The sequence below is a fragment of the Lissotriton vulgaris genome, chromosome 4_2 (genome assembly GCF_964263255.1).
Source record: "Lissotriton vulgaris chromosome 4_2, aLisVul1.2, whole genome shotgun sequence".
In the NCBI taxonomy this organism is placed as follows: domain Eukaryota; kingdom Metazoa; phylum Chordata; class Amphibia; order Caudata; family Salamandridae; genus Lissotriton; species Lissotriton vulgaris.
The window spans coordinates 13,179,487-13,323,665 of NC_141692.1; the positions used below are offsets into that span (position 1 = coordinate 13,179,487).

Genomic DNA, 144,179 nt, shown 5'->3' on the forward strand with positions numbered 1-144,179 from the left:
CTTTCAGCGCTGTGCCAGACTCGCGCTCTCCCTAGTGGGACTTCATGTCCCAGGGAGCCCCGCGCTAATTGCCATCCGACCACAGCTGCAGGGGGAGGAACCACCAGATGCAGAAAAGCGGCGCAGCCTTCCCGCGGTGCGGGACCTGTGCGGGTAGTGCCCGGGCAAAGCCCGGGACAAGGGCGGGACCGTCTTTGGCCGTTAGAGGCCGGAGGAGGCTGGACTGGGTCACCCCCTGTCCAGTACCAAGCGGGACCTGGTATTTATCTCTGACATACTATATGGGACGTCTGTAACTTGGTTATTTATTGTTTAGATCCCTAGTTTGTACCTGTCTAAATTGGTGCTTATAGATGGCTCAGAGGAAAACTAATAAAAGGGAGAACGAAAAATCATGCACCACTATAGATACCTACCAGGTGAGAGCGGTAAACGTATGATAGTAAACTTTTTTGGGATACAGTGAATAGTCCCTTCTTGCAGGACGACCACATCCCAGAACTGAACTCCTTAGTTAATTGTGATGCTTGGGTGGAACACTTTCCTAGCATTTTTAATAATTCGGATAGGAGTGCGTCCAATTTTAATCCATCAATTCCAAATGACACCAACTGTCCTGTATTACCCCTGCTGACTGATATTGGGGAAGTCCATGAAGGTATAATAAATAGCAGGGGGGGAAAGGCCCTGGGCCCCGATGGGGTGCCAATTGACCTATATAAGAATGAAATGGAGTTGTGGTCCCCAATTTTAACCAGAGTTTTCAATGCAGCTGTTGAGGATTCTATTCCGATGTCTTGGGGTCACTTGATAATTATACCTATACACAAGAAAGGGTCCAAGTCTGAACCGAGTAACTATCACCCTGTATCCCTTTTGGACTCTTCCTTTAAGATAAGGAGTAGGATTTTGCTTAAACGACTTGAAATTTGGGTGAATCAAAACATGATCCTCTCAGGAGTCCAATATGGCTTTAGGAAAGGCCTAGGCACTCTGGACAATGTGTAAACCTAGACCTATTGATTAGTAAATATACCCCAGTAAAAGAAGGTAACTTATACCTTTGTTTCACGGACCTGAGCAGCGCTTCTGACTTGGTCGACCATTCCCTCTTGTGGCCACTTTTAATTGAAATGGGTGCCCCTAAGGAGATTGTTTTCTTTTTAGCAAGATTATATGAGAAACTCTCCAGTAAAGTGCGGTACGGACTATCAGGAGAATGCACCACACTTTCTAATGTCAAACGCAGCATCTGTCAAGGATGTGTGCTGGCCCCATTATTATTTTCACTATTTATTAATAGCGTAGACTCAGCACTGAGGTTAATCCCAGCAGATTCCCCTATGATTTTTGAGAAAACATTACCAATTCTATTATTCGCTGATGATGCGGTTTTACTCTCCCGTACTCCTATTGATTTACAGCGCCTTATTAACAATTTTAAATTATTTATTGATAAAAGGAAGCTCCTTATAAATAAAAAAAAACCATTTATCATGGCATGTGGTAAGCACCCCAAACTGTCCAGGCCTTTTTACATTGATGATTCTAGGGTACAGGTGATCAACTCATTCTGTTATTTGGGAGTGACTTTTTCAGGGCTCGGAACTTGGGTTCATGAACATGCCAATGTCAGGTCAAAAATGTCAAGGAATGCCAATGGAATATTTAGATTTGCAGCTAAATTAGGAACTCTTAGACCAAAGGATATGGTGGATATTTACAAGGCCAGGTGTGTGACAGCAGCATTCCCTATTAATTGAAGAGAACCTGTACCTTAAACGTTTATTATGTGCCCCGTCCTTTGCCTCTACAGAATGAATACACAACGAGGTGGGTCTAGAATATATCTCAGATTTAGTGGCTATGCGCCCCCTCCTCTTCTGGAAATCCATATGGAGTAAGAAAGAGACTGCGTTCACACACACCTTAATTCGAGACTGCTTAAGGTTAGATAGTTGCTACAAAATACCATGGATTAAGTATGTTAGTTACTGGTTTACCTGCTTATTTAATTTTGATATACGTTTGGACCCGTGCCTCACAGATACTTTATCAAAATCAGAGATCAAAACTGCTTTTCTGGAGGCGAAAAAGGTATCTTGTTCCTGTGTAACTGAGAAACCACCGATAGTGATATTTTATCGGCAACTGGAACTTATAAAGTGTTTCCAACCGTATTTAACTTTCGTAACTTTTGCTTCCCATAGATATGTATTGACACGCCTAAGACTAGGAATAGCCCATCATTTGGCAGCTTTTCCTGATATGAAACAGAGAACCACCACTCCTTGCCCATGTGATGGAGCTTCCCAGCAAAGTTGCTTCCATATCTTACTCTTTTGTAAATTCTATTTGAATTTTAGGATTTTTTATTTAAAACCCATCTTTTTAAAGTACAATATTAGATCCGTGCAGGATGCCATGAACCTGCTCATTGGAATGGAGGATCCGGGACTGTGTTTCCACCTAGCATCTTTTTTTATTAAAGGCTATCAATACTAGGAAATCAATTGTCATTAACTAGTGACTGTACTTTAAAGGGTATAAGGGATTGCGTACTATTTTTGTATTTTGCACATTGCACTTTATGTCTATTCATGTTGGCTTTGCCACTGGAATTTCAGTTAAACTTATGAAGGGCTATCTTTTGCTACAACTGTATAATGAATTTGTACCTGTTGCATTTTTATCTCCTGTATTTTGCACTTTATGATGTTTATAGCTGGACTTTGCTGCTGGAACATTTGTTAAACCCTTGAAAGGTTACCTTTTTTTCCTTATTGTATAATTAATTTGTGTACGTCGTTTTTATGGATGTTTTCTACGGAGGTAGTTACTGAAATTGTTGATATTTTCCTACTTGTACCTTTTTAACTACTGTTATGCTGCATGGCTGATATTCTCAACCGAATAAAGCTTTTAAATGTGTGTGATAACTCAACCATTAGCTATCCATAAAAACACAGACCCATAGTGGGTGCAGCAGTTTCAACTAAAGTTTAAATATTTTTTCAATGTAATTATTTTTTTGCTACTGCATAAAGCACACCAATTGCTGGATTAAAGAGCACATTACAATTGAGGATATACACTTAAAGCACTGCATTCTTCCATTTTGACAATGTGGTAGATATTTCCATGATCCTATTTTCAAAGAGGTGTTCACCTCTAGGGCTAAGAAAGAGGAACAAAGCAGAAATGGCTGGGAGCACATGCTAAGGTCTCACTGACAGAAGCTGGTTAGATAGTTGGGAGTCTCCCGAGAGTGGTCAGTGAGGGTCTTCAATGTGGAAAGGAAGGAGGACGAACTCAAGAACAGGCCCCAATGGCTGAATATCAATTTATTGATCCAAAACTTCCAGCTGCGTCTCAGACAGGAGTATAAACATTTCTATCTGGTTCTTGTACATATTTGTTTATAATTGAACTGTGTTTAGTGGTAAAACGGAAGTTATATAATTTAAGGAGTCTGAAATTCAAAGTCAGCTAGTGTTTAAGCATGCAGCGGGGTGGTACACTCTCTGTGTATGATATGTCAACACCGAAACTTGATATGTAATTTGTATTTATATCTCTGGCAGGATGTACATAGACTAAACCATCATTATTTAGGTGATATTATTTCAAATAGAGGGATAACACTTGAATTCAGTTTCCTCCATGTTTACACATTAAGTCAGCATTAGTATTAAGTCAGCATTAGTATCCTATCAGAAGGAGCATCTTATCTTATCCCTAGCCAGTATCTTCGGGTGGTTGCAGTGCCAGGGGTTCAGTCAGTCAATGCACCATGGAGCTTATTCCCTCTGAGGCACGCAGGAGCTATATATGGCTGAATTTAAAGGCTGGTGGTATATAAACAGCATGGCGGCATGAACAGTACTACACACATTGCTTCTTTGTATTCTGTGTCCCAGGGAGGCTGACATGAGTTCATCTGCTTCATTCTCACATTGTTCCTCTTCACAAGATATGACTCTGCATTTCAGGGACTTTTAAATCTTTAGGAATGTTTCTACAAACTATTACTAAGCTAGGGTGTGAATGTTATTCCGTCAGAGGTCTCAAAGCTTCTCGGCAGGTGAGCACCGTAAATCGTAACTGTAGACTTGGGTCGCCGGTAGGTAAAATAATTCACAGTAATCTTGAGAAACACATCCTTTCAGCCTATACTGTTTCACAGCTTCACCTGTGGGAAAAACACACAGACAATAATCAGTCATTAACAATGCTGCTACATAAAGTAGATACTTTGAGCCCTACCTGGACTTTATTAAAGTGCCGAGAGATAGAATACTCTATATGCACTTCAGGTACGGCTCCCTCCCAGTAGGGGAAGTGACGGGGAAATGGTTCACCAATAACAGAAAAGATGGCCCAAGTTGTTAGGCCCCTGTGGAAAGCATTGCACACATCCCGTTTGCCTGTCCAGCATACAAACTGCTGCGGGAAAAAAGGTTGAGCCTGCTTTGCCGGCAGTTTGGAGCCCTGGATCACCATGCTGCACTTCATATTCTTAAAACTGGCACCGGACTTCTTATAGCTTGTTGTATGGCAAAGTATTTGGGCCAAACGTGGCTGATACAAAGAAAAGCACTTGTAAATAAGATGTAGTAGTTTTAACCCCTCATCCAGCAGCCAAATCAATGAACTTTTAACATCACTGCTGGAAACACTATCAAGCACAAGCACTTTATATCTTCTTTTTAAACATTGGCAACCTCCCAAGCATCTTGAAACTTTTTCTATGCATTTTAAAGCTATGAATTATTATTAGTTTTAGTTTTTATCAGGACCAATTGTATTTATGTCATTGAAATTTCTTGTGTTATTCTTATTTTTATGTTGTTTTTATGACTCTTGTGTCGAAATAAAGCTTGTGATGTGATGTGATGCTACATAAATATTTTCTCCATTTAGGAAAGAAATATGCCCTTCCGGGTCCAAAGTTCCTAAGATCTCAAATTGGCCATTAATACACACACTGGTAGTTGTTGAAAGCAACCTGGACCTGATTCCAGGGCCTGAGTTCTAGGTTGAATTGTGAGTGTCACCAAAGCTAAGGTGGGAGTAAAGAGGTCTGCTTTGAACAAGTACACTGGGCCTGACTGGTAAGTAATAATTGCAGCTTTTCCTTGTCAAAAATAAATGTCAATCATCCACATTATTTTATGTAGGTTATCCAAGAAATCATTTAATTTTTTTGCAACACTTTACTTGTTAATTTAACTGATTAGCACAACCCAAGAATGCTCAGTTGTTTTTCTGCAAATGTTGTAATGATCTGTACCACGTTCATGACAGAAAATACGTTTTTATTTGTATCTCTGATCTCTTCATTCTAACACCTCTGGTGCTCTTGGATATTCTTGCATAGTACTTAAAATACCACTTCACCTTGGTGATGAGCCCATCAGTATCACTTTACAAAAAACAATCCATCCTTGTGGTTCATCACACTACAATCCTCTGGCAGCCCATGTTGTAAAGTGAGAATACATAGGATCCATCTCTATTTCTGCTTGGGGTACAGCAGCAACAACACAATCCTGTGGTTTCCATGGTTCCAGTTTAGGGAAAAATGGGGCCCCTACCTAAAAGGATAAACCCTGGCAAGGAAACTATTTGTTAGAAACAAAAGATCAGCACCGGGTTTTGTGCATGGTTCAAATCATCAATTAGACAATAAATAATTATATAATTCATACCACATGATGACCTGATATATATTTTCACTTTCTTTTTTATTGCATTATTATTTTTGGGGGGATTTTTCATGAATTAATTGCCTTTTTTATCTTTAAATATCAAATAAATAAACTTTCATACAGATATATTGTTGCATATACATAAAATACAAAAAAGTAAGTGTGATACAAATTTCTTTAAATTACAATACAGTAGTTCATGATTGTATACAGAACCAAAATTCCATTCAACGCGATTCAGCCAAGCCTTCCTCAGGAATTCTGTATATTTCTCATGAGCGTTAACTGTATATGATTCTCAGTATAACGAATCCAGTATAACGATTCTGCTTAGGGCATATGTTTCCTTTATAGTTCACTGCTAAATATTGTTGCCGTAGCCTTGTCTCTTTCATCATCAATTATATACATTTTCGTATATTCCCAACATTTTCATAGATTTCGTTATTTTCTGAAGCTTGCAATTTGAAACGAACCAGTCTTCCTGGCATGTGCTTCTGTTATAAGGCTTCTTCAATTAATTTTTAGGCCATGTATACATTCTGTTTAAGTTCACTTACACTTCACTTAGTGAACGGTGCAACCGAACCGACGCTGCTCAGCTGAACGGTTTTTCAATCATGAACCGAATGGCCATGATCATTCATGAGTGACTCAGTGGTGAGAGGTGAGGCCAGTAGTGCGGCCTGGTAACATGGGGGTAACATGGTTCCAACAAGAAGTTTGGAGGAGACTGACCGGACTTTGCCACCCTAGATGAGTTGCAAAGTCTGCCTTACATTTATTAACTCACCTGGCAGAACCTGTATTCACGAATAGCTCACACACACACACACATGTTCACTATGTAGGTACAGGTATTGTTGCTGGCTGTCTGCTCTGTCTGTTTCAAGTTGTGAATTAAAGAGTCTGCTATGGTGAATATGTAACTTGCTGTGCAGAGCACAGGACACACATAAGAGTTGACCGCGACTGTTAGAAAAGCTGGATTATCACCCTCCTGATCACCTGCTTCTTACCGCATTCAATAGTGTCTCATTATTTCAGAGGGTATTGCTCTTGTGCAGTGCAATCCCTTGGGATGTGCTGTATGAGAGATGTATTTATTTATTTATTTAAAGGGTTTTATATAGCGCTGGCTGGACCCAAGATTATCAGAGCGCTTTACAACATATTGGACACAACATAGTTACAAAACAGAATAATAATACAGTTAGGTAATGAGGCAGGGCACTTTGGAAAGTTTGGGAAAGAGTACTAATATAGGTAGACCAGAGAGGAAAATAGCAGATTGAGAAAGGGGAACTGGATGGGAGAAGCGACTGCAGAGTAAGAGCGGAAAGGGGGAGCGGGAGAGAGATGTAATAAAGAAGTAACTAATAAAAATAAGGGGAAAGGGGGGAAGGCGGTTGCTGGGAAGGGAGAAACAAAGGAAGAGCAAGGGAGAAGATGATAACCGTTCGGGAGAAAAAAAATGTAATAAACAATGAAACAATAAATTAGAACCCCAGTATTTGTTGAGAAGGAGCATCTTGAGGTCTTTCTTGAAGCAGTCGTAGGAGGGATTGCAACGTCATTTCATTTCATGAAGCTTTATTCGGTTCATAACAATTGATGACCATAAAAGCACATAGCAAAATGCAACAAGGTAAAATGCAATAAGTAGCAGTAATGTTTAAAAAATCATACTTTTCCTAAAAGCCATAGATTTACAGATAAAACTTGCAGCATAAAAACATATAAAAGGGCAGTCCCTATTGTATAATATACACATTGCATCCTCCACAGTACGAATACCATACCTAATAAATATTGGTTTCAAGTATGCATTCCTTACATGTTGAAACAACGAACAGATCAGCATAAAGTGCATGGTGCTTTGTTTAGAATGCCCATCGCAGGGACAAGGGCCAACCGGGTGCTTTTTTTGATGTGGAAAAGCCACCAAAGCATGAGCAATACCAGCTCTCAATCTAGTTAGCACAAATCGATGCGCCGTCCTAGTTACCACAACGTAAATCTTTGGGAAGGGCATTCCAGATGGTGGGCGCATTACCAGAGAAAGAACGAGATTTTGGTGATTTCTTTTTGCGTAAGGGAGGGACTAGTATAAGTGCGTCGGTGCTCCTCAAAGTTCTAGAGCAACCTCCTTTGTGGAGTTTGTCCGAGAGGCAGGAAGGGGTATTTTGGGGGAGGGCTTTGTGAGGGATGCAAGCAGTCTTGTAGGTAGATCTGCCTTCGATCTGAAGCCATTTCAGGTTTTTGAGAAAGGGAGAGATGTGATCAAAGCGTTTGCAGTCAGAGATTAGCCTGGCGGCATGGTTAAGGATCGATTTGAGAGGGGCTAGGTGGATTTTAGGAGTTCTATCTAGCATGGCGTTACCGTAATTAATTTTTTACAGGACCAAAGCTTGTACAACTGTCTTAAAGTCATCAGCAGGAATAAAGGGTTTGATTTTTTTAAGATGATGAAGTGTGATGAGAGCACCTTTGGCTAAGTGACAGGAAGAAGTTTGAGAAAGATGCTTTTCCATTTTGAAGGGCGTTTGGTGAAGAAGATGTAGTTCGTTTTAATAATATGGTAGTTGTCATCGAATAATGTTTTGTGGTGGGAGATAAGAAGTTTGTGCTTGAAGTTTTTCTTACCATTTTTGGAGAGGGTTGAGGGGTAAAGGATGGACCAGGAGGTAGGGCCGTGGCTGGAAATACGTGTGTCCGGTGTCAGGGAGTATTGTTGAGGGGAGGCATGATGAGGCTGCACTATGAATCAGAGGGATGGGGGAGATGAGCAGGAGGTTGGATAGGGATGAGGCGGATGTGTGTGGTGGGAAAAGGAGGGAGAGGAAAGAGGGGCAGGGGAATATCAGGGAGATGTGGACTACACAACGTGAAGAGGTGGGTCATGCAATAAGTTGGTAAGATTGAGAGGCTGTAAGAGAGGAGGGATGGTGGGAGAGGGGGGAGGAATCAGAAGGAAAAGGCGGTACACACAGACTAAAATTAGGGGGGATGGGGAGAGTAAGAAACGGGATAAAAAGTTGAGAAAAAGTGAAGGGAAGAGGAAGGGGGAGAGTAGAATTGAAGGGGATAAGAAGGATAAAAGTCAGTGGAAAGCAGGAGTGGAAGGAATACATGAAGAAAAGGCAGGAGAGAGTACAAGTGGCGTTGAATGTCCAAAAATAGAGAATACAAATTTCAGAAAATATCACATTTCAATAAGAATATACCGTGTAGTAAGAAAATATAACTGCAAGTAAATTAAAGATTAATAATAAGAATTAGACCGCAAAAAGGCTAAATAAGGTAGATTCATACGAAAGCATACAGAGCATTAATGAATAATGATTAGAGCCATTCAAACCACCGTTAAGACCACATTAAGGCTAACTAAGGTAGATTTCTAAGAATAAAGCGATACAAAAGGGGCTGATGGAAGGAGCGTTTGAGCCAATCAAACAATCCCCCCCAGTCAACTGATCTGGGTTTAATCCATCACCATTCTATAGCTCACTCAGACACCCCAGTTCAGACATGGCCATATGCAAATCAGTCTGACCCCGTGCCTCATGGGAACAGTCCAGCCCGAACTGCCAAGCCATGTCTTCCCTGGACCGGAAACAAGCATCCTGGGACCGGTTTCGGATTCATAATCCTCATCAGCCAGGCTATCTTGAATCCAGTGGCCAAGTGAGCAAGGGACTCACGTCTGAGCATACCCTGCCACCTTAGGGCGAACAAAGCGATACAAAAATGTGGCAGGATGAGTAGAATCAAAGAGGTAGATTAAAATGACAGAGAGTAAGCTTAGGAGTAGTTTGCATAATGGAGTTATGGGGGGCAATAGAGGAGGAGGGCTGACTTGTAGAGCTACCACAAGTATGTTTTAGGGGTAAGAATCAGAGAGTAAAAAGGTAGAATACCATTTTAAATTTCACATATAAAAAAGAGGGTAAAGTGAAGTAGTTCAATATGAGAGCACTCAAGAGTGACAAATTAACACAAATTACAGTTTGTTACTGACAAGATAACAGTGGCCTGGATTAGGGCCAGATCTTAAATGTAAGTTCAGTGAATGAGTTGCACAACATATTAAAAAGTGGGAAGATGGGTCAATCCCATTTGAGTCTAGATTTCGTTCCAAGATGGCCACCGATGTAGAGAGAGGGAGCGAGTCCTTTTACCCTTTCCACGATCGATTAGAGCATCAGGAGGGAGGAGAAGAGGGATAAAATTGATGGTGATTGTTGACAAATTCGGTGGTATTATAATAATTGTGCAAAAGAAAGTCCATCAACACAATTCACCCATATGCCTCCGTCGTAGCTTAAAGACAGAGATAGCGACAGGCCGGACAGGAGTTCTTTGCGACCATAGCAGCAGCAGACTCGGGAGGCATGATCTCTCCGGGAGGTCAATGAATGTTCTCAACACTCCGTAGAGGTCCAGGATTAGGCCTGCGGGACATGCACGGAGACAGTCTAAGACAAGGGGGGGGGCTTGAGAACTCACTGTAAGACCGATGTGTGATCTTCAGCACAATCAGCAATGTGAGGTCGGACCGCTATCTGGGAGCTCGTCCATGTCCGGGAGGAAGAAGCAGAGTCCGAGCCACTAGACAGGGAAGGTGTATTACCACCATACCCGAAGGATTAGACGTTGCCGCTACCAAGTCGCAACATAGCTCTAACACAGGATTACCGTGTCATCGACGAACCGCGATGGCAGAGCGGCCTCCCAATACAGCCAGGACTCTGCGTGGGGGGAGAGATCCTCCAGACGATCACCAGCACAGGCGGGGATATACCACAGCGCCCGGTGCACTCAACCCCTTGGGGCAGGCAGGCACAGTTAAAGCGGAGGTCAGACAGCATCACGGCATAAAGGAATGCCTCATGGGTCCAGCATCGTGATGCTCCAGTGTCTGGAAAATGGTCCGAGTTGGCGCAATTATTCATAGATATTCTGTATTTCTTCGTAAAGACGTTCACCACAGACATGTATCATTATTCATTGACAAACAACATGAACAATAAAGCTTGCAATATTCAAAATCTGATAGCATTTATTATTACAATCATGTAGGATATAATTAATACATCACAGAAGTAACTTTTACTCATGGGAACAGTCCAGCCCGAACTGCCAAGCCATGTCTTCCCTGGACCGGAAACAAGCTTCCGAGGACCGGTTTCTGGCATTCCAGCCGTCTTCAGCCCGGCTTGCTTGAATCCAGTGGCAAAGTGAGCAAGGGACTCCCGTCTGAGCATACCCTGCCAAACTTATGGTAGCCAAAAGCGGTGCAAAAGAGGGTGGTGATGGACGGAGCATCTGAATCAATCAAACACTCACACCCAGTCAAAAGATCTGGGTTTAATCCATCACCGTTCTTTAGCCCACTCTGCCACCCCAGTTCAGACATGGCCATATGCAAATCAGTCTGACCCTGTGCCTCATGGGAACAGTCCAGCCCGAACTGCCAAGCCATGTCTTCCCTGGACCGGAAACAAGCTTTCGAGGACCAGTTTCTGGCATTCCAGCCATCTTCAGCCCGGCTTGCTTGAATCCAGTGGCAAAATGAGCAAGGGACTCACGTCTGAGCATACCCTGCTACACTTATGGTGGCCAAAAGTGGTACAAAAGGGGGTGGTGATGAACGGAGCATCTGAATCAATCAAACACTCACACCCAGTCAAAAGATCTGGGTTTAATCCATCACCGTTCTTTAGCCCACTCTGCAATCCCAGTTCAGACATGGCCATATGCAAATCAGTCTGACCCTGTGCCTCATGGGAACAATCCAGCCCGAACTGCAAAGCCATGTCTTCCCTGGACCGTCCAGCCATCTTCAGCCCAGCTTGCTTGAATCCAGTGGCAAAGTGAGCAAGGGACTCACGTCTGAGCATACCATTCCACACTTATGGTGGCCAAAAGCGGTACAAAAAGGGGTGGTGATGGACGGAGCATCTGAATCAATCAAACACTCACACCCAGTCAAAAGATCTGGGTTTAATCCATCACAGTTCTTTAGCCCACTCTGCCACCCCATTTCAGACATGGCCATATGCAAATCAGTCAGACCCTGTGACTCATGGGAACAGTCCAGCCCGAACTGCCAAGCCATGTCTTCCCTGGACCGGAAACAAGCTTCTGAGGACCGGTTTCTGGCATTCCAGCCGTCTTCAGCCCGGCTTGCTTGAATCCAGTGGCAAAGTGAGCAAGGGACTCATGTCTGAGCATACCCTGCCACACTTATGGTGGCCAAAAGCGGTACAAAAGGGGGTGGTGATGGACGGAGCATCTGAATCAATCAAACACTCACACCCAGTCAAAAGATCTGGGTTTAATCCATCTCCGTTCTTTAGCCCACTCTGCGACCCCAGTTCAGACATGGCCATATGCAAATCAGTCTGACCCTGTGCCTCATGGGAACAGTCCAGCCCAAACTGCCAAGCCATGGCTTCCCTGGACCGGAAACAAGCTTCCGAGGACCGGTTTCTGGCATTCCAGCCGTCTTCAGCCCGGCTTGCTTGAATCCAGTGGCAAAGTGATCAAGGGACTCACGTCTGAGCATACCCTGCCACACTTATGGTGGCCAAAAGCGGTACAAAAGGGGGTGGTGATGGACGGAGCATCTGAAGCAATCAAACACTCACACCCAGTCAAAAGATCTGGGTTTAATCCATCACCGTTCTTTAGCCCACTCTGCCACCCCAGTTCAGACAGGGCAATATGCAAATCAGTCTGACCCTGTGCCTCATGGGAACAGTCCAGCCCGAACTGCCAATCCATGTCTTCTCTGGACCGGAAACAAGCTTGCGAGGACCGGTTTCTGGCATTATAGCCGTCTTCAGCCCAGCTTGCTTGAATCCAGTGGCAAAGTGAGCAAGGGACTCAAGTCTGAGAATACCCTGCCACACTTATGGTGGCCAAAAGCGGTACAAAAGGGGGTGGTGATGGACGGAGTATCTGAATCAATCAAACACTCACACCCAGTCAAAAGATCTGGGTTTAATCCATCACCGTTCTTTAGCCCACTCTGCCACCCCAGTTCAGACACGGCCATATGCAAATCAGTCTGACCCTGTGCCTCATGGAAACAGTCCAGCCCAAACTGCCAAGCCATGTCTTCCCTGGACCGGAAACAAGCTTCCGAGGACTGGTTTCTGGCATTCCAGCCCTCTTCAGCCCGGCTTGCTTGAATCCAGTGGCAATCCAGTTTGCAGACATTTGGGCATGCTCTGAGCCATATCACAGGCTCCAACAACCTCCTCAGCCACTGTGGACCTAAAGATTTAAAGCACTGGAGTCCAGTACTGCCCCTACTCCCCACCCAGATCCGCTTTCTGATGACTGCTGCCGATGCCGCCCAATGACTTCACATAATGCTGATCGGAGCTGGCAGGACTAATGTCTCCACGGTCCATCTCAGATGCCCTGTGCTGTCCTGAGAGGTCCAGAATGCTGGGTTAGGCCCTTTAGCTCTAGCAGTGTCTACCGGAAGAGAGTCATATAAGTGATTGTTAGGGCCTCATTTGGGGACACGATTCTTGTCCCCTCACTGGAGCTGCTCCAATATCAGAACCTTTGTGTAGCCTGGATTTCCTGGGGCCTTGTTTAGTTAGGCCCATCCCCCCACCCTTTGCTTGGGCATCACTTCAAAGACCTTCCATATCCCCTCGGTCCTGGTCTACAGGTTTGCCCCTCTTGCTCTTAGAGACTGTTAGACCTTGAACACTATCACCAATGACTGGATACCTTGCTCATGGATGGGATTCGGCCCAGCCCATTGTTGGTCTCCTCCCTACCCCTTCCTTATGAGCCAACCCACTGGAGTATCAGGACCTGAGATGATGCACCTTTATTTGTTGATGCTACTGTACTACATTTTTTGCCCTGGTTGATTCACACTTTCCTGCAGTGGCAGGCTGACAGTCAGCTACACTGTCTAACCCCACATGGACTGGACAGTGATTGCTGTCTCTCACCTCTCTCACATTACAGTGCACCCAGGCCTTGTCTTCTTTACATTTATTACTGAACCTAGCTCCTGACCCAATGTCCTCATGTAAATCCTCTCACCAGCTACTCTTCAAGGGTGTAGTGGGGGAGGGAGGCAAGAAGTAAGCCTCCGTATCGCCATCACCGCAAAGACCCCTAACACCATCTCAAGAAAGTTACATCCTTAGCAACGCAGCTGTCTTCCATGGGCCTGAAGATAGCCCATCTTATGAAGACAACAAAATCACATAGGACAACTTAAGCTCCTTTCGGACCCGAATGGACACAGTTGACTAGTGGCTAGACAATACAGAAGACTGATTGGGGCACCTGGAAATCATGAGACCGTGCAAATTTCTTGAGCTGGACACCATGTGGATACATTTGGATTGACGTGCCAGAGATTTCCTTGACTTCACTGAAATGGCTCATTTGCAGGATTGCCTGCCCTGTATGCCATGGACAACCCAGCCCCATATCTCAATGAGAGGATGGGGCTTCACCTAGCGGGGAGCATCTAACCTGCTGGAGAGAACTACCTGACCAATCATAAATGACTTATTCTGAATGAAACATGGTACGTAGGTGCTGATTAGGATGGCGGGGAGACCACCAACAACAGGCTCTAGGTGGTGGTCTCTCCACCATCCTAAGCAGCTTTTCCGCCTGCCAAGTTTTGTGGGCAGAAAGCCCGACCGCCACACATCCGACGGGCTCCTTGAGCCTGCTAGTGCTGGGGAGGGCCTCCCTATCCCTACCATAGGGCTGGTGACTACCAGGTGCCACCATAGGGATTAGGATGGTCCATCCCCACTGGCCTTTCCATGGCCTAATGATGGATTAAACCCAGATCTGTGACTGGGGGTGAATGTTTTGCCATTGTGCAACATTACGTCCATCATCTTGTGTGTTTTGCTGTTCAACCTAAGTGGGAAGGGTATGCCCAGAAGTGGGTCCTGTGCTCACTAGGCCACTAGAGTCAAGGTATCCTGGCTGATGATGGCTGATAGCCAGAAACTGGTCCTAGGATGCTTGATTCTGGTCCAGGGAAGACAAGGCTTGACAGTTCAGGCTGGACTGTTCCCATGAGGCACAGGGTCAAGACTGATTTGCATATGGCCATGTCTGAACTGGGGTGGCTTGGTGAGCAAAATAACGATGGATTAAACCCAGATCAGTGACTGGGGGGAATGTTTTGTCATTGTGCAACATTCCGTCCACCATCTTGTGTGTTTTGCTGTTCACCCTAAGTGGGAAGGGTATGCCCAGACGTGGGTCCCGTGCTCACTAGGCCACTAGAGTCAAGCTATTCTGGCTGATGACGGCTGATAGCCAGAAACCAGTCTTAGGATGCTTGATTCTGGTCCAGGGAAGACATGGCTTGGCAGTTCGGGCTGAACTGTTCCCATGAGGCACAGGGTCAAGACTGATTTGCATATGGCCATGTCTGAACTGGGGTGGCTTGGTGAGCAAAATAACGATGGATTAAACCCAGACCTGTGACTGGGGGTGAATGTGTTGCCATTGTGCAATATTCCGTCCATCATCTTGTGTGTTTTGCTATTCACCATGGATAGGCTGGCGGGATGGACATTGGAGGTCCATAGGAGACCCCCATTCACCCTGGGCCCTTTTCTATGGGTGTAGGGGGGGCACCTGTGTTACCTCCCAAAAGGTCCCTGTACCATGTGTATATAGTACAGGGAAGTGTTAAACCCACTGCAATGGAAAATCTGTACAATGCGACAGCCACAGGCACTGTTGCATTGTAATTTAGTCTCTGGGACCCATCTCCATTAGGGTTGTCCCGCCCACCATCATAATCTGGCCCATAGTTCAGTGACAGACCTAATTCAGATAGATTTGAGGGACAACTTGTGTTTATCCATGAAGCCTTCAGCCAAAACAAACACTGTTTCTAATGCTCCCCAGGGTATATGACCGTGGCAGACCATGAAATGCCCTTCTCGCTGACTTCCTCAGGACCATCTCTACCCCTTCCTTATTTTCTCTCCTGTCTCCCCCCAGGGATAGGAAACTAGCCATAATTATCTCTTGAACCTATGACCATCATGAGTATCCCACACCATCCTATGTCTCCCGGAGTGGTATCGACACTAATCAAACAGATACTGTAGCACTGCCTGAACAAACATTTACTACTTATACACTTACCACCTGTTTTCTTTGTCTGTTCGACATCCTCATTGGATTAACCTCCCTGTACCAAATCCCCCCCCTACCTCAGGCACATGCCCTTAGATACTGTTGTGGTTCAGGCTGCCCCTCGCCTGCCCCTCTCCTGTGCAAAAACAGCGCTTCATAAATATAGTGCTCTCCCTCCCTTCTCCAAATGTCCTGCTCCTGCAAACTACCTTACCCACCTTCTACTCATTGGTACTGTGACACCACTGCAGCAGCCCCCTACCAAAATACATGTGCCTTCTTTCTTCCTGCTGTATACTTCATTGGCTCATTCGTTAATTGCCACTACTATAACCCACCACGACTTACTTTAATTACAAGCAAAGGTAATGTGCTTAACTCTCGTGTTGAATAGAAAGAGAACCTATCTTACCTGTCCTCTAAGCACACTGACATTAGCCCTTTTTTAAAGAGACACACCTTTCAGCAAGGGAGCCAAAGACACTCAAGCAGGACTGAGTGGGACAAGTCCTCTAAAACTGCTGAACCTCAACCAGTCATGATCCTACCGCGCTCAGTTACACCATGCCTACCTCCAAACTATGTGGCGTGGCCATTCACATTCGCAAATGCCTTCCCTGTAATGTTCTACGTAACTGGTGAGATGATGAGGGACTATTCGTGTTTGCCAAGCTCCAGACAGGCACTATGGTGTTCATCGTGGGTTTTGCCTGTTCTCCTAACAGTGACCTTTCTTTCCCACCTCAATTGCCCATCACTGAACTCCGTAATTCCCATATCATATTGGGAGATGATTGGAAACTAGTGCTGTTCTAGAAGGCAAGGGCCATATCTATGTAAACAGTCTTGAACAGATCCTACTGACAACACCTCTTTAGACTTGAGAAGGACTGGTACCTGTCCACTTCCTGTCCTTAAGAACACAGATGTTGCTGTTCTCATGGCACATACAGTGAGTGGTTTGCAAATGCTCCTTGATTCTTTTATGGTCTGTATGGAAAGCTTCAATTTAAAGGTGATCCTTAATAAAAGATTCACAATGACGTATGGTGAAGGAGTATCCAAACAAAACAGTTTTCCATTAAAGGCTACAGACATCCACAATTAATACCTTTTGTAACTGAGGTTTGTATTTTAAGTCTCTGGAAATTGTACACCCCAAATAATGATCAAGAACCAGCAGCCTAAAAATTGTCTGTTCTATTTTCAGATTTGTCTCTAAATTTGGGCCAGGTCATATGGTTTTAAGATTGTTTGCTGTACCTCTGGGTTTATTTGCCGCAAAGAACTGGGACTACCTTCTACTGAGGATACCATCAGATGACAACCAATGAAGATATATATTACATCTGGGATAAATCTGAAACCACTCTGAACAGATCTCTGATTTCTTATTTGTATTCCTCTCGATAATCCTTTTAAAATACCCTGACTGGATTATATTAGAACTTTGCATTTTCTCCTAGGCTGAAGTTTTTTCTCTGAAGAAGGCACCATTAACATCATTCTTTCAAAAGTAGAGCTGAAATTAAAATTAGGAGGGATCACGCTGGCTGCAGGGAAAAGTATGAAATGTCTAAGTAAACAGTCTCCGCCCATGTTATAACTTTACCTGGAGAAGGTTGTATTTGTTCATCACTTTATGTTCAACATTTTTCCTTGGAATACTATATATTGTATGATGACACCCACTAGAATGGGACAGTGGTTTAAGGAGTCTATCCTTGAGATGGAACCTCATTACAAAGCACTTTTGGGCTTATTCACAAGCCTCTTGCGCCACCCTTATGCACTTTTCCCATGTTAAAAATGATGCAAAAGTGACGCAAGGGTCTTGAAAATAAGCCCCTTTAAATTTTGTCCTCCTCCATATGTTCTACAGATACAGAAGACATAGTTTTAAAAACAAACAACATCTCAATTTGACCCAAAGCAGACCTGCCCTTGGTTATCTTCACTGTGCCTATCTGTACATCTGAATTGAGTTTTGAAAATAATGTTGTGAGAGTTAGGAAATGTCCTCTCCTATCAGTTTCTTCATCTCATGAATTGGTTGTATGTTTTCTTATTCTATTAAGATTTATGCATTTACATTTTTGGTTGCTATAACTGTATGTGTTATATTTTTATGGTTTTATGAATAAAGATTGATTGATCGATTTGAAATGAGCGAACAAGGCTGCTCTGCTCAATCCTACCAGAGACATTTTCGCATACATAAATGCGCATAGTGCTTTTGTGCTTTGTCACTTTATTTCATTATGTGTTATTTGGATTTTACGCATTAAGACTGTTCTAATAAGCACCCTCCTGCAGTAGGAAATGAACATTTGCCATACAGTAGGTGGCTTACTTCACTTGAGATCTGCCGAACACACACATAGGAGGAGCAAAGCTGACTGCTGTGGGGTGTGGGTGTAATTATAAGAAAGGGGTAGCCATATCCCATAAACACTTTAGCAGCTGAGTGCATCGTTTTTAACAGGCTGAGAAGGAGCCTGGCGACCTGGTTGTGATACAGGGCAGCAGCAGCTATCTGGATACTGAGATACTCACATTCCAATGGGTCAGATTTATCAAACTTTGCTGCTGCGCAACTCTGAAAGACAACTTTAAAAAGTTATGGTGCATACCTGCTCTCTGTCAGTGCAGCCTAGCGCCAGAGTATTTACCATTGCTTCATGGTGCAAGGGTGCCTGCATTGGAGGCAGGATTGTTATTGTGAATGAGGGGATACCTTTAGAGGTGTTATCCTCTTTGTAAGAGTGCTTCAGAATGCAGCACATGTGGAAAGAGGAAATAATGGAGATATTTATTCTTGTTTTGCCACCAACATTGTCTAGGTTTACGCTACACAAATACCACATCATTAGGTTCAAAGGGACATGATTTCTACTTTGTATTTTGTGGAAACGAGCACTTTCCGAAGACATTCAGTTGCATTAGTGTGATCAGCATTTAGTTCAAAAGAAAGGACTAGGAACCAAGAAGATTGTTGCAGTGGGAGATATAAATTACAAAAATTGGTTCATCTCACCAGGTACGGAAGCTGATCCATGGAAGCTGGCACAGGTGGTGTGCTCCCCGGTGCACTGAACTTCTGCACCCACTGTGCAGGCGTCCAAGGCCTGATCAGTGAGGCAATCTTTACATTTATATCCATTGGGGGTCTCGTCTACAGCAGGCACTGAAATAACACAAGAAAGGAATTGAGAAGCCTAATTATGTTCCGAAAAGGGGTGCAAAATGAAGGCCAAATACTCCCAACCTAACAACAACAGCATTAAATCCCACACTTTGTCTGAAAATAAAACAAATGTTATGTTCAACTAATGAGGCACAGCTTTTTCGACTTCATTTTTGCCCAGAATGAAAATTTGGTTTCATTGACTGCTGTAGAATAGTGTGTGTTTGGGTAACGCACTAGACCTGAGATTCCAGCACCATCGCAGTGCAGTGTTTCATGACGCTCTGGTGGCGCAGGACTATCAATAATTTTTATGAGGCGTGGCATTGCATGGCCTCATAGATTAGAGAAAAGCACTGCCTTGCCTGTCTTTACATCAAGGAGGCCTTCCATGGGTGTTGCTGTGGGTGTTCCCAATCATCATCCTTGGAATTTGACACTGTCCCTGATATACCAAATGACGTTACCTGCGGCAGAACCAACAATGCCTCCCAAGAGCAGTGTAATGAGGAGAAATGCTCACATTTCTTCTTGCTTTTTTCCTTTACATGTGTTCTATCTTCTGCAGCACGCATAGAATGAATAAAACACCACTTGTGATTCGTGTTGTGCAGAAAGGCGTCTCTTCCTGCATAAAAACAATTTTACCAAAAACACAGACACGCTTTTACCATGGTGCAAGGGTGCCTGGGTTGGCGCTCCATTGCTAATTGCGTCCTGACGCTAGCTGAAAGGAGAGGCATGTGCCATATTGTTTAAATACGGTGGATTCCTTCCCTTTCAAGTTGGTGTAGGGCAGAGCAGTAGAAAGACTTGAGCCACTGTCCTATGCCAATTCTTTGTAAATGAGGCCCGGTATTTTCCATGTCTGGCAGAACTGAGGCAACAAAACACCCGCTTATCAGCAATGCTCCAGAGTGCAATGTACCATTGGGTTTTGAGTAAAATGTATCTCTGCCAATGTGTTGAGTGTTTTTTTAACTCACCCAATTGCACATCCAAAGTGCCACAACAGACAGACACATTTTAGGGCATGGACAAAGCAGGCTCATGAGCTCAGCCAGCAGACAATTTTCAGCCACCAGTATGGAGTACTGATTTCACAAATGTAAGTATTACAATTTAGGAAAGTTGAAAATAGTCGTGGACCTAAATATTACATATCATAAACATATACATGCAACCTCTGTTCATTGGTATCAAAAATATTTTTTATTACTACAAATAATTTGTACTTTATGTACACATTAAAGAAGAAAACATCTTGTCCTCTATAGTCAATTTTACACTGTGATGTGGCAATAAAAGTTCATAAAACAATTCTTATATTGACACACTATCAAAGACATTTTACACAGTGTCAATAATAAATGTCTTTGAGATTGAAAATGTTTACAATAATTCAATATTTATCAAGACATATGCATAGTCAGCGAACAATCACTTCATTACATAAAGAAGACATTCATTGCTTGGATGGCTCTTGAAAATCTGTGTCCTACGTGCATTTCGGCTGTACGCCTTCATCAGGAAGTCATGTACATAATCAATAAAACCTAAACAGGGTGCATGTAAACACAAGACATATATCAATTTTGAACAAAGGTCCTACTATATTGTTAAATGTCCATGTAAAATGGGTCTGAACACACATTGAGCCAGTTAAGGATTAAAAACACTAATTACAAATCAATCATAAATACATTAAGCAAGTAAAGCAAGAATGGGCTAACTACAATCTCAATCGTGCTTAGATCCCATCACCAACTGTCAAAACAAGCTTAAACATTCAAACAGCTTGGAATAGAAGAGAGATATCCAAAAAATTGAAAAGAAGAACTCAGGTGAAATCATAGAGTCCTACAACTACAAGTGAGTAAATAAAAGACTGAAATATTTAAAAGCTGGGTCTCCCAAAAGTAAGATGCTAATGAGTGGTTCTATGAACTGAAGTTATTACCTCGTAAAATCTGACAGAAGATATGACTTCTGGGGTGCTAATAAGGTAGAACTCAAACCTGATGTAGAATAGTATGTTCTATTGGGGAACAAGAAAAAATTGGAAAGTTGAAGCATAGCAGTGCTATGCCGACAATGCGTACATGGCGGTATCTGAAATGCAGCTATGCAGGGTAAATTACCTCTCTTCTAGTGTAGCCTAAGCTGTAGTAGTAATACAGTTCAAAATAGATAGCCAGGTAATGGACATTAAAGATGCCGGGCAGTATGTAATTGTGGTCCACTGCATTTGAAAACAGCAATGAAAACGTTGTGAGGCTTGTAAGGTTACATATACATTAAACAGATAAATATATGAACCTGGTGTCTGTCTTACTATACCGCTCAGTAACTTGAGATGAATAGATCTAGATAGGTTAGAGATTAGTAAATAACTGAATGATTAAAGTCAAGGATACTGATGAAATAGTCACAGGCAATAACGGAATGCTTACGATAGTGTTACGACTTTAGAATGAATGGGTCTAGTCTTATACACATCTGACATAAATTTCTGTCATCTAAATACCGATGAAAACATGGGTTTTTAAAGGTCTAAGCATAGATCACGAAATATATGAACTGTGTTGTCATATCCTCTACTTGTTTTTGCCTGTGCTCAGTTATTCTTTACTTGTAGTTGTTCAAGTCTTCCTCCCTCATTCTGTTCTAGAATGTAATACTTGTATTCTGAAATGTTAAGTAATGCTTGAGAATGTTATATGCAGAAGTTACTTCTTTAATGCTGTGTGGATAGGACGTTTCTTTATCCTGTTTTACTTGAAGAATAAATTGCTTCTTCCTTCAATCAATTTCTGGTGTGTCTCACCTCATTACATTGGCGACCAGGATGGGATACACCGGAAATTGATTGAAGGAAGTAAAACAGGAGCAGAGAATGGGTCTCCCCTCCCTAATGCCCTCCAAATAAGGACAGACTCTTGCCCATGGGATAGAATGGGGAGGCTGTGTAATATGTTTCCAGCCTATCTTCCCAAAGGTATAAGATGTAGAGGTGAAGTTTAGTATATCTGAACTCACAATTCAATAACACATCTTTGGTGGTTTTTGCATTGGGTTTTTGTGCTCTAACATTTCTGTGTGTGTCTTCCTGGTTGGGGATTGACTATCTGGATCTGAAAGTGATAGCATCTGGGGAATGTCCACTCTTGACCCAGGGAAGGAGGTGGGATAGAAACAGGCTAAATTGCATCTGGAGAGTAGGAGGGAGGAATAGCCCCTAGAGGTGAAGAGGCCTGTGCTGCAGCCATAACACAATGTTTGCATCCCCTGCTGAGTGATTAAGGATCCCTACTATCAAAGGAAGAAGGTGTCCCTGGCCGGGAGACACCCAGAATTGGTTTGGACAGGAGGGGTCAGTGCCCCCCTGAACACAAAGACTTCAAAGACATTTAGGGGTATAACTATGAGAGCTGAAACCCCCAAACGTTGGAATGGGAATTGGAATTAGATTGTTCGAGACTGAAAAGGATTGAAACTACTTCGTGGTCAAGAGGAACCTCTGCCAAGGAAGAAACAGCTGAAGAGACTGAAGGAAAGGAATGACCCTTGCTGTGTGTTCTGAGGCTGGCCTGCAGTTTGCTGTTTTAACCAAGGAAGAGGATAAAGGGACTTTGCTGTGTGCTGTGTCCCACTGGTTGAAAGTACTTTGCTGTGCTGTGCCCTGAAGTAACTTAACCCCAAAGGCCCGAGGTGAGCTGGCTCCCTGTTATGGGAACTCACGGACACAAAAGTTTCCAAAAGTATATCAGCAACATTTTGTGCATGTGATTTTTGCAGCCTGAGACCTTCATAAGCCGTGCCCTGTGATCTTTGGCACCTGGAGTCCAAGCGAGTCTCAGCGATGCTGTGTGCTTGTGCTTTTTGCAGCCTGAGCCCTTTGTGAGGATTGTCCTGTGATTGTGTGCACCTGGAGTCAAAGTGAGTCTCAGCGACACTGTGTGCGTGTGCTTCACACATCCTGAGACCTTCGTGAGGATTGCCCTGTGACAGTGCTCACCAGAAGTTCAAGTGTGTCTCAGTGACGCTGTGTGCATGTGCTTTTTGCAGCCTAAGAACCTCAGAAGAATTGCCCTGTGATCGGGGGTGCCAGGAGTCCAAGTGAGTCTGTGTGCATGTGCTTCGTGGAGCCTGAGACCTTTGTGAGCATTGCCCTGTGACCGTGCGCACCCGAGGCTCAAGGGAGTCTCAGTGACAATGTGTGCATGTGCTTTGTGCAGCCTGAGACCTTCTTCAGGATTGCCCTGTGACCCTGCACCCCCAAGGCTCAAGGGAGTCTCAGCGACACTGTGTGCGTGTGCCCTATTGCAGTCTGAGATCTTCGTTATCGTCACCGACCCGGAATCAACCAAGTCACATCGGAGGCCTGTGTTGCGAGAGGTGGAGAAGACAGCAATGTCTTAACTCCCAGGTAAGGTGTGTTGACGCTTGGGGCGGGGTCCGGTCTCAGAGAGAGACACTCTTGGCCTCTTCCCTTCTGGCAGCGCAAGCCTCTGTTCCAGCTTGTATTGCGGCCTGTACATGCCAAGGAGTGGCAGTACTGGGGCCGGAGCGTGGAGCTGCACTGTGTGTTACACCAGATCCGTGTTGCGGCATATGGTGACGGAAATTGACTGTGAGTCTGTACGAGGGCTGGAGAGACCGTCTGAAGCACAGTGATTGGTGCTGGAGTGTATTACGCATTGCATTAATGCTGAATTACGAACTAACTGATTGTTGTATTACACATTGCATTAGTTTGCAGAATGAACTACCTGATTGTTGCATTCCACATTGCATTATTTCTGCATAACGAACTGCCTGATTGTTGTATTACGCAATTCATTCGTTTGCATCATGAACAGCATTATTTTTACATTGCAAAGTGCCTACTTCTTACATTACGAACTGCAAAGCCTTGCATTAGGACTGCATAGGATCACCTAGAATTGCTCATTACTACCTCCAGAATTTACAAGAGCTGGCTGACCTAATACCTGGCCAGGAGGTATATTACAAATACGCATATGTTGGATATTTATTGTGTGGTCTCATCGTATATCTTTTTTAAATAAACGTATACTTGTTTTTATATGACACTCATATGGAGTCCTTTTGTTGTGTCACCATTGAGTCACTGGGAGTGTGGTTGCAAATACTTTAAACATTTGCCTTGAAGATAAGCCTGGCTGCTCGTGCCAAGCTACCAAAGGAGTGAGCAGGGGTTATCTGAGAAGGTGTCCTTCCTTTCCCTGACGTGGAAGCGAGGGTCCCTACTAGGCCTAACATACCGACCTCTGCCAACTAGTAAATCCCAGTTCTAACAAGCGCCAAATATCACTCCAAACATTTGCTTAAAAACTTGAAAAGACGGTGCATTTTCTCACATACAGATCCATGTGAACGGTGTTAAGGAAGGTTTAAAACTCTCCCACATAGCAATTTCAAACCATGGCATCTATGTTGCTGCATTTCTTTTCTTAATAGAGTTGGGCTGCGGGTTGATTGTTTGCATTTGTTCATCATATTTGCAGCTCATAACGGGCGCTGCAATTAACATGAAAACTTTAGCAAATGCGCTCTTTGAGCAGGAAAATTACAATTATAATAACTTAGTTATTATAATTTTTTTTTGCAGTTTCATGGTTGGGTTAGGGTACGGCCACATCAGGCATTGGACTAAATCATTTTAACACTGGTGTCTGCATCATAGCATTAAAATGCATTTGTCACTCGTTCTAGCGCCTCTCTGACAATACTGCATTTGAGTCTCACTGCCAATGAGGCAGCACCAGCACGCTAAAGCTGTCTAACATATACGAGCGGGCAACTTAACCTTCAAATTTAAAATGCTATGTTTCAGAGATAGAATATTCATGAACAGCGCTGAGCAGGCATGCCAGGGTTTAATAGATCAAAAAGCTGTGTCACAACCAGCCTACCTGTGAGTCTACTCTGGGGGTACCAGCCAACACTTGTGTGATCCATGGGGCGGGTCTTGCCTGCTGTTTTCCCACAATCACACCACCCTTCTGGTGACCAGAAGCACACACAGGCATTGAAGATTGGACACACTGGTGGGCGGTATCTTTGATTTTCCTTGCCTCAGCCGCCAGCAGAGAAGTCACATTACCTGGGCCTCTTACACAGGATGTTATATAATTACAGCCTGCTAGACCCATTCACTCCAAAGCCCCTGCGTCAGCCCGGACAGAGATTGTTGACAAAACAGTCAACTTCTCATCCCCTGCCGTGCCCTCTCGACATTTGTACTTTTGGGAACCGGGGGCACATTATTGGTCTTGTAACTTAAACTCGGGACTTGATTGATGTCAGAGCAGCACACAAGTATTTAAGAGGGACCGTCAGAGGTAAGAGGCATTTTTAAAAACAAGCCTATAATCCATATTTTGGTATGATCTGTGTTTAGAGCTATATTCTCTTATATACTTCACAACACTTTGAGGCACATTAGGATGGCAGACTGACTTTTTCTGCCCGCCATCCCGTCGTACAAAGGGACCGCCTGCCATAAGGATGGGGGTCCTGTGGCTGCCATTAGGATGTGTCTACTACAGTGGCGGGCGCATCCTGCATTCCTAACATTGTGGCAAGCGGTGCACTTAGCACCGCCCGCCACAATGCCAGGAAGGCATATTGTGCTGTTCCATGGACAACATGCAGGCACCGTGCGGTGCCTGCCATGTTTTGCATGTAACTGCAGGGGGGTACCATAGGTACCCCCCATGTTCACCCCTAACCCCCGGAGTCCCTGGGGGCCCGCAATTGGCCCCCCCAAGCAGACTCTGCATTCCTTTCCATGGCGACAATACCGCCACGGAAAGGCATTTCAAACCTCACATCCTAATATGACTGGCAGTGTCCCAACATGTTGACCGTGTGGAAAAGTGGCGGACGGTCTTTCTGTGTGCCGCGGACCCACCAGCCATTGTAATATGGCAGGGGGTCATGTCTGCACGGATGGTGGGCGGATCGCCCGAGCCGGGCCGGCGCTGACTACCGCCGCCCATCCAAATGGGGCCCTTTGTTTGGGAAATAATCTGCTTTGCCACACTTTTGAATCATTGTCGTTTAACTAGTGTCACAGTCACAGTCAATGAACCTTGCTTTACCTCCCATCAAGACAATTTCTTTCTTGGAAAATGGACTGCGTGAATTTCAGGACGTTACCCAACACTTACCTCAGCTACCACTTTCTACCCAAAGATAGGGTGCAGCAGTCTTCCTGCCTTGTCACACGGTAGCTGCTACTGAGGGCACATCATTTCAGGGATCAAGAATTAGGTTTTCAGGGAAAGGGATTGGTACGTGATTCAGGATCCCAGAAGTAAAAAGTGGAGCTTTCATTAGAATAATCTGCAAGCTGCACAGAGAAGGGAATTAAACATCTTTCAGCAATAGAATGAACATGCAGATCTGCCGGAGCTTTCTCCCCTCACTGCTAAACAAGGTATGTCCATAGGATTCCCTTTCTTTTCCATCTCCAAGCACCTACATTTTTTTGTAGTGACTCTGTCCAATCATGTTGAATCACGTCATGCACAGTAGCTCAGCCATTCTAGTAGCAAGACAATCATTAAACCTTGAAGTAGTCTTTCTGCTTCTTAGGAGCACCACACATACAGTGGTCGAAGTGGGTGGGATTGGCAGGGAACGGTTTGCCTATACTTTAATTTAATGGATTCCATTCCCCTTCTGTTTTATTTTAAACACATGTCCTGGGTAGGCAAAAATAGCCAAAGCCCACAGATAAGCCTCAGCATTAGTGGCAGTTCGGGGTGGGGTGGGTAGAGAAGGAAAATGACTCTGTCCTTCTTGCCCAGAGAAGATAAGGACAGTGTGCACTTCTGCTCTTCCTGTTGTAAAAGCACTCACTGATTTCTGATTAATGAGTGTAAGAGCGTTAAGGTAACCATGTTGTTCCTGCTTACATTTCTTATGCTTTACTTAAACGTGCATTACCTATGAGTGTTTGCTCTTTCCTGGATGTTGTTACTTTATTTTTTAGGCAACATATTACTCTTGTCTAATGCATAATTTGAATTGAGTTGCATCCAGATGTTTAAATCGGGGCACAATTGGGTTGTAGCTGAAGGCAGTGCAGGTTTCTCTAAGTGGGGCAGTATGGTGTTCAGTGAAGGAGAGGATGTGGTACTATGGTAAGAGCTGCCAAAATTTAAACAGGGGAGCCAGGTTTAGCCTTTATGACCAGTCCACAAAACAACATCACCTGAGGGAGCACATGTCCTTGCTTGATCTTAGAAGACCCCTCTAGACCTTAGAAGCTCTGGTGTCTTAGTACCAGCAGGTGGACCCTAGCGGTGGCAAGTGGGGTTAACCTTAAAGGCTTGTCAATCACAATCCATACTGAAGTTCACCTCCAGTCTTGTGGGCGGGACTATGAAGCAGCACACACTAGCATGACAGTGACTGTGTCACTGAGGTTACAGGACCCGTGAGCAGGGTAGCTCTAGGGCGGGACGATCATGCCTGGTCTGACCTCGGGTGGGGTATCAAGCTTGCAAGTATGTTATGTTTCTAAAAGCACTTGCTTACTCCTTCCTGGCCTCCAGCAATTCTAGGAAACAATAAAAATGTCATGATAACTCTGGTAATTAATGTTCTTCCTAGAGAGTAACAGAGTTTTGTCAAGTGGAAGTTTTGGCTCATGGAAAGGTAGCGCAGAGGGCTTATTGCCTGCTACAAAAAACATGTACCATCTAGATCAAAAAGTGCCCATAATGTAAATAGGTCAGAGGATTACTGCTTTTGTCAGTGAGATTATTTTGTTACTTGCAGCTTATAAGTCAATATCCTAACATAGAACAGTGAGATATAAACTATGATCCTAATGTTGCAAAAGGGGGTTATTTGAATAGAAATCAATTCTAATTATTAAAGAGAACCCCCAATCATGGTATTATGTTCCAAATTCAGAGTTTGGGTTTCTCCAGACCAATCAGTATTAATTCACACTGCCTACTAGTATGGATGTCAAGTGACTCCTGCACCTTGTAGTCCTTTGTCTTATGTAACATTTCCTATAGAGAGAGAGATTTACACACATATGATTAATTGTCTCTGTAATGAGTGTGATGTAAAGTGCTCTGACACCCTGCACTGGTATCAATGGTGCTGTAAATCAAGTTAAATTAATCTGAGCGAGAGTATGGTTATGGAGACTTTAGGGGCACTGTTTAACGGTGGTAGTGAGGGAATCAATGATGGAGTGGGTCATTGGGGGCATCAAGAAAGACTGTCGCACAGGGTTCCACCATCGATAAAGCCGGCCCTGCCCTTGAGGCTAGGCCGCCTCACCCATTGGTTCCTCCGTTGGCCTTGTTTCAGCAATAGTAGTTGTAACTCGGCAATGCAGGATTTGCACACACCAAACTAAGTTCACAAAATTTACGGTCTCTTTGCTTCATGCACAAGCATTTTTAGCATGTGCTGCCTGCTTTGTAGCCACTGGAATTATGCTGACTAAGAGTCTAGTTAAATAATGCAGCAAAAAAAAGGCTGCAGCATAATGCAGTATCTGCAAACATTTTGCATGTGTAAAATACAAACGCTGCAGTGAGAAAAGTGATCAGTCAACTTTTGATCCGTTTGAGCTACAAACAACTTATTAGTTCAAATTGTCAGATTATGCAGCAGATGATGTATTATGTGGCAAATATGTCAGAGCTATAATTATGTAGAAAACATTAACATACTAGAATATTTTTGCCATTCATGCTTGAACTGCTCTTGTGGAAAAAGGGAGGAGAAGTGCTGATAATAGAAACTCAATGGGTCAGAGACAAATGGTTTCTATTTCCACTTTTAAGCGTATTTGGGACATTCTGGTATTGGAAACAAATCTTACTTTGTGAATGTATTTTAATGTCAATAACTCATATTAGACCTCTAATAATCATGTTTATTCATTGGTTGAATTGAATAAGTTAGGCTGTAACTGGGTAGTGAACTGTGAAACAAATACTGAAAAATAGAATGATTTGCTCTTTCTGACCAGTATTGCATTATATATAATCTGAAACCTTGGCAGCAATAAATCACCCTGCAGCCCAGCTTTATTAAGAAAATGCAGCACGTCTACAAACAGGGCGTGTGCAGCTGTGTGGTGATTGTGTGCCTCTGTTAAAGTTTTTATTTTAATCGCAGCACCCATCATGAGCTGTAATGACCATAAAAACTTCTCACAATCACGTCCCAGCTCAGCTCTATTAAGAAAATAAATGTAGCAAGTCTACAAACACAGCTTGTGCTTTCACGTGATTCTGAAAGCACACACTGTGTTTCGTGCTGCATTTGTGATGGGCACTGCAATTACCATTAACACTGAAACAAAAGCACACCATGTGCCCCATAGCTGCACTCTAGAAAACAAAAGAAATGAAATAGGTGCTCCCTCCTTGTTTCCACAGACTGCCACCGCTGCAACCTGGAAATGGCAGTTTTTTTGTGCTGCTCAGCTTTTAAAAGAGGTGGGGCGAGCGCTCTTTGGGACTGTGTGTGAGCGCCACACACACACAGCATTGTGGGCTCGGGCGTGCACCTTAAAGGAAAAAATGACCGTAATGCAGACTATTAACCCCCTGCATGCTGCCGCGATTCTGCGCCCCTGTGCGGCACATTCCTATCATGGCCCCCAGCCGTCATCAGCACACAAGCACTGTAGTGCATGACGGCTGGGGGCTGTCATCAGCTTGCAAGGGGTTAAAAGTTCAATATGACATAAACAAAGTACTTACAATGAAAGTAGAAATTAGGCTCTACAAACTCATGCAACGCCACTGTGAGAGCTTTGAAGACACTTTCCGCCCTTTTAAGCGCCAGCTTTCGAGCGCTCTCTGGGCTCATATCTCCTGAGGCGGAAAGCCGGGAGACGCTCTTTTAGAACTGTGTATTTCTGTGTGTTTTAAAACCTTACCTGCTGCTACTTGCTTGTTTGCACTTCGAGGGCTCCGTGCAGCGGGTCAATCGCTCACGCGACGCCCTCCTGCCGGCTGGCCACGCCCACCTTCAGGCCTCGCCCCCTTTCCGCCCTTTTAAGCGCCAGCTTTCGAGCGCTCTCTGGGCTCATATCTCCTGAGGCGGAAAGCCGGGAGACGCTCTTTTAGAACTGTGTATTTCTGTGTGTTTTAAAACCTTACCTGCTGCTACTTGCTTGTTTGCACTTCGAGGGCTCCGTGCAGCGGATCAATCGCTCACGCGACGCCCTCCTGCCGGCTGGCCACGCCCACCTTCAGGCCACGCCCCCTTTCCGCCCTTGCGGCCACCTATATCAATGTGCCACTTTAGAACGCGCAGCGGACGAGCGCAGCGGGAGCGCCGACTTCGCGCCGAAGTCGCGCATAAGTCAAGCCCGTCTGCGCCCGTCCGCAGCCGGACGGGGCCAGGGGCACAACACCATGCCAAAAACTTGTCCTATTCCTCCAAGGACCTCTTCGCCCTCCAAGGCCTCTGGCCACTCCCGGATCCCGTCCGTAGACTCGTCTCCTCACTAGGCCTTGCCCCTACCCTCCCCACACCTCCGCTTTCCCCGCCACTTGTTCCCCCGTCTCCCTGCCCCCCCTCCCCGATCCCCAACCCACGACCCCAGCACTGTCTGCTATCCTACTCAACACCAGGTCAGCGGTCAAGCATCACCACGAGCTGTCCGTCCTACTCGACTCAGAGAAACCGGACCTACTGCTCCTGACCGAAACCTGGTACTGTGACTCCTCCCTCCCCGTTCTCTTGGCTACCCTCCCCCCTTCCTACGTGGCCCTGCGCGCCGACCGTCCGGCGGGCAGGGCTGGTGGTGGGGTTGCCTTAATCGCCAGGTCAGATTTACATTTTCAATCACTTCCCTTTCCCTCTATGCTCCCTGTTGACTTTCTGGTAGTCCGCTCCCTCCTATCCTCTTCCCCCATCACTTGCCTTCTCATGTACCGCCCTCCCCAGCCCTCACCCTCTTTTTTATCTGCTTTTCAAGACCTACTGGCCAATCTAGTGGTCAATTATGCCTCGGTTCTGGTGCTGGGGGATTTCAATTACTGGCCCTCAGACCCACACGAGTGCCCCGCGTCAAAAGAATTCACAGAATCCTTATTATCCTTCAACTTCGTGTCACATATTACTGTCCCCACTCACTCTCATGGACACACACTCGACCAGGTCTGGTCTCTCAACCTCCCATTGGCCTCGGTGGCTGTCTCTCCATGCCCTTGGTCCGATCACGCCCTCATCTCCTTCTCCATTCTCCACAATCCATTATCCAAAACCTCGCATGCCAAAAATACCTGGGCGCGGAACTGGAACAGGCTGGATCTCCCCTCCTTGACCTCCCTGCTCCGCAACTCCACCCCCACCTTTGCTGGCCTATCATCCGCCTCTCAAGCCAAGGCCATTAACACCTGGCTGGCTGGAGGTTGCGACTCAGTGGCTCCCCTACGTCGCATTTCCATCCGCCGACTCAAGGACTCCAATAGATGGTTTAACGACCACCTAAAAGAACTTAAACTGAGCACCCGAAGGGCGGAGAGGCTGTGGAGGAAAGATTACAGCCCCTTGTCAAAAACCCACTTCCTTGCATCACTGGCTAAATATAAATCAGCAATCTTGGCTGCAAAAACCGACTACTTTTCCACAAAAATAACATCTGCCGACAACAAACCCAGGGTAATCTTTGGCATTGTGAATGACCTGGCATTCTCGGACCGAACCTCGCCCCAAATCCCTCCCTCTCAGCTTCTCTGCGACCAACTCAATAACTATTTCCTGGACAAAATCACAACTATCAAGAGTAACATCCCATTACCCTCGTCTGCTTTTGTCGATCCCTCCCCCCCCATCGTCCAAAATCCTCTCACCCTTATCCCTCCCCTCACTCAGGAATCCTTTCTGGCAATACTTCCCAGAGTGAAGTCGGGGTCTCCGGCGGACGTCTGCCCCGCACGCATCTTACAGCAAATCTACTCTAGCTGCCCCGATCCCCCTATTGCCTTCCTTAACAGCTCCTTGGCTCAGGGTGTTGTGACCCCTGCACTAAAGGCAGCCACTATAGTGCCCCTGCTGAAGAAACCCGGCGCGGACCCTTCCATCTCGGCCAACTTTCGCCCCATCTCCCTGCTGCCCTTCTTGGGCAAGGTGATGGAACGCCATGTCACTGCGGTACTGAGCGCTCACATCGAGGCGAATGGGGGGCTGGCTTCCCGCCAGGCAGGATTTCGCCCTAGGCATTCGACCGAATCGGTCATAGTCTCAGTCTTAGATAACCTCAGAAAGGGTATGGATGACAACAACCACCAGGCACTGGTCCTCCTTGATCTTTCCGCCGCCTTTGACACGGTGGACCATACTATCCTACTTGCCCGTGTCAAGGCGGCTGGCATCGGGGGATCAGCTCTGGTCTGGCTCTCCTCCTTTCTGAGGGACCGCACCCAGGCGGTCCGACTAGGCGATTTCACCTCCACCCCTCTTCCTGTCACCTGCGGTGTTCCCCAGGGCTCTTCTCTTTCTCCCTTACTCTTTAATCTCTACATCTTTCCTCTTATCTATGCACTCCAGCAGCTGGAGGTCACCGTCTACAACTATGCGGATGACCTCCAGCTCATCTTTGATCTGTCTCCCTCTTCTCTCTCGGTTTCTAACTTCCAGTCAACCATGACATTCATCAGGGACTGGATGAACCACAACCATCTTAAACTGAACCCGGATAAAACCGAGCTGGTTCTCACTGGTGGTTCATCCAGCCCCTGGAACTCTCTCTTCTGGCCCCCCTCTCTCGGCCCGGCACCATCCCCCTCCACCTCGGTCAAAACACTGGGTGTTAAAATGAATAATCAGCTCACTCTTCACTCACAAATCAGCTCCGTGGTCTCTTCCTGTTTCCTCACTCTCCGTACTATCCGCTCTGTCTCCCGCTTCTTCTCCCCCCAGGCACTAAAGATGATCATAGCCGCCCTGGTAATTTCGCGTTTGGACTATGCCAACGCCCTCTATCATGGTATTCCAGCGTACAGCCTGCGTAGACTCCAAACTATCCAGAACCAGGCGGCCCGGCTGGTATACGGCCTTCCACGCTATCACCACTCCACCCCCCTACTAAAAGAGCTCCACTGGCTCCCCGTGAAACAACGCTCCCTTTTCAAGATCGGATGCATGGTTTTTCAGGCCCGTCAGGGCACTGCCCCTGCTTTCATCACTTCACTTATCAAACCCTATGTCCCTGTAAGAGATCTCCGGTCTTCCTCCAAGTCCCTTCTCCAGATCCCCCGCTTCTCACGCAAAAAGTGGGGCGGGTCCAACTTCTCAACTCTGGCCCCTACTTTCTGGAACTCACTTCCAGACAATCTTCGTTCTGCAACTCAGTACCTCTCCTTCCGTAGAGACCTGAAAACTTTCCTCTTCTGCCAGGCTTTCCCCGTCTAAACTTACCTCACCCTTTCCCTGGTCTTTCTCCCTCAGTTGATGAACCCCCAGCGCCAAGAAACCGCAAGGTGTACGCCGCGCTTTACAAGTGTTTTAAATTAGAAATTAGAAATTACTGGGATGTTTGCTTACCATACAGTTACATACCCAAGAAAAATAATGTTAGACATGGGGGTTTGAAGTTGGCAGTTTGTTACACTGTCCAATTAGGAACCCTTCTTCCTAGTCAGGATAAGGGTGATGCACCACTGAAATAACCCCTGCTCGCCCCCTTGGTAGCATGGCATGAGCAGTCAGGCTGATCTCAGAGGCAGTGTGTAAAACATGTGCACAGAGCATACAGTAATACAGTGAAAACACATTATACAAGTTTAGAAAAATATCCAATATGTATCTGTGTAAAACAAGATAAATAATACAATATAAAAAATATGTATTTTGCAAGAATAACCTAAAACAGCAGTTCCTTGATGCCAGTAGTTCCATTCTGGGCTATTGCGATGCTGAAAACAACCATATCCAACAGTTTCGGTTGACTGCACTGGTGCAGACTGGTGTCAGTGTCAGAATACTTCTAAACAGTACCTTTTGTTCTGACTGACCATGGCGGTGCAGGTCAGTGGTCAGCAAGGCGGTGGTGTTTAGTGGAGTGGTGCGGCCTGCGGTGCCCTCAGGTTGCAGGCAGTTGTTCAGTGGCAGTCATCCAGTGGTGTTGGTGAGACCAGAGCTGTGGTGCGAAGCAGGCAGTGCTTGTCACAGTTCACAGTACAAAATGCAGCAGTGTCAAAGACAACCGTCAATGGGGCTGGCCTCCATGGGCCGTCCCTGTGGCATGGGATGTGGCAGTGCTTAATGTAGCTTACAAGCGGTGCCCCCAGACCACCGTGCATACCACAGCAGCAATGTCAGACGGCAACAGCATCATTGGTGAGATCAGAGTTGTGAAGTGAAGTGAGGCAGTGCAATTGCAGTGCCCACAGGCCGCAGTAGAAGTGGCTGCTGTAGCCGTCGTTGTTGGTGAGACCAGGGTTATAGTGCACAGTGCAGCAATGCTCTCTGCGGCCCCTTCAGGTAATGGAACCAATATCAGTATTGGTGGTGGTGGCAGATTGTGGTTTCTCTGGCAACAGAGACATGCGGTCCCAGAGGCGGTACCCAGAGGAAGGAGTAGTCTTGTTGAACAGGAGGCAAGCTCCAACTCAATCCTTGGAGAAACTCAAACGAAGAAGTTTCAGAAAGTTCAGCCCAGTCCTTCCTCTGCCAAACACAGAAGCAGCCTCTGGAGGTCAACACAGTAAAGCACACAGCAAAGTGGTAGCTCCTCCTCACAGCTTCTCCAGCTCTTCTTCTTGGCAGGTTTCTGAGTCCAAAAGAGTTCTAAAGTCCTCGGGTCAGGGCCCCAATATTTATGTGACATTTTCACTTGTTCTCGTGTGGAAGAGCCTCTGTGCTCAGTCTAAACCAGTTCTGTGCTCTCTGGTCCAACTTCTTGGCTCTTGGCACGGGACGGAGACAGTATTGTTCAATTAGCAGACCAATATCTCAAGATATCTCAAGTAGTGGTGCCCCCCTTAGAGCCTCCTAGATATAGTGAACCAGTTTTCGGGTGTATCTTGTGGGTAACATTACAGAGAAGGAAGTGGCGGAGGCCATATCATCCCTATCTACATGTAAATACCCAGGTGAGGATTGCTTCCCTCAAGCATGTCTCATTACAGGAAAGCCAGCACTGCCCCCTCTGTACACATGTATTTACGGCGGCCACAGGCCATGATTCTCACAATAAGGCAGCAATCACTCTCATTCCAAAAGCGAATAAAGGCACCCTGAAATGTATTAAGTACCGCCCGATTTAATTGATTCATGTAGAATGTTATATTTTAGCCAAAATCCTGGCAGCCAGGCCAGGGAAGGTTATTCCCCAATTGATCAATATTTCTCAGGTCAGTATTGTATTGTACCAGACAGTATCTCCTGCAATCATTTGTTGACCCTCGCCCACCTTTTGTGGCATGTCTAGGAAGATGATGAAGATAAATTTTATTGCAGATAAGGCAATCAGGTGCAGTGGTGCTTCCCCTTTCAGGTTGTGCAGATGACTTAATATCAAAGGTCCAGATTCTTTATAACTCCCCTACAGCGGAGGACAACTGTGTAGTTTATCTGTCTGAAATGTTTCATACACACAGGGTTACCCGCCAAGGTGATGCTAACCCAGCAACCAACAGAGCTCTGATTGGATGGGAAGCCAATTTCACAGAACCACCACAGCAATTTCTGCACTTAGAAAAAGAGGCTCAACATGAATGATATCCAGTGCTATGCACCTATATAGGAGAGCAAACAAGAGAAAAAAGAAACATTTTACAACAGACTCCAGTCTGTCATCGAGAATTGACTGGAGAAAAACATAGCCATACTGAGGCGGGACCATAATAGCAAGATTGGAAGCCACAACACTGGGCTACCCCGGTCTAGGTGACATAAACAAGAATGGTGATAGTCTGTGAGATCTCAGTGGCCTGAACAGTCTAGTGCTAGGTGGTAGTGTATTCTGATACCACAGAATACACAAGGCAACAGGGATGTCACCAGAACATTTAATAGAGAATCAGATCGAAAATATCTGCATGCCAAAAGGTTCCAAAGGTCCCTTTTAGGTTGTGAGAGTAGTGAGAGGAGTGGGCGCAGCAGTGGACCATTACCTTGTCATAGTCAGGATAAAAGTAAAGCTGAGGAAAGCATGGAAGGCACAAAAAAAAATGCCAGAGATATAACACCACCCTCCTCAATGATGCATGGAAACTAAAGGAATACTCAGTAAAAGGTTTCAAGTCCTGCAAGACAAGAGGATCAGAGAGAGCCAGGAGAAAGTCTTTAAGGGAAGATCGAATAAAGAGTGACATTAAACTTCCAGGAGGTACTGGGTCCAATTAAACACCGCAACCACAACGAGTTGATGGAAAGAGTGCAGAAAGATTTCAACTACTCACCTCCAGTCAAGAGATCCGGGTTGAATCAATTGCTCTTTTGCTCACCAAGCCACCCTAGTTTGGATCCAACCAACATGATCCTCATTATAACAGTCCTGCCAGAACTGTCAAGCCAGGTCCTCCCCCTACTGGAAACAAGTATTGTGGAACCAGTTTTGGGGCATCACTCCTCATGAGCCAGGCTAGCTTGCATCTAGTGTCACAGTGAACCCAGGTCTCATTTCTGGTCATACCCAGTGCACTTCGAGTCAGAAAGCAAAAGACACATAGACGTTGGACAGAGAGCTAAGGCAGGTCTTACCAAGACCAGAAACAAGCATCCTGGGGCCAGTTTTAGAGCATCACCCCTTATCATCCAGGCTGAATTGAATCCAGTGTCATAGTGAACTTGGGACCAATGTCTGGGCATACCTACCGGGCACTTAGAGCGAGAAAGCAAAAGACACACAGATGAATGCACAGCATTCTAGGACTGGTTTTGGGGCATCAGCCCTCATAATACAGGCCAGCTTGAAACTGGTGGTGTAGCAAGCACAGGACCCACGTCTGGGTATACCCTATTCTCTTAGGGTGACAAATGAAAAAAGAGCAGATGAAGGACGGAATCCTGAGCAAATCAATAATTTTCCTCCTGTCACAGATCTGGGTTAAATGTATTGTTTTTTTATGCCACAACATTCCAGTTTAGACCAGCAATATGGTACCTGTCTTGACCCCTCTCTTCATGGGAACAGTCCAGCCCAGACTGCCAAGCCAGGACCACCCTGGACCAGAAACAAGCATCCTGGAATTGGTTTTGGAGTATCACCCGTCATCAGCCAGGTTAGCTTGAATCTGGTACTTCAGCGAGCACGAGTCATACTCTTCCTACTTAGGGTGACAAATCGAAAAAAGAACAGATAATGGACAGAATGCTGAATTAATCAAACATTCACCCCCAGTCAAAGAACTAGATTTAATTCATTGTTTTTTGCACGCAACTCCATTCCAATTTAGACCAGCCATATGCTACCAGTCTTGATCCCTCTCTTCATGGGAACAGTCTCGCCCGAACTGCCAAGCCAGGACCACCCTGGACCGGAAACAAGCATCCTGGGATTGGTTTTGGAGTATCATCCATCATCCGTCAGGCTAGCTTGAATCCAGTGGCCTACCGGTCAGGAATCCTCAGGGCCTCTTACGAGGTAATGAACTGCAAGATAGTCCATGGAGGACAACTCACAGAAGACTTAGAAATGAGGACCAGAGTCCACCTTGATTGTTTCCTCTCACCTTTTCTCTCCCTGCTGGTCATAGACTGGATCATGAAGACATCAACAGCAAGGAGAAGAAATGGGATCCAGTGGACGCCTTTATGATCTGGGCTTTGCCCAAGACCTGGCCCTACTCTCCCATACCCATCTGAAGATTCAAATGAAGTATGACAATGTTACAGTAACTCTAGAACAAAATGGAGAGTAAGGATTTTCGTCCAAGGGAGCTGGACGGGGAATACTCCTGATCCCCTGATCAATAGTTTGTAACAAACAACTGGAGGAGTACCACCCGATGAGGGAAGTGAAGGCTCTCTTCCTGACAAAGAAACACTGTTTCTTTGTTAGTAAACCCCTCACTCACCACCTAGTGGTGACTTGCTTCATCATCGGGGCACACCCAAGTGGCCTAGCGTCACTTGGGTGTGCTTCAACACCTGGGTTACAGTGGAGCAGGTAGTGAAGTGTGGGGTGCACAAAAAACAGTGTGAGTGTTAAAATTGTCCTGGTTAGTACTTCTATATTAGCTTTAATAAAAAGGTAACTGGACAAAATTTAAAACGTATGGTGAGATATTGACAGGGGAGTTACGACCTGTATATCTCTGCTATGTGTTGGTCGACATGTTTCTACCATAAGGGGTAATCCCCGGTATTCCTCAGGACCAAAAGCAAGGAAGTGGGAGGTGTGGGTCCCCTAAAAGACGCACCCTGTCCTAAATCCTTGGTCTGCCAGATGATAAAATTGTATCTCTGGGAAGTCACTCCTATGCTGTAGGAGGTAACAAAAAAACCTAGGGAAGGAAAAGAAGTAAAGGAAGTGATTACTATCCTGTTACGTAGTGCAGTTTTTAAGTGAAAAAACGTCGTGCAGTTGTCTTTTCGTTCCACGGTGGTGAATGGAAAAGGTGCCTTCTGAAGTAGAGGGGGTGTCTACTTATGTGGTGAGAGCGTGCTCATATAGTGAGAGTGAGCGCTGCAGCATGACATACCTAGGGGGTAGTCTATACATGAAAAAACAGTATTCTAGGTGTGTGCCTAGATCAACATGCTTTGGCATTGGAGAATATAGAGCAGCGCTCTTATCTTATATCAGCGTGAAATACACTGCGCCTGAAAGTTGCCAAACATTGAGCTCAAAACTATCCAACTGAGGATTCGTGGTAATTTACGGACATACAAGACTCTTACAAACATATAACAAAAGGAGACACACGGAGCTGGACTCGACAGAGTCCGGGCTTACTATTGTGATGTTCGTGATGGGCTTCATCAAGCGTGGGGTAGGCGCTTCCCTTCTGTCAACATACTCTGTATAGGGACGGATGGTTTTGATTAATGTTGACAGAGGAAACTCCTTTGGGCGTGAGCTGTAGCGAACCGGAATTGAGTTCAGCCCCTGGGGAGGGAAAATGTACTTACAGTTAGAAGTGGAGAGATCAGGCTAGTAGCCTACGTCTGCCTGCCGCCGCCCGGTTAGAATGAGTGGGCGAACGCGGGGTAGATATCTCTGGGAAACCCGCTTCCGGGGTAGGTCACGTGGACACTACGAGGGCCGGTGGGCGGGTGTGTTGGCTTGGTGATCGTAGGACGCTGCGCATGCGCAATGACTAGAGCGCTGCGCATGCGTTTGGTAGTGTTACGGGAACCTACACAATGGGGGGGGGGTTGGGGTTGTTGCGCAAAAGTGCGAACACTCATGTGGAGAGGGCTGGACATGGACACCCTGTATGTAGGTGTGGATGAGTCGCCGCCAGATATGCGGAGATGAAAAAAGGCGGACCCAGTGATGTGATGGCTAAGCCCACAAACTGGTGGGCGTGTTGGTTGTCTGGGAGATCACTGGACGCTGCGCATGCGTGGTGGCTTACGGGCTGCGCATGCGTCTGGTTGAAAACGGTGGAAATCCTTTGAAACCTAAAGGGGAGTGTTGCACAATCACAGATGGATGTGAACATTCGTGTAGGGAGGGCTCAGACACCTGGGCTGTAGGTGTGGGAAAATAGTGCGATGTTGAAAGGAGGACCCAGTGATCTTGGTCAGCTTCGATATAGAGAGCCTCTATACCAATATCCCCCAGGATGCCACCATCAATGTTCTAAAAGAAACCCTGGAACAAACCAATTGGGAACATAGAACACCCAGGGAATTCTTGATCAAATGTGCAACCTTGGCACTTAAAAGAAATTTCTTTGAGTTTGAAGGGTCCCTATACTTACAGATAGGCGGCACGTCTATGGGCAGTGTTTTTGCGCCCAGCGTAGCGGGTTTGTATGTATATGATTTTGAGAAAAAATACATCATCTCACCCACCAACCCATACCTGGAAAATATCAAGTTCTGGCGCAGATATATAGATGATGTGCTAACAATTTGGAAGGGCCCACAAGAAATCCTAACACAATTCATCACCTGGCTCAACACCTGCGACCAACACCTTCACTTTACCCATAATGTGAGCAAAAATGTAATGACTTTTCTTGACATTGAGATCAAAAGAGAACAAGAAGGTCTGTCTACCAAAACCCATTTCAAACCTATGGCAAAAAACAACTTGTTGAGATTTGAGAGCTTTCACCCCCGTGCACTAAGGGAAAACCTCCCCTATGGTCAATATTTAAGACTACGCAGGAACTGCAGCAAACTCATTGACTATAAAGAACAGGCAGAAGACCTAACGGTGAAACTCACACAACGCGGTTACCCAACTAAGATCACCACGAAATGCCAGAAACGAGCGAGAAACCAACCGCGCCAAGCTCTGTTGGAGGAAGTCACAAAAAACAACGATGACACACCCCTCACATGTGTCACCACATACAATGCAATCTCCAACATGGTCAGCAAAAGCATCAAGAAGCATTGGACAATAGTCAACTCTGGATCCTTCAATTGGGAGAAACCTCTCTTCTCATACAAAAAAGCGCAGAGCCTGAAGAACACTCTGGTTAACACAAGACCCAGACAAAGTATAAACAACAGTGACCCAACCTTAACACAGATATCGGGTCTCCCACCAGTCACAGGTCATTCACGATGTGGAGACTGTAGTGTCTGTCACCTGACAGCGAACACCAAGACCATAACGTTGGAACCTGGGAGAGTTTGGGAACAAAGGGCACAGACTAACTGCAACAGCAGTAATGTCATCTATCTTATCACCTGCGCCTGTGGCAAACCATACGTGGGCATGACGACACGAAAAATCAAACAACGCATCTGTGAACACAGAAGCACTATTAGATGCAAAAAAAACATGACAAGATTAACAGACCACTTTCTAACCGCCCACCACACCACTAATGATATGAGGTGGACAGTAATAGAACAGTTGTCACCTGGGCCCAACATCCAAGCCCGTCTATTCGAAAAAGAACAGAGGTGGATATGCAGACTTTCCACTCACAAACGGGGTCTTAATGACAATATACCGTGGAACTCAGTATTCAAATGACAGTCCCCCCACATTGATTAGTGTTCATTTGCCCCATGGAGTTCTAGACTGTTTCCACTACCACTCCATTGATTGTGACACCCTCTGTTTTTGGAGCAATGTATACAACACTAGCACGTGGGCACGACCATCCCCTCACTGGGTCCTCCTTTCAACATTGCACTATTTTCCCACACCTACAGCCCAGGTGTCTGAGCCCTCCCTACACGAATGTTCACATCCATCTGTGATTGTGCAACACTCCCCTTTAGGTTTCAAAGGATTTCCACCGTTTTCAACCAGACGCATGTGCAGCCCGTAAGCCACCACGCATGTGCAGCGTCCAGTGATCTCCCAGACAACCAACACGCCCACCAGTTCGTGGGCTTAGCCATCACATCACTGGGTCCGCCTTTTTTCATCTCCGCATATCTGGCGGCGACTCATCCACACCTACATACAGGGTGTCCATGTCCAGCCCTCTCCACATGAGTGTTCGCACTTTTGCGCAACAACCCCAACCCCCCCCCGTTGTGTAGGTTCCCGTAACACTACCAAACGCATGCGCAGCGCTCTAGTCATTGCGCATGCGCAGCGTCCTACGATCACCAAGCCAACACACCCGCCCACCGGCCCTCGTAGTGTCCACGTGACCTACCCCGGAAGCGGGTTTCCCAGAGATATCTACCCCGCGTTCGCCCACTCATTCTAACCGGGCGGCGGCAGGCAGACGTAGGCTACTAGCCTGATCTCTCCACTTCTAACTGTAAGTACATTTTCCCTCCCCAGGGGCTGAACTCAATTCCGGTTCGCTACAGCTCACGCCCAAAGGAGTTTCCTCTGTCAACATTAATCAAAACCATCCGTCCCTATACAGAGTATGTTGACAGAAGGGAAGCGCCTACCCCACGCTTGATGAAGCCCATCACGAACATCACAATAGTAAGCCCGGACTCTGTCGAGTCCAGCTCCGTGTGTCTCCTTTTGTTATATGTTTGTAAGAGTCTTGTATGTCCGTAAATTACCACGAATCCTCAGTTGGATAGTTTTGAGCTCAATGTTTGGCAACTTTCAGGCGCAGTGTATTTCACGCTGATATAAGATAAGAGCGCTGCTCTATATTCTCCAATGCCAAAGCATGTTGATCTAGGCACACACCTAGAATACTGTTTTTTCATGTATAGACTACCCCCTAGGTATGTCATGCTGCAGCGCTCACTCTCACTATATGAGCACGCTCTCACCACATAAGTAGACACCCCCTCTACTTCAGAAGGCACCTTTTCCATTCACCACCGTGGAACGAAAAGACAACTGCACGACGTTTTTTCACTTAAAAACTGCACTACGTAACAGGATAGTAATCACTTCCTTTACTTCTTTTCCTTCCCTAGGTTTTTTTGTTACCTCCTACAGCATAGGAGTGACTTCCCAGAGATACAATTTTATCATCTGGCAGAACAAGGATTTAGGACAGGGTGCGTCTTTTAGGGGACCCACACCTCCCACTTCCTTGCTTTTGGTCCTGAGGAATACCGGGGATTACCCCTTATGGTAGAAACATGTCGACCAACACATAGCAGAGATATACAGGTCGTAACTCCCCTGTCAATATCTCACCATACGTTTTAAATTTTGTCCAGTTACCTTTTTATTAAAGCTAATATAGAAGTACTAACCAGGACAATTTTAACACTCACACTGTTTTTTGTGCACCCCACACTTCACTACCTGCTCCACTGTAACCCAGGTGTTGAAGCACACCCAAGTGACGCTAGGCCACTTGGGTGGGCCCCGATGATGAAGCAAGTCACCACTAGGTGGTGAGTGAGGGGTTTACTAACAAAGAAACAGTGTTTCTTTGTCAGGAAGAGAGCCTTCACTTCCCTCATCGGGTGGTACTCCTCCAGTTGTTTGTTACAATGTTACAGTAACATCAGCACAATTTGGCTTCAACATTCTTAGTGGAAAAAACAAAAACCTGAAGGCTAACATAGCTAGCAAAACTGCAGGCTCTCTTTGTAGTTGATGCACTGGCAAGCAGGGCAGCAGAGACACTGACATCAAGCCAAGCATCAGCAAAGCAAGGGCCACCTTCATTCAGCTAAAGAATGAAGGCAGATGCAGAAGAAGGCAAGACTTGGAAACATTATTGGGTGACTCTGAACAACTCTGGTTACCACCCTGGTAGTAAAAACAACTAATTTTAATATTGTAAGTCATCTGAACCTTTATCTTGAATCAAATCTAGACACCAATATCGACAGTTTCTTGAGGAACATGGTAGAATGTCAATTGACTTGATCGGTTTCAGGGGCCACACATCTGGCAGTACGACTTCAGGACCCTGTCTTTTCAAATATTCCCTTTCTTAAGGTTCAGACCCCTCTCCAAATGACTTGGACTGACCATTTTCTTATTTCTTTATCTAGAAGTTTTGAAGGCACTAATTTACCATAGCATCATACGCCTTCAATTGAACACCCTTGGCAGAATCTTGATTCTTGGCACTCAGAATCCCAAATGTTCTTCAGACATTGAGGCAGCTAATAGCTACTTCCAGAGTTGGATTACTCAAGACAGGTAAACACACAAAATGATGGACGGAATGTTGCACATTGGCAAAACATTCACCCCAAGTCACAGATCTGAGTGTAATCCATCGTTATTTTGCTCACCAGGCCACCCAAGTTCAGACATGGCCATATGCAAATCAGTCTTGACCCTGTGCCTCATGGGAACTGCCCAGCCTGAACTGCCATGCCATGTCTTCCCTGGACCAGAATCAAGCATCCTAGGACCAGTTTCTGGCTATCGGCCATCATCAGCCAGGATAGCTTGACTCCAGAGGCATAGTGAGCACGGGGCCAACATCTGGGCATACCCTTCCCACATAGGTCGTACAGCAAAACACACAAGATGATGGACGGAATGTTGCACATAGGCAAAACATTCACCCCCAGTCACATATGTGGGTGTAATCCATTGTTATTTTTCTCACCACGCCACCCCAGTTCAGGCATGGCCATATGTAAATCAGTCTTGACCCTGTGCATCATGGGAACAGTACCACCGGAACTGCCAAGCCATGTCTTCCCTGGACCGGAATCAAGCATCCTAGGACCGGTTTCTGGCTATCAGCCGTCATCCGCCAGGATAGCTTGCCTCCAGTGACGTAGTGAGCACGGGACCCACGTCTGGGCATACCCTTCCCACATAGGGCGAACAGCAAAACACACAAGATGATGGACGGAATGTTGCACATTGGCAAAACATTCACCCCCAGTCACAGATCTGGGTTTAATCTAACGTTATTTTGATCACCAAACGACCCCAGTTCAGACATGGCCATATGCAAATCAGTCTTGACCCTGTGCCTTAAGGGAACAGTCCAGCCCGAACTACCATGCCATGTCTTCCCTGGACTGGATTCAAGCATCCTAGGAACAGTTTCTGGCTATCAGCTGTCATCTTCCAGGATAGCTTGACTCGAGTGGCGTACTGAGCACGGGACCCACGTATGGGCATAACCTTCCCATATATGGCGAACAGCAAAACACACAAGATGATGGACGGAATGTTGCACATTGGCAAAACATTCACAACAGTCACAGATCTGGGGTTAATCCTTTGTTATTTTGCTCACCAAGCCACCCCAGTTCAGACATGGCCATATGCAAATCAGTTTTGATCCTGGTCCTCATGGGAATAGTCCAGCCCGAACTGCCATGCCATGTCTACGCCGGACCGGAATCGAGCACCCTAGGACCGGTTTCTGGCTATCAGCCATCATTAGCCAAGATAGTTCGACTCCAGTGGCGAAGTGAGCACAGGACTCAAGTCTGGGCATACCCTTCCCACATAGGGCGAACAGCAAAACACATAAGATGATAGACGGAATGTTGTAAATCGGCAAAACATGTATCCCTAGTCACAGATCTGGGTTTAATCTATCGTTATTTTGCTCATCACACCACCCCAGTTCAGACATGGCCGTATGCAAATCAGTCTTGACCCTGTGGCTGGACTGTTTCCATGGTGCACAGGGTCAAGACTGACTTGCATATGGTTGGGTTCAAACTGGAATGGCATGGTGAGCAGAAAAACGATGGATTTAGCCCCAGATCTCTGTACTGGGGTGAATATATGACATTGATTTGCATTATGTCCCTCAACTGTTGTTTTGGCATTTGTCACCCCGAGTGGGACGGGTATGCTCAGACGTGAGTCCTGTGCTCTCCATGCCACTGGAATCAAGCTATCCTAGCTGATGAGGGCTGAAAGCCCGAAACCTGTCCTAGGATGCTTGTTTCCAGTCCAGGGAGGACCTGGCTTGGCAGATCGGGCTTAACTGTTCCCATGAGGCACAGGGTCAAGACTGATTTGCATATGGCTGGGTTCAAACTGGAATTGCACGGTGAGTAAAAAAACAATGGATTTAGGCCCAGATCTCTGTACTGGGGTGAATGTTTGACATTGTTCTGCATTCTGTCCATCAACTGTTGTTTTCACTCAAGACAGGTGCCATCCTGCTAAACCGACTCACTCTAAAAGACCTAAGGCCAATTTTTAGTTTGATGAGTACTTGACCCTAGCTAGAAAAAACTGTAAGGTGCTAGAATGAGCTTGGAGATGCTCATATGAACTCACCGCCAAAACACGCTACATTGACGACATATGGCTTATCATAAACTGATGCATTGGGCAAGGGTGGCTCATTTTACAAACAAAATATAAATTAGCAGCAACCATATGAAAAGAAATGTCACTTCTAAAGAGCACAATGAAACACTCATTAGCTGAAAAACACAATATATCCACTAACACTCATTGTGAGGAAATGGCCAAGTATTTTGTTGGGAAAATACAGAGCATTTACCACAATTTTGGTCCTGATAGCAAGAATTTACACTCACATTCGGTGCTGTCCTTAAGAATAAGCATGGACTGAAAACCCGTTCCGCTCGCGGAATTTGCAAATTTTTGGCCATTTTGCGGTTCGCGAATCGCGTGAAATTGTCAAAGAATTTGCAATTCGCGAGTTGGCAGATTTTTTTTGCTTGGTCGCGCTTCAAAAATACAAGCTCGCGTGCGCAGTGTTGACTTACCATGATTTAGAGTTTGCCGAGTTGTTTTTCTCCTGGATTGCATGCGATGCGCCATTTTTGATCTTGCTGCGTGATCGCGCTAGACTTTTTGACCACGAGTACGTCATGGCGTGATCGCGCAAGACTTTTCGACCGCGAGTACATCATAGCGTCCTGCCATCTTGCTCTGGGAGACTTTCAGAACGCGAATACGTCATAACGGCCTGCGATCACGCATTGCGAGCATGTAACTAGCACCCGGAAACGGAAATAGGCAACGCGAACAAGATGGCCGCGCCCATGTACGACCGCATAGGTAACTTCGCGGTAGCCACGCTGAAAAAAAAAACCGCGAACACGCTAAAATAAAAAAAATCAGCAAATTTGCACAAATTCACGGATTTTTGCAGAACGCGAATTCGCTTTCGCTCGAAGTCGCGTACCGCGAATACGCACATTTCACCCATACTTACATAAGAAGACCATTCCCCATTTCCCCATAGGACCCTCTCAGTCCCAACCTCTTCTAAAATTTCAGGATTGTCTGCTTCCTGATTGTCTGGAATTGATAAATGTGTTTTTGTCATCAGCCTCGGATCTGGAATTGTGGAGACATGCATTAGTTGTTCCATTGCTTAAAGCTCTAGACGGTTTTAAGCCTGAAAACGTTTGCCCTATTACTCTGCTTCCTTTTTTGCTTAAATTATCAAATATCATACCAATGCCAATCTAACCCAGTTTATGGAATACAACTCTATTTTGAATATCTCCCAAAACTGTTTTAGACCCCTGCACAGCACGGAATCTACTTTGTTGGTAGTCACAGAGCTTTTACATGTCTCACTGAATGAAGGCAAATCCTCTGCTCGATCTGTTGCTGCCTTGCCCTGCCCTACCGAGACGCGAGCCCGCCCAGAGCCAGACCGGAGCTGCAATCGACCGAGAGAGCCGACGGGTGAAGACGACGCACACAGCGACGTGCACAGCCCAGATGGCTGAACGCGGAGGAGCGTGAGTGCCGCGAGTGTGTGCCGCGAGTCAGGAACGGCACCAAGAAGCGAGGGGAATAGTCCCCATCCATATCGCCGAGTCGCATCTGAGCCCTGCATCAGCAGGTACCAGCCAATTTAGCGGGTCCCCGTGCCGCGAGACCCAACTGGGTGTGGTGCGGCGGCCCGAGTGGTACAGAAGGGCAGAAGGGCAGGAATCGAGAGTGACTGGAACTGGAGCTGTACTCCAGGAAGGAAGACGCAGTCCCTCAAAGTGGCGGGGCCCCCGTTAAAGTAAAGTGAACGAAGGGCACACATGGCACAAATCAGCTGAAAATAGCCATTCTAGCCCAAGTTTCAACGAGGAGACAGCCCAACTAGGGGAAGGAGCCGGAGAAGGGAGCAGTCCCGGAGTGGTAACACTCTATAGGAAAAGAATAGTGACCAAGGAGAACATCCCATAAGATCGGCAAGGCGGCCAGTGAGCAGTGAGTGTGTGAGTAAAAGCTGTATTCCAATAGTAGTAACCCTCCACCATGTAAAATACATATAAATCAGAAGGCAAGAATATACAGGGGAGATCTTCAGGAGACAAGCCCTGAATTACATCCCACAGCATTACACAAGTACAAAGGACGATGGGACCAAAACGCAAGCAAAAACTACGTAAGGAAGCCCCAGAAGATAGCCCTGAGAAGAGTGAGCTACTGGTGGGATCAAGGTCATGGGAAGAGAGCCAGGAAAGCCAGGTCTCCCCGGAGGACAATGGTAAGGGGCGATGAAAGAAGAGAAAAGACAAAAGAGTAACCAAACAAGCCCCACAAGCCAAAAAGGGGTGTACTTCGATATCTATCCTGAAAAAGAACACTATAGTTTCTAATCCCATAAAGGACTTCTTAGGCAAACATTATAAATTACCAGAACTACCAGTATTAAATCTGGAAACGGAAGAGGAGCCCCGGTCCGAGAATGTAAAAAATGTAGATACGGAGGAGGTGCATCAGGCGGAGAAAAACAAAAGGGTAGTCCCAGAGGAAGAAGAAAATGAAGAAGATTTAGAGGATCCCTTGTTAATAAATCTCTCCCTTCAGAGTCATAATCTAATAATGGCAGCACCTCGGCTCTCATCTTCCCCAAAACTTTTTTCCCTACAAACTTCATTGAATGAAGGGCAATTGGGAAGTGAAAGTCGTGAGACTAGCTTTGTCTGGGGGACCTCATCCAATCAAGTATTGCATCTCCGAAAAGGGAAAAACAACTCAAACCAGCAGGACTCCGTAAGGACAGGGAGCCAAGCAAACCCTGAGATAAAAAGCCCCCAGGGATTCGGACCTGTCAGCATCGCCCACTTCCTCTATAATGGACCTTCTACTGATGTTACAGAAAACCCTTCAAGGAATCTTAGAAGTATCAATGTTGAAGAATGGTGTATTAAATTCCCAAAAGGTATTTCTAAAAAAGATTGAAGAGGAGTTGGCAGGAATTAAAGCTCAAATGCCACACATGTTAAGACCAGTATTGACACCACGAACAATAGACCAAAGTATAGGGGGTGAAATAGCAGAGACACCAGATAATGTGTATATATCTAAACGCCCAATGCTGATATGTAAGGGTCAGTAATAAAGGCAGGGCAAGCAAAAAGCAGGTCCCGCAAACAGTGACTAAGGAAAATAGGAAGAAAAAGGAAGTGGAGGGAAAGCTAAATGTCTCTGCCCGGTCCTTTGTACCCACAGGACCCCCGGCGACAGAGGACAAAATAATTGCGCCGAGTACACAAAAGAAGACCCAGAGTAGTAAGGACCCAAAAGAGGAGGTACCAAAAACTAAATTTGTAAACCAGAGAATAAACCCATCTTTAAAGGGCCTATCGCAGAACGGCCAGAGATATAGTAACCAACCCACACCACAGCCACACGAGCTAGTAGCAGGGCCTCAAGGGAGGGGAAAGGCCAGACAGCTAAATCTAGGATCCCCTAAGAAAGGAGCAGTGATGAGGAACAATAAATTGGTATATCTGGAACCGACGCAAGCAGGCCTAAGGGGTAAGAAATTGAGGAAAATGAACCCTTTAAATAGGGCACAAATCCTGTCTACCTTTTCTAACTGTATACGTCTGAGTGGGATTGGTTAAAAAAATCTGAGGCAGGTGGGCTTTATAGAAAGCACAAATGGCAGGGAAATAACAAAAGTATAACTTTACTCGGACCTGGTAAAAATGGCAATTATGAAAGCAGAAAGTGAGATATACCAAGGGGGAGTAAGGTTGATCCCAGAAAGTTAAGGGGAGAATTACTATCAGGAAGTAATTTCCTAAAGTGCCATGCAGGTCTTGGGAGGAGACAGGTGAGGCTACTAAAGGATAAGGAAGAAGAGTGTAGCCGCCTGAATATAGTGATAAACAATACACCAAAGGAGGACTCGTGGGGAATCTGGAGTCAAGGAAGCTATGTAGGAGACCGCTCTGAGATATGATTGGATGGATTACGTGAAGTTGGTGGTTTAAGTCAGATAGAATAGGAGGTGGGGGTGTTGCATAGCCTAAGTCTCTTATCACGGAATATAATTGGGTTAGGCAATGAGATAAAACAAGAACATATAAAGAAACAAGTAAACAAAGTAGCAATTGCCTGCCTTCAATAGACTTGGGCATGAAGCGAAACCCCAAGCTTCGAGGGCTACCACCAATTACATTGATTGGCCAAGAGGAAAAGATTTGGCTGCCCTTCAGGGGGAACTATGACGCTTATGTCAACAAAAGTATTAAGAAATTCAGTATTGCTAGAAGTTAAATGTCAATGGTTATTGGCATGCAGGTTAAATCTCCTGACCCTGGATAAGAAATATGATATGATAACGGTCATAAATGTATACATGCAGTGGGATAATGTGGGAGAATATGTAACCGAGATGAGGAATTTTAAAGAGGATATAGACTCTTTATTAGAAAAGTATGCCTCCGATGTATTGATAATTATGGGGGATTTTAACCATAAGCTCCACCCAATGAAGGCTGACCGCTGGAATACAGATCTGTTAGATGCTTATGGAATTAACAATGCCAGCCTCCCAGTATGTGATCCCTCGAAATAGGATTTGGAATTGGCTAGTTATTTAGGGGAAAAGGGTCGGCAAAGAAGACCTTAAAAAAAGGTTTACAAAATTGCCCAATTGACTATGTGTTCATGTTCGCCTGGAACTTCCCCTTAGTGTGGGAATTTATGTTACACCAAAGCGAAGGTAGCGACCATAATCCGCTACATTTGACGGTTCATGGGGGAAGGATGGAACCCAGAGAAAAGGTGATCCCACAAGAAGTTGATTACCCAAAATGGGCGACAACAAAACTAACAGAGGAGTACCAGGAAAAGTTAAAGTCCTTTCAACTAAAGGTTGAATTAGTAAATCTCAGGAGTAAAGATTTGGAATGGTACGAGGAGAAGATAGCCCAAGTAGTCCAGTGCCTTAGGATAGAGTTAAAAAAGGATAAAAGAAAAGGTACAATAACCCGAGCTAGCCTACTGAAATGATTTTCCTCGGACTGTCAAACTGAAAAAATGGAAATAAGGATAGAAGCTAGAAGGCAAAGGAAAAAGTTCAATCAAGAGAGGTAAAATGATCTCATTAAATTGAAATTTAAGTTCAAAAAGATGGTCACCGACGCAAAAAGGGCATATAAAGAGAGATGCTGGGTAAATCTGCTAGAGTCAATTGAGACTAAGAATCTGAGACAATTCTGGAAATTGATAAAAGCAGCATCTGCCCCCTCAGCTGTAGAAATGAAATGTGTAGTAAGTGAGTCAGCCTGGGATAAATACTTAAGGGAACTGTATGGTGCCCGAGTACCCCCAGGAGACATAGTGCCCCAAGGTTGGCAGGAAATCTCAGAAGAATTTAAGTTAGATTTACGGAACAGCAAGTAGAAGATATGATAAAGAAGCTGAATCTAACCCGAGCCGAAGGGCCTGACAATCTCCCAGCGATAATACTAACGTCGCAAACAAAGTGGTGGGCAAGATTACTATCCCAGCTGTTTCAAGTAATACTAACAGAAGGTAAAATGCCATTGAATTGGAAGGGTGCTGTAATAAGACCAATCCACAAAAAAGGCAGTATGGTTGAACCTCAAAATTACAGATTGATAAACCTACTGGATATAGGGGAAAAGGTATTTTCAAAACTTGTGCTAAATAGATTAAATGCATGGGTTGACGAGTTCTCAATCGTACCCATTGAACAGGGAGGATTTAGAGAGGGGCACTCCACAATTGACCAATGTTTTTCATTATGGGCAATGGCAAGGAAGTCAACGGAACAGAATGGAAAGTTCTGCTGCTGCTTCGTTGACTTTCGTGCTGCCTTCGATTCAGTGGATCGGGATTGCCTCATGGAAACACTTATTAATAAAAATATTCCAAAAGACCTGTTGACTATAATAAAAGAATTACACCGAGGCAATTGGGCTCAAGTAAATGGCCTGGGGCAGGGCTGTGTATTGGCCCCCCAGCTATTTTCTATATTTCTGTCAGATTTACCAGCTTGTCTAGAAGTGGAGGGTAGTGCCAGGCCAAGAATGAATGGTAATAAGGTGCCGTGTCTTTTATACGCGGACAACCTCGTAATAGTAGACCAGACTGAAATAGGCCATCAAAGGAAGCTGAAATCGTTTAACGAATACTGTGTAAAGAAATTTTTTATGGTAAATTTAGACAAGACAAAAATTCTATGCTTTGGAAAGAAAGCGGTTAAGTTTAATTGGTTTTTAGGTGATCTTAAATTGGAATCCGTTAATGAATACCGCTACCTAGGGGTGTGGTTCGACAAAACATTAAACTGGCATACACACTTAGAAGCCCAAAAAGCGAAGGCACACACATCAATCGCTGGTTTAAAAATGTTTAATCGTGATTATGGGGATATGTCTCACCGAACATTACTAAAGGCTTTCAGCGCAACGATATCCCCGCAAGTACTCTATGGAGCAGAGATCCTTTATTTGAGCGGTAAAGGAGTCTGGGACTTGGAGGAAGGGAAATGCCTGAAAAACCTTTTATCCCTGCCCCCATCATCAATGGTCCAAACAATAAGAACAGAATTAGGAACAACGGCTTGGGGGGGTACAATCACAAATAGCAGTGATTAGATTTTGGAAACGCTTGGAAAATGAAAAAGGACAAAAAGTTGCACAATGGTGTCGAAAAGAGATACAATTAAGTAACTTAAACTGGGCAAAAATATGTAGGAAGAAAGTGGTACAGGCCTGTGAGAACATAAATGTGGTCATATGTCGAGACTCGCTAAGGATAGAGTGTACAAAAAAAGACTTAAAATTTAATGGACAAGAAGTCTCTAGAAGATCTGATATAGAATACCTTGGCAAGAAAAAATCAGCAGAGTTCATGATGAACTCTTGGGCAAAGGAAAACTGGTTCCCTTATTTGGACACTCTACCAAACCCGTGGTATAGACAGGAGATCCTAAGGATGCGAATTGGGATTAACCCGTGGCTAATAAATAAAGAAATTAAAGCTAAAATGTTGGATCCCAAAGGGTGTTGTAAGTGTGGGCTGGGTACAAAAGGGGATTCTGTGCACATCCTGCTGGATTGTATAACCATTTTAGAACTGCGTAAACTGTGGCTGCGACCAATATTTTTAAAATATGGTATAAGAACACGGGCGCAAGCGACCGATCTCCTTACAGAAATGCCCTGTATTGTAATAGCAATAGCCCTAGGGAAGTTCATAAAGGTAGTTTAGAGATTCCTAACAAGTCAGAAATAATATTTTAGAATTTTATATTGAATGAATTTATATCTTGTCTATGTGAAATTGTTTTTTTATTAACCCATTTCACTAAGGAAGTGTTATTCTATGAGTATCCCCTTTTAAATGATATGTATCCAGGGTGAGAACATTTTTATAAATTGTTGTAGAATATTTTAACTTGTAACTATTCTGTGTTTTACTGTGGAATATTTAAAATAGTATTTACTGCAATGCATTTGTTTAAAGATTACGATCTAAATAAACATACTTTTTGACTTGACTTGACTCTGCTCGATCTAAGCACAGAATGCGATACTGTCTCTCACAAGATCATGTTGCACCGGTTGCAGGAGATTGGTATCAGTGGTAAAGCTCTTTCCTGATTTAGTTACTTCTTTTCTGACATCTCTCTCCAAGACATCTTCCTGCCATACCACTCCCAGAGTAAATTACTATTCAATGGTGTCCCTCAGGGCTCTTCATAAAGCCTCACTCTGTTCAATATCTACATCCTTCCTTTAGCGTTGGTTGCAAAATCACACAACATCACCCTGGTATCCTACGCTGACAACATGCAGCTGGTGTTCTCCTTCTACAACCACCCTATACAAAATTCTGCAAATTTCAAGAAGAGTTGAATGTCATCTCCGAGTGGATGGTGGCTTATTGCCTTCATTTAAACTTGAATACATCTGAAATTCTTCTCCTGGGGAGAGATACTTACCCATGGGTCAACCACTAGTGGCCTCCCTCTCTAGAACTACCCCACAGCCTAAAACTGTGGTCAAGACCTTGGGAGTTTGCATAGACAGTGCCCTGTCCTTTGAATCTCAGGTAAAATCAGTAGCAGGAATCTGTTTTGAACTCTTATGAGGCCTAAAAGCCATTCTGGGACTCTTTGACTCGGAACCCAATATTTTGTCTAGGCTGGACTACTGCAATGCTTTGCTTCTTGGGTCTAATAAGACAGTGAATAAAAGGCACCGGCTAGCCCAAAATGCAGCAGCACGGCTTCTTTTTTATCGTCCGAAGCATTGCTCCCATCTCTGGTTTTATTCACTGACAGCACTGACTCCCAGTGGAGCATAACATTCACTTTAAGGCCCTATTTATTTCTCATAAAATCTGTCCAAGCTCTGGCACCACCATCTTAGCTAACTTGTTGCACCCCTATGCACCTTCTCGTACCTTGCACTCGGTGGACCTCCACTTAGCCAATGTGCTCCGGGTGAGAAGAGGGAGAGCCGATGGGCGCTCCTTCTATTCAAAAGCCCCCAGCCTATGAAACTCTCTGCCTTTATCTAACAGTTATATCCATGACCACTGGGCCTTCAGCAGGGCCATTAAGACCTGTCCATTCTCTGTCTAAGTTAGCCTTCCCCAGCTGGTCTTGCCTTTTCCAAATCTAGTGCTGGGGCACCCTGTTACTAGGTCAGCCATGTGCTCTACACATACTCAAACATATCATAACATATCAGATGTCTGGCAAGCACTGATAGAGCCTGTAAATCTAACAGGGCTTTTGACAAGTCAAGAAGTCCTCTTACATGACTTTAGAGACCCAGCAGTCTTACATCCCAGACATAGAGGGTTTGCAATGGCTGTGGCTATAGCAAACGTGTGTACAGTTCTGGAGGATATACAATATCCCTGACATTGAGTTGAGACATGGTTACAAGAAATGCATAACTTAGAAGAGATTGAGCCCCAGACTGACTGTATCAATTAGAGAAATGCCAGGATGTATGCAGCAGACACATGTGTGAACAAACTTCCATAAATGGGGACCCTACTTTCTTGCATGATCTGAAGTTTATATGATGGTTTGTGGGGGTAGCTATGTATCATTTAGGAAGGCCTGGAGTGTTTAAAGAAAGTCACATTAATGAGCCGACCAGGAGATCAGGTAGAACTTCATTACCGAGAATAATTTGAGAGATGTACATTTTTTAATAAAGGGTATATCCACTTGTAGGAATAAGTCTGAGTGCTATTCAAGAGTAGATTTTAGTATTTTCTTAAAAATGTTCAGGTTCATCAAACTGCGTATTGAAGTCTCTAAGCATGTAGAGTTTAAAGTACATTAAATTACATTACTCTGGACTAATTCGCGTAATTTTGGGATGGTTGTGTTGCGCCTATTATGGGAAATCTTGTGTTACACAAAATTTGTGAAATGATACCATTATCGCTGAATGAAAACTGTTTTATGAATAATTTCTGGGAACTTACATTGTACTTACATCACGGCCCTTCGCTCGCTGACTTCCCGGTTCACCACAGCTGCTCTAGTGCTGGTTGAGTGGAGGGAGATCCTGGTTGGGCTATTGCGGGCGGCCATCTTGGCAGGGTGACGCTCCTTCTCTCCAAGCGACCTAAGCTATTTCCTGGAGAATTATGCTAACGTGCAGTGGACGCGTGCAGTGGGCACATAGAAGGCAAGCCCGTCTGCGCCCGTCCACGCCCGGCCGGGTCCAGGGGCCACAAACACTGGCCCTCTAACTAGAAATCTACTAACTTACAGTTCATCCCGCCCGCATGAGCCAAGACCAGAAGGTAAATTGGAATGCCTTTACACTCTAAGGCCTGCAAAATACTCTTTATATTGTTCTCACTGTCACTATCACTACAACCCATTAGCTCATATAGACTCGGAACCCTAGGCCACTAGAACTCGATACATGTCTCTCTAAAACTGCAGGTCATTGCCAAAACACTGCACTGAATTAGCATTATTGATAGAAGAAAAATAAATTAGACGTACTGTTCTTAACGGAGACATCGTTGCAGATTGGGAATGACCAAGATATTATTCAGGCCCTTCCCTCGGGCTATGAGATATGTAGAACTGATCATACTTCTGGTAGAGGAGGAGGCCTAGCAATTATCCATAAGGATATATTATATAAGGATATATATAGGAGAGGTGTGGCGCCGCAGCCAGGGCGACTACTGCTGGAATCTGGGGATCACGGTTCGATCCCCGGCTACGGCGGCAGGTTAGCCCAGTACCATGTGACTCTGGGCAATAGCTTGCTTAATCTTCCCGACGGCCCCCAGCGCCTAGAGACCCTTACGGGTGATTGTGCGCTTTACAAATGTGGATTATTATTATATAAATGCTGACCTCTACCATCTACGCTCGATGACTGTGAAAGCATGGCTTTCTCTGTAGAATTTATGCCCACCAGTACTTTTACCGGCTTTCTGATCTACCGCCCTCCAGAAGCCTTAAAACAATGTTTTCCCAATCTCACTGATCTAGTCACAAATGCAGCTTTGGTGAACTTTACAGTGTTGGGGGATTTTAATATACATTTAGATGATCCGTCCAATCCTATAGCTAGCTGACTTCTATCAAGCCTTCAGGCAATTGATCGTAATCTAAAAGGCTCCCTCCTGACACATGACAAAGGTCACCTCCTGGATCCAGTTTTTATCAACCTAGACAACTTGAGTACAGAGATCCCCATCCCACTCCCCTGGACGGACCACCATCTAATCCCTCTAACCTGCGCAACGACTACTACCTTGGCGGATGTATGTTGTTACAATGCACACTTTTACAACGCATACCTTTACAACGCATTTTTTACACCGCAACATCCATTACAACGCACTCCATTACAACGCATGCCATTACAATGAATTCTTTGAAACTACCTTTACAACGCATTCCACTACAACGCATACTACATTTACAACGCATACCATTACAACGCATACCATTACATTGCATGTATGGTAAGTGTTGGATAGTGTAGGGGTAAAAATTACTATTCTAACTCCAGGGGGTGCAACAGTAGGGTAAGTATTGGATAGTGTAGGGGTAAAAATTACTATTCTAACTCCAGGGGGTGCAACAGTAGGGTAAGTGTTGGATAGTGTAGGTATGCGTTGTAATGGTATGCGTTGTAATGACTGCGTTGTAATGACATGCGTTGTAGTGGTATGTGTTGTAGTGACATGCGTTGTAATGGTTGCGTCGTAATGGCATGCGTTGTAATGGATGTTGCATTGTAAAAGTTTTGTTGTAAAGGTAGTGCGTTGTAAAAGTTGCGTTGTAAGTGTTGTTTCCCATCTTGGCAGTCCAGAAACAAACCGCATCTTGGGGTAGGAAGTGGTCTAGACTTCCCTTGGCGGAATGGAAGACAGCTCTTGAGGCCTCAAAACCTTTAAAGGGAATCTACATTAATGAGGCGAACAATAACTTTAATAGTTGGATCCAGGATCCCCTTGATGTAATTCTCCCTAAAACAGTTATTTTAACTAAAAACTAGAAAAACACTGCCCCATGGTTTTCTCCTAAACTAAGGGCTTTAAAGCAATCCTGCCGTAGATTAGAAAGGAGCTGGAGAGAGGATCACTCACAATACAGGAAGGATGATTACAGGAAAGCTATTAAGCTGTACAAAGCCGAGATTAAAACAGCACAAGCCCACTTTTATGAGACTAAGATTAGTATCGCTGCCAATTCACTAAAAGAGATGTTTCGGATAGCAAAATCACTCATTTCCCCTTCTCAAAAATCTATATTGAGGGAAGGAGAATTGATACGCTGCAATAACTCCAAACTATTTATACAGCTTTCCCCCTCCCTCCACCAGACTCAGCAGAAACTGAAACAGGGGGCTTTGTTGCTGTGTTGGAACAATTTAGTCTTTTAGATGCCGACACATTGTATCTAGTAATTTCCAAGGTGACCTCAGGCTCCCCACTGGACCCTGCCCCACCACAACACCTTACTGCGATCATCGAATCCATCCGCCCAACGGTCCTTGATGTTTTGAATTGCTCAATCATCTCCAGTACGGTTCCTACGTCCTGGAAATGCGCGATGGTTAGGGCCCTTTTGGAGAAGCCAAGTCTGGATCAATCTAATCTATCCAACTTCAACTCCAATTTCTCTTCTCCCCTGGTTGAGCAAATTATTGGAAAAACATATTAACAACATTTTGGTTACTCATCTAGAAACCAACAATTTGTTGGATGTTTCACAAACAGGCTTCCGCCCTCAACATGGGATGGAAAAAGCATTGCTGATGTTGACAGAAGAGGCAAGAAAGCTGGTCGATGAGGGAGGAGTGGCTGCCATCATCCTTTTAGACCTCAGTGCTGCGTTCGACACAGTTAATCATACCATCTTGACCCACCGACTCAAGAGTATTGGAGTGTCGGGCGCCCCACCCGCTGCTTTCAGGTTTTTGAGGGGGATGTGGTGTCCTCTAGACTAACTCTGAGCTGTGGTGTTCGCAGGGCTCTGCTCTGAGCCTGACGCTCTTTAATATCTACATGAGGCCTCTGGCAGAGGTCGTCCATCCATTTGGTATTAAGATCGTCAGCTATGCAGATGACACCCAGCTAGTGGTGTCTTTACACTACGATGAGGGGTTATGTAGCTTCCTGAGGCCTTGCCTAGAGGCAGTGGCTGGGTGGATGGATCTCTCTTACCTTTGACTCAACGGAGACAAAACAGAGATCATGCTGTTGGGTAACTCATCACCCACTGTCTCTGTCCCCCTGTGGCCGCCATGCCTGGGCCCTGCACCTCCCCCGAAGCCACAGATAAAAAGCCTTGGTATGTGGCTTGGTAGCTCCCTTAATGTCTCGTACCAGGCAACCACACTTTCAGCAATCTGCTATCGATTGATGAGAATGCTTCGCAAAATTATTCTTCTCCTTCCCTTCCAGGCGAGAAGGATAATGGTTCAAGCACTTAAACTATCTAGCCTGGACTACGGGAATGTTTTGTACCTTGGAGCTCCCCAAGCCACAAAAAACAAACTGCAAGTGACCCAGAATTGTGCTGCATGGATGTTTTTTCAGATCCCACAATGGCAATCGGCAAGACCAGCACTGAGTCAGCTACACTGGCTTCCGATTTCAGCCAGGATCCAGTTCATAGCTATGTGTCTGACACACAAAGCCATATGGAAAACTGGTCCACCAATCATGCACTCACTAATAACCCCTTATCTCCCGCACAGAACTTTACGTTCTAGCTCTCTACATCTGGCTACCACTAAGAAAATAAGGAAGGTGAGATGGGGCGGATGCTCCTTCTCATTCACTGCTGCAAAGATGTGGAATTCCCTTCCTCCGGCCATGTGGGGGGAACAATAATCTTTTGGTCTTCCGTAAACTTCTAAAAACTCATTTGTTTGGAATGCTTGTACAGCTTTGCGGACTGGCTCTACCCTGTTCTTCTTTTCTTCAGCGCTACGAGGCCTCTGGGTAGTTAGGCGCTATAGAAATACATTTTCATTCATTCATTCATTCATTATGCCACATTGCTTAATGATGTGCCATTTTGAAAATAAATTGCTAAGGATGGTTCCATTTGTGGTGTAAAATTGATAGGGATGTCATAGGAATAACAAAACATGAACTGTAGTTTTTTACATCTTTGTGCCAATATTGTATGCCAGGTTGCGTATCATGCTAAAGTGTCGCGCAAAATGGCAGATTTGCACTTCATACAAATACATGTAATTTTTCCTCATTCTATTGAAATGTCACCTCATTAATCAAAAGAAAATTAAGTAAATGTTGAACTGTCCCCTAATCTCATGAAAAAAGATTGGTTCAGCAAACTTTTGCCTATAGGGAGCAGACTGTAGACCAATAAAAAACAGCACACGAAGACTAGCTATACAAAGCATTGCTCAAAGTAACGATTCACCTAAGGGGCTAGCATTCCCCGATCTGATTTGTTGAGTCCTTTGCTAGTGTGGATCATTCCACAATAGCTCCTTCTAATCCTGCCAGATGGCCAGCAGGGAAGGGTGTTTTGTTTTTGGCTCCTACATGCTTGATTCATGTCTTCTTGCAGCTCCTTGGATTGTGCATCTGATTCCTTGAGGTTGTCATTATGGTTTGCAGTAGCAGCCAGTGACCTTTGAAGGTGTAACACTTGCTCCAGATTCCAGTGAGTGAGGGAAGCAAGGGTAGAGAGGGGCTCTTCTTCAATAAACTTTTAAAAGAATCATCATTTTCACATACAATTGCTAAAAGCCATAGACCCTGTAATGGCATTGTGGGATTTTATTATAGGCGCATATCTTGAATGAGGGCGCCTGGGCGTGGCATTGGTAGAATGTCCACCCCGGGGCAGCTTCAGGTTATGGCAGATTCCTAGGACAGGCAGGTATTTTCTGATTGGTGCATGCGTCGCGAGGCAATTAGAATGCAAACATTAGGTTCGCCAGTTCAGTCAGAAGCAAGAGGGTGAGGTAGGCCCTTTGTGATGTTGTAACAAGGCTATGGCTGAGGCAGCTGGGTCAGTGAGGGAAGCGCTGCGCATGCTGCGTGAGGCAGGAAGGGAGGATTGGATTCAGCCCAGTGTATTATCCCAAGTGTGGCAGGCTTGGGGAGGCCGAAGAGAGGAGCTGCTGAGGGAGTTTCTGCAGCTGCTTTAGCTTGGAGTTCCAGTGAGGGCTCCCCCATAGTGTGCTCAGAGGAATTAACAGCATTTTACAGGGGTAAATAAATGTTGAGCAGGCAGGCTCTGCTTACCTCCTCTCTGCCTGGCAGCTTCTCCTCAATGAGGAGAGGGAGGGACAGGGCTCGCACACATGCAGTGCAAAGCATGGCTTTAAACACATATAGGCTCATTAAAAGAGCAAAGAGAATTAAAGGGGAAGCTTCAAAAACTGAAAATAGCTCAGCTTTGCCACCTAGTGGTTTGTCACCAAATGAAAGCCAACTTGGGAATGAAGTGGTAATTTAAAATATAAATAAAACTATCCCCTTTTTTGTTAAAAAAATACTTATCAATGGGAAATACAAATTTAGCCAAGTCTTTTGAAAGGAGCTGTCACCTATGGTTTGTAGTGAGTCAGGTGACAAAATATTACAGACATTAGCTACTCAAACTGAAGTTTTTCAATTCAGTTATGGACAACAAGGTCAATATTTATATGCCTGTTGTTGGCAAAAAAGAAGAGTCAGAGGCTCTGGGAGCAGAAAGGGATGTTACCAGTGATAAAAATAACTCTAAATGCGCGCCACTTGCAATGTTTCGGACCTAGCTGGGAAATGGGTAAGGATCCCAAAAGAAATAGATAATAAACTAGGTTAGTAGGTTTGAAAGCAAAAGAAGTTCCAGAGTCAGCAGGTTTTAGGGACTTGCAGACCCACAATGGAAAGATGCTGTGAAAAGAAATAAAGGGCAGCAAAAAATGGTCGAACAAGTATCAAGGGTCCCGCAACAGCATGGAAGATGAGAGGGAAAATATATTTACGGATTTTCCGGCACCGTTGGACTCTAAGCGTTCTGCATACTATTCATGGGCTAAAAAATGGAGAGTACACAATGGGGGTGTTGGAGATGGTGAATGTCCAGGTGGTAGAACAAAAGCAAAAGATTTTCAGTTCAGAGGGGTGGTAGATGAAGACGTTGAGGACAATGAAATTGAATCTTTGGAGGAAGGGAAAATCGAGGAAGAAGTTGGTGACAATCATTCATCGAAGAATATTAGACGGGGCTGGGAGGGAATTCCAAATTTCTGGCAAAAGATTATGGGGCATATTATCAAGGGGGTTTATCTCCGCTTTTTTGGCTTTAAAAGCCAAGAAAGCGGAGATAAAATTATCTCCCTATTACCAAGCTGTCGCTAACACCAGTTAGTGACAGCTAAAAGGAGATAGCGACCATCTTGGACCCCGCTTTGCATGTCAGTGATATTTATCACTAATGACATGAAAAAGTGGGCGTGCCAAGATGTTAGCGACTGGAAACAGTCCCTAACATCGCTATCTCCTATTACCAACTTCTGGAGATATTCGCGCTAAGCGCGAATATCTCCAAAAGCTAACACCTGCCCTGAGCAGTTCTTAGCCATGTTATCCAATGGGAGGTGGATAACATGGCTAAGAGCATTTGCTCGATAATGCATGAATATCGCTGACTTTTCAGCGATATTCATGCATTGCGGCCGTTTTTTATCGCATTTGCGATAAACCTTGCTAATAGCAAGGTTTATCTGCGATAAAAATCGCCGATGTGCGGCGATAATTTTGGTCTCTAAACAAGTTAGAGACAAAAATTATCGCTATTTGTTGGTAATAAGCCCCTATATTTTTCAGGAAAACAAAAGTGAAGGTTCTTGGGGTAGACAAAATGCAAGAAATAAGAACCAAGGGGCTTATTACCAACAAATAGCGATAATTTTTGTCTTCAACTTGTTTAGAGACCAAAATTATCGCCGCACATCGGCGATTTTTATCGCAGATAAACCTTGCTATTAGCAAGGTTTATCGCAAATGCGATAAAAAACGGCCGCAATGCATGAATATCGCTGAAAAGTCAGCGATATTCATGCATTATCGAGCAAATGCTCTTAGCCATGTTATCCACCTCCCATTGGATAACATGGCTAAGAACTGCTCAGGGCAGGTGTTAGCTTTTGGAGATATTCGCGCTTAGCGCGAATATCTCCAGAAGTTGGTAATAGGAGATAGCGATGTTAGGGACTGTTTCCAGTCGCTAACATCTTGGCACGCCCACTTTGCATGTCATTAGTGATAAATATCACTGACATGCAAAGCGGGGTCCAAGATGGTCGCTATCTCCTTTTAGCTGTCACTAACTGGTGTTAGCAACAGCTTGGTAATAGGGAGATAATTTTATCTCCGCTTTCTTGGCTTTTAAAGCCAAAAAAGCGGAGATAAACCCCCTTGATAATATGCCCCCACGTTTGGGAAAAGAAGAAACAAGCAGTGACTGAGGCAGACAAGTCAATAAAAACAGGTGAGGTTTAAAAAGGGGATTTAAACAAAACAGTTTGCGTGAATAAAAAGTTGATACCAGAGATTAGTGTAGCAGACAAGAATGTTGGGACTAACACTTTGTCAAAAGATGACGAAAAAAGTAAAGGCTGTTAAAAAGACAAAACAGCACAAAATGATAAAGAGAATGGGTCAATTTCTGATATTTCTAAGCTAAAAGAGAGCCCAGAGAAAAGCAATAAAAATAAAAAGAAAAATTAGGCATAGAAGTTTTGAAACGTTTACCATATGTGGGATTATCAATGCCTTTAGGTTCTCATTTAAATAAAAATATGAAAGAAAAAATATAGACAGGTACATTTGTTAATGTTTTAAAATTACTCCACAGAGAGATCTAGTCTAAAGAAGGGTCAAGATATGGGAATTAGCAAAAAGACCAAGGGTTACCACAAACTTTGATTCTTGGACTTCAGCTTTCCTAATTTTGCTAGTGTATATTGTGAAAAGCTTCCAGACAGAGCAGAGGCAAAATGTAAGTACTTAGACACGATTAGAAAAGCTTACACTGAATTTGAGGGTTCTGATTGGCTCCACTACGATGAAGAAGAATTCAGACCTAGATTAGTTAATATACATGAGAAACCATCGGGAGAAGTCGACAACAAACATTCGGTTAAATGGATGTATCCTCAGAGGCCTCCTCCTTCTATGCATAGAGCGAGTGGTTTAGTGGTGTCTCAACTGCCCTTTCTTGGTAGACACAAGGGTTTTTGCACCAATTAATGTAAGGTCTTTATGTTCTTGGTTAAAATGTTATTCTTACATGGAAGAAGCAACCAGACTGGAATGGTGTTTCAAGGAAGGTTTCAGGTTACGTTACCAGGGGCCTAGATGTCTTAGATTTGCAAGAAACTTGAAATCATTAAGTGAATTCCCACAAGTGGTGAGACAGAAGTTGTTAAAAGAAGTGAAAGAGGGGAGAATGGCAGGTCCTTTTGCGTCATGGCTGTTACAGGATCTTATGATTTCTCCGTTAGGTGTAATTCCCAAGAAAACAACTGGTTAGTTTAGAATGATACAGCTTTTGTCGTCGATACAAGGCTCTTCTGTTAATGATTTTTATAGCAAAAAGAGTATACTATGGTCTCATATGCATCAATGCTGAACTGGCAAAATGCAACATTAAGTCGGCTTTCAGGCTTCTACCAGTGCAACCATTAGACTTCCCTTTGCTGGGCATTCACTTTGAGGGACAGTTCTTTGTAGATAAGGTGTTACCTATGGGTTGTGCAATCTCATGCAATTTATCCGAAGTGTTTAGCACCTTTTTGCAATGGTGTTTTTCATTTAGGACTGGTCACATGAAAGTCACACATTATTTAGACGACTTCGTGTTCATTGGTACAGCAGGCTCCCATCAATGTGCGAAAGCTTTACATAATTTTGAACCCTGGCTGATGAGTTGAGTGTACCTTTGGCTGCTGAGAAAAAGGAAGGCCCTGCATGCTGCTTAAACTTTCTAGAAATTGAAATAGATACTATTAAAATGGAAGCTAGACTGCCACAAAAGAAAGTAAACAAATGGTATCTATGTTAGAACATGCTAGATTGTCTCTCAAACTCACGCTGAATAAAGTTCAATGCCTTTCGGGGCATTTGAATGTTGCTTGCTGTGTGGTAAAAGCAGGTAGAAGTTTTTGCAGAAGGCTAGACTTTGATATGTCAGGCGTTTTACTGACACATCACAGGATCAGGATATCATACAGGATGGCTGTTTATGAAGTTTGGTTAATGTTCCTAAGAGTGTTTAATGGTGAAGTGTGGCTCAGGGGTTAGAGGCGGCAGACCCGGAAGCTGAGATCGGCCCTGGACCAGGGTTCAATTCCCAGCCTCGGCGGGTCTTGGGCTCAAAAATTCCACGGACTCGATAATTCTCGCTCCGGTGCCTTCTCGACTCACGGGTTCACACTCTGCGACTCTGGGCAATAGCTTGCTTAATCTCCACAACGGCCCCTTGCGGCGGGATGCCTGGCTTTCACCTTGTGGATACCCTGCCGGGGTTATCTCACAGGGGAATACCAGGACGGGTTCCCTAAGCAAGCGCCGGGAAACCCTTTGTGGGTAGCTGTGCGCTATATAAGCTCATTTACATTTACATTAACAATATGGTCACTAGGTGAAGATTTTGTGTGACAAATTAAAATATTTCCGGATTCCTCTGTTGCGAATGGCTTTGGACTTTTTTGGCACGGAAAATAGTGCGTGGAAAAGTGGCCATCGAATAGGATGTCAGAAAAAAGAAGCATTGCCTTTTTCGAATTTTTTCCATTATTAGTGGCATTGGCAGTTTGGGGCCAGTGTCTGGTTAACAAAACTGTTTTGTTTCATGTGGATAACAGAACAGTGGTCGACTTAGTAAATGTTCAGAAAGCCAAAGATAGACATCTATTAAACTGTTACAAAGATTCAAGCTGGGTTGCTAAATACATAACATAGTTTTTAAAGTCAAGCATGGACCTGGAATTGATAATAACATTGCAGACGCATTATCTCGTTTCCGTGGTTTGGCGCCCAGAGCAGATCTGTGGAAGACTCAGGTTCCTCATGAGGTATGAAAATTAGCGGAGTAAAAGCTCAGCTCTTAGTTGAAAATTCACTTGCAAAAGCACTAAATTAGCGAACAGAAGGGCTTGGTTAGAATTCCTTGAATCAGGGGCTTCATTCAGAGCTCACAATCCCAAATGCCTTAAGAAGCGTAGGGAGGACATATTTACATTCATGATGGCCAACATAGATTGTAACATTTTAGCCAGAACAATTTCAGGAAAGTTAGCAGGTGTGAGATTTTATGGGAAATTCTTTTGGGGCTATGATCAGCAGGTTAAATGGGGAGAGGAATACTACAAGGCTGGGCAAAAATTAAAAAGAGGGGACAGTTCACAAGAGATCCTATTTCGCTGAAACTACTATTTGAAATGACAAAAATGTTTCCAGTTGTTTGTTTCTCTAATTTGAACTTCATTTATTTAGGTTTTGTATGATTTGGTTATTCTTTGGAGCCTTTAGAATCTCCAAACTTTTGGGTAAAACAAGGATCGATGATCTGAAAATAAAGAATGTTACTATTCATAATTTCCATCCGTGTGAGAACCAATACCAATTATACGTTCAGGTCCACTTGGATACCTACATGGCTCCCTGATGAAGGCCCTCAGCCGAAACGCGCGTAGATGACATACTTAGCCATGTTTTAATGTACATATGTGCTAAAACAAGCCTCCGCACAGACCTCAAGTTAAAATCAATTATCATGAAATATGTATAGGATCTAACAATATATGTCGATAAAAAGTCACATGTATAATGGAGGCATGCACGCAACAATCATGTATATTTAAATAACAATGTTTTTTACTATAATGGATATTTAATAAAATAATTTTGTACCATGCATTTTGTTTAATCATAGTTTGTGCTGTCATTAGTCCGTCTCTGTCCCTTGTCTAAATATTAGTTCCTAATTATTTCTTTTCAAATGTTACTATTCATAACACATCAATAAGAATTTTAATGGAAAAATCCAAAACAGACTAAGTTGCGAAGGGAGCAAAGGTATTGCTACAGAAATTAGATGGCCCGCTGTGCCTGTTGAAAGCATGGTGCGAATTTAAGGCAGCAGGAGGTGCTTCATCTGAATTTGTTTTCAGGCACCAGGACGGATCTCCACTTAATGCTGCCCAGATGTTGGCAATAATGAGAAAAGCTTCACAAAAATTGAGAAAACATCCTTTCCCTTTTTTTACCCACTCTTTTAGAATAGGTGAGGCCTCATAGGCTGCCAGGTTGGGTTTTTCCATCACAGAAGTGAAAAATGTGGGGCGTTGGCCTTCAGACTGCTGTCTGAGATACATTAGAGAGTTAGAAGGATTATGATATACTGAATACCATATTAATTTCTTGTTTCTTTCTAGGTTACGTTGTGGGCCTTTCATTACCTTCAAGGGCCATTTGGATAGTTGGACACTCCTTTGTAAAATGGGCGACAAAGCAAGCAGAAAAGTGACACTTTTGGAAGAATTTGGGTTTTCGTTTAGATGAAATCTTTATTGAATGACGGGGAAAAAGTGACATGAAATGGGGTCAGTTAATGCCTTTTTTAAGTGAGTCATTGTCATTAAAGAAACAGCCAGATGTCCTACTTATACACTGTGGCGAGAATGATTTAGTTCAACTATCAGGCCTGGGTTACTTATTGAAATGAAAGCTGATCTGGAGCCAATAGTTATATCTTGGGTTCAAACTAAAGTGACTTTGACGGCGCTCATGCCCAGAAGGGTGTGAAGAGAGGCAGAAAGATTCACAGCTGTAGGGAAGGCTAGAAGAAAGGTTAACATAGAATTACATCATTTTTGTAGCGTCAACGGAATTTGCTGGTTGACCCATAACAATATTTCCAAAGAGGATTTTAATTTTTTTTGTCATGATGGGGTTCACCTTTCTTTTATTGGTAACAAATTATATATTCTAAACATAAAAGAAATGCTCTCAAAAAGTTTAGACATAAAGGCATGGTTTTAATCAAAAGGCTGTTGGGCGACAGCGTCACCTATGTGTCCCCCTCTCCCTTCCACCCTCCCTCACTTTTTACACTTTTTTATTACATATCAAGTTTACATTTCTAAAATAGTACAAAATGGTGTTTCTTACTGATTGACAACAGTGTTATCTAAGTTGAAAGAATGTCTTCTGATTTAATCTCTTTACTTTGACATAGAGAAGTTATGCATATTTGAAAAAAAGAGTTTAAGGGGGACAGGAAAAACACCTATGCAGGGTTTTTCCTGGTTGCAGAATTTGAGGAGATCGAGACAGGCAGGAAGAGTTGAGGGCATTCAGACTAGCTTCGGACAGAGGGGAACAGGGCAGCGAGGAATGAGGCAGGAGGAAGGCAGGGGTCGAAAGATAGTGGTTGGGGAGGAGGTTTAGCTAGAACAATGTTGGGGAAGTTGGGTGTGGGGAATTTTTTAAGGGCGGGGGTGATACAATATGTCTATGTATTAGTGAGGCCTTTATTTGCATTATTGTAACACATGAAAATGCTTACCTGTCCAATAAAGCGGCCTTTTACCCCATTTGGCCTGATATTAGTACTCATTGCCCAATGAGGGCTCCTTGGAGTGGCATCAGTAGAATGTACACCTCCGGGCAGCTTTGGGCTATGGTATATTTCTAGGACAAAGCGGTACAAAAGGGGGGGGGGGATGGACGGAGCATCTGAACTAATCAAACACTCACACCCAGTCAAAATATCTGGTTTTAATCCATCACCGTTCTTTAGCCCACTCTGCCACCCCAGTTCAGACATGGCCAAATGCAAATCAGTCTGACCCTGTTCCTCGTGGGAACAGTCCATCCTGAACTGCCAAGCCATGCCTCCCCTGGATCGGAAACAAGCTTCCTAGGACCGGTTTCTGGCATTTCAGCCATCTTCAGCCAGGCTTGCTTGAATCCAGTGGCAAAGTGAGCAAGGGACTCACGTCTGAGTATACCCTGCCAACTTATGGTGAACAAAGCGGTAAAAAAGGGGGTGGTGATGGACAGAGCATCTGAACAAATCACACACTCACACCCAGTCAAAAGATCTGAGTTTAATCCATCACGTTCTTTAGCCCACTATGTCACCCCAGTTCAGACATGGCCATATGCAAATCAGTCTGACCTTCTGCCTCATGGGAACAGTCCAGCCCGAACTGCCAAGCCATGCCTTCCCTGGACCGGAAACAAGCTTCTTAGGACCGGTTTCTGGCATTTCAGCCATCTTCAGCCAGGCTTGCTTGAATCCAGTGGCAAAGTGAGCAAGGGACTCACGTCTGAGCATACCCTGCCAACTTATGGCGAACAAAGTGGTACATAAGGGGGTGGTGATGGACGGAGCATCTGAACCAATCAAACACTCACACCCATTCAAAAGATCTGGGTTTAATCCATCACTGTTCTTTTGCCCACTCTGTGCTCACTACGCCACTGGAGTCAAGCTATCCTGGCTGAAGACGGCTGATAGCCAGAAACCGGTCCTAGGATGCTTGATTCCGGTCCAGGGAAGAAATGCCTTGGCAGTCCGGCTGGACTGTTCCCATGAGGCACAGGGTCAAGACTGATTTACATATGGCGATGTATGAACTGGGGTGGCTTGGTGAGCAAAATAACAATGGATTAAACCCAGATTTGTGACTGGGGGTGAATGTTTTGCCATTGTGAAACATTCCGTCCGACTGTTCCCATGAGGCACAGGGTCAAGACTGATTTGCATATGGCCATGTCTGAACTGGGGTGGCTTGGTGAGCAAAATAACAATAGATTAAACCCAGATTTGTGACTGGGGGTGTATGTTTTGCCATTGTGCAACATTCCGTCCGTCATCTTGTGTGTTTTGCTGTTCACCCTATGTGGGAAGGGTATGGCCAGACGTGGGTCCCGTGCTCACTACGCCACAGGAGTCAAGCTATCCTGGCTGAAGGCGTTTGATAGCCAGACACCGGTCCTAGGATGCTTGATTCCAGTCCAGGGAAGACAGGGCTTGGCAGTTCGGGCTGGACTTTTCCCATGAGGCACAGGGTCAGACTGATTTGCATCTGGCCATGTCGGAACTGGGGTGACTTGCTGAGCAAAATAACGATGGATTAAACCCAGATCTGTGACTGGGGGTGAATGTTTTGCCATTGTGCAACATTCCATCCATCATCTTGTGTGTTATGATATTTGTAGGACAGGCAGGCAGTTTCTGATTGGTGTGCGTGTTGTGAGGCAATTCGAACGCAAACGTTACATTCGCCAGTTCAGTTAGAAGCAAGAGTTTGAGATAGGCGCGCTAGACTGGCTTTTGTCCCTCCCACCCACCCTAAAAATCTCGTAACATAGATGTTCATTATTTGCTGGGGGAAGGTTTCAATATAGAATATTTATTGTCGCTTGGATAGGTGGCAGAATTTGAGGATATTGACACAGGCAAAAAGGGTTGAGGGCATTTAGACTTTCTTCAAACAGAGGAAAACAGGGCAATGAGGAATGAGGCAGGAGGAAGGCAGGGGTCGAAAGATAGGGGTTGGGGAGGAAGCTTAGTCAGAACAATGTTGGGGAAGTTTGCTGTGGGGAATTGTTCAAGGTTGGGGGGGATAGAATTTGTTTATGTATTAGTGAGGCCTTTGTTTGCATTATTGTAACACATGAAAATGCTTACCTCTTCAATAAAGTGGCCTTTTACCCCATTTGTCCTGATAGTAATGCTCATTGCCCGATTGGTGGAGTGCCATTGCTTCAGCATGAGAAGTCGTTGACTATTGACTGACCATTGGAGTGCATTGATTATACTGAGTGAGCTGCTGGTAGGTGAGCCTGTTTCTGGGTGCAGTTACAGCTTGTTGATGCACCAATCCCATCGTCTTGGCAACAAAATAAGGCATGTGGATATTAATGCACACCATGTTTGATGGCAGCCATCTTAAGTTGGCATGATTTGTATACTGGCATCAGCTGTCAGTGTATTGCATCAGTGATATGCACATTACAAACATTCTCCGTAACCGTAAGAGTTTCTTAACTCACCGAAATGGCTTGAGATTTGCATCCACTTCTGGAGATCTCGTCACGTGTGCTGGTTCTGAAGTGCTGTAATACAGCATGTGCGAAACCCGGCCCGTTGGATGAGAGTCCGACCAGCGCCGCCATGACGTTCTTACTTTTGTCACGTAAACAGGGGAACAGGCTGTGGCCTTTTAGAGCACACAGTGGAGGCAGTCTACATTTTTTAAATGAGTTGTTTGGAGATAAGCACACCAGTTAAGAACATCTATGATGATATGCTCAGCATTTAATTTTGGCAAAAGCTTAACATTCATTTATCTTGATATTTACACATGTCAACAGCAATTTGCACACTTTTCTGAAAAGGAGTAACACAAAATCAATATACTACCTGTGCCAATCCGTTTTCTTTTTTGCTTTTCCTTGTGTGTAATTTGATGTGCTTTATTTCTGTGCAAGGGTGCTCTAATATTCCGTGGTATATTATTATATGGGTTAAAATGCAAACTGTAGTTCTACCTAGCCCTTTCTTACAGGAACCAGGTGAGCCACCAGTAAGATGGCAGCTATGGCATCCATCTTTAAATGCATACTCAGGTGAAACAGATGGTATGAAATTTAAAGTGGATAGGAAATGAAGTTTACTTTATTACTATCCTGGAACTGAAGGTCAAAATATCTTAGGCCATTGACCAGTATACATTGATGTGGACAGTAAGGAAATGGATGATTTTCAACTTGCAGTTAAACAACTGAGTGTATATTTTGAAAGAAAAATGTATCTTGTAGTTCACAGACACATTTTTTTTGCATTTTATTTGCAAAGGTCCGGAACAATGATCTAATTGACTCATAAGTGACGGCTTTAAAAATGTTGGCAAGTTACTTTGAGTTTGAGGGGTTCACATCACAAATTGATTCAGTATCAAATAGTATGTAGATTAAATGCAAAGTACTGCAATGCATCGCACAGCATTAGGAGTGAGTTGATTTAGATGTTGAAGTGCATTCAGGAGAAAGGTATTGAAAGAGTGGATTAAACACCACTGTTTGTCACCTATATTCTAGTAAAGTAGAAAATAGGCAATTTGTGCTTGTGTGGATCTAATATCTCTCAACAATACAATCAGGGTTGAGAGCTACCCTCTACCACAAATTGAGGATCTGATTACAGCAGGAGGTCACTCCAAATGGTTCTCAAAATTGGATCTTTGAGCATCGTACCATCAGGTAGCACTGGACGGACATTCTGTTCACTCAACAGCTTTTGTCACACCTGATGGTGCATCCCAGTTTTACCATCATTTGGCCTGGTCTCAGAGGCATCAATGTTCCAAAAGGTAATGACTAGGATGCAGGAGGATATTCCCAATATAGCTGCCTTCAAAGACGGCATTCTTGTGCCTTCTGACATAGAGGAGACACACAATAAAGTGTTGGAAGAAGCTTTAGTGACCTTGCAGAAGAATCAGATAAGTGTTATTTGGCGTGAATAAAATTACATATTTAGGGTACCTCCTTTTTAAAAGGATGGGGTCAAACCCAAACCCAGCATTATGGAAGGGGTTATTAATGCAACCCGCCCAAAGGATAAAGAACAACTAAGTTAATGTATTGTTTTTTTTTAGTTTTATGCAAAGTTTATTTGAAATGTTGCAGGCAATAGAGAATGTTTCAGGCGTCTCTTGAGGAAAGGTGAAGATTTTATTTGAATCTTAACCTGACCAGAAAATGTTCAGCTGCACAATAACAGTTCCTGCACTCTAAGCATATGTTGAGGGCTGTGATACATATGCTACAGTTGATGGCAGTTGAAATGGTACTATGGTAACTCTATCACAAACGGTTGGAGAGAATGAAGTTACAGTTGGATTTGTAGCAAGGACAATGATGGAAGTGGAAATGAGGTATTCGGGGATAGAGAAAGAAATGCTAGCTTGTGCGAGTGTAGAAAAATGCAGTCACTACTTGTGGGGATGGAAGCTTTGGTTAAGAACAAACCATAAATCCTTGCTTGATATATTTTCTGGGACCATATTAAAAAGAGCAACGACCAAGTTAGTGAGATTATCAGCAACGTTGTTAGAGCTCAATTGTTGTTACATCGCAGATGGAACAAATGTGAAGGCAGATTTTCTGTCTACATTACCCAATAAGAATAGTGAGTGAGAAATAAAATGAACAAGAGAAAATTGAAAAATACTTTATTGCAAATGTGTATGGTTGAGTGATTTGTTCAAACATGGGGGAGTGGCAAAGCGGTGTAGAGACAGGTGTGGTAAAAACAGGTCATGATGTTTGTTATTTCTGAGAGGGTGCGGCTTGTGGCCGTTGATGGATGCCGCCTGAATTGCGAGCTCCGTCACTGAGCCCGCATTTATCCTGATTTAACAGCACTCCGAGGCCCCTGCCTCACCGAGGGGAAAGGTGAAGGGGTCGAGCCCACTCGGCGATGACCTGAGACGTGAGCCTGGCCTGAAGCGCAAGATATGACCGCTAGAAGCCTGGCCGGCGAGGATGAAGACACGCAGCCTAAAATGGCGGCCCGATGAAGAAAGTGAAACCCAGCGCGGCGCGGAGGATCCCAGTGGCGGCGCCTTTCTGGAGCAGTCGACCGGTAACGGGCCGAGAGGTGGTGGGTTCTGCAAAACCGTCGAACTGTTAGCGGAGGTGGGTGAGTGGAGCGGACCCCCCCCCCAAGAAGAGGACACCTCAAGGCTGCTCCGGGAGACAACGACGGAGCTGCAGGGAATTGTGGAGCGCTGAGGCGGAACCATTGTGGAAGTACCGCTGCTGTGGACTGTGGCGGAGATCCTGGGCCCAGCACTGGCACGGGCAGCGCCAAGGAGCTGGTTCTGTAATCGGAGGGCCCAACCGGGGTTGAGGAGAATTGCGGCCTACTGGGAGGAGAGGAATCGAGCACGGGCCGGGGAGCGTTGCCCTGAGCGGAATGGCTGCACCTGGGTGCTGGGGGCTATTGTAGGCGGCCTGGGGATTGCGGCCTGGGCCTCGGGGACCAGCCGGTGACTGTGGCAGAGGGCCCCGGCCCCGCCGGGCTGAATCGGGGAGCCAGGAGCTGGATGGAGGGGACCGTTCTCTCCCCTGGATAGGAAAGGCGACAAGGAGGCATGATGGTGCCAGCAGGTACCCACCGGGTGGCCGGTCAATGTACTTTGAGATGCCCCATGCGTTGCGCTCAGTGAGGTTGATATCCTGGCGATTGGAGGTGAAGGAGGCCCTGGCTGGGAACAAAATTGATGGTCCACAGAGGACATTGGACAGGAGGCATAGAGGAACGGCTGGGGGAACTTGCCGCCATTGACAAAGAGGCTATGGTAGCACCTAGGAGGCAGAGAGAACTCTACCAGTGCAATGTCCACTCAACTGCCCTACCTTGTCTGGACTTGATCTCGGCCTGCTGGGAGACGAGTTGAGAGGCTGAACCAGATACTGGGGTGAGATTCGATGTGACCCTACCAACGCGGGACTCTAGAAGACCTTCTTGTTGGAGACGCGGGGGGCCCTACTCCTTGCGGCGTCTCACCATGGGAAAATTGAAGGGCAAGAAAGAAGGGGCGCAGCAGCAATCGGACACTGAACTAACTGGCCGAGGGGAGCAAGAAGAGCCTGAACAACCGCGTGATCCCCACCTGCAGCTCCCACTGGATAAAATCCTGTCGGCGATATCAGACTCCAGAGCGGCGCTGCAGCAAGATATAGCGCAGGTAGCCATGGGCTTGGGCCTATTGCGAGCGGACCATGGTAAACTGGTGGACAGAGATAAAACGGTGGAGGGAGCGCTACAGGCCATCGAACCGCTGCAAAGCAACCTCAAGGCCACAATGACTGATGTCCTGGATCGTATTTGAGCGCTGGAGAAGAGGGCAGAGGAGGCAGAAGTGCGCAAACGCCGGAACAATATCCGCATAGTGGGATTGACGGAAAAAATGGAGGGAACTGATATGGTGCGGTATCTTGAGTCATGGCTCAAGACGGTGGTGGCTCCTGAGGGCCTCTCGACCTTCTATACTTTGGAAAGAGCACACAGCGTGCCCGCCAGGCCGCCTCAACAGGGACGGCCCCCGCGGCCGGTGGTAGTGAGGCTGTTGCACTATCGCGACAGAGATCTTCTGCTCCAGAGAGCACGTGTGGACGGCCCATACCAAGTGGGGAACAGTAAAGTGAACCTATTCCCGAACTACACTTATGAAACCCAGCGACGCCGGACCTCCTTCTTGGCCATCAAGAGAGAACTGAGGGAGGAGGGACTCCAGTACTCGCTGTTATTCCCGGCCAAGCTGCGAGTCATTGTAGATGGTACATCAAACTTTTATGACACCCCGGAGGACGCCTGTGCTTGGTTAGAGTTGTACAGAGCTGGGAAAGATGGCACGGTGCAAAGGGCGCAAGTTCCCGCAGACCATCTTCTTCAGAGGAAGTCAAGGAGGCTTCGGCGTAGGCAGAGAGACCTGAGGAGGCCCTTCTTGCATTAGACGGAAGCAGAACAGTAGGATGTACTGGACGCGGTAGCAGCACTGTTGGGAGCGCAGGGATGACTGTCTTCAGGAGGAACAGACTCAGAAAAGGACAAAGATGGGTCTGATACCCAACACTCAGAAGCGGACAGTGCGCACCTGCCGAAGGTCACGCCGGCAACGGCGGAAGGGATGCTAGACAGGGCTGAGGCAGCTGTCGAGTTGGTCATGGCGAGACTTCGCGGCCTCGGTGGACTCACTGTTTCAGGTTTTGGAATGGGAGTGGGAGGGGGGAGGAGGGTTTGTTTAAATTGTTTTTGATATTTATCCAGGGCTCAGTCTGACATGCGAGGCAAGCAGAAGTTGGGAGGAGGCAAGTTGGCACCCAGTCCCCCCTCGTCGCCCTTAAGGCGTGCCCTCAGCAACTGCTGTTGGGCTTGGTAGGGTGTGAGAGTGTGTATCAGTTTGGATGGGAACTAGCAGTGAGTCACTAGGTCCTGTTCTTGGGGCCTGGGCAGTGGTGTTAGTTGGGGAGTTTGTTGGGGGGGAAGTCTCACCGGTGTGGTAGCGGGAGCCAGTTCGGGAATGCAGATTCTACTTGTGGGGAATGGGAGATGCCGCTGATTTACGTTGTATTACCTGGAATGTGAGGGGCCTACACACCATGACGTGACGGCACAAGGTACACGCATACTTAGTTTGCAGGGGAGTACACATAGCGTTGCTCCAGGAGACTCATTTGACTAAGACGGAGGGCTTAGCTCTTCAGAGACATTGGAGAGGGCAAGAGTTCAATACTACTTATTCGGCGTTTGCACGGAGGGCTTTAATCTGGATCAGAGCAGGGGTCCCCTTCCAGGTCACGAGGCAGACGATAGACCCAGCAGGCAGGTACGTTTCCATAGAAGGTAGGCTAAGAGGCAGAGACATAGCCTTCTGCAGTGTGTATGCGCCTAACGTGGATCAGGTGGGTTTTCTGACGCAGCTCTCTGGTTCGCTGGCATATTATCTTGCGAGCTCACTAGTGATTGGGGGAGATTTTAACTCTATAACGGACATATCGCTCGATAGATCCCACCCCTGCTGGCCTATTCCCCGGTACACAGGTTGACTAAAGGCAGGCTTGCATGTCAGAATAGCTGGGGGTTGGTCGACGCATGGCGAATCCAGCACCCACGCGACCGGGATTACTCCTACTTCTCCGAAATGCACGACCTACATGTCCGGCTGGACACAGTGGTGTGCTCGCCAATAGTGCTGCCCGCTATAGTACAGACTGAGTATCTCATTAGGATGATCTCCAATCATAATCTGTTGCTTTTCACCTTGCACTGGATGCCTGGGGTATCGAGTGTACCCACTTGGAGGCTACGCTCTGTCACACTAGAGGACCCGATTTTTCAAGGAGAAGTGGGCGAAGGGATCGCTCATTATTTCGCAGAGAATGCTGGCTCGGCATCAACGAGGGCAATAGAATGGGATGCTTTTAAAGTGGTAATCACAGGACTATGCATAGGAAAATACGTGGGAGTACGAAAGGTACTCCTACAAGATTTGAACCGAGCCGAGGAAGGGTTACGTAAGGCGGAATTAGCTAGGCCTAATCACCCTGAGCTTCAGACCGAACTCATGGCAGCAAAGGAAGAGGTAGCAGCATAGGTGGAACGATTGCGCTGTTTCGATTATAAGTCTTACACAGCGAGGGCTCATGCAGAGGGAGACAGTGCAGGGACCCTTCTAGCTTGGTTGGCCAACCCGGAGAAGAGAGGCTCTTCTATCTTGGCCCTAGAGACGGAAGATGGGGAGACGGTGTATACCCAAAATGAGATCTTGCACCGTTTTTTGAGATATTATGAGGGGCTCTATGAGAGCACGCTAGTTGTAGGGGGCCCAGAAATAGGTTCCTTTTTGGAGGGAATCCCACTTCCAGAGTTGGAGCGCGAGCAAGCAACATGCTTGGGCCGGGCGATAGAGTTAGGTGAAATTAGGAGCACTATTAAACGCATGGCCAGGAATAAGACACCAGGAGTAGACGGTTTGCCGATAGAATTCTACGGAAAGTTTATAGACTTGTTAGCACCAAGACTACTGGAAGTCTACACGGAAGTAAAAGATCTGGATCAATTGCCCACCTCTATGCAGGAGGCATTGGTGATCCCACTTTTGAAGCTGGGTCGGGAGGGGGCGATCCCAGCCTCCTACTGCCCGTTATCGATGCTGATTACAGACTACAAGATACTGAGCAGCATCTTGGCGGCCCATCTTTTAGGCCACATCCACAAACGTTAGAAGGTTAGTGAGGCTGCTTGAGGAAGATCAGCGGGAGGCCCGGCAACCAATGATCTTATCAGTGGATATAGAGAAGGGTTTCGACAGCTTGGAATGGCGGTACCTCTATAGGACAATGGGTCGCTTTGGCCTGGGACCAGACTTTGTGCAGTGGACGACAGTGTTATATGCGTCAGCTGTGACTAGGGTGCGAGTGGGAGCACTGATATCCTCACAATACCCAGTGGCCCATGGTACCAGGCAGGGTTGTTCACTTTCCCCTTTATTGTTCGCACTGGCAGTGGAACCGCTGGCGGCAAGGATCCAACTTGGGGGTCACTATGATGGGCTGCAGTGTAGAGGAGACCGACAGTTTATATTGTTATACGCTGATGACTTGCTGTTATTTCTTGAAGACGCAGGTACAGCGTTGACGAGAGCTGGGTCCATGTTGTTGGACTTCGGAGACGTATCGGGATTGAGAGTAATCTGGCTGAAAACATGCTTGTTCCCGGTGGGACAAGGCGAGCCCCGGCCAATTACGGACAGAGATGTAAGATGGGAACCCACATGCTTGAAGTATTTGGGAGTACATGTATACCACACTGTCGCCGACATGTTAAAAGGAAACCTGGGCCGTGCTGTGAGAGCCTTGAAGGGTAGTATGGCCTTTTGGTCCACTCTCCCATTGTCGGTGACGGGACGGATAGCTCTACTGAAAATGGTAGCGCTTCCTCAACTATTATAATTTTTTAGAACTCTCCCGATATGAAGCCCAGGCTCCATGTTCAAATTGTTGAAATCGCTCGTAGTGAGTTTCCTATGGGAAATAGGGAGAAGCCGGGTAGCGCAGTCAACACTCGTCAGGCCCAAAGCTGAGGGAGGATTGGCAGTCCCAGATTTTGAGCTGTATTACCTGGCGGCCCAGCTCCAGATATTAACACAGGCAGTAGCGCTGGAATTTAGAGGCCCTGAACAGCATTGAGGTAGGGGAATACCACGTTTTGTCCAGTCCTTCATAGTGATGCAGCAGAAATTAGATATTAGGGACCTCCAAACGGAAAAAAAGACACTAAGGCTCTGCTGGAACCGCTCTCGGCGCAGGGCAGGAGTGTTACACCCGTATGCGCCTGAGATCCCATTAGGAATGGCGACGGCACTTCCGAATAGCGGTGATTGGACGCCATGCCATTGCAAGACTAGGAGGTTGCAGGAATCCAGGTACTAGGAGACCTATACGAGGATCGGGCATTGTTGTCATTTCAGGCACTGCAGGAGAGAGGGGGTTTCCCATTACATGCAGCATTGACTAGGGCACTTCAAGCACACTGGTGGGTGGGGCTTGCGGAGCCTAAGACGACCATGGCATGCCAATATACCATGATGGCCGCCGGGGCTTTGAAGGCGGTAACATGCCTCTAAACCAGAATGATTAATGAAGGACTAGCACCCCTAGAGAAACTGAGGGACATTGACCGCATATTGCATCACAGGGAATGTATAGCAGAGCATGTTAGGGATTGGAGATTGCCAACATTTGATAGGAATGGTTTTTCGAGATGATTGATAAGGTTGTGATTATGTAATGCGGATTATATAAAACCCAATAAAATTTGTTTAAAAAAAAATGATGTTTGTTATTTCTGGCTGGGCTCAATGGAAGTGGATTTACAGCCATTTGGCAAGGTGTCTAATGAATGTTCAATTTGTTAAATTAAATCATTGATTAGTGATTGGTGGTACATTGATTCTTTCCCAGTGGTTTAGACAGAGAATCCTTGAGACGGCCCATTCTCGTCATTTAGGTTTGTCTTTGACCAAATGCAGAGTCAGGAATGACTTTTGGTGGCCAGTGTAGACAGAGAAGTGGAAATATTAGTAAGGGAGTGTGTACAGTGTTGTTATAGTGACAAACACTTATCCGGAGTGAAACCTCCTATGAGATCTGTAATGAGTCCCAGCAGAGTGTGGCAAGTAGCAGCCGTGTATTTCTTAGGCCCTTTTTACAGGCGTTTCCAAACAGCATGAAATATTTAGTTGTGTTAATGAATCATCTTTCAAGGAGGCTTGAAGTGAGAAGTATTTCGGAGCCCAGCACTAAATCTGTCATATGTTTTTTACAGAATACGTTTAGTAGAGAAGGCGTTCCAGAGGAACTCCTAACCAATAATATGGTGCAACGTACGTCAGCTGCTATGTTAGAGTTCTTAACCAAAATAGGATTGAAGCTTGTGCGCACACCATTGCCTCATCCACAGGCCAATGGCAAAGTTGAGAGGTTTAATAGAGTACTTGTGGAGGTTCAATAGAGTACTTGTTGATTGTGAAACAGCTACTAGGGATTTAGTGTGGGCTTTCAGGACAACTCCACATTAAGGGAACGATTACCATGGCGGGGAAACCACCACCTGCAGTCTGCCATGGTGGTTTATCTGCCAATCCCGAAGCACTTCTTCACCCACCACATAACGATAGCAGGCGGTGTGCTGGCGGATGCAAAGTCCGTCCGCCACGGGGCTGCCACAGGCAATCGTTCAGCCTGTAGCACCCAGCCTGCATCTCTAAAATGGTGAAGGGTCTAGCATGCACCGGCAGCAAAATTACAATGCGCGCTCGCACCAGCCTTTCCATGGCTGTGAAACTGCCATGGATAAGCTAGAAACAAGCATCCTTGAAGCTAAGTTGGCAGGGTATGCCCAGATGTGGGTCCCTTGCTCACTTTGCCACTGGATTCAAGCTAGCCTGGCTGATGACGGCTGATTAGCCCGAAATCAGTCACAGGATGCTTGTTTCCATTCCAGGGAAGACATGGCTTGGCAGTTCGGGCTGGACTGTTCCCATGAGGTACAGGGTCAGACTGATTTGCATATGGCCATGTCTGAACTAGGGTGGTGGAGTGAGCTAAACAATGATGATGGATTAAACCCAGATGGATTAACTGTGTTGAGTACTTGCAATGTTCAACACTCTGTCCATCATCCCCTTTGGTTTTGCTATACTCTTCTCAGTGCCTGAAAGCCCCATTTTAGCAGATATTCTGGTTTACCTGAGTTATGCATAGCATGTCTGCTAAATAAAATGGATTGTGCCTGTGTGAGTGGACTGTGGTTTGGTTACATCCCTCACACATACTCACTCCAGACTTTTGTCTACAAAGTGAAGCCTCATTCAATAGATGACTTGTGGTTCAGCCCCTTCAAGCCGACTGGACTACGGAAACACCCTCTACGTCGGAACCACAGCCAAATTACAGAAAAAACTCCAACGCATTCAGAACGCCTCCGCCCGACTCATCCTAGACATACCCTGCCACAATCACATCTCCGTTCACCTGAGAGACCTTCACTGGCTCCCCGACAACAAAAGAATAACGTTCCGCCTCCTCACCCACGCACACAAAGCCCTCTACGACCTAGGACCCAAATACCTCAACACGTGCTTGACCTTTTACACCCCCACCCGCCAACTACGATCGTTTAATCAAGCCCTCGCCGCGATTCCACGCATCCGAAGAGCCACCATGGGAGGAAGATCATTCTCCTACTTAGCGGCCAAAACCTGGAATTCTCTCCCCACCCACCTCCGCCTCACAGAGAACCACCTCTCCTTCAGAAAACAACTCAAAACTTGGCTATTTGATAAGTATCGATCCCCCCCCCAAGCGCCTTGAGACCCTCTGGGTGAGTAGTGCGCTATACAAATTTTGTCTTGACTTGACTTGAACTTATTAACAAGTTTTAAAAACCGTTTTGTGTAAAACTAAGGCGCACCACATAAATATGCAGGTTAGTGAAGCTTCCTTATGTGTTTGCTAACAGTAATAACACAAACGAAGGACTAAGCTTTTAACAGGGTAATCTTTTCTGCGCATGGGTCAACTGCATCTACATGGTAAGACGTATTAATGCTTGGAGGGAAATTCTTGAGCATGAGCAAAAGTCTATAAAAATGGAGTCTTGAAGACTTGCATGCATAGCATCTGCTTGCTTGAAATGAAAGCATGCTATTTTACTATTGCTAATGCGGGGAAAGTCTTAATAAAGTAAAGGGGAATAGAGTAGAGATGGGTGGTAGAGAGTGAACCCATTTATTTTTTAAAATAATGTTTGTCCTTCTGAATTTATCACTAGTGCGTATTTGGGAGTCTCATGTGTAGCTGTAGTGGGCTGAACCAAATGATATTTGCGCATGGACATTGAAAGCTAATCCGGAATGATGACACTAAGGTCGGGAGACGGGCAAGGTCGCAGGATGCTTGAGCCTTAGAACAAGCAGTGAAAAGTTCTTGTGAAAGGATTCACATGTTGAATTTTTTAACAATTGTTGCAGATGCAATGTGAATGCGGGTGGGAATAAAAGTTGTAAATACAAATTAAGGGGATGGGTTTGCAAGCAATAGTCTAATGGAATAAAGTGGTATGTAAGCATGGTGTAATGATCTACCCCCCTTGTCTGACCAATCAGATGTAGTATTTTTACGATATTGAAACATTAATGGGTGGAACATGTAGAACAAAAGGTATAATGGAGGTACCCTTAGTTAGTTAGTTAGAACTGCTGGAACGAGAGAAGAGAGAAATGAATGCTGAGGGAGAGATGCTTTGAGATGCTGATGAAGCACCGAATGCAGAACCTTTTATCATAACTAATTGAATTAGAAAGAAGATCGTGGACGAATCTCGAGGTGGAAGAGAGTGTCAGAGAGGGTTGCGAAGCTGAGGTAACCATCCTGTCCTGAATACTGTCCTAAAGCCTTCGTCACCTTATCTATCCAAGAGGACGCTTACCATCCATTTGGCCAGGGGGTTGGCCTTCACACCATTCTTGGTAATTATATTTTTCATGATTTAGATGTTCTTTTCTCTCTGCCCTTTCCTTTTCCTTAGACACCGTTCATTGAGTAAGTTCATAACATTTTTGTTTGATGATTTAAATGATTTTATCTCCTATAAATAAGGGGGACTGTATTGTGTTTTTGAAGTGGTTCACTTCCATTGAACTTAGATAAATGTATTTATTTTATTTATTTATTTCGGATTTATTATGCGCGTAGCTGCCTCAGCGACAAGGCGTCCCAGCTCAACCAGAAATCCCAAGACCCAGGACCGACAGAGGAGCAACAACAGTTAGGCTACTTGCGAAGGAAAGAGACAAGTCTTTAAGACTTTTCGAAAAGCCAGGTGGTTCAGCATAACTCTTATGGAGAGAGAAAGCGAGTTCTAGAGTTTCGCTGCCAGGTAACCGAAGGAGCTACCTCCGGCCCTTGCTCTCCAGACGCGCGGTACACGAACCAGTGCAAGGTCAGCAGATCGAAGCAGGCGCCCCGGCACGTAGTACTCCAGCAGGTGGAGTAACTCAGGTGGGGCCTGTAGAGTCAAGATCTTATGCGAGTAACAAAGTGCCTAAACTCAATGCGCCAGTCAACTGGCAACCAATGGAGCTTTGGAAGCACATGTGCCACCGAGTGAGATCTGGGCAGTGCATCCAATAGCTGAGCCGCCACGTTCTGGACCCTCTGGAGGAGCTTAATGCTCGCCTTGTTTGCGCCCAAATAAAGAGAGTTGGCTTAGTCGAATCTGGACAAGATGGACACCTGGATAATAGTCTGGCGCACTCTAGGGGGAAAGAAACCGAGCAATGGTCTAAGGCCACGCAATAACCCAAAGAAAGTCCCAGCGACGACCTTCGTTTGTTTATCGAAAGTCAAGTCGCTGTTAAGATTCTAACTTACACCGAGTCTGTGGTTATTTGATTGAAGGTATAGAAAAGTTATTATTATGCTCATTATCACCATCAATTAGTTAAACTAATGGTCCATCGACCAGAGGAAAGAACTTTTTGATCAGTGAAAAGTTAGTTAGGAATAAGGAATAACTAATCCTTAATTGTGAAAACATAAACTTTAACTCCAGCGGTTTATTATTATTTCTGAATTTGTAAAGCGCATGGTTACACTGTCAGTGTGTCCCCGCGCTGTCAGAAGAGCCAGCTACTCCGTCAGTCAAAACAAGACGGGCTAATCTTTAGGAAAGAGGAATGTTTTAAGCTTTCTGCGGAAGATGAGCTCCGATGTTTCCACTCTTAAGCTCAGGGGGAGAGAGTTCCATTTGTGTGCCGCCAAAGTACGAAAGGATCTTCCTCCCATTCTGGCTTTCTTGTGTCTGGGGACAGCGCGAAGGCCTGCTCCTAACGAGCGGAGTTGTCGAGTGGGCGTATAGGGGCAGAGAAGGTTCCGAAGGAAGGCCGGGCCCTTGCCATGTACGATCCTGTGACCAATACAAAGGACTTTGAAATCGATTCTTTCATTGATCGGAAGCCAATGTAGTGTTTGTAAGGATTTTTTTGAGGCGGCTCTTCTGGGCAGCCGGAGGACCAGGCGGGCGGCAGCATTCTGAATTGTCTGCAGTCGCCGCCGGCTAGTGGCATTGGCACCCAGATACAGGGCATTGCCGTAGTCCAGTCTTGACGTGACAAGGGCGTGGACCAGGGTCTTCCTAGATGATTCTGGGAGCAGGTCGATGGTTTGCGGAGTTTCCGTAGAATCGAGAAGCACGTAACGGCTACCCGTCTGGTGTGGTAGTCGTAGTCCAACTTTGAGTCCACCCATACTCCCAGATTCTTGACCTGATCACTAGGGGTAGGGATGGGCCCCAGGGTCTGTGGCCACCAGGCAGATGACCAGACTGAGGGGGGTTTTCCAACAATCAGCACCTCAGTCTTGTCACCGTTAAGACGGAGGCAGTTCTTTGCCATCCATCCAGCCATCTCCTGGAGGCATGCTGAGAAGTTCGCGGCGGCTTGTTCAGCAGGTTGGGTCAGAGCGACCACCAACTGTGTCTCGTCGCAGTCGTCACGAAGGACGCTGTTTGGTTTGAGTTAAGGGAATGTGAAGCAACAGGCTTCTAGGTGTGTTTCACACAGATAAAATCAAATTATACAAGTTTTAAAACAGCGAGTTTCCCGGCGTCTGCCAGCGGAGCTCTGACACTTTTGGCGGCGGCTCACAGCGCGCGCGCTCTTAAATGTGGTCACCAAAGTGGGCGTGGCCTCGAAAGTGGGCGTGGCCTGTGCGTCGCCGGGGAGGCGAGCTGGGGGTCGTTGCAGTCGTCACGAAGGACGCTGTTTGGTTTGAGTTAAGGGAATGTGAAGCAACAGGCTTCTAGGTGAGTTTCACACAGATAAAATCAAATTATACAAGTTTTAAAACAGCGAGTCTCCCGGCGTCTGCCAGCGGAGCTCTGACACTTCTGGCGGCGGCTCACAGCGCGCGCACTCTTAAATGTGGTCACCAAAGTGGGCGTGGCCTCGAAAGTGGGCGTGGCCTGTGCGTCGCCGGGGAGGCGAGCTGGGGGTCGTTGCAGTCGTCACGAAGGACGCTGTTTGGTTTGAGTTAAGGGAATGTGAAGCAACAGGCTTCTAGGTGAGTTTCACACAGATAAAATCAAATTATACAAGTTTTAAAACAGCGAGTCTCCCGGCGTCTGCCAGCGGAGCTCTGACACTTCTGGTTTCCTCAATTTAAAAGTGTGTTTATGGGCCCAGGTGAGTATATGGTAGTGGAGTATCTGTTGTTGGTACGCCGCTGGATCTCTCCTGTAATCAGGAGACTGGACAGGCCAAGGGGGCAGACCTGTGCTTTGTCAGTGTTCATGGAAGTTGTGTTCTCATGAGCACTGCTAACATTAACTAAATAGGAGTCCGTCCAGAAGCGAGGGTAGTATTGGTGGCTCGCAGGTGGCGTTTTAGGTACCTGAAAACCCCATTGATGAGCTGGCAATGTTTTGGTTCTGTAAGGGGCCTTTTAGGGATCGTAGCTACTGGTCCTATGATCATGCAGGGGGAAGCTTTTATCTTGTTTCCCCTTTTGCCAAAATATGGTCTAGATTTCCTTTTTTTATGGGGTGCATGTTTCTCAATAAGAGACCTTCCTAGGTACACCTAATGGGGAGATGAGTACTCACTGATGAATGTTTACTTTATTGTGGGAGACAAATAGCAGGGGAGGGCAGGTAACCTCTTACTCACGGTTAAGAAAAATCTACATTTGAAAAAACCTTATCTCTGGCCCATACCTTTGAGAACATGTTTGATGGCAATAAGGATGCTGTTAGGAAGGGTACTCTCTCACAATCTTTACACCCCTGTATATGATTACCCTGACAGGACTTTTTATGTATGTAGTCAATCTATGTGAAAGTTGATATTATGGCCTCAACGTTGTTCTTTACTTTACATCCATCAGAGGTGTGAATGCTCTTGATTTTGGGGTTAAGATTTGGGGCAAGGAAGAGTAATGAAGATTATTGGTGAGAAGTGTTGCCACTTGCTGAGTACATATGCTGCCCACCCCCTGAGGTACAGATGTGGGAGTCACAGACTGCATGTGCCCTACACATACTCTCTGTTATGGATATGAGAGTCACAGACTGCACATACCCTGCATACCCCCTGAGCTACAGATGTGGAAGCCACAGACTGCACTTGCCCTGCACATCCCCTCTATCACAGATGTCATAGTCAGAGACTGAACATACTCTTAACATCCCTTCTGTCCCCTTTTGTCCCCTCTATTACAGATCTGCACTGCCTTGCATACCACCTGAGTTACAGATGTGAGATTCACAGACTGCATGTAGCCTGCATCAACCCTCAATTACAATTGAAGGTTGATGCATGCTACATGCATCAACTGCATCAACCATCAACTGCATCAACCCTCAATTACAATTACCGTCCTGCTCCCAGCAGAAGCGGTCGCTCCACACGCTGCTACCTGCTTAACCTGGTATCGAAGCGCTTACCGCCAGACTGCTGAGTGCTCATCTCGCCTTGCTCGCTTTAGCCTGATTAATTATTCATTTGAGTGCGTAGCGCTAGATTGGCCCGCCTGTTTATTATTAATTTAATTGCTGATGTATATTAGATCGTAGCGCTTGATTGCCAAGGTGCGCTTTCATGATAATTTGTATTTGTGCTGTGCTGCCTGCAGACTCATTTGTGCCTGATTGTGCGGGCGCCACTGCCGTTTGCATCGCGCTATTCACGAGTGTGCCCCAATCCTGTTTCGATATTGCCTGCTGCCATTTTGGTTGTTGTTGTTGTGCCTCCCTGCCCTGATCTCCACACCGCTCCCGCCTCCCAGCTGATCCTCCCTCCCACTGATACTGTTTACCCCGCTCTGCCGTAGTAGCGCTGTGACCGTCCTGCTCCCAGCAGGAGCGGTCGCTCCACACGCTGCTCCCTGCTTAACCTGGTATCGAAGCGCTTACCGCCAGACTGCTGAGTGCTCATCTCGCCTTGCTTGCTTTAGCCTGATTAATTATTCATTTGAGTGCGTAGCGCTAGATTGGCCCGCCTGTTTATTAATAATTTAATTGCTGATGTAAATTAGATCGTAGCGCTTGATTGCCAAGGTGCTCTTTCACGATATTTTGTATTTATGCTATGCTGCCTGCAGACTCATTTGTGCCTGATTATGCCGGCGCCACTGCCGTTTGCATCGCGCTATTCACAAGTGTGCCCCAATCCTGTTTCGATATTGCTAGCTGCCATTTTGGTTGTTGTTGTTGTGCCTCCCTGCCCTGATCTCCACCCCGCTCCCGCCTCTCAGCTGATCCTCCCTCGCCCCTCCCCTCCCACTATCCACTTATGACAGATGTCTACGCGTGCAGCGTTCACGCGCAGCGGTCGCGCCCCATGCGCGCCGAAGGTGCGCCAAAGGTAAGCCCTTCTACGCCCGTCCGCGCTTGGCCCGCGCCCAGCGCCAGACCCCCTGGTCCACGCAAATCCCATTCCACCCGCATAATATACGACGCCACAACGCTCTTAGCCCTTAACCCCGGCCCACTCCCAAACTACTACCAAGCCGCTCTAGGACACACCCATGGACCCTTCACCTGCCACTCCTGCAAGTTCGACTGCATCAGGAGCCACACCAAATCCACAAACTCCAAACAGAGCTCGGACACCAACCACCTAAAGTGCGTACTGCTCAACACCCACTCAGTCCAAAGACACTCCATCGAACTCTGGAACCTACTCGACACTACATCGCCAGACGTCGCCTTCCTTACAGAAACATGGATGAACGCCTCATCAGCCCCCGACATCGCCATAGCCATCCCGGACACCTACAAGATCATCCGAAAGGACCGCATCAATCAAACAGGAGGAGGCATCGCCATCGTCCATAAGAACACCATCTGCATCACGACCAGCTCCGACAATAACCTCACTACCGCCGAACACCTTCACTTCCAGATTCACACCGACCCCAAAACCACACTCAGAGGCAACCTTATCTACAGACTCCCAGGACCACGCTCACAATTCAGTGAAGACATCCCCGACTTCATCAGCCCACACGCCCTCCCCTCCGAGGACTACTTTCTACTGGGAGACCTCAACTTCCACCTGGAAAAGAAAAACGACAGCAACACCACCACCCTTCTGGCCAATCTGGCCAATCTCGGACTCAAACATCTCGTTAACACCCCCACCCACTCTGCAGGACACACGCTTGACCCTATCTTCACCTCCAGCAAGTACATCTCCTTCGATCACACCACAGCCCTCCATTGGACGGACCACAGCTGCGTTCACTTCCACTACAAAAAATCCACGACCCATAACCCCCAAAAACCAATTCCCCGAAGAAACTGGAACAAAATCACCACAGACCAGCTCTTCTCGTGGCTTCAACAAAACCCCCCTGCCAATTCATCAGACCCTAACCAAGCAGCCACCAACCTCACACAATGGATCACCCACAGCGCAGACGAACTAGCACCCTTGAAAAACCATCTAATCAAGCAAGGTAACAAAAAAGCCCCCTGGTTCAACGATGACCTTAAGAAATCCAAGAAGCTCTGTCGGACTCTGGAGAAAACATGGAGAAAAAACCCTACCACTGACAACCTGGCCTCCTTCAAGAACGCCACCCGCAAACACCACCAACTCATCCATTCCACCAAGAAATCAGCATTTAAGGATCGACTTGACAGCAACGCCCAAAACAGCAAGGAACTATTCAACATCGTCAAAGAATTCACTAACCCCTCCGCAGGCACTAACAACATCACCCCCTCCCAAGACCTCTGCGACTCTCTATCATCATTCTTCCACAACAAAATCTCCAAAATGCATAACAGCTTTCAAAACCAGTCCGAAGACCAACCCACTCCATCCACCTCCGAACCAAAACTCCCCTCTAAAAACCTTTGCGCCTGGAACCCAATCACCACTGAAGACACCATCCGCATGATGAATTCCATCCACTCAGGATCGCCAACCGACCCTTGTCCCCACCACATCTTCAACAAAGCAGACTCCATCATCGCACCCCATCTCTGAGACGTCATCAACTGCTCCCTCAACTCCGCCACCTTCCCAGAAAACTGGAAACATGCCGAACTCAGCGCCCTTCTGAAGAAACCCACGGCTGACCAAACCGAACTTAAGAACTACTGCCCCATCTCGCTCCTCCCTTTCCCCGCCAAAGTCATCGAAAAAGCCATCAACAGTCAGCTCGCCACCTTCCTCGAATCCAACAAATCCCTCGACTCCTCTCAATCAGGCTTCCGAGCCAAACACAGCACCAAAACCGCCCTCATTGCAGCTACAGACGACATCCGAACACTGCTGGACAACGGAGAAACAGTTGCTCTCATCTTACTTGACCTCTCCGCAGCCTTCAACACAGTGTGTCATAGCACCCTCATACAACGCCTCAGCAACATCGGTGTACAAGGAAAGGCATTGAACTGGATCATATCGTTCCTTACCGGAAGAACCCAGAGAGTCCGCCTCCCCCTTTCAAATCAGAGGCAACCGAAGTAATTTGCGACGTACCGCAAGGATCATCACTCAGCCCCACCCTCTTCAACGTATACATGAGTCCCCTCGCATCCATCGCGCACAAACACAACCTCAACATCATCTTCTACGCAGATGACACCCAGCTGATCCTCTCCCTCACCAAAGACCCAAACACAGCCAAAACCAACTTACACGAAGGAATGAAAGAAGTAGCCGAGTGGATGAAGAACAGCCGTTTAAAACTAAACTCGGACAAAACAGAAGTCCTCATCTTAAGATCTTCCACCTCTGCCTGGGACGACTCTTGGTGGCCACCGGCCCTCAGAACCGCACCCACACCTACGGACCACGCACGTAACCTGGGCTTCATCCTGGACTCCTCCCTCTCGATGACCAGACAAGTCAACGCCGTCTCATCATCCTGCTTCAACATCCTACGAATGCTCAAAAAAATCTTCAGTTGGATCCCCATAGAAACAAGAAAGACAGTCACCCACGCACTGGTCACTAGCCGATTGGATTACGGCAACACCCTTTACGCCAGAACCACAGCCAAACTACAGAAAAAACTCCAACGCATTCAAAACGGCTCTGCCAGACACATTTTAGACATCCCTTGGCAAGCTCACATTTCCGACCACCTGAAAGACCTCCATTGGCTCCCTGTCAACAAGAGAATAACGTTCCGTCTCCTCACCCACGCACACAAAGCCCTCTACGACCTGGGACCCGAATGCCTCAACACACGTCTATCCTTCTACACCCCCTCCCGCCAACTACGATCGTCCAATCAAGCCCTCGCCGCTATTCCGCGCATCCACAGATCGACCATAGGGGGAAGATCCTTCTCCTACTTAGCGGCTAAAACCTGGAATTCTTTCCCCACCCACCTCCGCCTCACTCAGAACCACCTCTCTTTCAGAAAGCAACTAAAAACCAAGATATTCGATAAGTAAATCACCACCCTCCCTCAAGCGCCTTGAGACCCTCTGGGTGAGTAGTGCACTATACAAATTTTGGAACTTGAACTTGATGTCAGAGTCACACTGTATGTACCTTCACATCCACTCCATTACAACTGTACTTACCATACACAACTCCTATGTTACAGATGTTGGAGTGACAGACTGCATGCAACCTGCACATTGACTGTGTACTGGATGTCAGAGTCGGTACATACTCTCGTACATACCTTCCACATCTCCTGTGTTGCAGAAGTCGGAGTCACAGCATGTTCTAATGATCCGGTACGACATCAACGAGGTTCGTAAGGAGAACTCTCTTCCACAGGCAGCTAGTTCAACAGCATCGAGACAGTCCTTGTATGCAGTTAGAACAACATTACCCCCTGTTGGCACAAATGCATGTTTTGATTAAACAAAAAACAAAACTCAGTATGAGTTCCTGAGCAGAAATTGTTATTTTGAAGGAGTCTGGGTGAAACAGCCAAACCAAATATCTTTATTTTAGTTTTTATCCACCAAATGTCATTTTTAAGTTGAGAGAAATATCCCTCCTGAATTTTTTTTTAAATGGAGTGTCACGCATTACCCGTTCCGCCACAATGATTACTCGTCTTTCACTAATTTTCAACTCACATACTTGTACTTGTACAACTTTTTCCACCGTTCTAAACCACTTTCAATAGCTCCAGGTAGATATCCAACCCATAATTGTATGCCCACTGTGCCACTCCATACAAAAGCCTGTCTTATGCAAATCAGTAGTGACCTGATACCCATGAGAACAATCCATCTGGAACTACCAGGCAAGGCATTCTCCAGAAGGGAACACAAGAAACCACAAATCTATTACACCATTATTAGGCCTCATTAGTGAATTATAGATCCTGTGGCGCAGCAAGAAAGGAATGTAGGTCAGCCAGCACATGTTACCCAATCATTTGCTACCATGTGGATACAAAAGAAGGGCATTCTGATGGTCACTGAGGCATGTTACAACCAACCCGTAAATGGCAACAATACGTTCTTCATTTGTGCTGGTGCTTGGCCCCTGGACTCCTTTCATGGCTGTGGCATATATTTATAACAATCCACCACATGGTTGCTCTCTCTTTCTATTCCTAAAAATACACAGGAGCAAAGTTTTTACCAGATCAATATAGGATTCATAAACTATTAATAGCAAGGTGCTAGCTCAGGCCTTTCTCACAGGTTTGGTTCAGCTAGTATAGTCCACATTATCATACATTTGGGACTTTAATGGCATGTAGGCTTTTAACTATCTTGTCCCCTCTTCCTGTACTCTCTTACATTCCACTCAGTGCCAGAACACTCCATGGAATTGCCATGCACTCAAGAAATCTCAGTATTCATTCATGCATTTATTCATTCATCTAGGTATACCATTTGTACAGGTATCTGGCAGCGCTGATAAGGACTGCAGGTGGGGCAAGCTGCAGTGGCCTCCTTAGAGATATCCTGGGCCCTGGCACCTATTTATTTACAAATTAAGCAATGGCCAGAATGTTGACGATTGAGTCATGTTACAGATATGTGGCACTTACCAACTGTGTTGTTCTCCAGCCCTTTGATGCAGTGAGTGACGTCAGGAGGGCATTGCTTGAAAATACCTGAGCATTGGGTGGTCCCGGTAGCAAGACACTTCTCGCAAAGTAGGCAATCTGCAGGAAAAAGAAAATCAATCTAGAGTTTGTTATGTGTTTATCTAGGTTCCTGATCGATACTGTGACCTTATGCCCCTATTCGGCTATAAATCCATTTATTCCCTATATTGGCATAACCGTTCAAGTGCGATTTTCTGAAAAGTCATCTCTGGCCTCACACGAACAGAGCCACATTCCAGCAAAGCTCTCTGCCACTTCCTTTGCGACCAATTAGTGCAATGACAGAGCAGAAGTCACTATCTGATATTCCTAGATTAACACTCCGAGTTCTTCAACAAGATAAAAACTCAGCAAACCTGGAAATCCCCGCTTGCTGTGTTTTGATTAGTAATGGAACTCTAATGAGCAACTGATAACTATCACTTCCTAGTGACATCTTTAATTGACGTCTTATGTCCAACAAACTTGCGTCAAACCCGGCACCTGTCAGGTATAAATATTACCAACGTTGCCTTAAGCAATGCCTGTTGTACGAGCTACTGTTGCTGATGCCAGCTGCCTGCAAGACCCCGTGTTGGTGAAGCTAGCACTCTGTCGCTGCAGCCTGCTGTCCCCTTGGTGGTGAAGCTACTGATACCATTATCGCTGCTAAAGCGCGAACTATGATGCAGTACGCTTAGGAGCTGAACAGCCGTCCCTCTGCGAAGACATCCAGCAGATTCCAGCTGCCCGCGGACGCTGTCCCCCCTCCTTCCTCGACGCGCTGAAGAAGAGCCGCTGCCTTTCTCGTGCAGAGAAATCCAGCTCTGGCCTTTCCGGTCTACCCTTGCGGGTGACTGGGATATCGAGCTTCCCCTGAAGGAGATACCAATCCTCCATCATTCTATTCAGAGGTATGGTGTTGACTAAACCCTTAGACGAGAATTCTTGAAACAAACCTTGGCAAAACCAACTTAACTTAAAGCTACTTACTTACTCCCCTTCCACGTGTTAGGCTTAGGTCAGGCACACTGGGGTAGGCTTAGTTAGAAGCACCAGTTGAGTATGTTAGCCTAATGTATATATGACTGTATATATGTTTTATTACTTTTAAACCATTGTATGGCTAAGAAACCATATCAATGCTTTTACAGTTCTATTTCGCAATCCTTATCTTACTGTACGTACTTTTTTATAATAACAAGTCTTGCAATTGTGGCAATACATTTCTCTTGTACGAGAAGAAAGACTGTTCAATAAATGTTAACCCTTTATTGACAAACGCCCATCTCTCTATTCTCTACATCTCGTGAAAGTAAACTGCACTAGACTGACTGAGTGAAATACATGTCTATTGTTTCACACGACCCTAGAGATTGACTCTTGATCTGAGGAGCAAAGTTGTAATTTTGCACGGTTGTTGGAAAACTGAATCCCTTCTTGTCTGTGCCAGGGAAGCTGATCACTTCCTATGCAGAGAAGAAAGTTTCCAGTGACCTCTGAGCTAGTTGGTAACACAACCCAATTAAGTTTAGCATAGTCAGTGGAGGCCTGGAATATCTGCAGTTCCACGTCGATAAAACTTTTTATGTTATTCCAATGCGCAGGGCCTAGTGGGAAACTAGGAACTACACTACATGGCGCCCAAACGTTTGGTAAGGCGATAAACTAACGCAAGGCGGTAGAGTAACTCTTTCTCCCGTAAATACTCCAATAGACGTCTGGAGTGGGTGAAAGGTTAAAATCCGACCGACCTTAGTAGGAAGAGATTCCTTTGTAAAGCTCTGGTTTATTCAACGTTGAAGGATGCAGTGTTCCAAAATATTGTGCACCTAATCTTTGTCTCCTTGGAGACCTACTCTGCAAACCTTGCATTTTTACAATGCCAGAAAATAACGGAACCACTGGGGCCGCAGTAAATGCAACTCAGCAGGATTCCGACGATATGGTACCGGGTGCAATAATCATCCGGGCACATTTAAGAAGATCTATAACGTTAAAACTTATAGATAACGGACTGACACCACAAGGTGGTACAGTAATTTTCGTGATAGAGGCTCACGAATATCGGCAGACAGAGGTATTCTATTCATGGATAAACTTTCCAGCGGTAAACGCTATAACAAAAGAGTTTCACTATTACAAAATAGAGAAACCTCCGGAAGAGTACGCTCCTTTCGAGGAGATTGAAATTCCACTTAAATTTCAAGAGCACCTGCTCTGGTTTAATGGCGCCCTAAAACACAATGATCACATTACCAGGCTCGGTCCACTAGGTAGACCAGGAGCCACGTGGCCGGTTCTAGCCAGCTACACACCACATCCTGATTTTTCAAGAATGTCAAAAGAAGAACTCTTATTTAACATAGGAGAATTAACAAAAGCTTATAGAGAGTTAGTAAAATTATTTATTAAAAATAATTCAAACACTCCTAAAAAGAGCTGGGATGGAAATAAACAATCCACTCCCAAGGAAAAAGTTTTCCAGTCCAGAGGAAGGTCTCCTCGACGGAGGGAAAGAACTCCGACTCGAGAACGCCAGTCTCCCCAGAGGGAGACCTCTGAGAAAAGATATAACATTAGAAATAGGGATAATCTGAGAAAAAACCTGATAGATATCAAAGTATTGATACACGTCCCTCTCGATCTCTTCCACAGAATTCGGAAAGAAGAGGACGGTCAGACCCAGGAGAGCACACCAAGTCCAAAGACAAGGAACCTGCTCAGAGTAAAAAATCTCAATTTCAGAAAAAGAAGGTAGCCAGTATTAGAGTAATCAACCATGCCGAGAATACTGAGGACACAGTTGAAAAACGGGGAGTGGGCATTGACAATGTTGGACAGTGCAGCAGAAATCAGTATAGCGCGCAAGATCTTGATGAGTCATCTGGAGACAGTGGACACGAATGAATACATTCAGGTTGAAACTGCCGACGCCAGACTTAGCGAGCCCCATAAAATATACAAAATAACATTGCGTATAGAGGGTGATAAGACTAGGAAAATTAAGAGTCTATTTTAGGATAAGCTCTCAAAAGGCTATGATATTCTGTTAGCTGAAAAAGATTGGCCCCCAGAGTTTGTCAGGGAGTGCCCTCGTGGCGAAGAAGTGATTATGCCAGCCTTCTCGAATCACATTCCGATTCACAAAAAATATACATATGCAAGGAAATGGGCAGTAGCCCAGGCACCTGCATTATATAAAAATCATGTAGGATGGGATGAGGACTCTCCTCCTCACAAAATCCAATTAAAAAGTGAACCAACTGCCCAACGGCAGTATCCCATAAAGCAAGAAGCTAAAAAACAAGTCAGGGAGATCTTAGATCAACTTGAATACCAGGGGGTGATTGAAACATGCACCTCTCAAATGAACAATCCTTTGTTTCCTGTCTCCAAGCCAGACAATTCATATCTTCTAGTTTTGGACTACAGACACCTTAATACATGTTGCAAAACTTTTGCAGTACAAAACTCGCATGATGCAGCCCTAATGAATAATATAGTTAGGAAAAAATATAAAACGACATTAGACATATCTAATGGTTTCTTTTGTCAAAACATTGCACCAGAAAGCAGATATTTGACCGCTTTCTCTGCATTTGGGTCGCAGAAAAAATTCTGTCGACTCCCACAGGGGTTCAAGAACAGCCCAGGACTATTCTCAGCTAGGGTAACAGAGTTACTACAAATCTATGATGATGAGGCATTATCTTACGTAGATGATATTTATCTCACAGACGACGACTTGGATACTCACTTGAAAAGAGTGAACACCATCATACTTGGGTTCGTAGCAGAGTGTTACAAATTCAACTTTAAAAAGTCTCGAATTGCCCATCTGACAGTACTATTTTTAGGGTACGAATTATCAAGTGAAGGGAAAAGCCTAGCGGACAACTTCTTAGAGAAGTGCGCTGTACTCCAAGCTCCAAGAACGCTGAAGAATTTACAATCCATTCTAGGTTTTCTGAATTTCGGAAGAACTTACATCCTAAATTACGTAGAGAGGGTTAAACCTCTCTACGAACTAATTAAACCTGATTTCAAACAAATCAATTAGACTCAAAAACACACAGAAATTTTGAGATCACTGCAAACAGACATGTTAGCAAAAACAAAATTAGATACACGTGACAACACACGTGATCTTGTAATCCGAGTCATCCCAGGACGATGCGGATTCACGTACCTAACCTCTAATGAGGGAGAAAAGGTACCAATCTCAATTAAAATCTCACTTGTACACACAAGCAGAAAAAACATTCAGTCACACAGAAAGAACTGTGAAAGCAGTGCAAATCGCATTAGCAAATGAGCGAGAACTAGCACACGGCAAACGGAGTAATATCCTTACAGCGGAATCCGCCTTCGAAGCGCTATTCAGCCCAGTAAACCTGCCTACAGTGTCACTGGATCCGAAATGGATACAGTGTATAGATTCTCTAGGAGCGAAAGATGTGAAATACTATTTCGCTTCGCAATACGAAGAACTGAATGATTTAGAATATGAAGAAGAATATCCTCTGCCAATCGAAATTCTGCCTCTACCACAATACGCATGTATAATCTATACAGATAGCTTTGTACAGCATTTCAACGTAGAGAGAAAATCCTACGATGCAGCATGTGCGATTATTAAAGGTCGTTGGCTGTGCGGTAAATTCAGACCGAAAGTAACAAAAACTGAATCTGTAAGAAACTGTTCGGTTGAGAGAACTGAAATCAGATCTTTAAAGATGGCGCTCGAAAATGCAGAACGTGAATTCCCGACACTTATTGTGTGCGATTCTCATTTTTGCGTCAACTCTTACAACAATAAACTGCAGAGTTGGATCGAAAACGACTACAAAGATGACACAGGTGCCACAATAAAGCATAAATTGCTATGGAAACAGGTAGCTCTTTTACACAAAGAACTACAAAAGACTCACGTGATTCACGCACAGAGTCTTCAACGTGATGGCGTTCACGTTGCAGGGAATTCATTGGCTAATTCAGCCACCGCGGAAGCAACTAAACCGGCTTCCGTAGCCACAAAAAAGCGTACAGATAAATACATAGACGGGGAAACCATGCTGGCAGTAAAAACGACCGTAAAAGGCGACTGTGCAGCACTACCCGTAAACTATCCACTCAATTATGCATACATAATCGATGCAAACTCCGTTCCTTTTGCTCGAATCCCTGGAGTGGGGGACAGAGTAATTCCAAACACGAACAGGAGAATATTTTTAATAGCAGACGCACATATGGGCTTGGGTCTGAGGCACAGAAAGATCAAGGAATCACTGACTGAATTGCAATCAGTATTCTGGTGGCCGGGAATGAGTGTAGAACACCAAATATATGCAAACAACTGTGAAAACTGCAATAGGGATCGCAGTAGTGAACAATGCTACCGGCTACCGATCAGAAACAGTGTAACGCTGCCTGCACCCCAACCTGCGTCCTATTAATCAGTTAGGGCTAAACACACTAAAAAAAAATGAGGCCTCCAGCGCTCGGCTGGCGCTAGAACGGTTATAAAAGATTTGCGAGTCTTTATCGGCACATACGCAATTACCACGTTCCATTCTGACCAGGGTCCTGCTTTCAGCTCTCGAGCCTATAGGGAGGCCATGGCTAGCATGGGAATTGGGTTGCGGTATTCTTGTCCGTCGCACCCCGAAGGGAACAGTGTGGTAGAAAGAAAAAACCGTGACATAAAGCAATCTATAACAGCGAAGGTATTAGGTTCAGGCGCTGGGTGGGTCAAACATTTAATAAGTGTTCAGACTAGTCTTAATAACATGCCAAGAAATTCTCTAAAAGGTTTCAGCCCATACGAACTATTGTTCGGAATTAGAATGCGTATTCAGGACCTCGATAGTCAGATGTCAGTGGTACAAGAAGAAACAACGCACTTTGATGTAAAGGATCGTTTGGCTGTTTTACAGGAACTGAATGAAACAAGAAAATCCTTAAGCAACATAAAGTTAAAGCAACAGCCAAGTACCACTGACGAGGCACCACCAGCAACAGCCCCAGCAAGGCCTGTCTGGATTCCAAAGATTGGGGATCTAGTCAGAGAAAAGATCGCGGTTAAGAAGGAATTTGGGCCTTCTTACAGAAAAGCAGTACCTGTCTTGGCAGTCACCGGAACAAGATCAGTTGTGCTACCGCCCCTTGCTGGTAAAAAGGAGAACAGAGTCGTGTCTATCGACCTGGTAAAACCACAAGCATGTGGCCTATAATCAACAGTAGGCCCAGTGGACTCCCAAGAAACAACAGAATACCCAAACTTGCAACAATCCAAGAGGTTCAAACTGAAAGACTAATCACATTCGATCAGCCTGCAGTGCACACTGAAGGACTATGCAATAATGCCATGGAACTCGTGCCTCTTGAAACACAGATTGAAACAGTTCGTCAAGAAACAACACCAGTCTACACTAATGTGGCATCAGAAAATGCTACCGAAAGACAGATTGAAAGAACAATCCCATCAATTGACAGAACTGCCTCTGGTTATTTCATCAACTTGGACAACTTCTCTGAAGATCAAAACGACCCCGAAGTGATGCCAGAAACAAAAAAGTATTCTAAAGAAAATACAACAGGACTCCTTCAACAAATCAAAGAATTATATCTGGATTCACCGTTGATTGAGCATTGGATTATCTCAGGGGTATTCATACTCCTACTATGCCTAATTTTAGTTTTAATTTTAGGAAAGTTTATTACAATTGAATGGACACAGCAAGTCAGAACATCAACTTAGTCCTGAAACCACACAGATCATCCCACGTGAAGGAAAGAGAACTGTCAACAGTAAATGTCACAGCAATTCCAATACCTGGTGGGGTAGTATGGGAGAAAACTGACTATGAGATATATGGTCCGGTCGAAATCCTGAAGTATCCTCATCAACTGAAGGTTTCCTTAAGTGACTTTGTAACACCTAGTACATTCTCTGATGATTGGGACTTTAACAGTATTAATGACATGATGTCTGATTTAGTAATGTCAGCTAGATTCACAGATCATGATTATTTACAAGGTTCATCTAGTTATGAGCAGTTATTCTGTTACACACACTATGGTGATCACTACTTGCATAAATCTGCACAGCCTAGAAATGTCTTTATGTATAATCAATGGGAACATTGTTCTACACCACCTAAAAGCAGTTCTAAAGCATTTTTTGAGAAATTCAAACACTTTTCAGGGTTTAACACCAGTGATGCAGAAAAGTTTTATTACAAACTGTTAGATAAAACAGGAATGAAAACAATGCTGACAAATTCTAAATTGATATATTCAGAAGCATTTTATGACAAAATGATGATATTTGGTTTTGATTATTGGAAAAATAATATTGAAACGAAAACAATTTGGGGTACAAAAGATTGGCAGGTACAAGGCATTGTAGCACTCTTTAGAACCTGCATGATACCAGAACAAATGTTGTTTTTAAATGACACAATACACCAAACATCTTGTCTTGGCCTAGCTAAGATCAAAGACCTTAAAACACCGTCTATACCAAAGCAAATACCAGTAAATACAACTGCAGATATTGAGTTAGACGTGTCAAAAATTTTACATTTCAACAGAACACATCCTGATTGGAAAAAGTGGTTAATCTGGCCTACAGACACAAATAGCTGTCAAGATAGATTCCTGAATAAAACACAGGGGTTAAAAATGACCAGATTAGACTCGAGATACTCCCAGAGACAACATCCAGGGATTATAACAACATACAGTGTAGGGAAACTCTGCCTTGAATGGCTAACTTCATCCACACTGGCTGAAATTAAGCAACACTTGTCTTTACTAAAAGATCGTGCTGATTTGCGCGATTTCATTCTTGGACCACGCAAACAGCGTCAAAAGCGTTTCATAGCGACCAGTATCTATGCTGCTTACAACGAGGCTTGGAAAGTCAAACAAATTGAAACTGCTGAAAAAATACGAGAAATTGATCGTATTAATTTGGAGAAATCACTTTCTGTAGTAGACAATGGGTTAATGACTCTGTCTTCCAGAATATATTCGTTGGACAATATTGTATCATCTGCCTTTGATGTGATAGACAGAGACTTGCTAATGTTACAACATGGCCAGTCTCAATTACGCTCTATTATAGAATTAGGCTGGACGCTGCAAAATCTTCGTTCAGGCTATGTGCCTTGGCGTTTAATCAACACAACGTCATTATTTTCCAGTTTTAACCTTACTGATAAACAGATCAGTTTGGCACAGAAAGGAGCAGACTATACAATACTGAGCATCGAAAAACTCGAGAGATTACCATTGACAATGTCAGAGAGTCCTGTCATTGAATGGATAATACATGGAATTATCACTATTCCGATAACAACTTTCCGATTTAAAAAGTGCCTTGAGTACATACCTGCTGGCCAGTATGAACAATTGGGTAAAGGATATGTAAAATCTATATGGAAATTACCATACACACATTCTTGCTATAGTGACAGCGACAAAAATGTATTTCTTAGTGGTGACAACTGTAAACATTCACTAAGCGGTATACTTTTGTGTCAGGGTATTAATTTACACGGAGCATGTGATGGAAATTCTAACAACCTTTCATGCCACCAGCTAGTCACACCTGCAACTCAGATAGAGCCCTTCTTTATGCAACTTTCGAACGGGAGTTACATTCTTAGAATGGATCACAGATGTTGTGGCCTCGTGCCAGGGAAAAGTTATCTAGTGAAAGTAACATCCATGGTCAAATGCTGTATGCTAGCATTGTTCCCGAGTGGGCCTGCAGACACTGTGACTCCCATCTGGCCTCGTCTGAATCTCTATTCTATACGAATTGATACATTAAGCAAAATGAAATCTGTACTTTTACAGACAACAGTGCCTATAACGTCATCAAAAGAGACGTATGATCTTCTAGTTGCAAGGACAGCTACTGAAGTTCATGACCTTTTATCAACAAATTGCCCCGTGCATTTCGTAGAAATGTTGAGCCAACTCCTTAACATGTCTAGTGCCACAAGCATCCCAGGCATATTTAAGACAGTCTTTACGGGACTGTTAACACCCTTCCAGGCAATTTTGGGAATCGTTCCTAATTTTGTGCACTCTGTTTTTGGCGGCATACCATTATTTTTGGGACTTGTAGCAGGGATTTTATTTTTGACCCTCCTGCTTCGATATGGCAAGCCGAAACTCAGACATAGCTCCCATGGGAATGGAAGAGACAATCCTAGCAATGCGCTATCGGGACAGGATAACTAACGTCCTTGGATTGGCCAGGCTGAGAGATCTAAACATGACCTGGTTCCTTTCATTCAGACCTATATGGCAGAACTGTATCTTACCGGTACTAAGATGTATGATTTGCGGAGATGAATGCGTGTTGGACATCTGTCTTTCACTTCCATCAGCAGTACCAATGGACGCATTGTGTTGTCCCCAGCGGCTACCAATCCTGATGACAGCATTTGTGGAGACTCCTGTACTACGACTAGGTGGTAACAGTGTAGCAAGCGACAAAAGCAGCATCAACCAGGTACGGCCATCTGTGAGCATTGCTGCTCCTGACTACGATGACAGCAATCATTCTCACACCTGCCAAGTTACAGCGCTATCTAATTTGGTTGAACTGTCACCTGATTTTGTAGACCAATTTTTTGAGAGCCTGTCTGATACGATGTTCTCACCCGTACAGAAACAATAACTTTGAGAAGCTTTCCGACTCACAGCGTTCCCATGAACTCTGAATTCGGCCTTCAGTTTTAATCAACAAAGACTGCTAACAGCGTTGGAACTCTATTTCCCCGTTCAAGCAATAATTCTTTTGAATTGGACATTTTTAATATTTACCTTTTTTTGGCACGAACAATTCTTTGCTTAACGTAAAAACTATTCTTAGAGAACAGAAGCTTCACACTTCTATTTCTAATCACATCTAGAGACATAACAACATTACATCAGCCTCTAGCACATGGTATTACAATGCATTTTTATGTGATGATTTATCTCGCCCTTCTTCTGTCAGAGATACTTCATGTGTAATACTTTTTGCATAATCGTTCAATGATTTCATATGCAGTAATGTTTTTGAATGATTTCTATGCTTCAAAAAACGTACAGTACCTAAATTTCGTGTATTACAAGTACGCCTATTTCGAATGCATTTATGTATTTTGGGGTGGGCAATGTTACACATGCTAATTGCTTTAGTTTTAGTAATTTTGATGGACATGAATACTTGGAGTGGGTGTTATGTGTTTATCTAGGTTCCTGATCGATACTGTGACCTTATGCCCCTATTCGGCTATAAATCCATTTATTCCCTATATTGGCATAACCGTTCAAGTGCGATTTTCTGAAAAGTCATCTCTGGCCTCACACGAACAGAGCCACATGCCAGCATAGCTCTCTGCCACTTCCTTTGCGACCAATTAGTGCAATGACAGAGCAGAAGTCACTATCTGATATTCCTAGATTAACACTCCGAGTTCTTCAACAAGATAAAAACTCAGCAAACCTGGAAATCCCCGCTTGCTGTGTTTTGATTAGTAATGGAACTCTAATGAGCAACTGATAACTATCACTTCCTAGTGACATCTTTAATTGACGTCTTATGTCCAACAAACTTGCGTCAAACCCGGCACCTGTCAGGTATAAATATTACCAACGTTGCCTTAAGCAATGCCTGTTGTACGAGCTACTGTTGCTGATGCCAGCTGCCTGCAAGACCCCGTGTTGGTGAAGCTAGCACTCTGTCGCTGCAGCCTGCTGTCCCCTTGGTGGTGAAGCTACTGATACCATTATCGCTGCTAAAGCGCGAACTATGGTGCAGTACGCTTAGGAGCTGAATAGCCGTCCCTCTGCGAAGACATCCAGCAGATTCCAGCTGCCCGCGGACGCTGTCCCCCCTCCTTCCTCGACGCGCTGAAGAAGAGCCGCTGCCTTTCTCGTGCAGAGAAATCCAGCTCCGGCGTTTCCGGTCTACCCTTGCGGGTGACTGGGATATCGAGCTTCCCCTGAAGGAGATACCAATCCTCCATCATTCTATTCAGAGGTATGGTGTTGACTAAACCCTTAGACGAGAATTCTTGAAACAAACCTTGGCAAAACCAACTTAACTTAAAGCTACTTACTTACTCCCCTTCCACGTGTTAGGCTTAGGTCAGGCACACTGGGGTAGGCTTAGTTAGAAGCACCAGTTGAGTATGTTAGCCTAATGTATATATGACTGTATATATGTTTTATTACTTTTAAACCATTGTATGGCTAAGAAACCATATCAATGCTTTTACAGTTCTATTTCGCAATCCTTATCTTACTGTACGTACTTTTTTATAATAACAAGTCTTGCAATTGTGGCAATACATTTCTCTTGTACGAGAAGAAAGACTGTTCAATAAATGTTAACCCTTTATTGACAAACGCCCGTCTCTCTATTCTCTACATCTCGTGAAAGTAAACTGCACTAGACTGACTGAGTGAAATACATGTCTATTGTTTCACACGACCCTAGAGATTGACTCTTGATCTGAGGAGCAAAGTTGTCATGTTGCACGGTTGTTGGAAAACTGAATCCCTTCTTGTCTGTGCCAGGGAAGCTGATCACTTCCTATGCAGAGAAGAAAGTTTCCAGTGACCTCTGAGCTAGTTGGTAACACAACCCAATTAAGTTTAGCATAGTCAGTGGAGGCCTGGAATATCTGCAGTTCCACGTCGATACTACTGTTTATGTTATTCCAATGCGCAGGGCCTAGTGGGAAACTAGGAACTACACTACAAGATCTGAGCATAATTGTGCATTTCATTCAAACAGAGAGAAATAAGTGTGAAAAAAAGTATAGATTATTTAGCCTTAGAGCGGGCCCATTTACTTGTCCTGTGGAAATGTTTTAGGAATAAGGAGAAGCCAAGGAGGTTATATTGTTCAGTGGTACAAAATAAAACAAAAAATCAGAAATGTATCAGATAATTCCAGTTGTTTGGATAGTAGAAAAGTGAAGTCATTGAAACACAAAAGGGTTTGTAGGGAGAGATGAGGAAAATCAGAGGCAGAATGAAGATAGTAATAGATTGAGACAGAAAGAGACAGATAAAAACACTCAAATGGATAGATAAGGAGTCTGGCCACCAACTGACATGGCCCCCTCAGGGTAGAGCTTTGAGACTCCGGAGGGGAGAATTTTTCCACACAGCTGGCAGGAGGGGTTCATGGAGACAAAATAAAAGCAACATGAATGAGACAACAGCAACATCAACTTGAGTTTATTTTCTACATGAGACATTACAGTTAAACTCAGTTCTTCAATGATGTCCTGAAGACTGGTCTTTCCTTCATCTGAGCCTCACAACTCATTCTGTCAAGAGATGAGTGACTTTACTTGCTTTTAAACAAAGAAGCTGCTTCAGGGGATTTAAATTACTCTTTAACTCTGGTTGAACTCATTGCACTGGCACAGTGGAAGGGCAGGAGTTTTCCTGTCAGCAGAGGTGTAGAGTAAGTATGGGCGGAAAATCCGTTCCGCTCGCGGATTTTGCGGATTTTCGGTAAATTCGCAATCCGCGAGATTCGCGAATTTCCCGCAAAATCCGCAAATCCGTGAGCAGTGGATTTTATGGCTTGCTCGCACTGTTCGCGTGAGTTTGCGGCTTCCCAGTTCAACTTCGCGCCCCGCGAATAAGCGCTAAATTGCAGAAATACGATCTTAGCAAAACTGAAACTACTTACCAGGTTCAAAAGTTCAAGCTCATCATTAGTAGCCATTTCCTGTAGTGCTTCCTGAGGGGCCCCTCCAAAGTTCAGTTGCCTACTTGCAACTATTATGTGACCCTGCTCTGACCCTCAGAATAGTTACACATATGCCACAAAGGTCCTGAATTACAGCTAAGGGAGACAAGCAGGAGCCAGGCTGGAAGTTCAAATCCAGTGACACATTAATCAGCCCCTAATTCATTATTGTCAGTTGGGGCAGGGCAGGTGTTGTAACTAATTTTGCAACAATGAAAGCACTTAGCAAGTGCAAAAGATCACTAATCAGGAAGCACTAAGGAAGCAGGTGCCAGCTAAAAAAATATTCTGTGACACATTAATCAGCCCCAAATTAATTCAGGTCACTTGCGGCAGGGAAGGTGTGCTTTGCTTTGCCACAATAATGTACACTGGACAACCAGAGGGTGCTGTGATGAAACAGAGGGTGGCATGGGTGAGCCAGAGGGTGGCATGTGGTGACAGAGGGTGGCAGTGATGAAGAGGAGTGTCCCAAACAGGCTGGACACGTAGAAACAACAAGTTCACAAAACTTGCGACCCGACAGGTAAGTTCGCGTTTGCGAAATTGTACAAAAACCCTCGCGACCTGGCAGAAACCCGCACGAACACACAAAAAAAATAAATCCGCAAATTCGCGAGAATTCGCGGATTTTGCGGATTGCGAGTTCGCAAATCCGCAAAATTCGCGAACGCGAGATTCGCAAATTTCGCCCATGCTTAGTGTAGAGGTAAAAATTAGAGCACCATTGCTGTAGCTGAGAAAGTCTGTGAAAAGCAACTCATTCTGTCAGGAAGCAGCCTGATTCTAAAGAGTTACGAGAAATTCACTTTCTTGAAGTGGAAAGGCTGCTCTGTGTTTTTAAATTGTTTTTGAATTGCTGTTTTACTTTTCACAAGGCACAGGTGAAGCATATGAGAACTTTCTACTCTGCAGTATTCATCTCTCTTCATTTGACAGCTTAGACTCTGCTTTGCAACATGGGAATTCCTATCAGAAGAGAGTTTTGAGGAGGGAACTTGGCCAGGCAGGCAAGAGCTGTGTGGCATTTCTGATACTCTGTTTTTTGGCTACCCCCAGTTTGAAAGCATGCAGCCATAATTTTTAGAATACCAGAAGTCTGTGAGAAAAATTATACATTATGTCAGGAAACACAGCAGGGGAAAGCTGTGTGACATTTCTGATTGCTGGGTGACTGTTTTTTAGCAACCACTGTTTTGAAAACTTGAAGTCATAATTTTTCAGAACCCCAGAAGTCCGTGAAAAATGACTAGTTTTGTCGGGAAACACTACCTGATTCTGAAGAATTTAATGGAATTCCCTTTCTTGAAGTGGAAAGGATGCTGGGTGTTTTCGAATTACTGTTGTGCTTCCTACAGGGCAAAGAAGAAGCATATGAGAACTTTCAAACCTGTGGTATTTTTCTTCATTTGACAGCTTAGACTCTGCTACTCATTAAGCAGACAAGGAAATTTCTACCAGCAATGGGTGCAGAGCAAACTTAGTTAAGCAGGGAACAGCAGTGTGACATTTCTGACAGAATGTTTTTCTGCACTCTGTGTTTTGAAACGTACAGCCATCATTTTGGAGAATCCCAGAAGTCTATCCGTATCCAGATATGTATTTGCGTTTATAGGGTTACTACCCAACTGCTTTTTAAAGTGACTGGTTCTCCATATTTGGTTACTAGGCTGTACTTATTTCTTGCTTTCTCTAATATTGAAGTATAACTCTATGGCCAGTGGAACTCCTAATAGAAAGCCTTTGTTTGCACAAGTAGTAGGGCAGTGATTGGGATCTATGGATGTCAAAATCTCATCGCTCGTGACAGAAATGAAGTCAACAAAGTTGGACCTAAACTCTTTTCATACCAAAGTGGAAACTCGAGATAAACAAACCACCCTTTTGAAACAAATATTAGATAATGCAAAGTATTGGGTTCCAGATATCTGGCTTTTTTTTTTAAAGTAATAGATTTGGAGGGCATTGTCAGAAGAAATAATGCTTGCTTTTATGGAATTCCAGAAAAAATGGAAATTATTAATGATGTGAAGAGCTTGCTACTAACCTTAATACTGCAGCTACTGAACATATCTGTTGAGCATCCCCTTGAGTTGCAGCGAGATCAAAGGATTCGGTCAATTACTTCAACTTCAACCCTTAAATCTAGACCGGGACCAATTATTGCTTGTCTCCCGTGTCATTAACAGGTCTGTCAAATACTTACAGCTTCTCGTAAACATGGTCTTTATGACTTGGAAGGCCATAAAACATTTGTTGCTGTGAACTTCTCCACTGAAACCAATGAAAAATGAAAAGTGACCCTGCAACTTAGGTCAGGACTTAGAAAATGGGAAATTAAATATGGTCTTTTAGAACCTGCTACAATGTGGATCACTATGGATGGAAAATCAAGGGAATACACTGAGTCTGGGGATCTGGTACGCTTCCTGGAGAGTTTAGAGGACCAACACATGGACCTAAAACCACCACTTCTGACTGAAACAACTATGAACAGTGAACTTCAATTACAGAATGATCTCCAAAGCCACCGTACTGGTAGATTACACATCCGTATCTTTAAGAGACAGTGTGACAGAGGTCTCCCCCGAAGTCATCCACATCTTTGATAAAGTATCTGATGGTAAACCTTCAACTGTTGCCTCATCCAGCTACATGAGTATATATGTGTAATACAATTTTATTACGATAACTGCACACATCTTCCCATCTCGGATACTTTACTTTACTCATCCTTATTTCTGCTTGCTCGGGGTGTTGCTTTTAGTGCTCTTCCGGTGTGACACAATACGTTCTTTTGCACATCTTTTCTCACCTTCCAACTATTGTATTTCATGTCTACTCCTCACAGCCTTGAGGAAGCCACGGTGGTGACGAAACTCGCGTTGGCTGTTTCTGTACTTCCAAGTCAAGAACTGAAACTTCAAATACATCAAAAGAAGTTGTATTTTATGAAATGCTAAGACTGTTTGAAAAACATTATATGTGTCTCTGATGCAATAAATCACTGTTCAATCATCCGAATCGATTCTGACTACTAAATCCCTGCTCTGGAAGTTTTTGCTCATCATCATATGTTATTTTCTTTGTTTGTTTAAATCTATTCTCTAATTGTACCCATATCAATTAGAGTGCCGGCGTTCAGTCTATCTTGTATTCTGAGCAAGCCATTGCTTGACTTGTTCTAATCGATATTCTGGGTAGTGGGATATCTTACCCTGAGAGGAACTTATCAAAATTGTTTGAATGTGACATAGTGATAACCAATCTGTACCCATATCTGATAATACTTTGTTTGAAGTGTGACATCATACCCACCGTGTGTGTTTGTTTACAATTTTATTACTGTTTTACTGCAGTTGTTACCTCTGATGGATATGATTCCTTTTCTTTTCTCCTACATTGTTGTTCAATACACCATTTATATCTCATAATGTATTTGTACATGCAAATCTCTTAGATGGACTTTATAACTCCATGGCGTAATTCTTATCATAATCCGTTTACCAAAAGTTGGTTTCTTTTCTCCCCAACCGGAGTCTGCGTCTCACATTGAGGTTTAGATCAACCGACAAAAGATATACATTGTTGGATCTGTGCTGCTCTTTCCCTTTCTAGCAGTTAGAATGGTGTACTTACACCATTTAGAGGTTAGTATTAATATTATTTTGTGATTGTATTTGCACTTATTAGTTTCAGGTTTCTTATACTCTGGATAGTTTTTTGTTTCTGTAACACAAATCAAACATACTCCGACATTTCCAGTGAGCATCATGACAACTAATTCTATGCACATTGTATCCATCAATCAATCAATCAATCAACCAGCGTAATTGGAAAGCATGCTACTTACCCGTAAGGGTCCCAAGGCGCTGAGGGGAGGGGTGGGGGATGCTGCTACTGCTCGAAGAGCCAGGTCTTGAGGAGCCTTCTGAAGGCAAGAAGGTCTTGGGTCTGCCGTATGTGGGTAGGGAGGGTGTTTTAGGTCTTGGCAGCGAGGTAGGAGAAGGATCTGCCGCCAAAGGTCGTTTGTTGGATGCGGGAGACAGCTGCGAGGGCGAGGCTGGCGGAACGGAGCTGGCGGGTGGGGGTGTGGAAGCTGAGTCTTCTGTTCAGGTAGGCTGGTCCGGCGTTGTAGAGTGCTTTGTGTGCGTGGGTGAGGAGCTTGAATGTGATCCTCTTGTCGACAGAGAGCCAGTGTAGGTCTCTCAGGTGGGGCATGATGTGGCTGCGGCAGGGGACGTTGACGATCAGTCGGACTGAGGCGTTTTGGATGAGTTGCAGTCGTCGTAGGTGTTTGGCTGGGATTCCTGCTTGAAGTGCGTTGCCGTAGTCCAGTGTGCTGCTGACGAGTGCCTGCATCACCGTTCTTCTTGTTGCAGTGGGGATCCACTTGTAAATCCTGTGGAGCATGCGGAGGGTGTTGTAACAGGAGGAGGAGATGGCGTTGACTTGCTTCGACATAGAGAGGGAGGAGTCGAGGATGAATCCTAGGTTGCGTGCATGGTCAGTGGGTGTTGGTGCTGTTCCCAGTGTGGTCGGCCACCAGGAGTTGTCCCAGGCTGAGGGGGTGGGTCCGAGGATGAGGACCTCTGTCTTGTCCGAGTTCAGCTTCAGACGGCTGCTCCGCAACCAGTTGACGACGGCCTTCATACCCAAGTGGAGTTTGGTTTTGGCGGTGTGTGGGTCCTTGGTGAGGATGAGCTGGGTTTCGTTGGCGTAGGAGATGATGTTGAGGTCATGATGGTGGGCCACTTGTGCGAGGGGGGCCATGTAGACCTTGAACAGCGTTGGGCTGAGGGATGAGCCCTGGGGGACGCCGCAGATGCTGTCGGGCTTTACTAATTCCCTTAAAAGGAAGAAAATTCTTTCCTACTTAGGGGCCGATTACGATGTTGTTCGGAAAGGCTCCAAATGGGATTCGGAACCTCTGTTTGGGGCCGAGGGGGGTACCCAAGGGACCTATCTTCTCAACCATGCAAAGTGTGGCAGGCACCATGGGGTACCCACCACAGGGTGCAAGGTTTTCTCCAACCACCCCTTTTTTCAATGGAAGCCTGTGTTCTCATCTGGAACATAGGTTCCCATTGAAATCAATTCACGTCTGACCCAAAGATGTTGGAAAGCATCAGAATTGGTTGGTCAGACTTGCAGAACCCGATTCAGTCGAAAATTATTTCGAAATCTATTCGGTCAGAAGAGTTTCCGAACTACATTGTAATCAGCCTCTAAGCCCCCAAACATAGTTATTGCTCTCATTCACGAGACACATATATCTGGAATAGAATTAGAAAAATTATAATGCGATTGGGTAGCCAGATTCTTTACAGATATAAACCTCCTTCTTACAAGACAGGAGATCCTATATCACATACTAATAATAGAAAATGTAGTGTAGCCATTCTGATATGGAAAACACTGCATTGTCAAATACTTCAGTCCTGGTCAGATGCAGATGGTCAGTTTCTTTTAGCCAAACTTAAAATCGGTGGTAACATATTCCTTTTTTCTTCATCCAAGCATAATTCTAACAGAGATGGGAATTTTCAAAATACCTTTAGGGGTGACTGGAATCTTGCTCCGGATGTTATCTTAGACAGAATGAGCCCCCTAGATATGACACATGGCAGAAAGCAATATTCGGAGACATCTGTGAGGATCATGGAATTTATAACATTTCTTTTTTTTCTAAACCCTTCAGATAAGGGTTTAGTATACACCCTGCAGTACCTGATTCCTATTCTGGAATATAATATTGTCTTATTTCACATTCTATCATAACACAAGTACTTGAGTGTGACATTTGAGAAATTGCACTTTCCGATCATGCTCCTATCAGTCTACAGCTTGATTGGGGTTTGAAAGACCCTTGTAGGAAACAATGGCATTTAAAGATATCCCGATACAAACTACTGACTGGAAAATCCCAATTATTTTCACATTTGACTACTTATATGAAAGACAACAAACGTTAAGTTTCTTATCCTCTAATATTATGGACAGCTGTAAAGCCACCAGTAGGGGCAAATTATGAGAGATTCTCCCATAGCCAATAAACGTAGAACAGAACAACAGATCATTTTAGAAAATGGTATCAAAACCCTGAAACATGCTCATGTACCAATCCAACTGAAGATTCCAGATCTAGATTGAAAAACGCTAAATGGGGCTAAATACGCTGTATACTTCGAAAGCAGGAAATATGTTACATAGACTTAAGGCCCGAAATCACGAACAAGAAGAAAAAGCTGGTCGTTTGATGGCGGCACAATAAAAAAAGAGAGAAGATATGACAGCTATTTCGGCTACTTCTTACTCTGGAGGTAAGCTAATAACTGAGACTCAGGAAATCGCTAATATATTTGCAAATTATTATGAGAATCTATATTGCTCAGAGATTGATGATGATCGCCACAAAGATCAGGATTTCTTTGAGAAAATAACACTCCCCCTCCTCAATAAGCAGGACAGGCTCATACTGGCAGGCAAAATAACAAAGGATAAAATTGCCCAAGCAATCACAAATAAAGCTAGGTCCTTCCCAAACCTGGGAAACATCCATTATGCTGCAGTAGCTAGCATTCAATTTCCTTTCTGAATACTGATTCAAAGATATTAGCCTCCAAAAGACTCAAACAAGTTATCGCTAAACTCATACATAATTCTCAAATGGGATTCATGCCAGGCAGAAACTCTCATAACCATCTACGCACTTTGGATCACGTACTTTCCAAGGATGTTGGAGGAGATGCATTAGCCTTATCCTTGGATGTAAAGAAGGACTTTGACCGTATTAATGCAGCTATAGGTTCCATACACTACATAGGTTTGGATTAGGTAATGCATATATCTCTAAGGTCAAATGGTTATATGAGACAGCCTCCACACAAGTGAATTGTGGGGGTTTCCTTTCCAAAACAAAGCTTAGTGCAAAGAGGAAGCTGCCAGGGTAGCCCTTTATCACGCATTTTATTCCTTTTGCACTTGAAATGATGGCTGTGGCAATAAGACTATGTTCACAAATAGCAGGCATTCCTATACCAGCAGGGATCTCAAAAATACTTCTTTATGCAGATGACACATTGATCACACTTACTGATCTGCCTACTTCACTCGTGACACCACTCATGTCTACCATTTCTCGCTTCTTGGCCATTCCTGGCTACAAAGTCAATTGGAATAAGAGCAAAGCTTTCCCATTGTAAAGAGAGTACAACCAAAGCAGCTATTTTGGGCTATAATTTTCAATGAAAAGTGGACCGCCTAAAGAATCTAGGTATTTACATCAACACAGGTTTAGAATGTATGATTCATGGTAACTGAAAGGTTCCGTTAAGTTTTATTATTTTCGCTCTTCATGCACTTTGAATTTGCTTTTAGAATATGCTGAATAGATATTTTTTTTAAAGTGTTTACAACCTTTGCCTAATAAAAATTAAAAAAAAAGAAAATTGTACTCACTATTTCGGCTATCCTGGGGGGTTGGCTTTGTGCATTACGTCTGGGGCTTTTTGAAATACGAAGTCTGGTCAGAGTGTGTTATACTCCAGACAATTGTTTTCCCTTCACCGTGAGGTCGTGGGCAGCCATTAGCGGGTTGCCACGCGTTCCCGACGGTCAGCACACTAGTTTTTGCACGCCATCCTTCCATTAACACATATAATGGGCTGGGATCGGACGCGCAGCGGACACGCGCAGCGGGCACGTGAATGTAGAGTGCAGACAAGAACAAAAGGAGAGAGTGAGAAGAGTTAAGGCTCACTTTTCTTCCCTAATGAAAAGGAACTCTCTACCCCAGTTCAAAACATATTTTCTATGCCCCTTGCTCAAGAGAGTAAAAGAACCCTCATCCACTAAAGCAAGTTAGTGGCATGCTCTGTCACAGAGTTCCTGTTCCTGGGTGTGCTGTGACACCTGAAGTTCAGCACACCAGAGTTTTGCAGGGGTCAGAGGATTGAAATGAACTCAAGGATACCCACAACTTAAAAGACAATTTTAATAATGGAAACTTATGGTAAGATTACAAACAGAGCTGGGTATGATATGAGATGGTGATGATCTCCCACATCCTCATTCTACATGTTTCAGCCATCTAATAAAGCGCCCACAGGGTCAGTATGGCTTTCTTCAGGACCGAGATGTCCCTTCAGTATTGTGTCATTCATAATTGGTAACCACATGTAAGCTAACATATGCAGTACTGGTATACTGATTTGTAACTTACAATGTCTTCTATCACACTGTGTGATTATCTGAAGAGAATAAAATAAGTGAGACATCATTTGGGTTATTCGTGTTATTTGGTGGCTGTTTGGGTGTAGCCAGTGTAGCTCTCATATGCCATGCACTCAGTTCTAAACACACTGGACACATTTTAATCAGGTTCTTTTGGTATTTTGTCTGTCAGTCCACAGTATTGGGCTTTATGCAGTAATATTTTGCCTAATGCCTAAACCAGTACAGGGGCATATTATCAAGGACGGCATTATAATTATCGCAGGTTAGCGGCAGGAAACTGTCGCTAAAACGGCCATAATGGGCTGGATAATATGCCATTGATAATTCCAATAGATGCCCATGTTAACACCAGAACATGGACTTCTATTGGAATTCTCAAGGGCATATAATCAAGCTAATTATCAACGCTTTAGCAGCAGTTTTCTGCAGCTAAACGGGCGATACTTTTTAATGCTGTCATTGATAATATGCTCCATAGTTCTTCTTAATTAAGATTATCGGCAATGGCTGACTAGTTACACCACTTAAAACGTGACCCTCTCCCAGCATAGAATTGTCTCGGATAGATGACTGCGGAAACAGTACTTTCCAGCTGTGTATTGAAACTACGGCACAGGCAACCTAGTCAATGGCTATTTGCACTAGACACTTGCTACCACTCAAACATACATATATCCAGGTCCGGCCAGTGAAGCTTGCTTACACCCTTGCCATCGCAAATGGAGATAATGAAAGGTCCTTGGTAAAGTTCAGGCTTTGGCTACCAGATGAGAACTTGTGGCTAAAATGAAACTAGATCTTACACCAGCTTGATCCTTCAAAACTTCGCTGCTATGTCATTTGAACTAAGGTAGCATCTGCTGCTTTAGAGAAGCCTGAGAGAAGTCGAATATCATCATTATGTTGTTTTCTTCATGGAAGAAACTAAAAATAAGATATTATTTTTTTTCTCTCATGAACATATGTGTGAGTGTAGATCACCTCATGTTAAACTGCAATTCACAATCTGATATCTTGGAATTGTATCACTATCACAGGATTCAAGCAGTATTCTTGAACATTTTATTTTACTTCATAAAAATCTGAAATCTGCTCCAATGCAGCTATTAAACATATTGGTGCAGATTTCGAGTATTTAAAGACTCACACTCAAATTTGTAACAAGAAATAAAAGGTATGAAGTAAAAATGAAAATGAAAAATAAAGAAAAAAAACGAATTATTCTAAGACGCTCTATTCCAATTGTGTTGACATGCAATAATTCAGAAGAATTTTCTTCTACAGAGAAGCTGCTGGGTGAAGCATGGTTCCAAGAATGAACTGTAAGTGCTTTTGCATTTCCGTCTGAGACAAGAGCACTGTAGTAAGAGGGTATGGTGACATTGCTGGTTCTGTTATTTCTCTGTTGCCAGCAGCTAACCTCCATTTTACAATCAACTTTCTTGCACAAATATTGTGGTAATCATCTAATGGTCACCACGGCAACAGGTGCCTTGAAGATAATTGTGATCAACCTTCCGTTGCACCTGTTGCATTGTGTACGATCAATATTGAAAACACAATCCTCATTATGTTAATAATAATTAACATTCATTAAAACAGTAAAAAAGTACTAAATTGCCATGAGGTCATTAGAGTGCATTTTCATAGGAAGGCTAGCGGGATGAGCCCCAAGGTACAGAACTCAAAACATTAGCAAGGTCCAGCCTGGCTGAATTTCAAGCTGACCTAAGGTACAGTTCAATACCCACTAAAGAAAATAGGTTTTTTTAAATCATTTTACCTATCACCCCTCCTAGTTTGTGGGGTGGGGGTTCCCTGGCATTTACAGATTGTCTAAATTGAGATAAAAAAAAAAAAGACGGAAAGGCAGGGACAAGGAAAAAGGGCAATATTATGATAGTAGATAAAGACAGCTGGGGACATTTAAACTTACAGCTAATTTCTGGAGCGAATTAAGCTCTGTCCTGATCATTGCTCTCTTAATATCTATGAACACCGATGTGTATACTCACAACAACCAAGACTGTACACGGGCATGACCATCTTACCTCCGGTTATCAGTGCCTGGAGCATGGTCACAGCTGCAAGGGTGGCCCTCATGGTTATAGAAGAGTAAAGAGTAGGGGATGGAGTCTCTGACCTGGATCACTTGTCTGGGTCTTCTGCACATCTCATGCTCAGGGCATGCCTTTTATACTTTCACAGAAGGGGTGGGCACAGGATACCTGAGTTATTTTCACAGGATGTGGCTGAACCCTTTGTGTGTGACTGGGATCTCTGGTTGCTGGCATCATCCCTTAGAAATATATTGAAATTAACTGTATGAAATGATGGACTGCAGATGTGTTGAGTAAATACCAAATTATACTGAGGCCATGATTATAAGTGCTGAGCTCAATTCCAACCAAACAAACATATACAAAATATAACTAGGAGTCATAATTAGGAATAATCTACTTAGGGTATTTACCACAGGGTCGAGTATTTTCTGCCTCAATCAGTCAATCAATCAATCAGACTTTTATAAAGCATATCAAATCACCTGTAAAGTTCTTGAGGCATTGGAGACATTGACTGTTGTGTGGTAGTGTGCTCATTTGAACATGCAGGTCTTGAGATCTTTTCTTAATTGCTGGAGTGACAGAGTGATACTGAGGTGCTTGGGAAGGTTGTTCCATGTCTTGACCAGCAGGTGCAACAAGGAGCATCCTCCGTTATTTTGTTCTGCAGATTCAGGGGCTGTCTATGAGGAGCAGAAATGTAGATATAAGGTATCTTTGTGACTGGTGGAAGGACAGGCGTTTGTTGATGTATGTTGGTCCTTTATTGTGCAGGGTCCTTCTGGGGAGGTTGAGGATGAGTCTTGCTACTGAGTTTTAAATTGCCTTAAGTCTCTTCAGGAGATGTGCAGTGAATCCTATGTAGAGTGTTTTTTTAATAGTCCAGCCAGCTGGGGATGAGTGCCTGCATGACGGTCCGTCTGCTATTGACTGGAGGTTACCTGAAGATCTTGCTTAGCATGAGAAGAGTGCATAGGCAGGCAGATCAAATTGCGTTGATCTGCTTCTTCATGGATAGCTTTCTGTCCAGTATGATGTCAAGGTTGACAGTGTGGTTTGTAGGGGCTGGGAGTGGGCTGAGTTCCATGAGCCACCATGTATTGTTCCATGGGCAGATGTTGTTCATAAAGATGAGGACTTCCGTCTCATCTGTGTTGAGTTCGAGACAGTTGTCCTTCATCCAGTCAGCAACGTTCATCATGCATCTGTGGAAGTTGGCTCTGGTGGTGGAGGAGTCTTCAGACAGCGAGAGGATGAGCAGATTGTGGTCAATGTAGGAAATGTTGTGACTTCAACTGAAATTTAGATTATGAGGATCAATGTGAGTGGTTGCTAGTATGGCCTTAGAGTGGGCAAATATTAAACATACACAAGAAAGTAGAACTTCACTGTATAGACAGCGAGTATCTTTTGATTTATTTATAGTAAAGCTTATAAATATGTAATAGAGTTTTTTAGAGGACTGAGAATTTTGTGCACATTAAATTTGCCTCTGTCCTACTATTGTCAATATTAAGATTGGAGGATTAATGTTTGTATATAGTACTATATACATGTTTTTAAATGTTTTTACAGGCTTGACGAAGTTCTTATGAACGAAACGCGTTGGCTGCCTGATGAAAATTGAATAAAGAAGATCAAAAAAGCAAACAATTACTGGATGGACACTTTTCTTTGAGTCCATTGATATTTGTGTTATTGATATTTGGTGGTGCATCCCACAGTGGATAGAATTTTTGTTGTTTATTACTAAACAATTGCCTCTTGGGGACAACAGGTGCAGTGGCAGGGCATACCACAAGAGCTAATAGCTCACTATCCGGTATATAATTGGGACGGGTTGGCCCCTGGCCAGTTGAGAAGTGCGGCACACACACTCTGCTGTGTGAAGAGTTGAGTTGTTCTAGTTTTGGGTTTAATGTAGGAAATGATGTTGAGTTTCTGCGATCTGACAGTGTAGGCCCACGGGATCATGTAGGTGTTGAAGAGTGTAGAACTGAGAGATGATTCTTGGGGGACTTCGCAGATGATCCTGTTGGGCTCCAGGTGAACGGTGGGAATGGATCCACTGGGTTTTTCCGATGAAGTATGAGCCAATTCATTTGAGTGTGAATCCCTGGATCCCAATATAGTGAAGACTGTTGATATGGGTGTGATGGGAGATGGTGTCAAAAGTGGCTAATAGGTCCAGGAGGATGAGGGCTGCCATTTTCCCACATTCTAGGAGGTCCTTGATGTCATCAGTGACGGCAGTTAGGGCTGTCTTGGTGCTGTGGTAGCTGTGGGTGCATATGGTAATTATCGCACCTCTGACAATTTTTCAAGCTTCCCTCTATGCCATAGAACAGGGAGTCAAACCTAAATAGATACATTTGTTCCTGGACTCTTTGAACCTACCGTTCCAGTCAGAGCAGGGACTGGCACTATTGTCAGGGGAGTTTACTGAGGAGCCCTCCTAACGTGTAAATCTCTAGGAGAAGTCCAATTCCCAGGTGAGGACTTACTGGTATCTCATCTGAACCAGGTGTTCCAGGAGGTTAAAGCGACATGCTCCCTGAGGGCTAGTTCTAACAAGGCCATTATCATTGTTCTTCTAAAGATGGCTATAGACCCTCTGGGCTGTGCTAAGTACTGGCTCAATGGTGCTGGCCACGTGCCTGGGTAAAGTGATAACCTTTGTAATCCACAAATTCCAAGTAGGTTTTGTTTCGGTCCACAGCTTTCAACATCCTCTTCAGGTGCTAATGCACCTACAGTGACAGATGAAGAATTATCTGCTCGAACTCCTCATGCTTTCACTTGATTGAGTGGATTGGCATTACCTTTTTCACTCTATGTCCCACACAGGCTTGGGAGACCATTTATTTGTAAGGTGCTTCTTTTGTCCAATTTCCTTTTGACAGATTTCTCCTGCAATGGGTTTCTATAGGACATATTTTCAGTTGACTGTGGCACCTGTCAGGGTTGCCCTCTCATCCTTCCCTTGTTTCTCCTTGCACAGGAGACCTTCACTGCAGGACTCTGCCAAAAGCCAGAAGGTATCCGATGTGCAGTCGTGAAGGATAAGGCCCTCTCTATGTGGATGACATCCTTCTCCTTATTGCCATCCTAGTGACTGGCTAGTAGATGCAGTGTGCTTTTCTTGGCACACAGGCAAGCAAATGAATTTGTCAATAAGTGAAGCCCTCCCCCCTGTCATGCTCCACCACAAACGTTTGTATCCAAGGCACCACATGTGGTGCATCTAGTCAGGGCTCAGCTATCTGTGCATCAAGATCAATATGGTATAATATAACCTTCCCCTTCTGCTAAATTGCATGAAATGGTTTTCCAGAGGTGGTCTCTCCTCACCCTCTCATTATGGGGAAGAGTCCAGACCATTAAGATGATGGTGGCTCCTCAATGGATCTACCTTTTGGGTCCTGCAAATCCTTCTAACGAGTGTAGATGTGGATGTCTCTGCCTACTTCTGAAGCAGGAATAGACTCCAGGTCAGGGCAGCTCACCTATGCCCAGATTTGACACTTGGAGGCCTGTGATGATCCCATGTGAATGCCTTTTAACTTGTGTTACAGCTTACTCTCTGTACTTACGGCCCATCTGAGCCCCTTGGGATGCCCCACTATGGGCCTGACTGAAACACCATTTGCTTTTAGGCCCACTCCCTTCTCTGCTTTAATACCTACCCTCTTCCTATCAATTAATGTCCTCCAATCATATCCAGGAGGTAATGCTGTCAGTCTGGAAAGAGGTGCACAGGATGTGGATGTGCTGATGTAATTTTTATACTTCAGAATTCTCCATGACTGGCATTGGCTGCCCTGGAAGCTCAAGTGGGCTAAGCTCCTTACAACTGACTGCTGCTGGAACTACAGTGCAGAGTGCTGTGATCAATTCCACATTCTTTGGTAATGTCCGAAGCTTCAGAGCTATCAGATGGACATATGGTCCCTGCTTTGTCGACATAGTCCCTTCCCAGTTCCCGCACCCTGCAACTCTCTGTTCTACACCGCTGAGCTCCTCAACTAGATGACTCATAATCACCAGTGGATAGAAACCTCTCTTGTCAAGGAGAAGTGCTGCATCCTGTGGCACTAGTGGCAGAATTGATGAGACTATGCCTTTGTTATGTTATGTTATGTTATTTGTACACTTCTATAGCGCACGGCCACTCCACTGGAGTATCCCGGCGCTTTGACGAAGACTCCCAACCGAAGATGGGGAAAAAAAACATAACACCAAAAGGGCATACAAACACAAAAACAGCATCAAGATTACGGGAAGAGCCAAGTCTTAAGGGCCTTGCGGAAAGACAGAAGACTGGAAGTCTGTCTTAAAGAGATTGGAAGATCATTCCAGGCATGAGGGGCTAAGTGACGAAAAGACCGTCCTCCTGCTCTTGCCCGTTTGATAGTGGGAACACTCATTTTTGATAAGGACGAGGATCTAAGAGATCTAGGAGGGGTATACCAAGACAGTCGTTTGGAGATATATTTGGGGCCTATGCCATGCAAGGCCTTGAAAGTCGTGGTCAATGTTTTAAATAAAATCCTTTTTGCAACTGGGAGCCAATGCAATGTGGCGAGAAGATCCGTGGCTCTGGCTTTCCTTGGAAGACCAAAAATGGCGCGGGCTGCAGAACTCTGAGCGATTTGCAGACGCCTGACCAGATATTTGGGAAGTCCCAGAAACAAAATGTTTGCATAATCCAGCCTGGAGCAGATCAGTGCCTGGACAATAATTTTTCTGTGCTGGATAGAGACTAGGGGGAGAAATTTGCGAAGCATCCGCAGGATGCCGAAACATTTCCCAGTGAGAGATGAAATATGTGGTCCGAAAGATAGCTTGTTGTCAATCACCACTCCCAGATTTTTGGCTTTCACAGACGAGCTAGTGGGAGGAGACATATCTTTCGGCCACCAGGTTTTCCAATCGGGTTCAGATGTACAGCCAAAGAAGAGCAACTCCGACTTGTCGGCGTTGCACTTCAGCCCATGGCGTCCAAACCACTCAAAAACAGCACTCAAACATCCGTTGACCTGGACACCATCAAACTGACCATCCCTGTTACTTACAAAGAGGAGCTGGGTGTCATCAGCATAGCTGACAATCCGGGCGCCAAAAGACTCCGCTGTCACCGCCAGGGGGGCCATAAAGATGTTAAACAGGAGGGGGCTTAAGATGGAACCTTGAGGGACCCCCACTTCAAGTGGTGACTGTCTTTGTGAATGTGTCTGTCTTCTGCTCTAGATTATTTTCTTGCTCCTCTGTGCAGTTATGACATCCTGCTCTTTCAATGGCTGCGACATGGCCTTGCAATTATTATCACTAATTCATTTTGTTGCCATCCCCAAGGCAACACGACCACCCCACATTCTCCATAACCAGGCTTGACAGGCTGGATCATGTAGCAGAGTACCCTCCCTTTATTCCAGTCCCAGATACATGTCTTTACCCACCCCCTCACCTACCCCATTTCTTTCCCTCTTACACCAGTTACTCAATTTCAGAGTTTAGGACCCTCAGTTAAGTTCCTCTCCTATTCTATATTGGACATTCAATCATCTTACTCCATGTATTGAATATAGTGTTCGTAGTAGGCCTGAATTTCTAGTCATGGAGCCTGAGGCACAATTGTTAATTTCTTTTGTGTTGCATAGCCTTATAAATGTTCAGGGTTCCACTCACTCATGCCCACTGGTGCTGTGTGTGTTCCATGAAAGAGAATAAACAAAAAGCAATTAGACATAGAGAATTAATAGCACAGGTGCTCAGCAACTTTGTTCAATGAGAGTTTAGTTGATCTGGATGCGTTAATAAACAGAAAAAGTAGAAGAAAGGTTATAATTGTTGGACTACCAAAAACAAAGAAAAATGTTAAATTGTCTGTCACCTTCTTGGAAACATGGATCCTGCTGCCCCTAGGAATTCAAATAGCAATTGTATTTTATGAAGAAACAGTATTTATTTCACATGGAAATCCAGCCACTTAGGCTACAATGGATTGAAAACAACAATTGGGACCTTCAGTTCCCAGTTAGCACATTCATTATAACTTGTCACCGTACGACTCACTATGTTCTCACAAAAGATATTATTTGTTATGTATAACTCATGATATAAAAGGCCGTAAGCATTGCCCAATTTATATTGAATGCAGTGTGGCTACTAAGTTGAATACACTGTACATAGAGATGCACAAGTTATAATACTAAACTGCTGTTGACTTGTACAATGTACAATTTTTGTGTACTTTTATTTTTGTTTGTTACTTAAGAATAAATAAAGGTATATAGATTGAAAAGTGGTCGCACAAGCCGCATAGCAGCCATTCATGCAGTTTTTCACTCTACATGGCGTCTGAAGCCCCTTTTGGGGCAGCTCGTAGCTTTGATTCTGTTGATTCCCATAAGGAAGGAAAAGTAGAGAGTGTTGGGTTATAAAATGGCTGAAGTGTAGTGGTGCAGGGGCATCAGGGCTGAAGCTCGGGGATCAGCAACATCAGTGGCACCATTTCCCGAGCATCTTCTAGCCCAGTTACAGGCAACAATCATTTTATGCCTCAGTGATTTACGTTTAAGAACGCATACATAGCGCATGAGATACACGAGACTGACTGAGTGTGGGTACCATGGGGCCAATCCCCAACATGGTGGCTATCGAGGTGTGCTCAGCAGGCTAACTAGAGGTTACGCCAGAAAGCTGGCGATCATGTGTGCTGCCCTGCTGGTACCCTAGTAGCAACCCTTGTGGGGAGAAACACCATGCGATGAAGGACCATCACGTAGGGCCAGTAGTGCACAGGACATGCATTGAGTTAGAGGTGTTGAGTAGGCACACAAGAGTGGGGACACTACTAGCGCATTGTGAGGAAGACTGTGTTTAATTCAAGCATTTCATCCATCACTCTTTTGTATACCTATTCCATCTGTAGAATGTGCACTAAAATCCCATCTACTAAAATCTCCTTCAATAATGTATCTAAGAATGCACCTTTCAGATAATCAAGACCAGGATAAAGGGCCAACGGTCAAGGCTGGGTGCATCTCATTCATTAGTTTGATGCGCTCTGGTGAAATGGACCACACAGAGTTTCAGTTCATCAGGAGTCAGTAGACAGGAGATAAGGAGCTATGTGTACTAGTATTTAGTGGTTGCAAATTGCTACAATTAAGGGGTTGGGACTGCTAACCCTTTTAGCTCCATGCATTATACCCATTTTAGGAGGTAGATGTCTACCAGCTACTAAAATGGGTTTCTGTCTGGAGAGCAATTTGCAATTTGGAAGCGGCATGTTGAGAGAATAAGTCATGCAACCTCACACCTTTTTGATGGATGTATAACTTATATTTGCCAGTTTCTAACATCTCCAATCAAACAAAGAGTGTTGAAACAAAGGTCAGAAGAAACCACAGAGAGTGAAGGTTTCCTCAATTTCAGCTCATGGTCGGATACTGATAAGTGTGTCCTCGTAGACAACTGCGCATCCAGTCCTTTTCAGTTAAAGTGAGGAGTGCAGAGACCTTCCTGATACCAGAGCCCACAGTGGGAATGACTTATTAAGCCCTTAACTGGTCCCTGAGTAATATTATTGCTTGGGAAGGAAAGCATGAATACATGGCTCGTGTCAAAAGAGGGATCAGGCTGGAAGGGGATCAGTTGAGAGGAGTTACAAACTACCATGTCCCTTATCTATGGGGCAACAAACTATCCTGACCTATTGAGTGATTGAGCAAAAGTTTGAAGTTGAATTTGTAACTGCTTACTATATGAGTAGGATTTTCCATTAATCAGCGCATGCTTCCTTCTTTGATTTTGCTGAATATTAGAAACTGAGTGCTGTTAGATTTCAGATTTCAGATTGTGCAAAGGGAGTTATGGGCCAGTCATTCAACATTGCGTCAATTATTGGGCACAATTAGTGGGCACAATGAAAACAGAAAGCTTTCTCTCCATAGTAGGCATTATGGTACTATATTTACTGGTGTCACATCTTATTTCGTGTATTCAGTAAACAAATTACACACACAAGGTGCGCAACAGATGGGGCACTAGTATATTTTTAAAAAAATAGGGAACTCCTCTCACTCCATCTTAAATAGAAACTTACCCTATAGTATAAAAAGTGACTATTACCTAATACTGTTTGAGGATATGAGACATATTAGTAAGTATGAGCGTAAAATCCGTTCCGCTCGCGGAATTTGCGGATTTTCGGTAAAACCGCAATCCGCGAAATCTCGCAAATTTGCCGAGGAATGAAGTGCCCCACAGTCTCCAACTTCCTGTTCCTGTCCAGCAGGCTCCTCCCAGTGCGTTGTTCATGTCCTGGTCACTTTGATTTGGATCTTGACCTGGAAGGATTACTTTTTGTGGATGCTGCTGGATATTTAGATTTGAGGCCTTTTTGACTTTCTTTGGATCACTTTTGGATTAGAAATTTCACAAGTGAGTTTGTTTGGGGCATTACAGTTGCTGCAACTACAATTTTGGAACTTTTTCAGAACATTAAATAAAATATATTGTGGGTAGCCACAGTATCCAGTAGGACCAGGGTTAGTTATGGGTGCATGATACAACTGTTTTGTTGAATTTCAACATGATTGAGGGCATGGATGGCCTTGGATTGTGGTGATTTTTGTGTGTTTTTTTAATTTGTGGCTGTTGTTGGGGCCTTTTGCCCAGGGGTACTTAGTGGTGCATGGACTGAGTCTTTCTGTGGGGTCTCTTTAATGTAAACATCATAGAGGGCATGGATGGCATTAGATTGTGGTGATTTTTGTGTGTTTTTCGATTGTTTGGCTGTTGTTGGGGCCTTTTGCCCAGGGGTACTCAGTGGTGCATGGACTGAGTCTTTCTGTGGGGTCTCTTTAATGTAAACATCATGGAGGGTATGGATGGCATTGGATTGTGGTGATTTTTGTGTGTTTTTTGATTTTTTGGGGTGTTGATGGGGCATGGCCATGTGGGTGGGGGCCATTTTGAGGACTGGTACAGGCAGGGCCTGTCCATGTGGTGGGGGTCAAGGGGCCATTTTGAAGCCAGGCAGTGTGCTTTGTGCCATAGGCCTGCATCCAATGTGCCTTGCTTTCAACCATTATGCCCAGGGTTACTCAGTGGTGCATGGGCCTAGTCTTTCTTTGGGGTGTCTTGAATGTAAACATGATTGAGGACATGGATGGCATTGGATTGTGGTGATTTTTGTGTGTTTTTCGATTTTTTGGCTGTTGTTGGGGCCTTTTGCCCAGGGGTACTCAGTGGTGCACGGACTGAGTCTTTCTGTGGGGTCTCTTTAATGTAAACATCATGGAGGGCATGGATGGCATTGGATTGTGGTGATTTTTGTGTTTTTCGATTTTTTGCCTGTTGTTGGGGCCTTTTGCCCAGGGGTACTCAGTAGTGCATGGACTGAGTCTTTCTGTGGGGTCTCTTTAATGTAAACATCATGGAGGGCATGGATGGCATTGGATTGTGGAGATTTATGTGTGTTTTTCGATTTTTCTGGCTGTTGTTGGGGCCTTTTGCCCAGGGGTACTCAGTGGTGCATGGACTGAGTCTTTCTGTGGGGTCTCTTTAATGTTAACATCATGGAGGGCATGGATGGCATTGGATTGTGGTGATTTTTGTGTGTTTTTCGATTTTTTGGGGTGTTGATGGGGCATGGCCATGTGGGTGGGGGCCATTTTGAGGCCTGGTCCAGGCAGGGCCTGTCCATGTGGGTGGGGGTCTAGGGGCCATTTTGAAGCCAGGCAGTATGCTTTGTTGTGCCATAGGCCTGCACCCAGTCTGCCATGCTTTCATCCATTATGCCCAGGGGTACTCTGTCAGTGGTGCATTTTATTGGTCTTTCCATTTTGGGGGGTGGGTATAATAAAAATGCTTACTCGCAAACTATTAATTGAAGCGCTACATATGCTACGTTTATTTAACTGATGTTCCTCTGGCTTTGTTTGCTTTTAGGTGCAAAAAGATGAATTATCAGCCTCATTGTTCCTCATCAGTGCCAGGAACAAGTCCTGCTGCGCTGTGTGCAGCACAACGTCACGTGTGGCCACAGACAACTCTGCAACTTGTGCAACTGCGGCCTGCTGTTCTGACATCTGAAGAAAATGGCCCCAAAAAAAGTTGCCCGTAGCTCCACTAGCAAGAAAGTTGCCAGTAAGGAGCAGAAGAATCAAGTAGCGGCACTTACCAAGGAGGCTGGTGTGCTGACCGGCGCATTTTTTGGGGAAAAAAAAGTACGCCTGCAGCAGCAGCGGGGTCTGCTGGGGACCAAGCTGGGAGCAGCACCTCTGCTCCATTGGGCTCAGTGCCACCACCACCACGTCCAAGCCCTTGAGAGCTGCAGAGGCAGCCAGTATAGTTGTTCAATCACCATCGACCAGTGATGTTGGCTCATCGCAAGAAACACAGGTTGTTGTAACTCATCTGACGAGTGTTCAACAACCACAGCCGCAACAACAACCACAAGTGCTGCAAGTACAAACCCAAGTATATGTGGAAGAAGAGGCGGCACAAGGAGAGGCGCAAGCAGAGGTGCATGGAGCGGCACAAGTGCCCACAATAGTTGTTCCTCCCGAAGTAGGGGCACATCAGGAAATCAAAATTCTAGCCGAGGTATCATCTGAGGGAGCCACTCCTCCTGATGATTCATCGTCTTCCAGATCCCCAGCAAGGAAAAGATCAAGGATGGTGTCTACATCTTCTTCAAGCCCCCTTCCTTCTGATGAAATTGGGAACCACCACTGCTGTCTGCGAGTGAGGCACACCATGATCTGACAAAGGTAGCTAAGCGTAAAAGGAAGGTCCCCGAAAGTCTCATAGTTATGGAGTGTGATGATGACGCTGAACAAGAAGTGGCGTACACTCCTGCTGATGAAGACTCTCACGACGACGATGCAGTCATCATAAACGTCACTCCAGGCTCAGCGGGCATGCAGCAAACAGACATTTTTACCCTATCCCGAAATGCTGCTGAGCGTGATGTTGGCGACGTGTCAATGGGACGACCACCAATGCAGTTAACTAGTACACCACCACCTACAGCTTCCATATTTTCTCGCCAGAAGGGACCTCCATCCACCATGACCTCCATTTCCTCAATTAGTGGTGCTGTAAGTGCACAACGTAGTAAATTTCGGCAACACACATCCTCCACTTCATCTGGTATAAGCATTCCCAGTATCGCCTACTCCCCCCCCACAGACATTTGAAGTCCGAAGTTTGGGACTTCTTTAGTGTTAGCCCAACAAGGGAAAACATAGCCATTTGTACAATTTGTAAGGTTCGAGTTAGTCGTGGTAAGCTTGGTACCAACTCTGGTACCGGAGGCCAGAGAGGTCATCTTGAGAGACAGCACACTGTCAAATGGCATGCGCACCTGAGGGAGATCAAGGCAGCCCGAATTGCAAGTCAACAAATTGTATCCGTTGATGTTTCATCTGATGATGATGAGGAGGAAGAAGCGTCAAACATTTCTTCAGTTACACCCAGTACTCCTGTCAGCAGCACACCTCCTGCAAGATATATGAGCCACACTAAGAGTGTGGGAGAGAGTGAGACACCAATGCGAAAAAGCTCATCATCACTGAGCGTAACTGGGTCAAAGAAGTCATCATCATCCCGTAAAATGGTCCAGCCCACCATTAGAAGCATGTTGTTTTCAAAAGCGCCATTTGAACGCAACCACCCAATGGCGCGTCTGTATAACCCTAAGCTGGCTAAAATGCTAGCGCTGGACCTTCTCCCTTTTTCTTTTGTGGAAGGGGTGGGTTTTCCTGAAATGGTGGCAACGCTCTGCCCTAAATGGAAGGATCCTATCCGGTTCTATTTTGCCAGAGTTGCAGTTCCAGCACTACATGAAGATGTGCTGGAGGTGATTGGGGCAGCTTTGCAGAAGAGTGCTGTTCACACTATACATCTGACAGCAGACATGTAGACCAGTTGCCAAGCCCTTGATTACATGTGCATCACTGCACACTGGGTCTATTTTTCAGGGGTTACAGCAAAGCTAAACACAGGAGTTGACCCGGACAAAGTTTTTAAAGCTGCTCGGAAACATGCAACACTAGCCATGTTTGCCATGGAGAAAAATCATACAGGAGAAAACATTTTGCATGAGTTTAACACAAAGGTCTTTCAATGGCTGTCCCCAAGAAAACGCATGATTGGTTATGTTTCCACGGATAATGGCGCCAATGTAGTTAAGGCCATGGATAAGGGTAACTCTTTCAGAGTGCCGTGTTTGGCGCACTGTATAAACCTGGTTGTTAAAAAATTCTTGAGTGAAGAAAGTCCAGTCTACGAGTTACTGACCACCTGCCAAAGAATGTGCACTCATTTCAACCATTCTTTTAAGGCCCGGAAGCAGCTGAGGTGCCTGCAACATGAACATAAAGTGCCAGTGAAAGCACTCATCCAGGAGGTTGTAACACGTTGGAACTCAACCTTCTACATGCTTGAGCGTCTGTATGAGCAGTATGTGGTAGTTGATCAGTATTTCTTTCAACTGGGTACACCTATGATAGACCTGAGGATACAGGTGGAGCAATGGGAGCTAGTTAAAAGCCTGACAGACATGCGTCGTCCTGTTGAGGTCTTCACACGTGCAGTCAGCAGGGAGGACTGTAATTTGGGAAAAGCTATCCCATTGTTGCGCATGCTAGAGCACCAACTGAAGGCGGTGCCTTCTACGTTTCAAAAAGATGGAAAGCAAGAAGCATTTGAGTTGGCGGAGAAGTTATTTCAGTGCCTACTTCGCGATTAACGTCTTGAAAAGATCCACACAGAATAGCATCACATTTCCGCTACTATTCTGGATCCACGGTACAAAAAGGCAGTGGCAGGCAGAGTATTCTTTCCTTTTGATGACGCAGATGTTACAAAGTACAAACATTGGCTAGCTGTGTCAGCCACTCTGTTTGAAAGAGAACGGCAGGAAATTGAAGGAAACTGCAGTACATCAGCATCAGCAGGCCATCTGGAGTCAAAAAAATCCACTTCTGCATCTGTGGCTGTGGCAAAAGCAACCGTATCATCTGCATCAGACACAACAGTAATATTGTGTGAAGAAGAGGATTGGCTAACTCAGCTTGGGTTTGCTTCTCGAAAGGTCCCAGAAAAAAGTAAGCAGAGTGGAGGAACCCTGGAGAACATTGAGTCGATGGTGCAGGCCTATCTGAATGACTCAACAGAGGTCTATGTTCATGATGACCCATTGGCGTATTGGCATGGGAAAAGAGAGGTGTGGCCAGATATCACCAACCTGGCTATAAATTACTTGTCTTGCCCACTCACAAGCGTGTCTTCTGAACGTGTTTTTAGTGCTGCTGGTGGCATTGTAACTTCCAAAAGGACCCGCCTCTCGCCCAAAAATGTGGAGAGGTTAACAATGATCAAGATGAATCAGCACTTCATACCACCAGATTACAAAATACGAGAATGCACGCAGGACGAAGACGAGGAGGACACCAACTTAGATGAGGGAAGTTCTTCTCTGTTAATTGACCTACTCCCGTCTGAATTCGCAGAGTTTGAGGACGAGCTCTTCTTCCCTGACACCGAGCCCTGAAAATGAGTCAATGAATCACTAACTTTCTTTTTCGTCCTTATTCACTTTTATTCCTGTGTGTCTGTCTTTCTTTGTTTTGCAAAATCTATATAAAAAAACTCTAATCACCTAATCCCAAAAACAAGCCCATCAGCAGAACTGTCTTCACTTATTTGCTTATTGATTTGAAGGTGCTGCTTTCTGCATTCCTCAGGTTCACAAGTTCACAAGAACATGCTCCTCTATCCTCCTCCTCCAGACTCCTATTTCCCTGTAAGCAGATGGCTGGATTACGCCCAATGAAGAAAGACTCTGCACTTGTAGGGGTGTTCTACTTCTTTGCGGGTGAGTTGATGGGTCTGGGGCATTGCTGTGAAGGTCTAATACCAGATAAAAGTGGTTAGGAGAAAATCGGAGCAGAAAATGTTTTTGCGCTTTTGCTCACTTGCCTGTCTTTGGGGTGCTGTTTGGGGGGCTTCCAGGTTTTTGTGGGTGGGTTTTGGGGTCTTGGAGCACTGCATCAGAGTCTAATGTTGATTGCATTTGCTTTTCAGGAAATCCATGGTGGAAAAGGGGAGTTAGGGCCTAAGTGCAGAGCTCATTTGGACTGCATTCCAGGTAGGCCCAAAGTTTCCTAAGTGTGGCTTTTCCCGGTTTGGCTTTTCGGGTTTTTGGGGGGGGTGAAAATTGTTTTTGCCCGGGTTCACGGGTCTGGAGGCCTTGCTTGGAAGGTGTAATATTGGATAAAAGTGGTTTGGAGAAAATCGGAGCAAAAAAAGTTTTTGCGCTTTGATCACTTGCCTGTCTTTGGGGTCCTGTTTGGGCGGATTTTAGGTTGTTGGGGGTGGGTTTTGGGGTCTGGGAGAACTGCTGGCACATTCTAATGTTGATTGCATTTGTTTTACAGGAAATCCATGGTGGAAAAGGGGAGTTGGGGCCTAGCTGCAGAGCGCATTTGGACTGAATTCCAGGTAGGCCCAAAGTTTTCTACGTGTGGCTTTTCTCGGGTTTTGCCTTTTGGCTTGTTGGGGGTGTTAAACTTGTTTTCGCCTGGGTTGACAGTTCTGGGGCCATTGCTGGGAAGGTCTAATACCCGAAAGAAAGTGTTTTGGAGACAATCCCTGGGGAAAAAGTTTCTGCATTTTCTGAGATTTCGCTCACTCTACCGTTTTCGGGGGGCTGTTTGTGGGGGTTCCTGGTGTTTGTGGGGGGGGGTTGCGAGTCTTGGAGCAATGCTGGGTATGGATACTTTTGCTTGCTTGCAAGTGGTTTGAATACAATCCATGGTGGGTAAGGGGGGATTTGGGCTTACTTTACTTTCAAAGTACATTTTGTCACCATTTTCTACTAGGCCTCGATTTGTGAGATTTGATTGGGGGTCTTCTACATTTTTGCGACTGGGTTAAGTAAGGGTCTGGGAGCACTGCTGGGAAGGTCTAATTTTGTTCTAAAACACAGTTTACAGTACACCTAGCTTGAGGGGAAAGATCCTCTAAATTAATTCGCCCATACTTATTTATCCTTCAAAAGGAGACTCAGCCAGAGTACGCACTTTCAAAAATATTGTACTGTCCATTAGGAAGCTCAAAGTGTAACTTTTTGCACTACACAGCGTACATACCTTATATTTATTTGTCAGTGGTGTTCTAATATCACTTCCTGTTTTTCCATCAATAATTATAGGCCGGGTTTCAGCCTGCGCAATGGGAAAAAAAGGATGAAGTCAGGCTTCACATTAGCAAGCCGCAATTCAGCATCCGCCAGGCAGGCAGTGGACAGGGTGTCTTCTGGTCACCAACATTGATGGACGAAGCGTCAGATGGAATGGAGGAGTGCCGCTAATAAGAGGAATGGTTGGATGCATGCAACTTCCCAAATTCAACTGGACAGCTACAACAACATACAGATACAGTATCCGTTCTTTTCTAATTATCTCTTAAGTAATGTTATTGCTATGAACTTCTATGAGTGTGACCCTGCATTTCTTTGAACTCTGCTTCTAAATTCATCCCTACAGCCATTGTATTGGTTTTACTTCTGCTATTTTTCAAACCTAATTTAATGTACGAAGTGTTAGATAGGCAAGCGAAAATGCATAATTATTACTGCAGCCCTGTACTGTCGCATTCTTTCATTCACGGTTGTCGAAAGTACTACTTACTTTTCAGTAACCATGCATGCAGTAGTGCATGCACTTCCTTTATGTCACTTAAAAGATTTATGGATAGCATTGTACCCAAAGATTTGTTTATCTTCAATTATTGTTTGTCCATGCTGTGCTTTTTTTTTCTTCTCTCAACAAAACTTTCCCAAAAAACCCCATTCCCATCCATTTTCCAAACCCTAACCCTCTTCCCCCGGGCTGTGTGGTTTTGATTGATGTGTGACTAAATGACAGCAATAATTCCACACACTTGCTGGGGAGGATAAGGTCATAGCAGCAGGCTGGTGAAGGAATCTGAGGATATATTCTTACTTAGCTTGATACAGACCCATGACTATTGGCAAATGAAAGCAGATTTTCATATGTGCCATCAACTTGATTTATCATCAAGAACATCCTCCTCCTAGACGTGGCAAATGATTACGCTGCTGTGTCCTTCACCTTCAGTACTAGTTCTTGTAGTAGTAGCCAATGTCAAAGAAATTCAACGCAAGTAGTAGTTATACTTTCAATACTTTACCATTTGTTAGGCTACATTGTGGCACTGTTCTAGTGTACTGTCACCTGCTATATTTTCTATCGTACCGTTCTAATGCTACGGTAAGGACAAACAAGGTTTCATTTTCTTTTTTTTCATATGCTGCAACTGCCACTGTGTAACACCACTAGTACCACCGCAATGATGACATTTCATCCGCTCAGGATTGCCAACCTTAATCGCCATTTCCCGTGCAGCCAGCCCTGTGCCTAGCCCTATTTCCAAAAACAAATTACAGGTAAGATAAGCGTTTGGGGGGAGGTAGTATAATGGAGTATTAGGAGAGACGAGAGACTGACGGTAGTACTAGTAAAGTCCTAGCGCTATTGAATTCACTTACTCTGTGAGAGGCACTTAGTTTTGAAAACATTTGGAAGTTACTTACACAACTTGAATCAAGATGCCACTTAAGTTTCAGGAAAACAAAATTACTGTTAAACCCCACCCACCAGCCTCAAAAGCAGTAAAAAACACACGTATGCTAAGATAAAGTTTAAAGTATATTTATATACCTAACATTAATAATCTCCCACAAGACCCAACCCACCCCCACTCCCTAACCCCAACGAATGTCCGTGAAAAGTCCAAAAAACCCAACTCCCAAATCCCACCCCCAGAAGTCTTCAAAAAAGAGCAAGGGACAGTCTCCTCCTACTGCTGGCTGCTGTTCACTTTTCGGGCCAGGTCGGCATGCTCCTTGCGGAGGGTCTTGAGCAGGGTTTTGGTGTTCAACAGCTCCTGCTCGAGGTAGGACACCCTGAGTGAAAGGCGGAGCAACCTTTTTTTGGTACTGCTGTGGGGGGGCAGCAGATTTTTTTGCTGCTCGGCGGTGGCGGGTGGCTACGGTACCCCGGCTCCGTACCGCTGGAGAGCTGCTGCGCTGACTGGGTGACCCAGGGAGCACGGAGGAGGATGCAGCTGTCCCGGTCGATGTTGTGGTCGACTGCGTGTCCCCCTCCTCCTGGGCCACCAGCCGCCGATATTTATTCAGCGACAGTCGCCTCCAGCCTCCGTTGCAAGGCCCTTTTAGCCAGCTCCTTCCGTGTTGGTTTGGAAGGAGCATCTATATGAAGAAAGAAAGACATAGTCTGTAACCAATACTCTTTAAGATTAACACAAAATGATTCAGCAGAAAGTTGTGTCACAGTAGAACTAGCAACTTGCAAGCGCAGTACATAACTATTGTGGCCAGTATCTATCTAACCTCCCACTTCTTCATCCTTGCTCTAACATTAGTGGGAGTTTAAGGAATCAATTCTACGAGCACTATGGACTCACTCCATTAGAGTCGACTATGACAGTACACCAGTCTTATTCTTCTTCTTCTCTCTTGTTTAGCAAAATTGGTACGTTAACTTCTGGAAGCCGGCATAATGCCAGCGCAGTCAACTTGCACCCGAGAAAAACAGATGCCCGCCATGATGAGTGAGACAGACTTGCATTACTCTACCAGTCCAGTACATGCAGGTGGAGATGCTCTTACTTTTCTATTACGGGTGGCACTGAGAATACTCTGTTAAAAGGGCTACTGCTTAATTAATTTAACTTTCACCCTACAGTGCCAATGAATACTAGAAAAGGAAAATGAGGAAGATAAATAATCTGATTATCTATCACTGCACATGGTATGTATTTGCTTACATATGGGATGACTTTAGGTGCTTTGCTTTTTATTGAGTGAGCAGTGGTACATCCACACATGAATGACCGAGTTCTACTAAACTTATTACCAGAGGTAGTGAGTGGCCATCGTAATAGCCGGATATATGCTGTGCTTGCAATACAAACTACTGCTACTATTCATGGTAGTATTCAGACAAAGTTAAAACTTCTTTTCCTTGCCTTTCCTACACTGGAACGGACGTGTGGGTGCGGTGTTACATGCTCTTCAAAGTAACACTTAGTTCATCCAGTGACCGTCTACTCTCTCTAGATACACATATGCTATCTAAGAGTCAGATAGTATCTTGATCCAGGCATCCATTTATTCAAACTATATGTCAATCATTCTTCTTCATGTCTCTCATCTGGACAAACCTTACGTTTTCTCACGGGAAAACAACCTTTTCATTTTATTTGGGAAACCGCAAGCCATACATCCGTGCTTGACTTGCATTTGAATTTCAACCAAAGGATATATTGCGCACATATACAGTTTCTGTTTCACCCACCCAGGCTGTTCTCCTTCCACCCATCCTTGCTTCATCCTTCACCCAGCCATGCATCCTATTCCTTCCCAGCCACCTCGGGCACCAATCAAACACATATCATTCTTCTTTGTCAGTCATCATTACTTTTAACTTGCTCGTCCTTCCAAACTTACTTACACCCTTCTTTCGCTTTCCGTTCATCCCATCCATCAAGTTCATCTCAGATCTGATTTGGATTCTCGAAAAAAAAAATCACAGCTGAGTTGAAGTCAATTTAGAGGAGGCTACTACCTGGTTGATAAAAACTTTGTTCTAAATTTGAAAGTCTTCTTAACAGTATAGTAACTTAACTGTACAACATATATACTACACCCGTGCAGAGAGCACACTCTGCAGTCTGCAATCTCAATAAGTAAGGAATATAAGAGTTTACCACTGCCCGCCACTACCGTGGCAACCCTCACAGCAGTTTCCTCCGGCACTTGCACTGCCTCCTCCCCAGAAGTGTCCTCCTCCACCTCCGCGCTGGGCCCGGCACCAGATGTTCCACCTACAAAGTACATTTAAGAATGTTAGATGTCATAGACATACACCACTCACTAGTATTTTGTCTAGGAATGAAGAAATGTGAATTCAGAAACCAATCTAATAATTTGTGACTGTCTACTCTAAAGTAAAAATGTCCCTTTTTCCAGGGAAGAGTGTTGTCTTGCTGCACTTTTTGGCACAACTGATGAATGTTTGCTTTTTAACACGCACCATTTTTCTCATAACAGACAGAAGCTTCACTTCTAAGAACAAGAGCAAGATCAGATCATCATCACTAGGACGGAGTGACCAACGATTCAGCACCAAAAAGAAAAATTAAAGTTCAAACCAGGTGAGGGCTCGGCTCGCCCACAATAAATGTTTGAAATAAATCACTAAGCACTTTTCCATTTTTAATCAACCGTTTATGTTTTATGACAAGCTTGATTTTAATAAATGTTTTTACTTTTAATAAAGCTTTAAAACTTAAATAGACTCTGTGGTTTTTGGTCAAGAGTGACTGAGCTAAAGGTTTTGCAATTTGCAAGCATGAGTCCGTGCCTCTGACACTTCTGGACTCTGACTCCGTACTCTTGTCCTGCATTGGATAATCATCATTGGGGATCAATCATCGATGAATTCGGGAGCTAAGTGACTCTGCCACACTATCTAGTCAGTAAGGAGATTGGGGGTTCTTCAAAGTCTGTTATCACTGAGGTATGTGGAAAGTCTACCTGCGCCTATTATAATTGATAAACAATGCACTATTTAGTGTCCATAGTTCTGCTTGTGCAGATTTGTCCCTGCAACAGTAGTAGTATGGATTGTCCTATTATCCAAAAAAAAAGTAAAGTAGTATCTTATTCTTTCTTGGTGGTCATTAACATTTTATTGTTGGGAATTGTCAAAGCATAAACATTTAGAAGACTTGAAAAGACATTATGGACAATCCCAGAGGACTGCACTCAGTGCATAGAGCTATTGCTGACTAGAATGGGAGGTTCGTTTAACACCTTTTGTCAAATGTGCAATCTTAGTTAGCTACACAGACAGACTAATAAGAATAATCTAGTAATACCACAGGGAGTCATAGTAGAGGCAGGATATGAATTTAGATACAGTCTACAAGAAGATCAAAGACGATTTAGAAAAAATCTAATGAGGAACGCTAGTAAAAAATAGGTACTCTATATTAAAATGAAAACTTACCGGGGCCAGCAAAGGAGCCCTCGCCTGACCGATCCTGGCCTTCTACAGCAGCAGCAGCTGATACCACCTCCTCCTCTGTCCTCTTGCCCCTAGGGGGAGCTGATGTACAACATGAAAGAAAGAAAGACCCGAAAACATGGATGATTGTTGTCAACCAAATCAAACATTTCCAAAGAACAATAACAAAATATTTTGGCGAAATAGCAAATAGACAACTATTCCATGGGATATATTGACCTATCTAATGTGGTCTACTACGATATATTAGTATTGCTTGATTTGCGGACCGTCGACTTGGAAAGTTATGTAACTCACTAAACAAACTACTAAAAAGGTTCGCCTAGGACTGGTAGGCAGCAGTCTGCAGCACGTGAAGTGACAGACAAACTCCATTGTGATTGCAGATCAGTGACAACACTAAAAAGTTTCCTACAACATTAACTAGTCATTAAAATACTCAAACTATCAATCCACCACCACTATTTCTTCTTATTGCCAGGTGTAAAAAGGAAGGACTGGACTTGAGTCTGTAGGGGCAGATTTACAAGCGCCTTGCAGCTCTTTTGCTCCGTTGTTGCGTGACTTTTGTGACGCAGCGGCAGAACAAAAGAGGCGCCATGGTGCGGCGTATAATAACAATGTGACGCATATGGAGATGCATCACGTTTTTAAAGCCATGCGCCATCAGGGGGCCTTCCGGCGCAAGGGAGGGCGTTCCTGCGCAGGAACGCATCCTAAAAGTGGCTGAGGGAAATCTACAAGATTTCAAACAATCTCAAATATGTCCTAGTAGTGGTATGTGCCTTTTTCACTACAGCGAAGGTGCCTCTGACAGAGTTTTTTCCTAGATATGATGTTTGCCAGCTTTTATGGAGTGACAGCGGACCTCATTTTATTGGGCAAGTTGTTGAGTATGTCTTGAAACGATTAGGGATCAAACAGAAATTCCATGCAGTTTTCCACCCACAATCAGCAGGGTTAGTGGAGAGGTAGAACGCTACTTTGAAATTGAAATTAGCGAAAATACTTGCTTCCATGTCTCTGAAATGGCCAGATGAACTACCATTGGTATTGCTCTCAATAAGATCGGTGCCACATTCATGATCTGGCCTTACCCCGTATGATATCGTATTTGGAAGACAAATGAACATTTGGGGAGTTCCTAAGCCACAGCCTGTACATGATATACCTTGTGTTCTGATGAATGATTATTTGGCACAGTTAACCGACAGTTTGATCTCTATTCATCAACAGGTTCGAGAAGCGCTTCCTGACAGATCTACAGGTGAGGCCCACAAACTCCCTCCTGGAGACCATGTGATGATCAGGGTCTTCGAGAAATCGAACAGTTTGGAACCGGGGTGGCAAGGACCAGAGCAAGTATTACTTGCAACAAGGACAGCAGTTTGAGTGATGAACAAGAAGAACTGGGTCCAAACCACATACTGCAAACGTGTGTCGCCTGCCTTGGTGGAACCTGCTGTCCTGACTGATCATCAAGAGATTTTGGAAACAGAGAAGGGTAATGCTATCTCACCTGACAAATCTGAGGGAGTCTTCCCGGACCACACGATTTCTGGAGCATCGCGATACCACTTGAGACCGAGGAAAGAATCTGCAGTGCTGAAAAAGACTGGTTGAGCTACCGCCCTGGGTTGATGAAACGGAGAGCCATTGTGGCAAGGGGGGAAAATCAGTCCTGCGAAGTGACACCCGTCTTGGCCCTTGGTGAAGAAATCAGCGGCTGCCCAGGGATAAGAGCTCCAACGATTGTTTTAAACGAAGAAAGTGATCATGGCTACAGAAAGATCAACTGTTGCCAAGGTATGTAGTGAAAGGATCATTTTTGCGATAGGGTTTGTTGTTGCTATGGTGGCCTTGGCAGCAATAACTTGGGTTTTTGAGAAAGTGGCTCCTGCTCGACAATTCCTGATTGCCACTACTCCAGTACCGGTTGAGCATCACTACTATATGCTTCCCTACCATGAGCAGAAGCATCGACAATCCTACCTAAATATTACATTCATCCAGATGTTGCATCATACACACAATGCCACGAATACTACCAACTGCTGGGTGTGTGGGATGATACCTGCACATCAAAAAAAAGGGGGAACACCTTTTAATCCTCTGCCGTTTTCCCATAATGGTTCATGTCAAGCTTGGTATGCACTTTTGTTTGCTTCCGGATAGACTTCAGTAGGTGGGATTAACTTTCTTCTGAATAAAGTATGCTATCAAGATAAAGATGGTTATCCTCAAGCTAAAGGGACTAAATGGGAATAGGAAGAGTATCAACCTGACAATATTTCGACACCATATGTCTTCACGATTATGAGAACTATTAAGAACAATGGACCTTTTGTAATTTCTGTGACCAGAGGTAAAGCAGATTTGTGTATAAGCAGTGTTGGAAGAATTACAGTGGGACTGAGTTAATGTATTTTGACATTGGCTATTGAAGGAGCTAATAATAGTAGTTTCACATCTTAGCACAATACTTATTTTGTCTGTTGTAATAAAGGATACTATCAATTACCTGCTGGGTAGTCTGGGGTATGTTACATATAATTTTCCTAGATATGGTGTTTGCAAGCTTTTATGGAGTGACAACGGACCTCATTTTATTGGGCAAGTTGTTGAGTATGTCTTGAAACGATTAGGGATCAAACAGAAATTCCATGCAGTTTTCCACCCACAATCAGCAGGGTTAGTGGAGAGGTACAACACTACTTTGAAATTGAAATTAGCGAAAATACTTGCTTCCATGTCTCTGAAATGGCCAGATGCACTACCATTGGCATTGCTATCCATAAGATCGGTGCCACATTCATGATCTGGCCTTACCCCATATTAAATCGTATTTGGAAGACCAATGAACATTTGGGGAGTTCCTAAGCCACAGCCTGTACATGATATACCTTGTGTTCTGATGAATGATTATTTGGCACAGTTAACTGACAGTTTGATCTCTATTCATCAACAGGTTCGAGAAGTGCTTCCTGACAGATCTACAGGTGAGGCCCACGAACTCCCTCCTGGAGACCATGTGATGATCAAGGTCTTCGAGAGGTCAAACAGTTTGGAACCAAGGTGGCAAGGACCAGAGCAAGTATTACTTGCAACAAGGACAGCAGTTCGAGTGATGAACAAGAAGAACTGGGTCCAAACCACATACTGCAAACGTGTGTCGCCTGCCTTGGTGGAACCTGCTGTCCTGACTGATCATCAAGAGATTTTGGAAACAGAGAAGGGCAATGCTATCTCACCTGACAAATCTGAGGGAGTCTTCCCGGACCACACGATTTCTGGAGCATCGCGATACCACTTGAGACCGAGGAAAGAATCTGCAGTGCTGAAAAAGACTGGTTGAGCTACCGCCCTGGGTTGATGAAACGGAGAGCCATTGTGGCAAGGGGGGAAAATCAGTCCTGCGAAGTGACACCCGTCTTGGCCCTTGGTGAAGAAATCAGCGGCTGCCCAGGGATAAGAGCTCCAACGATTGTTTTAAACGAAGAAAGTGATCATGGCTACAGAAAGATCAACTGTTGCCAAGGTATGTAGTGAAAGGATCATTTGTGCGATAGGGTTTGTTGTTGCTATGGTGGCCTTCGCAGCAATAACTTGGGTTTTTGAGAAAGTGGCTCCTGCTCGACAATTCCTGATTGCCACTACTCCAGTACCAGTTGAGCATCACTACTATACGCTTCCCTACCATGAGCAGAAGAATCGACAATCCTACCTAAATATTACATTCATCCAGATGTTGCATCATACACACAATGCCACGAATACTACCAACTGCTGGGTGTGTGGGATGATACCTGCACATCAAAAAAAAGGGGTAACACCTTTTAATCCTCTGCCGTTTTCCCATAATGGTTCATGTCAAGCTTGGTATGCACTTTTGTTTGCTTCCGGATAGACTTCAGTAGGTGGGATTAACTTTCTTCTGAATAAAGTATGCTATCAAGATAAAGATGGTTATCCTCAAGCTAAAGGGACTAAATGGGAATAGGAAGAGTATCAACCTGACAATATTTCGACACCATATGTCTTCACGATTATGAGAACTATTAAGAACAATGGACCTTTTGTAATTTCTGTGACCAAAGCTAAAGCAGATTTGTGTATAAGCAGTGTTGGAAGAATTACAGAGGGACGGAGTGAATGTATTTTGACATTGGCTATTGAAGGAGCTAATAATAGTAGTTTCACATCTTAGCACAATACTTATTTTGTCTGTTGTAATAAAGGATACTATCAATTACCTGCTGGGTAGTCTGGGGTATGTTACATATAATTTTCCTAGATATGGTGTTTGCAAGCTTTTATGGAGTGACAACGGACCTCATTTTATTGGGCAAGTTGTTGAGTATGTCTTGAAACGATTAGGGATCAAACAGAAATTCCATGCAGTTTTCCACCCACAATCAGCAGGGTTAGTGGAGAGGTACAACGCTACTTTGAAATTGAAATTAGAGAAAATACTTGCTTCTATGTCTCTGAAATAGCCAGATGCACTACCATTGGCATTGCTATCCATAAGATCGGTGCCACATTCATGATCTGGCCTTACCCCATATTAAATCGTATTTGGAAGACCAATGAACATTTGGGGAGTTCCTAAGCCACAGCCTGTACATGATATACCTTGTGTTCTGATGAATGATTATTTGGCACAGTTAACCGACAGTTTGATCTCTATTCATCAACAGGTTCGAGAAGCGCTTCCTGACAGATCTACAGGTGAGGCCCACAAACTCCCTCCTGGAGACCATGTGATGATCAGGGTCTTCGAGAAATCGAACAGTTTGGAACCGAGGTGGCAAGGACCAGAGCAAGTATTACTTGCAACAAGGACAGCAGTTTGAGTGATGAACAAGAAGAACTGGGTCCAAACCACATACTGCAAACGTGTGTCGCCTGCCTTGGTGGAACCTGCTGTCCTGACTGATCATCAAGAGATTTTGGAAACAGAGAAGGGCAATGCTATCTCACCTGACAAATCTGAGGGAGTCTTCCCAGACCACACGATTTCTGGAGCATCGCGATACCACTTGAGACCGAGGAAAGAATCTGCAGTGCTGAAAAAGACTGGTTGAGCTACCGCCCTGGGTTGATGAAACGGAGAGCCATTGTGGCAAGGGGGGAAAATCAGTCCTGCGAAGTGACACCCGTCTTGGCCCTTGGTGAAGAATTAGCGGCTGCCCAGGGATAAGAGCTCCAACGATTGTTTTAAACAAAGAAAGTGATCATGGCTACAGGAAGATCAACTGTTGCCAAGGTATGTAGTGAAAGGATAATTTATGCAATAGGGTTTGTTCTTGCTATGGTGGCCTTGGCAGCAATAACTTGGGTTTTTGAGGAAGTGGCTCCTGCTCGACAATTCCTGATTGCCACTACTCCAGTACCGGTTGAGCATCACTACTATACGCTTCCCTACCATGAGCAGAAGCATCGACAATCCTACCTAAATATTACATTCATCCAGATGTTGCATCATACACACAATGCCACGAATACTACCAACTGCTGGGTGTGTGGGATGATACCTGCACATCAAAAAAAAGGGGGAACACCTTTTAATCCTCTGCCGTTTTCCCATAATGGTTCATGTCAAGCTTGGTATGCATAGACTTCAGTAGGTGGGATTAACTTTCTTCTGAATAAAGTATGCTATCAAGATAAAGATGGTTATCCTCAAGCTAAAGGGACTAAATGGGAATAGGAAGAGTATCAACCTGACAATATTTCGACACATATGTCTTCACGATTATGAGAACTATTAAGAACAATGGACCTTTTGTAATTTCTGTGACCAGAGCTAAAGCAGATTTGTGTATAAGCAGTGTTGGAAGAATTACAGAGGGACGGAGTGAATGTATTTTGACATTGGCTATTGAAGGAGCTAATAATAGTAGTTTCACATCTTAGCACAATATTTATTTTGTCTGTTGTAATAAAGGATACTATCAATTACCTGCTGGGTAGTCTGGGGTATGTTACAGATAATTTTCCTAGATATGGTGTTTGCAAGCTTTTATGGAGTGACAACGGACCTCATTTTATTGGGCAAGTTGTTGAGTATGTCTTGAAACGATTAGGGATCAAACAGAAATTCCATGCAGTTTTCCACCCACAATCAGCAGGGTTAGTGGAGAGGTACAACACTACTTTGAAATTGAAATTAGAGAAAATACTTGCTTCCATGTCTCTGAAATAGCCAGATGCACTACCATTGGCATTGCTATCCATAAGATCGGTGCCACATTCATGATCTGGCCTTACCCCATATTAAATCGTATTTGGAAGACCAATGAACATTTGGGGAGTTCCTAAGCCACAGCCTGTACATGATATACCTTGTGTTCTGATGAATGATTATTTGGCACAGTTAACCGACAGTTTGATCTCTATTCATCAACAGGTTCGAGAAGCGCTTCCTGACAGATCTACAGGTGAGGCCCACAAACTCCCTCCTGGAGACCATGTGATGATCAGGGTCTTCGAGAAATCGAACAGTTTGGAACCGAGGTGGCAAGGACCAAAGCAAGTATTACTTGCAACAAGGACAGCAGTTTGAGTGATGAACAAGAAGAACTGGGTCCAAACCACATACTGCAAACGTGTGTCGCCTGCCTTGGTGGAACCTGCTGTCCTGACTGATCATCAAGAGATTTTGGAAACAGAGAAGGGCAATGCTATCTCACCTGACAAATCTGAGGGAGTCTTCCCAGACCACACGATTTCTGGAGCATCGCGATACCACTTGAGACCGAGGAAAGAATCTGCAGTGCTGAAAAAGACTGGTTGAGCTACCGCCCTGGGTTGATGAAACGGAGAGCCATTGTGGCAAGGGGGGAAAATCAGTCCTGCGAAGTGACACCCGTCTTGGCCCTTGGTGAAGAAATTAGCGGCTGCCCAGGGATAAGAGCTCCAACGATTGTTTTAAACAAAGAAAGTGATCATGGCTACAGAAAGATCAACTGTTGCCAAGGTATGTAGTGAAAGGATAATTTATGCAATAGGGTTTGTTCTTGCTATGGTGGCCTTGGCAGCAATAACTTGGGTTTTTGAGGAAGTGGCTCCTGCTCGACAATTCCTGATTGCCACTACTCCAGTACCGGTTGAGCATCACTACTATACGCTTCCCTACCATGAGCAGAAGCATCGACAATCCTACCTAAATATTACATTCATCCAGATGTTGCATCATACACACAATGCCACGAATACTACCAACTGCTGGGTGTGTGGGATGATACCTGCACATCAAAAAAAAGGGGGAACACCTTTTAATCCTCTGCCGTTTTCCCATAATGGTTCATGTCAAGCTTGGTATGCACTTTTGTTTGCTTCCGGATAGACTTCAGTAGGTGGGATTAACTTTCTTCTGAATAAAGTATGCTATCAAGATAAAGATGGTTATCCTCAAGCTAAAGGGACTAAATGGGAATAGGAAGAGTATCAACCTGACAATATTTCGACACATATGTCTTCACGATTATGAGAACTATTAAGAACAATGGACCTTTTGTAATTTCTGTGACCAGAGCTAAAGCAGATTTGTGTATAAGCAGTGTTGGAAGAATTACAGAGGGACGGAGTGAATGTATTTTGACATTGGCTATTGAAGGAGCTAATAATAGTAGTTTCACATCTTAGCACAATACTTATTTTGTCTGTTGTAATAAAGGATACTATCAATTACCTGCTGGGTAGTCTGGGGTATGTTACATATAATTTTCCTAGATATGGTGTTTGCAAGCTTTTATGGAGTGACAACGGACCTCATTTTATTGGGCAAGTTATTGAGTATGTCTTGAAACGATTAGGGATCAAACAGAAATTCCATGCAGTTTTCCACCCACAATCAGCAGGGTTAGTGGAGAGGTACAACGCTACTTTAAAATTGAAATTAGAGAAAATACTTGCTTCCATGTCTCTGAAATAGCCAGATGCACTACCATTGGCATTGCTATCCATAAGATCAGTGCCACATTCATGATCTGGCCTTACCCCATATTAAATCGTATTTGGAAGACCAATGAACATTTGGGGAGTTCCTAAGCCACAGCCTGTACATGATATACCTTGTGTTCTGATGAATGATTATTTGGCACAGTTAACCGACAGTTTGATCTCTATTCATCAACAGGTTCGAGAAGCGCTTCCTGACAGATCTACAGGTGAGGCCCACAAACTCCCTCCTGGAGACCATGTGATGATCAGGGTCTTCGAGAAATCGATCAGTTTGGAACCGAGGTGGCAAGGACCAGAGCAAGTATTACTTGCAACAAGGACAGCAGTTGGAGTGATGAACAAGAAGAACTGGGTCCAAACCACATACTGAAAACGTGTGTCGCCTGCCTTGGTGGAACATGCTGTCCTGACTGATCATCAAGAGATTTTGGAAACAGAGAAGGGCAATGCTAGCTCACCTGACAAATCTGAGGGAGTCTTCCCAGACCACACGATTTCTGGAGCATCGCGATACCACTTGAGACCGAGGAAAGAATCTGCAGTGCTGAAAAAGACTGGTTGAGCTACCGCCCTGGGTTGATGAAACGGAGAGCCATTGTGGCAAGGGGGGAAAATCAGTCTTGCGAAGTGACACCCGTCTTGGCCCTTGGTGAAGAAATCAGCGGCTGCCCAAGGATAAGAGCTCCAACGATTGTTTTAAACGAAGAAAGTGATCATGGCTACAGAAAGATCAACTGTTGCCAAGGTATGTAGTGAAAGGATCATTTGTGCAATAGGGTTTGTTGTTGCTATGGTGGCCTTGGCAGCAATAACTTGGGTTTTTGAGAAAGTGGCTCCTGCTCGACAATTCCTGATTGCCACTACTCCAGTACCGGTTGAGCATCACTACTATACGCTTCCCTACCATGAGCAGAAGCATCGACAATCCTACCTAAATATTACATTCATCCAGATGTTGCATCATACACACAATGCCACGAATACTACCAACTGCTGGGTGTGTGGGATGATACCTGCACATCAAAAAAAAGGGGGAACACCTTTTAATCCTCTGCCGTTTTCCCATAATGGTTCATGTCAAGCTTGGTATGCACTTTTGTTTGCTTCCGGATAGACTTCAGTAGGTGGGATTAACTTTCTTCTGAATAAAGTATGCTATCAAGATAAAGATGGTTATCCTCAAGCTAAAGGGACTAAATGGGAATAGGAAGAGTATCAACCTGACAATATTTCGACACCATATGTCTTCACGATTATGAGAACTATTAAGAACAATGGACCTTTTGTAATTTCTGTGACCAGAGCTAAAGCAGATTTGTGTATAAGCAGTGTTGGAAGAATTACAGAGGGACGTAGTGAATGTATTTTGACATTGGCTATTGAAGGAGCTAATAATAGTAGTTTCACATCTTAGCACAATACTTATTTTGTCTGTTGTAATAAAGGATACTATCAATTACCTGCTGGGTAGTCTGGGGTATGTTACATATAATTTTCCTAGATGTGGTGTT

General features: G+C 44.6%; 1 protein-coding gene across 1 annotated transcript; it reads right to left on the bottom strand.

The window, feature by feature from the left end:
* Positions 1-3,696: 3,696 nt before the first annotated feature.
* Positions 3,697-114,602, bottom strand: LOC147718131 (phospholipase A2 inhibitor and Ly6/PLAUR domain-containing protein-like). Its single transcript, XM_086919204.1, has 5 exons — positions 114,533-114,602; positions 91,421-91,537; positions 90,086-90,241; positions 18,913-19,062; positions 3,697-4,192 (listed from the first exon to the last, which is right to left on the bottom strand). The coding sequence occupies exons 1-5, from the start codon at positions 114,582-114,584 to the stop codon at positions 4,068-4,070; spliced, it is 600 nt and encodes a 199-aa protein (XP_086775330.1). The 5' UTR covers positions 114,585-114,602; the 3' UTR covers positions 3,697-4,067.
* Between the last annotated feature and the right edge of the window lie 29,577 nt (positions 114,603-144,179).

Excerpts from the sequence above, each read along its gene's own strand:
- LOC147718131 (XM_086919204.1), bottom strand. The coding sequence starts at position 114,584 with ATGAGGGCCACCCTTGCAGCTGTGACCATGCTCCAGGCACTGATAACC. Across the intron at positions 90,242-91,420 it reads GCTGGAGAACAACACAGTTG|GGGGTAATGTTGTTCTAACT; the intron begins GTAAGTGCCACA and ends TTGTGCCAACAG. Across the intron at positions 19,063-90,085 it reads CAACACAGGAGATGTGGAAG|TGCCTGCTGTAGACGAGACC; the intron begins GTATGTACGAGA and ends GTGTTATTTCAG.